Source organism: Asterias rubens, chromosome 20 (assembly GCF_902459465.1).
Source record: "Asterias rubens chromosome 20, eAstRub1.3, whole genome shotgun sequence".
In the NCBI taxonomy this organism is placed as follows: Eukaryota; Metazoa; Echinodermata; class Asteroidea; order Forcipulatida; family Asteriidae; genus Asterias; species Asterias rubens.
Window position 1 is genome coordinate 3,649,765 of NC_047081.1, and position 144,179 is coordinate 3,793,943.

Genomic DNA, 144,179 nt, shown 5'->3' on the forward strand with positions numbered 1-144,179 from the left:
GACCTTATTTGACCTGGCTTTCTGTCATAACTGAGAGTTGAAATAAAACATTCATTATGAAGCTTTATATAACACCCAAGCAGATCCTTGCCATTTGATTGGAGGATTGTCCGTCACGTGATAGCAAATAAAAGTACCAATACACGCTGAGTCACTCACCATGCTTTTTCGTTCCATCCGAAAATTACCATTGCACGCTGCCAGCGTGCAATGGAACTTTTCGGATGGAACGAAAAAGCTGAGTAAAAACATCACTGCGTGCGCGTGTCTTTGGTAACGCAGCAGTGTTACTGCAAGGCATATTAGTAACATTACTAGCATTCAGCTTCTACAATTAAAAATTGTAGGCCTACGCTTTGTTTGTTTTGAAAGTTGTATCTTTCAATCAAAATGATAAAGATCTACTTGGATGTTATATAAAACAAATAATGAATGTTTTTCATTCGTGCAATGGTGCGAAAATGTTCATTCGTTGAAAGCTGGAATGTTCCATTCAACTCGGCTCCGCCTCGTTGAATAGAACATTCCATCTTTCAACTCATGAACATATTCGCACCATTGCACTCATAAACATTCATTATGTGTTTACTATTTTAATGGTTTTAAGTTAATTTTTAATAATTTGATTTATATAAATTTTAATATTAACCTGCGATGAGAACATTACTCTACAAATACTAAATTTCTAAGTATTAATGTTTACCTAAATAAACTGTTTTGCAACAATATTATTTGAACAATTCTGAAATAAGCAGGCTTTGTTTGTTAGAGGGCAAGGGCACTAAGGCAATTTCTCCATGGTAAAGCTATGAGAAATTTACAAATTCTAGTGGAACATTTTAGAGCGCATCAAGGCGATTGGGGGCAATTGTCTCTATTGCCTCTGTGAAAAACTCAATGCAAATTATCACTAGTTTGACCCTGTAGTCGGGAATCAATCAAAAGCAAGCAATCTTGCATATATTTTTCTATTGGAACATTTCAAGGGGCATGACCAGGGGCAACAGAGGCAATTCACTCTGTGAAGTATTAGGCCTAAATAAGTATGCCAAACTCAATGCAAATTATCACTGTCATAAGCAAGCAATCTTGCATACAATGTATATATTATTCTTTGGAACATTTTAAGGGGCATCAAGGCAATGACCAGGGGCAACAGAGGCAAATGTCTCTGTTGCCTCCGTGAAGTATGCAAAACCCAATGCAAATTATCACTGGTTAAGCCCTCAATAAGGGCGCCAGAAGCAGGCAATCTTACATTTTGATGGGCGTGATTGATAGACAAAAGATTAATCAAGCTCCGTTCTTTGTCTCTTCCTGGGTGCTTCTCCGTCGTTGTCCCTCGTCACGACGTCCACACCCGAATCATCCGACGACCCCGTTGGACTCCCTTTACTGCTCGAATCTTGGTTCAAAATGTGGTCTTCATCCAGCGTAAGCTCTGGGATATTTGGAAGGGTGTTGATCGCCTTGAAGTGGTGGGCGGTCGGGAACGCCTGCCAAGCCTTGGCCTGTGACTCAACCTGACTGGCGGGGAGTGCCTCAATCACCGTCAGGATGTCGTCCAGACAGTGGAGGAGATTGTTGGCGTCGACCATAGAGAAACACATCGGAGGTTTGAACTTCAAGATGTTGCCATACGGTCCTTCTGTACTTAAAAGGATGCGCTTATCTCTCATGCTGTTCAAACACATAAGAGGATAGGCACAATTAAGCAAATAGTATCTTAATAATAGGCCGTATCCGAATTGGCGGCTACGGCTGGATCGCTGCGTCGTCATGCATTGAAGTATAGGATGCCCTTAGCAACACCCATGGCAACGGTCGTAGCCGCAGCCGTAGCCACCAATTCGGACTTGGCAATAGTGGCTCCTTATAGACGATGTGACCTATGTTTACATGCAAACCGCCCTCTGTTGACAAAACACTGTACACGTCATGTTTCACCCGGAAAAAAGACGCGTTGTCATGGTAAGATTGTGTGTACTTTCTAGCTGGCTGCCAAAACACAAAGGTTTCGCCCGGCGGTATGCGCGCAAGTCATGTTATTGTTTTTGAGTGACGTCAGAGGTCACATTGTCTTTATAGTGCTTAGGTCCATCACTCAGTGACACTCATGGCGTTTTTCAACATTATAACCCCTGGTCACTGGGCCATTTTAGTTGACTCCTTTTCCATCTCTGCTCTCATGGGAGTGTACCGCCAGTGCTGCCGCACTAACCTATATCTACCATAACAACCATGGCCCAATTTCATAGAGCTGCTAAGCACGAAAGCTTGCTTACCATGAAATTTCTTCTTTAATAAAACAGAATTACCAACCAAATTTCCATTTGTTGCATATTGCTTGTTACTGGTATTCAGATGTTGTTTGCTTATCCTGAAAATCATGTGGAAATTTGGTTGATAATCCTGTTTTTATCGAGGTAAATATTTCATGCTAAGCAAATATTTGTGCTTAGCAGCTATATGAAATTGGGCCCATGTCTGTCCTTACAGGTACCATTCATACCCCTGTGTGAAGAAAAGCTAGTAGAGTTGGGCATCTTGCTAAAGGACATGACTGGGATTCGTACTCACACTTCGATGACTTAAACCAACAGAACTGGAGTTTGATGCTCTAAACCACTCCTGACACCCTACTCATGTGTAGAGACCACAGCCTACCCTAATCTTGCTTTCCATATGTCTCGAGGTGCTCCCAAAGTACCTGGGGTGGATTTCACAAAGGTAGTCCTAACTTAGGACTAGTCCTAGGCAATGCTAAGAGATAGGACCGGTCCTAAGTTAGGATGTGTTACTGGTCCTAACTTTAAAGGACCAGTCCTATCTCTTAGCATTGCTTAAGACTAGTCCTAAGTTAGGACTACCTTTGTGAAATCGACCCCTGCTCTTTATTTGTCTCAGATTTAGCCAGTTCCTTCTATTTTTGTTCCAAGTATACATTGCGGGAAAACTTTGAAAGTATACATCCTTCTTTTCTAACATTGTGTTTTAACATTGAATTACTTGGGTCAGTAAACTGAGTGGGTGAGCTTGTTAAAAAACTACACGACATCTTGAGCTGTGTTTTGCAGTACAAATAAGGGAATAAAAGGGTAGTGATGAGTTCTTAAACTGCAGTTTAAAACCATCAGGATCGTGGCCATGCGATTCAGCGAGGGCCTTTATCGCACGGCCACGACCCTGCAAGGCTTTACACAGCCGTTTAAGAATGAATCACAAATCCCCTTTTGTCACAATTCTAGACAAGTTTGCAAATTTTCAATATCTTTTGTGCGCATCTTTTGTGCGCATCTTTTGTGCGCGCCGGGTGGTGCGTCGGGTGGTGTGTATACGGGCGTGTACGCACATATTGCGCAATTAATAATAGCTATGAATTGCGTTCAGCATAAGTTAAAATTGGCATACTTGAGCTTGAGCTCCCAACATGCGAAGCCAGCCGGTCTTAAATAGCTCCAGCTGGTCATTATCAACCGTTTAAATGCCCCCACGTGACAAACTCTCCACCAGTTCAGGCAGTTACTTTTGTGAACCTTTCAAATGTGTTTCTTTAATAGTGATTTAGGATACTTACTATTCCACAGTGTATGTTGCCTCTGAACCACCTGGTTCCTTCGTCTCTCTGTTACTGACCAACTCGATGCCAATGAACATTCCATGACCCCTACAAAGAGAGAACGAGTCAAAACAAACCCTAATTTATAGCAAGTGAGAAAAGTTGTTTCTTCCACCACCAGGTCGTCTAGGTCAAGTAATAATAATCATCCTTTAAAAAGGCACTGGACACTATTGGTAATTACTCAAAATAATTGTTAGCATAGAAATTTACTTGGTAAGCAATGGAGAGCTGTTGATAGAATCAAAAACAGTGTGAGAAACGCCTCCCTCTGAAGTAATATAGTTTTTTAAAAAGAGGTAATTTCTCACGCAAATATGAAAAGACTTTAGGCCTGTAGCTGCTTTTAGGCCTCTGAAATCGCACAAATTTGTGCAACAAGGTGTTTTTCTTGCATTATTATCTTGCAACTCGATGACCAATTGAGTCAAAATTTTCACAGGTTTGTTATTTTTTGCATATGTTAGAATACACCAAGTGCTAATACTGTGGTCTGTGGCAATTACCAAAGGTGTCTGGTGCCTTTAAAGACACTGGACAATATTGGTAATCTAGAGTTAGGACGAGTAACTCGTCTTAACTTGGGATTAATCGCAAGGTCTGCATGCTACAGTGCAGGGTTGGGACTCGTCCTAAGTCCTAAGATTAGTCTTAAGTTAGGAAGAGTTTTGTGAAATCGACGGCTGGACACTTTTGGTAATTGTCAAAGCCCAGTCTTCTCACTTGGTGTGACTCAACATATGCATAAAATAACAAACCAGTGAAAATATGAGCTCAATTGTCTGCGAAGTTGCGAGATAACAATGAACGAAAAACACCCTTGTCACACAAAGATATGTGCTTTCAGATGCTCGATTTCGAGACCCAAAAATCTAGTTCGGAGGTATCAAAATCAAATTCCTGGAAACTATTTTTCTCTCGAAAACTGCGTTACTTCAGAGGGAGCCGTTTCTCCTATGTTTTTTACTTTTAACAGCTCTCCATTACTCGTTACCAAGTAAGGTTTTATGCTAACAATTATTTTGAGTAATTACCAATAGTGTCCAGTGCCTTTAAAATAATCAAACGGTTTCAAAAACTTTGCCTTAAATCTAAACTAGAAAGTGGCGTGTAAGGTGAACTGGTTGTTTACCTGACATCTCCAATTGTCTTGTGAATCTTCTTCAACTTGAGGAGTTCCGTCTTGAGATAATCTCCAATCAGGATTGCGTTATCTCTGAGATGTTCCTCTTCAATAATGTCCAAGACTGCCAGGCCTACGGCACAAGACACTGGGTTGCCGCCATACTGCACAAAGATACAGAAAAAAACCAATTACTTATTTGTACCGTTAGCTAGCTTATCCTCGGTCCAAGTTCATAAAGCTATTGGCAAAGTTTCCCATATAATATATCCTGCCACCCTTATATCATTAGCGATTGTATCTAATTTACTCAAATGAGATATTCCTTTTATCGTAAAAATGAATGAAAAAGTGGAGGCAGGATACGGAAAGTTTCCTAAGCTATTAAACTGGTAAGCACACACAACCCTGATTACCTTCTCTGGACATTCCTTTATTCTCAGCACTTCAGAAAAGCACATATTCTTCAATACTGTGTGGACAAACACTGTGTGGACAAACACTGTGTGGACGTTGTGCAAGTCCACATAGTGTTTTGAAACACTGCCTTTTGTGGACCTCTTTTGCTCTCAGGTCCACACTTCGTATGTTATGCCTGCCCATTCGTATGATAACTATACCAGCAAATATATACCAACAGCAAATCTCTGTCATACAAACATTGGTCCAGCGTCAATAATTATGAATTGTACAAATAAAGAAATTGTGATTAGTACCTAGACGACAATATTTATTTTGGTCATTGTGAAATCAGCAGTTAGCTTGATAGAATTCAAACTCACAACCTTGTGGTTGCAAGTCCAGCAGTCTAACCAATGGACCACTGTGACCAAGTGGGTAATGAGTGACCAGCATGTGCTGGGAAAAAAAAATAGCAAGCAGAAATCTAATATAGATGTTAAATTTGCATCGGGGATAAAGAATATTAATTTTTGGTTTTTACCCATACACCGATGTGTGTAGCACTGTATACTCAGTACTTTCCCCGAGTCCTGTGAAAAAATCACAGGCATATTACTCGGGTGGGATTCGAACCCACGACCTTTGCAATTCTAGAGCAGTGTCATACCAACTAGACCACCGAGATTGCCCGGTAGCTAGAGGCAGTTCGAATCCTATGTTTAAGCAGCGGGTACTGCAAACGATTTAATAGATGTTAAATTTGCATCGGGAATAAAGAATATTAATTTTTGGTTTTTACCCATATACACCGATGTGTGTAGCACTGTATACTCAGTACTTTCCCGAGTCCTGTGAAAAAATCACAGACATTTTACTCGGGTGGGATTCGAACCCACGACCCTTGCAATTCTAGAGCAGTGTCATACCAAGCAGAGATCGATCAGCCCTGGGATTGAGGTTGGGGTGGTTGGGGATTAGACCACTTACTGTGTTGAAGTACTGGAAACCACCATTGCCAATACTAGCGGCAATTTCCTTTGTAGTGACCACCGCTGCAATAGGATGACCATTACCCATCGGCTTTCCCATCGTCACTATGTCGGGTACAATGTCTGCAAAGAAATTTAAAGATGATAAATAACAATACTTATAAAGTGCCTTTAACAAAGGTTTCAAAGCGCTATACAAAATCACAAAGATAAAATACAAATTACACAAGATCAACCTGCGATGTTGTGAAGGCAAACTTTGAAGGCAACGTCATAATTCTTTCTTGTTTTTACCTGGTCCTTGAGTCTGGAAACCCCACCAGTGGTTACCCACACGCCCAAAGCCAACTTGAACCTCATCCGCGACACAGATACCGCCCGCTTCATGCACATGTCTGCAAAAAATATATACAAAATACACGCTGGAGTCAAGAGCTGTGACCAAAGATATTTTAGGACATTTTATGTTAAACGCAGTGGACACTTTTGGTAGTTACTTAAAATAATTATTATCATCAAAACTTTCTTGACTACGAGTAATGGGGAGAGGTTGATAGTATAAAACATTATGAGACACAGCTCCCTCTGAAGTGACGTAGTTTTTGAGAAAGAAGTAATTTTCCACAAATCTGATTTTGAGACCTCAGATTTAGAATTTGAGGTCTCGAAATCAATTATCTGAAAGCACACAACTTCGTGTGGCCATGGTGCGACAAGGGTGTTTTTTTCTTTCATTAATATCTCGCAACTTCGACGACCGATTAAGCTCAAAATTTTCACAGGTTTAATATTTTATGCATATGTTGAGATACACCAACTGTGAAGACTAGTCTTCGACAATTACCAATAGTGTCCAGTTATAAAGAAACACAAACTAATACTATTAATACTGGGTTCTTATATAGCGCTTTACCCCACTAGATGGGCGTTAAAATGGCTCAGTATATTTTCCCTGCAAGGTATGCGTAGCTACATGTTGAAGTATTTAGCACATTCTTTTACATAGCACGATAAAAAAGTTTACAAGGTGCTGTGTCGCAATATGCAGCCAATCAAACCAGTAATACCGGGGCGAACCCCTTCTCCTTTACCTGCATAACTTAACACACGAGACCAACGGCTTTAGGTCCAATCCAAAGAACACAGCAAAATATGGTCAAGGTGTTGTTATTGTTTTGACTACTAGCCTTTTCGTTTTGGACTGCTTTTATCTGTATTTCTGACTGGATTTTTCATTCTGCAGCAATTTGTGATGTCTGTGTGACATGAAAAGCGTTTTTTTTTTTTTTTTTTTAATAGTAAGTATTATATTAATGGTATTTTTATAAAGACATCAAAATCATTTTCATCTTACCGGAAGACATTCCTGAAGTAACCAGGTGGATAAATCAGCTGACCACCACAGCTCTGAAGAGATTCAGCGAAAAAGGCCGCAATCTGTCGTTGCAGGAGATAAAAAAACAAACGCCTCTCCAAGTTAGTATTGAGTGTTTAAGTCTGCCTGCCTACTGCGACAAGTTGCTCATAGTAAGCACATTCTCCGCAAAGCTTCAGTCTTTCATCTCGACTCCATTTCACCTCCTTTGCCTACAGAGCAACTTGCCACAGTGAGGACATGCTTTAAACTTTCATGCCCTACATTACAATTGTCAAAATTTGTTGTTAAACTCAAGGCAGCTCAGTAAAGTTCCTTGTATACTGTTTTTTTCGTTCATGTTAAGAAGTGTTTTTAAAGTTTCCATTTCATCGCCACAGTGCAAAAACATTGCGTCTCAATTCTGCACAAAAAATCGCATCTTGGTTTTGAACAAGGCGTTGTATCTCGCATGAAAATGCCCTGTACCAATTTTGTGGTTATCTCGGTGCATACTTGTTTTGTGTATACATTTTGGGTTTTTTAAGCAAACAATTTTAAGCTCGCAGGTATCATGCTATTTTAGGAGATACAAAAGTTTTGCATCGACACAACGATTTACACCTTTTTTGCTCGAAGATTCTCTTGCTGAACTTTTCATAGAGGTATGCACGATCAATATTGGTGTTTCAAAAAGAGAGAAATATAACTTTGATGCTCTGAAAGAATATGTCTCTACAGAATAACAATGATCTTTTCATGACCTATCGATTGACAACAAATTTGAACATGCGCAACCAGTTCATCCTGCGACAAAAAAGAAGGGAATACGGTAAAAGAAATTCCCTATAACAGCATTCGTCCGACAGGTAGGTAGGCAGTGTGTCTTGCTGTTCCAAAATCCAATTGGATAAATTTGACTTATTATGAACTGGAGTGAAGTCGGCTTTCAGCCATATTGCATGCAGCCTGATCAAAGAAAATACGCCGCACACAAGTCTGTGGAATGCCACACTAAAAGACCAACTTTAGAGACCATAATGTTTTCAAGCGGCTTGTTTCCAAAATGCCTGAAGTGACAGTGAAATTTGACAGTCATCCAAAATGTCATAATATCAAAAATAGAGAAGTTAAGCTACATGTATGTATTTTCTCTTAACGGGTATGTGTACTGCCCTTGTGATGTCATGGAAATGTGCATTTATCACCGAAAATGTGTGTATTTGCCACACGCATAAAATGATTTTAGTTTGCACCATAATAGTAAGGTGAAATTGTGCACGACGCAACAATTGCTTAACCCCCTTTTCTAAACTTCACATTCTTTCTTCTCAAACATAAAAAATCCTTCTCCTTCCTGTTATTATTTTCTCCCAGATTTTTTTACAAGAAAAAGGGCACGTTAAATAGTAACAAATTCAAGTCAGACATAGCTTTGGTAACAATTGCAGAGAAAACGAATGATCTCTTAAAGGGTTATAAGAAAAATGGATTCTCTCCAAACGAATACACCTATGTAATAAAGCCCTGCTCCTCTCTGTATAACCTTCTTATCAAATTGCAGCGCTGTAAATTTAGAGATCTTAACAAATACAAATTATATAATTACATGATGAAACACCCACAAATTAAACTGAGTGCAACACCCAATAGACATTATGCATATATGACGTCATTTATTTAAAGACACTGGACACCTTTGGTAATTGTCAAAAACCAGTCTTCTCACTTAGTGTATCTCAACATATGCACAAAATAACACAGCTGTGAAAATTTGAACTTAATTGGTCATCGAAGCTGCGAGATAATAATGGAAGAATACCCACCCTTGTCACACATTGTTGTGTGCTTTTATGCTTGATTTCGAGACCTCACGCATGAGGTCTCGAAATCAATTCAAATATTTTACTGAGAAATTACTTCTTTCTCAAAAACTATTTTTGCTTCAGAGGGAGCCGTTTCTCACACTGTTGTATACTATCAACCTCTCCCCATTACTTGTTACCAAGTAAGGTTTTATGCTAAACAATTATTTTGAGTAATTACCAATAGTGTCAAGTGCCTTTAAGCCGGGGTGCCCTCGCATGGACTTCAAAAGGAGGAAAGTCTTTGGCCAAACCTGTGCATATAAAATCCATGCATTTCCATTGTTTCATCATAGGTTTACTTCTAAGATGTCGGCTTGATGGCGTAAACGCATAAGGTCCTCTAGAAATTATCTAAAAGTGACACTGTGACTGACCCAAACATGAAAATGCAACACCTCAGCTGAAATTCTTGTTTGTTTCCTTAATGCATTAAATTTCAACAACATTCTCAAAAAGACACCCAGGCCTGATACTTCACGGAGGCAACGAAGGCGATTGCCTATGTTGCCCCTTGCCATTGCTTTGGTGCCCTTGAAATGCTACAGTAGAAATTTACAATTTCCTCATAGGGTGCCCTTTGCCAAAGAGAAAATGCCTTGGTGCCCTTGCCCTTTCAAAAACGAGCACACAGGCCTGGACACCATACATTATTGATCCCAAGCTCCAAGCCAAGTTTTTTGAAGCAATGGGCAATAACTGTTGGATGCCCTATTAGGTATTGTACTCTTACGGAAGCAGAAGTCTTGGCTCTCCCATTGCAAACTTCATGGGGAAGACCGAAACCAACCTTTAAATCAACAGTAATGCTGATTTAAAGGCACTGTACAGGTTTGGTAATTGTCAAAGACCAGTGTTCTCACTTGGTGTATCTCATCATAAGCATAATTTAACAAGCCTGTGAAAATTTTGGCTCAATTTGGTCATCGAAGTTGCGAGAAAAAGATGAAAGAAAAAACACCCTCGTTGGACGAATTTGTGTGCTTTCAGATAGGAATAAAAGACTTCTAGCTAGAAGTCTTTTATTATTTTAGTGAGAAGTTACCTCTTTCTCAAAAACTACGTTACTTCAGAGGGAGTCGTTTCCGACAATGTTTTATACTATCAACAGCTCTCCAATGCTTGTTACCTAGTCAGTTTTTAAATTAATATTTGTTTTGAGTAATTACCAACGTGTACCTTCCCTTTAAAGGCAAATTTAAAAAGAATGACAATAAAAGTCACATGTGAAAGTTTCAGCTGAACAGTGTCTACTTGCTGAGAAAACAGTAAGTAACTGCCACAGTATTTTCAGAAGACCTTCAGGGTTCTCCACACGCGGTTTGTCCAGGCGCTGCGCCCGACCAAAATTCTTTAAAATACCAAATGCGCCCAGACAAAAAATGTAGCGAGTGGCCAAAATCACTGTGCGCCCGAGCAAACGAATTCGAAAAAATACTTCAGGATGCGCTAAATTAACCTTTTTGTATATAATAATATTATAGTGTGCAGCAACTGGTACCAAGAAGTTGACTATTTCGTAACGGCATGTCGCGTGCTTTTTTCTCTGTGTCGCAGGGCATCCTGACAACATTTTAACAACAGCGTGGTATTTAGACTTGATTCCAAGTCTGTGATCGTGCGGTTTAGTCGTCCTGATGTATTATTGGCTGAAACAGCACCCTCTCGTGGATAAACCTCCGTCATTGGAGCGAGTTAGAGTGTGGTAGCAAATCTACGGGGGAATTCTGCGTGGCTGATGCAGACAAATTACCGCACTCTCAGACTTGAAATCAAGTTTATGTGGTATTAGGAGACCATTCAGAGATCGAAAAATACCCGGAGTTAAATCTGAAATTAAATTTCTTCTTTGGGTGATTGTGCACACAGTTGTTTTGTTCGTGCTGAGATGATTTGCACAAAAAATGTTTGCACAATCAGTCGATCTTGAAGGAATAGTTTGCGCAATTGCCGATCGTGCAGGAATGGTTTGTGGTTTGTGCAATCGGCTTATCTATTGAGCATGAATAGTTTGCGCAATTTGCGGATAGTGCATGAGTAGTGTGCGCAATATGTCGATAGTACAGGAATAATTTGCACAATTTTGAGATCGTGCATGAAATGATTTGCGCAATTTGACAACAGTGCAGGAATGGTTTGCGCAATTAACCGATAGTGCAGGATTGGTTTAGCACCCGGACAAAATGTAACCCTGTGGAGAACCCTGACCTTGCCACGTTTTTTTTCTCACAAAGAATCACATTCATAAAACGAAAATTCACCTGAAACATGCAATTCATGATTGGGTTTGTCACAGTGAATGTGTTGGAAACCTTTTTACATGTCTACCTGGTGGTAATTTACACACACACACTGAACATTATAAATTAGGAAGAGTGCACAATGGGTCCATGAAGAAGAGTGAACAATGGTCCGTGGCTGTCTGGAAAATATGATGCTCCCGACATGTTACTTGACTTTATACACAAAATGATCATATTCAACCTGCATAGAAGGAGAGAGATTTAGTGTTGTGTTAATGGGTTGGAAATGAAGAGAAAAACAACTGAAAGTAAGACAAATTAACACATCCATAAATTAATAATATTCCATGATAATGCAGTCACTGAAAATTAAAACCTGAAAGAACCAGGCAATGGAATTTGATAGAGTTGTTGAGGGTTGAAGCGTGAATCCTTTGAGGTCGGAATTGATTCACATAACTCCTGAATGGGATTCTTGGGTGCAAATCTTTTTTTTTTTAGGGGGGGGGGTCCGATACCTGATATAACTAGGAAAGCAGGAGTCGATTTCACAAAGATACCTGTAGTTCTAAGGACTATTTAGGAGTTATTAATCAGATAAGACTAAGAAGAACTTGCTTAAAGGATTTGGGTACTTTTTCAAAATGTCCATAGATTTACATTAAACTTACAGGGTTTGAAGATAATGATAGTGGAAAGCTTCCCTTTAAATCTTACTTACTGAGGTGCTGTAGTTTTTGAGAAATGAGTAAAACAATGTCATGAAAATCCGTTTGTAAATGATTAAAATAATTTCCGTCTCATGAGACGAAAATTATTTTCATGACATTGTTTTACTCATTTCCCAAAAACTACAGCACCTCAACAAGTAGTATTTTCAGGGAAGCTTTCTACTATCATTATCTTCAAACTGTGTAAGTTTAGTGTAAATCTGTGGACATTGTGTATTTTGTCCTACAAAAGTTACATAGATCCTTTAAGCGTAAGCGTATATCACAGATTAGCGAGAAATTTAGGCGACCATCTTGCACGTTCACCATGGATTTACATTGTAACCTCATTAATTTTCACACAGTAAGCAGCGGAAGAATAGCATGTCTGTTCATAAGCTACCAGTAAGCAGTGCTACGAAATAATCACAAAAGCGCTGGAAAAAAAAATCAGTTGCTTTGTTTACACTGTGATTTCATACATATTGTACAAACACACAAAAAAAAAAACACACAAAAAAAAAAACAGGACTTCAGCCGAAAAACTCTTTCAAAAAAGCGGAAACACAAATAGTGACAGCAAACTGCACTGAAACAATGATTTTTTTTAAACAAACAACTTTTACTTTGAATGTTCTGAATTTTTTTCATCTCTTTTTCATTTTTTGTTTGTTAGAATATATTTCGAGCTAAAAACTGGTTTTTTATTTTTTTTTCTCACTAAACCACAATTTCAGAATTGTTTTTTTTTCTTCTTTCCTTTCCTTGGATGAATGAGCCATTAAAAAATAGCCTTCACAACAACCTGATTAAGGCTTTAATGAGCTTCATTGATAGGGCCTGCGGTTTGCCATTTTACGATTCGTGGCGCAATCTGCAACCTCTCCTTAAAGGTACTGGACACTATTGGTAATTACTCAAAATAATTATTAACATAAAATCTTACTTGGTAACAGGCAACGGAGAGCTGTTGATAGTATAAAACATTGTGAGTTTTTGAGAGGTATATTCTCACTAAAATACTAAAAGACTTCTGGCCAGAAGCCTTTTATTCCTATCTAAAAGCACACCATTTTGTAGAACTAGTTTTTTTTTCTTTCATCAGTTTCATGCAACTTCAAAGACCACTTGAGTTCAAGTTTTTACAGACTTGGATACACCAAGTGAGAATACTGGTCTTTGTCAATATATCAAACGTGTTCAGTGCCTTTAAAGAAACTGGACACTATTGGTAATTGTCAAAGACCAGTCTTCTCACTTGCTGTATCTCAACATATGCATAAAATATTAAACCTGTGAAATCTTGAGCTCAATTGGTCATCGATGTTGCGAGATAATATTGAAAGAAAAAACACCTTTATCACACAAAGTTGTGTGCTTTCAGATGCTTGATTTTGAGGCCTCAAAATCTAATTCTGAAGTCTTGAAATCGAATTTGTGGAAAAATAGCTTCTTTCTCAAAAACTACGTTACTTCAGAGGGAGCCGTTTCTCACAATGTTTTATACTATCAGCAGCTCCCCATTACTCGTTACCATGTAAGGTTTTATGCTAACAATTATTTTGAGTAAAAGTGTCCACTGCCTTTAATGAACTTCATTAATAGGGCCTGCCTTTTTAAGTCGCGTGACGCAATCTGAAATCACTTCGTTAAGCAAAAAAACCCAATATACCCCTGGGGATTGTAAAAGGTCACTCGTTACATAACCACGGTCATACTACGTTGTGTAACGGATCAAGACTGCCATTTGTTGTCTGCAGTAGGAGCGATTTTCAGAGACGACGAATGTATGAAAATCTGTTTGTCTGATGGGAGAGAGAAACTGTGGATAAGGCGCTTTAAGACCTTGTTTTGTTGTCAATACTTTCATTTAGATATTTTCTTTCAAATCGGAGACAATTTTTTTGAATTGTTAAACAGAAAGTTATTAATTTTTTTTATAGAAACAACATGTTGTCACCTTTCTGCGCAGTGTTTTAGGGAAAATGCAACAAATAATAAAACTTAGAAAGTCCCAAAGCTGACATTGTATTAGTGAATGATGTCAAAGCATTCAGCACCACAGATGGCGATCAAGGAGAACAAAAGAATCACATGACCGGTTCTTAATAAATAGCTGATGTTGTACCATGGCGTTAGTTGTGAAATTTGATTGGTTTAGAACTGGTCGAGTGATCATTAAAGTCCATGTACAGTGGTAGCTTTGGGAATTAAGCATTTTTATGCAAGATTAATTCCTTTGGAACATTGCATATACCTAAGTCACCCTCAGTGCTGTCTGCTAAGCAGAAATGAGCAGGATACCAGTCACAAATTGTAAATGTGACATGGTAGTTTGGCTGGTAACCTTTCTGTTGTAAGCATACTTTTGTTAGCTTAGCTACTTTTTGTTGTTAAGCATCTCTATGAAATTGGGGCCCAGACAAAAACATGCAAATCCGCATACCAACTACATGTCAACAACATAGTGCGCATACATATTAAGCACATCAACTACATGTAAGAAATCAACCGCAAAAAAGGCAAACAGAATTGCCTGCATACCTTCCTTCCACCAGCGTGTGCTTTATCAATAGCCACTTTGACGTCATTTGCAAATGCTTCGCCCGGGTTGTCTGCGTCACAGTGTGTCCCTCTGTACATGTCTGGAGGTTCAACCTTGATAAAAAAAAAATTAAAAAAACATCTTTGAGGCCTTGGAAATTGTTCAGCGAAATATTGATTAAAGGCAATGGAACAAATTACCCAAACTCATCAGGGAATCATCTTCAAGAAAAACCTCAAAAACTTTTGAAGTCAGCCTCGTCATTAATCCTCTGTTATTTTTTTTCTTCTTGTTTCTTTGTATTGTTCTTGTTATTGTACAGAGCTTTGATCTTTGTTAAAGGATTCGGATACTTTTTCAAAATGTCAACAGATTTACATTAAACTTACAGGGTTTGAAGATAATGATAGTGGAAAGCTTCCCTTCAAATATTACTTACTGAGGTGCTGTAGTTTTTTAGATAACTTCGCGTTTGGAGTTTATCGCTCAGTGAGCGTTTTATTCATTCTTATTTTGCCCTCAAAGCAATGCATAATTGGTAATCAAGTTTTCACTATTTTCTTGTGACCCAGATGGCCGATTGCTCTCAAACTTCTACAGGTTTGTCAGTTTATGTATATGGAGGATTACATCAAGTGCTTACACTGACAGCAACTGTTTTGTTAGCAAAAAACAGTTCTGTAATGTTCCTTTAAAGTTAGTGGACACTATTGGTAATTACTCAAAATAATTATTAGCATAAAACCTTACTTGGTAACGAGTAATGGGGAGAGGTTGATGGTATAAAACATCATGAGAAGCGGCTCCCTCTGAGGTGCCATAGTTTTTCGAGAAAGAAGTAATTTTCCACGAATTTGATTTCGAGACCTCAGATTTAGAACTTTAGGTCTCGAAATCAACCATCTAAACGCACACAACTTCGTGTGACAAGGGTGTTTTTTTCTTTCATTATTATCTCGCAAGTTCGATGACCGAATGAGCTCAAATTTTCACCTGTTGTTATTTTATGCATATGTTGAGATACACCAACTGTGAAGGCAGTCTTTGACAATTACCAATAGTGTCCACTGGCTTTAAGGCACTAGACACCTTTGGTAATTGTCAAAGGCCAGTGTTCTCACTTGATGTTCCCAACATGCATTAAATAACAATATCAGTGATAACTTGGACTCAATTAGTCATCAAAGTTGCAAGAGAGTGAACAAAGAAAAAACACCCTTCAGATGCCTAAAAAAGGCTTTAGGCCTGTAGTCTTTTAATATTTGAGTGAGAAATTACACACTCTTCCTAAAAAACTATGTCACTTCAGAGGGACCCGTGTTACACAAGGTTTTATACTATTAACAGCTCTCTATTTTTTGCTAATACTTATTTTGAGTATATGTAATTACCAATAATGTCCAGTGACATTCAGAATTGTCAATTATTTAAAAAATTTTTTAGTGTGGGTGGGCAAAAAAAACAACTGCAAACCTAAGTTCTGTTTTTTATATTATAGATGTAACAAGAAAAAAACCTGGCACCATTTGGCCGGGACATAAATACGTATTAACAAACGGAAAAGCCACAAATAACCCAGCTGGCCAATATCGTCACATTAATTCCTGATTAAACTATAAAGTTGTTTGTTTAAGCCAGAAAAAAACCACTGATAACTACTGATGTTGGAGACCTTTGATCTAAAATATCGGGATCATTTTAAGCCCTTAGTTTTTTCTTCATTGTATTGATAAATACAGAATTATGAATCCATACAAAACATAAAAGCTTAGTAAAGCCTGGTTCATACATGTACTTTCTGCAAATCTAGTGTGATACAAATTTTGACTTCGCAATTGCAACAAATAATTTGCATCAACTCTCAGCGGGAAAACAGGGCTGATCAGACGTCAAATGTTGCATCGCAATCGCAGCAAATATGAACCAGGCTTTAGCTTGGCTGCAACATAAATTATTTTGAACAAGTAACTTGCAAGTCCATATAACAAGCAAATATTAGTGCGAGGGATTATGACTTCCAACCTTTGAACTTTTAAAATTTATTACATAAATTAGCATTATCCTGACATGAACCAATCTATGTAATAATAATAATAATAATAACCGTATTTATAACGCGCCTTTTGCCAAAGGATACAAAGCGCCAGGTATTGTTACTGCAAGGAGTGGTGCGAATTTTTGAGATATAAGACCTAATCCTTAAGCACTATGTAATGGTTTAATACAAGGTGCTGTGGCGCAATATGCTGCCAGTCCAGCCAGGAACACCGGGGCGAACCCCTTCTCTTTTCGATAAGTGCACTGGGTTCTTTTACATGCGTTTACACAACACATGGGACTAACGGCTTTACGTCCCATCCGAAGGACGAAGCAATGGTTATGTGTCTTGCTTAAGGACACAAGTGTCACGGCTGGGGATGTACGACCCTACATTTAAGATACTCCCACCCCCGCCCTCCCTGGGGTGGTTTAGTAGGATCCTTCCTCACAAAATCCAACACCATACAGCTATTCAATACCCACACTGGTGTACTCTGATTATAGTTGTAAGCCTAGCCACATGTAAAGTGTGATCAGTTTAGGGGCCATTCACAATTATCAACATTTTCACAAGCGTAGAAACTGTACACTTTTGCAATGCACCCTCCTTCCCTCCTGCGAGTGTACAAAGAATTTTTTTTTTTTTCTTCACACTTTTCTATGTCTACTATTTCTACATGAATGTGAATTAACATGCAAACCCCGTTAATTACATACATAGATGATAAAAGAAATATAAAGAACGTACACACTTCTACTTCTACTTTACTACTCGGCAAAGTCCCATGATGGGATATCACGCCACGATTACACAAGTCAAACACATTAAATCCTGCATACAAGACACGTCTTGTCTCAGTAAATTTGGAGAGGTAAAAAAAAAGCATCTTCTCAACTTTTATAGTTCAAAATTTTTTAAGAAAACAAAAGCGAATGGCTGGAATTTATCCCATCCCTCCCAGTGTATGGTTTAAATGCTTGTCAAATAGTTGATAATTGTGAACGGGCACTTACTAGCGCAGTTAGTGGTAGAAGTAGTTGGAGTTTGATGGGTTGGAGATTCGATAGGGTTAATTTACAGGAAAACTTACCACATGGACCCATTTCTTTTTGCTCTCTGGGCCGATGTGTTTGTATGGACTGATGGCAATGACACTCTGCAGATGACCATGGTAGGCACTGCAGTTAGGAGAAGTAACAACACAATCATATCACACAGGCAATTAAAGGAAAGGTACACTTTTGGTAATTACTCAAAACAAATATGAACTTAAAAAATGACTCGGTAACGAGCAATGAAGAGCTGTTGATAGTACAAAACATTGTGGGAAACGACTCCCTCTGAAGTAACATAGTTTTTGAGAAAGAGGTAATTTCTCACTAAAATATTAAAAGACTTCTAGCTAGAAGTCTTTTATTCTTGCCTGATGAAAGCACACAAATTCGTCCAACAAGGGTGTTTTTTTCTTGCGTACTATAAATTCCCTTAGTACATTGTTGTGAGGGCAAGGTACATGTAATTGTAGTTTTTCCTTGTTAAAGAGGCACCTCTAATGAGGCAAAAACAAATTTGCCGGAACTTTCAAAGGGACACAAATGAAGATATGTTCTCCAGTGCTGAAGTGAAGTATCAGGATTGGCATCGCACTTAAAGGCAGAGTATACATTTGTTTAACAGTCCGATTGTTTTAATCCTATTTAAAGGCAGTGGACACTATTGGTAATTACTCAAAATACTTATTAGCACAAAACCTCTCTAGGTGACGAGTAATGGGGAGAGGTTGATAGTATCAAGCATTGTGAGAAACTGCTCCCTCTGAAGTGCCATAGTTTTCGAGAAAGAAGTAATTTTCCATGAATTTGATTTCGAGACCTCAGATTTAGAACTTGAGGTCTCGAAATCAACCATCTAAACACACACAACTTCGTGTGACAAGGGTGTTTTTTTCTTTCATTATTATCTCGCAAGTTCGATGACCGATTGAGCTCAAATTTTCACAGGTTTGTTATTTTATGCATATGTTGAGATACACCAACTGTGAAGGCTAGTCTTTGACAATTACCAATAGTGTCCACTGCCTTTAAACAAAGATGTAAACAAAAAAACTAACTCATGATCGAAAAGTTGAATTGTCAACCATTGGTTCTTCTCAGAACCGAACCAACACTACTCAAAAGAGATTTACACATGGATGGTGCTACCGCAAACTCAACCTAATTATACTCCCACCACGCAAAGTTTCAAATCCTACTTGTACTGGTTTTGTTGGAGCAGTGAGTGCTCATAGATACTTACTGATCAAGTGTTATAACATCTTTGTGCTTGGTGTACTTCTGAGCCAGGGAGATGGCGAGATCATTTGCTTCCGACCTAAAATTTGAAAATATCTGAAAGATCAAACTGCAAAATCTAATGCGTGTAGCTAGTTCTTGTTTAGCACGTTTCACAATAACGTCTCAGTACGCTTTACATTAGTACACTGGTCATACATTAGTACACTGGTCATTGGGCCAATAACATTTTATTTATTCTCCGCTCTCTTGGGAGTGTACAGACATGAGCTGCCGTGGCACTCCAGTGGCTTTTTCATACGCAATGTCAACCTCTACTCCGTTAACAATCAATCAATCAATCAATCGTCCGCATAGACAGCAAAGGTTCGTCGCGCCGATCTCCTGTGTCCACGTCCTACAGCTTCGTCCCACATGCCGTCAATCACGCTGGGCCGACCCAGTTGTTCTTGCCAGGATGACCTGGGACGACCGCGGGGTGGATTACCTCGCCTGGAATCGACGGCGATGCCCAGAGCACTTTTGGCTGGGATGTTGTCAGCCAGGCGAGCGACGTGACCGAAGAACACTTATAGTAAAAGCTTCTAGCTTAAGGACACAGGTGTTAATGACCAGGATTCAAACCCACACTCCGATGACTTAACCACAAGAATTTGAATTCCAGGCTCTCAGTAGGCCTTATAATACGCGTACATGTATTGTACAAATCCAGATCCAAATGAGGGATTTAAAAAAAAAGCTTAGAAGCTGCTATTAATCGAGGACAATCGCTTCAATTACACAATGAGCTCGTTAGCATGACCACGAGTATAATTGGTTTCAGTAATGTTGATTACAACGTACCCTGAGTTGACAATAAATATATGAGAGAGCTTGTCCGGGAGTGTCTTTGTTAGCTTCTCGGCGTACTGCACCAAGTTATCATGAAGAAACCGGCTATTTGTGTTAACGAGGGCCATCTGATCAGCTGCAGCCTTCACGACCTTTGGGTGACTGTGACCAACTGTATAGAAAATAAATCTTACATGAATATCACGATAATCAGCCATCAATGTAATATATCCTTCCAAATTTACTTCATTTTTTAAGAAGTGGAGTGACTGACATAAGGAAAAATCAAGAAAATTGCTTGTGGTCAATTCATTTTATTTTAGGACATGTATTCTCAATGAAAATGGCCGCCTTTAAAGACACTGTACACAATTGGTACAGTGGTGTATCTTCAACATATGCATAAAATAACAAACCTGTGAAAATTTGAGCTCAATCGGGCGTCAAAGTTGCGAGATATTTATGAAAGAACAAAAACACCCCACTCGTACCATGGTCACACAAAGTTGTGTGCTTTCAGATGCTTGATTTCGATGCTTGATGCTTTGATTTTGAGGTCTCAAAATCAAATTTGTGGAAAATTACGTCTTTATTGAAAACTACGTCACTTCAGAGGGAGTTGTTTCTCACAATGTTTTTTACTATAAACCTCTCCCCATTACTCGTAATCAAGAAAGTTTTCATGATGATAATTATTTTGAGTAATTTTGGCTGTTGCAGGTCTTCTTACCAAGTAGGTTTCCAAAATTTCTGGAATATTTACCAATCTATTGATTGTACCTTTAACCCTCCTACTGATACACCATTCAAAACCATTCAAAATTCACTAACGTTTACAACCCCATCGTTTTTGTACACACATGACAGTACTATTTTAGAAGGGTTGAAGATAAGCTGTAGTACCACTCAAAACCATTCAGATGGTTTTGAGCTGTGCATACACTGTACCTGCGTGCGTTACCATAGCTGAATGGTTTCAGATGGTCAGCAAGCTGTTTAGCAAATCCTATAGTGTCTATGACATAGTGTATGGTACATGTAACCTCCTAGCCAGGGACAGATTGGTCGCCCCCACACCGTCTGGTATCACTCAGTCATGACATAGTGGGATCCTTGATGCACCACTTAAAACAATCCTCATAGGATTCTGTACCAGCTGCACCACCATTCAAAACCATTTGGGGAACCAACTGTGTGCACAGCTATCATACCATTCAAAACCATTCACTTGAATGGTTTCAAATGGCGTATCAACTTGTTACAAAAAGGCACCGATTGTAGGATAAATGCCGTCATTGCAAATTGATAATACATGACACCAGTTACCATTACACAACTGAATTGTACATTTTACATGTATTTGCCAACAGTTTTGATGATCTTGAATTTAATATAAGGTGTGGTTAGCAGCTGGACAACTTGGGCTTCAGGGAAGCTTGTTTTTTTTGTAACCAAAACTAACAGACAGGACGTTTCATGCATGAATTGTTTCCCAGATTGTGTATTCTAAACAGCCAAATGGAGGATACATAGGCCCCTATAAACACAATAGAACGTATCCGAAAACCTAAGGTATAGGATTTGAGGCATTGCATGGCGAGGTATCAATATATTTGGTTTGCGATAATGTAACACCATGTGTGTATCTACTTGCCAGGTAGAGTTTGTTCTTAGAAAACTGTCTTTCTTTATTCTACTACTGCGGAGTAGATTTATCAGATATTCGAGAGACTTCTTGGAGTAGATTTATCGGATGTTCGAGAGACTTCTCAGTTCTGAAAAGAATTGGCCTGCTTTTTAACTACTAACCAAGCGGAAGGTAAAGAAAATTGGCTGGGACTACTACTTTAGCTTACAGGATCATAATTAATCAGACAAAGTCAGATGTTCTTGAACTGTTCTCACTGTTTCGACTAGCTTGCTCTAGTCATCATCAGGTATACTACATTTAAATGCATGTTTCACTACGTATTAGGAATGATGTACCGAATATGCAATAAGGCAGCCGTCGATTTCACAAAACTCTTCCTAACTTAAGACTAATCTTAGGACTTCGGACGAGTCCCAACCCTGCACCGTAGCATGCAGACCTTAAGATTAATCCTAAGTTAGGACAAGTTACTCGTCCTAACTCGAGATAAGACGAGTCCTAACTCTTAGTGAAATCGACGGCAGGTTTGTAAGAAGTCAATGTTTGAATTATTTTTGGTGTGCCATTTTAGAGGGCAATTGATGAACACAGCTGAGAATTCAGAGACACACTTACCATGACAGACATTGTTGATACAGTCCAAGTACTCATTACCCAGCTCATCATACATGTATTGGCCCTTAGCACGGACTATCTTGAGAGGCCTGCTTGGATACCAAAGCTTACATGCCGCACTAAGACAAAAATAAGACATAAATTGATTCAATCAAGAAACATAACTATTTATCATCGTTATATCTTTCATGGGTGAGATTCATTGCTAAAGGCTGGGTAATTCCAAACTAGTTCTCAAAACGTCCGAACCAGTCCTAAAATAAAATTGCAATTCACAGCTATTGCGGAAATTTAGCAAAGTGTAGAATTTTAACCTTAAGCACAGAAGGTGACTGGACATTGGGACATTAGTTTTCATCATATCAAATATTTGACATCTGCAATCTCCATAGACCTTTTCATGCCGACTCCATCTTGGTCATGTTCCTCGTATCGAATAACAATAATGTATGCTAATATTCATTGCAATTAAGAACCAGACTATTTTGTTCTCCCAGCCTTGGTTTGGTAACATTGATATCAATGAGAGAAATTCAAGATGGCTGCACGGTGATAAAGGTCAATTGTGTCAGGTTTCATTTGTTTCTCCCATTGAGCTGTGTGTAAGCTGTGCCTTCAGTAAGTCAAGGTTCTGTGGGCCTTTAGGAAGACATGCAGCCATGAGTCACATCACTTTTTAGTAAGAACCTTGCGTTGGTACCAGTAGGTTGCTGGGTGTGTTCAACTGCCTGAAGAAAACTCTGAATTGCAAAATTTCTCCAGACACAATTTCATAAAGATAGGTGACACTAAGTGGTACATGTGTAGTGTTGTCTATAGTTACTCATTCACAGTTGATTGATTGGTGCAATTCATAGTCATAGATGATCAACCAATGTTTGTATCCATAGGAGAAATTTGGTGCCAGCTTGGCGTTTAGGTAGCCCCTCATTAGGAAATAGTTTAACTTTAACTTACTAAACAATTGGATCGTTTTACATCCAGGTTGAAACTTTTGGTTGCTGCATTCTGACATTGTAATCTTGATTTCATTTAAAGTGTTGAACCAACATGACTGTATGAGGCTCCATCAGTAAGAGCCATTGTACATCATACTCATGCCTACATGTCCCTTCACATTCATAATGGCTAAAAAATGTACATGGAAAATCATCACCATTACACACATATAGGCTTGGCTATTGGCACCTTGCAGGTCACGGTCAGTGTAGAGCCTAGCAGCAGTGAACAGAATCATAAATAGGCCTAAAACTCTGTGTATAATTTAATGGCACTTTCATCCAAACAATTTGAATACAATGCAAATGAAGCAGGAAGTCGTGGCTCTACATTCACGTGGGGGTTCTGTGCAAGAAGCAAAGCTACATGAACATGTGCGGAAGTGTCGTGGCCGAGCGGTTAAGAGCACCGAATTCAAACTCTGGTGTTTCTGATCAGCAGAGTGTGGGTTCGAATCCCCAGCCGTGACACTAGTGTCCTTAAAGCCATTATACACTTTCGGTAAACAGTATTGTCCAAGTCCCACACCTCGTGTATCACAACTTATATATAAAATAACAAACCTGTGAAAATTTAGGCTCAATCGGTCATCGGGAGAAAATAACAGAAAAACCCACTCTTGTTTCCGCGCATTTCGCCGAGTCATGACATGTGTTTAAAATAAATCTGTAATTCTCGCTAACGAGAATGTATATTGTTTTACTGTTTTCTCAAAAAGTAAAGCATTTCATGGACTAATATTTCAAGAGAAGTCTTTCACCATTACCTTCTGTAAACCCTGTAAATTATTTGTAAATCTGTGAACTTTTTTTTTTTTTCCTGTACCGAAAGGGTCCAATGGCTTTAAGCAAGACACTTAAACCATTGCTTCGTCCTTCGGATGGGACGTAAAGCCGTTGGTCCCATGTGTTGTGTAACGCATGTTAAAGAACCCAGTGTACTTTTCAAAAAGAGAAGGGGTTCACCCCAGTGTTCCTGGCTGTGGCTGCTGTATGCGCCGTAGCACCTTGTAAACCATTATAAGGTGCTAAATAATTGGGTCTCAAAATTCATCACTGCAATTACCTATCTTTCTGAAAGTTTGTATTATACTCAGCGCCTTGAGTACCTTGTTTGGTAGATACGTGCGCTATGTAAGACTTCGATATTATTATTATATTATTATTTTATGTACAGTCCATTGTTCTCCCTTAACAATGGTCAAAACACCTTACGACCAGTCAAACTTCACTCCAAAGTGGTCCTTCTGGCTAGCTCAGTGTTGAAAAATATCCATAATTAATATGGACAAGCGCAGAAGCTGACTAGGCCATTGAAATGAAAAGCTAACAGGTCCTTCAAGCTAGACACCAAAAAGTCAGGGACGACCCAGCATGCATGCACTTCAATACAACACACACACACTGAACGCTTACATACATGTAATGTACACTGGTTGTGTAGGCCTATCACATTACATTTTTTATTACCCCCAAATTAATAAAATTGTCAAAAGACCAGCTTTACTGAATCACAGTTTATTGATTTTGTTCATGCAATTCATAATTATGTTCAGTAAACCAATGTGTGTATGAGAAAGATTGGCTTTCACCAGATTGGTCATGTTGGTGTTTATATTGCCACCCTACGTGGAAGCTTCGCAAAGTTCCCTTGTTTGGAAAGATCTTACAGTAGGCTACAGTTTGAGAATGGTCCACACCTAAACTTTCATTATTTTGCTTGATCATTCAAATTTAACGTTCAAAATTCAATTTACGACCACCATAATTATTATAACACCCGGATGCTTTTAACTGTGTGCTCAATTTCTACCTCCATGGCTTAACTTACTTCTACAATGATACCAAAAGTTCAATCAATGAAATTTGGACTTTAAATGTACAAATAAACAAACTATGATAATGATATTGTGTGGATCTATTTGAACTGTATGAAGTGTTTATTTACAGTTGTCAAAACAGAACAGATGATGGGCGAAGTTTTTCATTGCAACAATTCATAATTATGTTCAGTAAACCAATGTGTGTATGAGAAAGATTGGCTTTCACCAGATTGGTCATGTTGGTGTTTATATTGCCACCCTACGTGGAAGCTTCGCAAAGTTCCCTTGTTTGGAAAGATCTTACAGTAGGCTACAGTTTGAGAATGGTCCACACCTAAACTTTCATTATTTTGCTTGATCATTCAAATTTAACGTTCAAAATTCAATTTACGACCACCATAATTATTATAACACCCGGATGCTTTTAACTGTGTGCTCAATTTCTACCTCCATGGCTTAACTTACTTCTACAATGATACCAAAAGTTCAATCAATGAAATTTGGACTTTAAATGTACAAATAAACAAACTATGATAATGATATTGTGTGGATCTATTTGAACTGTATGAAGTGTTTATTTACAGTTGTCAAAACAGAACAGATGATGGGCGAAGTTTTTCATTGCAACAATTCATAATTATGTTCAGTAAACCAATGTGTGTATGAGAAAGATTGGCTTTCACCAGATTGGTCATGTTGGTGTTTATATTGCCACCCTACGTGGAAGCTTCGCAAAGTTCCCTTGTTTGGAAAGATCTTACAGTAGGCTACAGTTTGAGAATGGTCCACACCTAAACTTTCATTATTTTGCTTGATCATTCAAATTTAACGTTCAAAATTCAATTTACGACCACCATAATTATTATAACACCCGGATGCTTTTAACTGTGTGCTCAATTTCTACCTCCATGGCTTAACTTACTTCTACAATGATACCAAAAGTTCAATCAATGAAATTTGGACTTTAAATGTACAAATAAACAAACTATGATAATGATATTGTGTGGATCTATTTGAACTGTATGAAGTGTTTATTTACAGTTGTCAAAACAGAACAGATGATGGGCAAAGTTTTTCATTGCAACAATTCATAATTATGTTCAGTAAACCAATGTGTGTATGAGAAAGATTGGCTTTTACCAGATTGGTCATGTTGGTGTTTATATTGCCACCCTACGTGGAAGCTTCGCAAAGTTCCCTTGTTTGGAAAGATCTTACAGTAGGCTACAGTTTGAGAATGGTCCACACCTAAACTTTCATTATTTTGCTTGATCATTCAAATTTAACGTTCAAAATTCAATTTACGACCACCATAATTATTATAACACCCGGATGCTTTTAACTGCGTGCTCAATTTCTACCTCCATGGCTTAACTTACTTCTACAATGATACCAAAAGTTCAATCAATGAAATTTGGACTTTAAATGTACAAATAAACAAACTATGATAATGATATTGTGTGGATCTATTTGAACTGTATGAAGTGTTTATTTACAGTTGTCAAAACAGAACAGATGATGGGCGAAGTTTTTCATTGTAACAATGTTGTTTGCAACGGAATGGTCCAATGTGGGCTGTGCGGATTCAAACGTTATACATGTATCTAAAGTACATGTACAGTAATCTCTAAGTAGTTGATATAATTAGTATAGTTTGATAGCGTTTTTGACATCACACCACACAATTACGTGAAGATAAAGTTCAAAAAGGTAAACTTCTGCTGACAAGTTCAAAAAAAGTTCTGCTGACAAACGGTACATCACAGGCCTGTATGCTTTGCCCTGGATGGCAGAAAGCAATAGACCCTTCCCATGAAATATGTAAATTGCACATAGCGCGTGCGCACTAACGTTTTGGTTGGCAAAATGAGGGAACATCGCGCTGTTTTGTACACGGCTAATGGGTGCGTGACGCAGACGCGATTGCGCGTCTGCTTAGTGCACAACTCTATGGCGTTTGCCAACCAACAGGGTCTGTACGCATGCGTGAATGTGATTAGCATATTTCATGGGAAGGGTCCATTTCTAACATTGGACATACCCGCGGTCACAACGTTCCAAGCCGAACTCGGCCCGAGCAGCGTCAACCTGTTTCAAAAGGGCAAGGACACCACAGGCATTTTCTCCTTAGTATAAGGGCACCCTATGAAGAAATTGTAAATTTCTACTGGAGCATTTCAAGGGCACTAAGGCAAGGAGGCAATCGCCTTCAGTGCTTTTGTGGATAATCAGGTCTGAACATCAATTATATCAACTACGTTTGAACAATATGAACATTTCTTACTGAAAATAAACCAAGCAGCAAATCTCTCTAATCTTCTGCATACAAATCCTGTCCGCTCCGGGGATGGATTTCGCATTAGTTAAAGTTAAGACTAGTCTCACTTCAAGTTAGGACTAGTTACTCATTCTTTTTAATAGATGTTAAATTTGCATCGGGGATAAAGAATATTAATTTTTGGTTTTACCCATATACACCGATGTGTGTAGCACTGTATACTCAGTACTTTCCCTAGTCCTGTGAAAAAAAATCACAGGCATTTTTACTCGGGTGGGATTCGAACCCACGAACTTTGCAATTCTAGAGCAGTGTCATACCAACTAGACAATTTGGGCAATCTCGGTCGTCTAGTTGGTATGACACTGCTCTAGAATTGCAAAGGTCGTGGGTTTGAATCCCACCCGCGTAAAAATGCCTGTGATTTTTTTCACAGGACTCGGGAAAGTACTGAGTATACAGTGCTACACACATCGGTGTATATGGGTAAAAACCAAAAACTAATTACTCATTCTTACTTAGGAACTTAGGACTAGCTTTAAGTTTTAAATAACTACTAGGACTTATCTTATTGACCGAGAGCTAGGATTATTCTAGTGTAGGTATTGTTACAAAACATGTCATAGAGCTATGTGAAAGGTAGGGTCATAGATAGATTGATTGTAAGTAAGGGTTTTGCTACATTTGATGATCATGCAAGCTGAACGCAGCCAGGGGAACCTACCTGACATGTTTCTGACGCAGTTCAAGAGTCCTCTCCTTTGGAAGATCCTCCATTATTTTTTCTCAGCACATTCAAACAATTCAGGTAGTCTGTGAAAGAAAAAAGAAAAGAACCAAACAACTTATAGTTAAAGTTTTTTGTGGGGGCAACGGTTTGCCCTTAAATTTTTCAGTGACTAGACTAGACAGTGACCAGACAGCAGCCCCTGATTTCACGAAAGTTAACGCAACTGCGCAAGTCCACTTGCGCAACGTTTATGGCGCAACTTACGCCATAAACGCTGCGCAAGTGGACTTACGCAGTTGCGTAAAGTTTCGTGAAATCTGCCCCAGGACCAGTTAGCTCAGTTTAAGAACGAGTCACTAGGCCTACTCTTTTATTCCCATATATGCCTAGATTCCTGCCACACTGGAATGAGCTGTTGCTTTCGAATTAATAGTGATAAAAGGGATCCATACGGCTCGCTGCCCACACATGCTGGTGACTCCCATGATAGACCGTATAACACAAAATACGGTTGGTTTACATGCATTGTTTAAAACCAAGCCAGAACTTGACGTGAATATTTTTGCAGGGGGCTGGTAGGCCTATGTCTCAGGATTTCCTGTTTTGGGGTGAAATAATGACATTCAAGTTTTACTGCAAAATTTTCAGATGCTGCGCCGAAACTGCATGCAGGCACTAAAAGACCTCGTAGGAAAATGACGGAGAAGGCGACGAACACTTTCACACCATAAGGTTTATCGAGAATAGCAAAATATCAAACGAGGACGCTGTTGATCCCACAAAGAGATAGGCCATGCGTGCGCGCGTCGTGCATGACAATGTACACTGCAGTCGTCGACTGCTCCTTTACCTACCCACAATGCCTTGTGGTTCTGAATCGAGATAAAACTTATGGAGGAAGAAATGTAACTAAAAATGCTGTGTTCCGACTGCCACTTTTCAACTTATTTGATTGTCACCAATTAAGAAAATTTCATTTGAGTAAAAATATATGCAATAGATTATTTCATAATGAAAAGGTGGCAGTCGGATAGAGTCATTTACCCGTTTACTTGAAGTTGTTTAAAACTAAAGCACAGCGCAGTGCATAGACCTTTTCGCAATTCCCGCCTGGCTGATTTTTCTAAATTTTTGAAAGGCATTGAGGGAAGGAAAAGACAATAATAAAAATAATAATGATAATTTATTTTTCAATGCCTTTCAACAATTAAAAAACCAGAGTGGCGAGAAACGTGACAGTGATAAGGTCTATATAATATAATGTTATTATTACATTAGAGTTAGACTGCTGCAGTAGTCCAGATAATTGAATTGCGCAATGGGAATTGTTAAAGTCAAAAGACAGTGGATATTATATAACACCCAAGCAGATCCTTTCTATTTGATTGGAGGATTGTCGGTCACGTGATAGCAAATAAAAGTACCAATACACGCTGAGTCACTCACCGTGCTTTTTCGTTCCATCCGAAAAGTACCATTGCACGCTACCAAAAAGCTGAGTAAAAACATCACTGCGTGCGCGTGTCTTTGGTAACGCAGCAGTGTTACTGCAAGGCATATTAGTAAAATTACTAGCGTTCGGCTTCTACAATTAAAAATTGTAGGCCTACGCTTTGTTTGTTTTGAAAGTTGTACCTTTCAATCAAAATGACAAAGATCTACTTGGATGTTATATAAAACAAATAATGAATGTTTTTCATTCGTGCAATGGTGCGAAAATGTTCATTCATTGAAAGCTGGAATGTTCCATTCAACTCGGCTCCGCCTCGTTGAATAGAACATTCCATCTTTCAACTCATGAACATATTCGCACCATTGCACTCATAAACATTCATTATGTGTATACTATTGGTAATTGTCAAAGACTGGTCTTCACAGTTAGTGTATCTCAACATATGGTATGCATAAAAAATGACAAACCTGTGAAAATTTGAGCTCATTGGTTGTCGAAGTTGCGAGATAATAATGAAAGAAAAATCACCCTGGTCAAACGAAGTTGTGTGCTTTCAGGTGCTTGATTTCGAGGAGGTCTCGAAATCAAATTCGCGGAAAATTACTTCTTTCTCAAAACTATATTACTTCAGACAGAGGGAGCCATTTCTCACAATGTTTTATACTATCAACCTCTCCCCATTAACTCGTAATCAAGTAAGGTTTTATGATAATAATAATTATTTTGAGTAATTAATACCGATACAAAATAGTCGATGCCTGTAGAGTAGGCCTAGGCCTAACTAAGCCAGCAAAAAGATAAGAAGGAAAGGAAAGGTACAAAATTGATGTAAACAATCCAAATGTTACCTTTTTAGTTTTCAGCTAATTATACCACAAGCATGACAAGGGAATAAACACTGACTGCTTGACACTGACTGATAGACTTGCGATCTGCACGCCTGTAGCTATTGTTCTGTCAACAAAAAATAATGAACGATTCCAAGTTACATTAAATTTTTAACATTGCTATATTAAATAGTAATAAAACAAAAATCAGCGACATGTGTAACAAAAGCAAGCAAGTTTGAAATAGAAACAAGTTTACGATTTCTTGCAAACTTGAACCATGGAGACAGCATACCTCTAAGCATAGAGTAAGGACAGAGTATGCTCTAAGCTTGAACTGTCGATACTTTTTTAACTTATTGTGTAAATAAACCAAATTTTACCCGTCCAACAAAAAGCTATCTCCGCTGCTTAAATTCCAACGTTGCTGGCCCGATCTCGATAGGCAGAATATGTACGTGCGTAGAGTGTTAGCGCGTAGCTAGCTAGCTAGAGTGCGCACAGCTGATCGTGCAATTTCGGTCACATGACGTTTGTTTGCGGTGTTGTTTTTACGCCATGTAGTCTTGACAAAGCGCATTACTTGTGACGGATGGAACATATTCCATACAAAGAGGGCGCTGTTGAATACTATCCAGAGCCGCGTACGGCTCTGCTAAAAAATGCGTTGATATCAAAGCAATGGTTGCACGTTGTGTAACGTATTGAACCAAGACTAGACACTGGTTTATCAAGTTGTATCAGTCCTTCTTTGTTTATTTATCTTGCGGACAAAAAACAGGGTTCTACTACTCTGTTTATATCTAAACTGCTAAAGGAATGAAGATAATTAATTAAATACCGCATTATATCCCTTTACAAATTACACACTCTGAACTTCTTGAATTAAAGTTCTCAAAAAGGTTTCTGTACCACTTGTTTAGAGGACTGTTACAAGTTTATTATGTCAGGGCAACGGTGTGTAAACTTGACGGTCACATGCACTTGTCATGGGCAGCTAGTGGTCTGCATGTGTGTGTATTGATGCATGCTGAAGTTTTCCAAGAGGGCAACTTTTTTTTCTATAAGACTAGCTGAAACAACACTCTTATAACAATTAGCACAAACAATTGAGAATGCGCTTTCTAAACAAACAAAGCAGTAAACAGGCGGGACATTTTCTCCAGTACAAGGGCCGACCTATAAATAATTTATGTTTTTATGGAATATCCTGGCTAGTTCATAAAAATTCAGTTTTTCTGGTCGCAAAACTAATATATAGACAAATAAAAAATCAGGCCGAAAAGGGTAGAATATCATGTCTGAGAAATAAAACTTAGATTGAATTGTTATTTTCCTCAATAATTTTCAACTTTCAATTTTTCAATAAATGTGAAAACAAAAATAAAAAATATTATACCCTTTCACCAATAAAAACTGAAGCTTACTATGCCCAAGAATTTTGTTTATCTTCCTGTTATTTTTTTAAATCTCATTTCTTTAATCAAAAGCAAAAATGGACAAAATCATAAAATCAAATAAAATTAATCTAAGATTAAAGTAATTGAAACAAAATCATATGATGGTAGAATAAAAATCACAGTGGCAAGCAAGATAGACCAAATTAGGGGGGGGGGGGCAATCAAATAACTTGAATACCAGTGGGCTAAATTTTACACTAATAATTAAGCAGGATATTGTGAAGGGATACTATTTAAATATAAATAGACACAAACAGTGTAATGCATTATGAAATGTACAATTTAAAATAATAATAATCACTGAAGTATGATTCTTTAGTAGACTGTTTTAAAAGTTTTAAAAGTTAAGTTTCAAAATGTGTCTTGAAAATTAAAGCTATGGTGAGATATTATTTGAATAAGGTATATCAACTTGCTAGGTCATTGATGACCAAACAATTATCTTACCGAACTAAAACAGTTTTTCAAGGTGGATCCACAGCAAACAAAACATGTTACAGAAAATGTAAATTGCGTTTGAGTGTTTGCGGCTTAATAATATAGGTTGTATTAAAAAAAAAAAAAAAAAATCACTTGTAAATTGTGATGAAATCAGAAAAAGTACATTTCTTTACAGCCAAAAGACCTAAAAAGACCTTTAAAGCTAATAGACCTTATGCACATGACATCATTTCAGTAGAAACCCTCACCTAGAGGTCAATAGGAGGTGGTTCATTGGCCAATCCTGTGCGCCGCACTGACAAATACGTGCGTTTTGAATGATTCGTCACCATTTTACCTCTAAGATGGTGGCTGGATGACGTCAATGCATAAAGTCTATTAGTTCGGAGTGTGTTTTTGAATAAGCCATTTTCAAATTTTTATTTAGAATAACCTCTGGTACAATGACTTACTCAGCGACAAGTAACTGCTTACATCTGTTGAGACAGATAACCAGTATTGCTTCCAAAAAAGTGGGAGCATTCTCCTCTACCAGCCAAGCTCAAACTCCCAACTATTACGTTTAGTGAAAAATAAAGTTCTTAAACTCTGACATTACTCAAAGCTTCACACTTTATAACGGTGTGGTACAATTTATAAAAGAACTAAACTTTAAACCCTGCTGTCAAGACACTGGACACTATTGGTAATTGTCAAAGACCAGTCTTCTCACTTGGTGCATCTCAACATATACATAAAATAACAAACCTGTGAAAATTTGAGCTCGATTGGTCGTCGAAGTTGCGAGATAACTAGGAAAGAAAAAAACACCCTTGTCACAAGAAGTTGTGCGCTTTCAGATGCTTGATTTCGAGACAACAAATTCTAAACTTGAGGTCTCAAAATCTAAATCGTGGAAAATGACTTCTTTCTCGAAAACTACGTCACTTCAGAGGGAGCCGTTTCTCAAAATGTTTTATACTGTCAACCTCTCTCCATTACTCGTTACCAAGTAAGGTTTTATGCTAATAATTATTTTGAGTAATTACCAAGAGTGTACACTGCCCTTAATGATAGGTCAAAGGGTAAATTTACAGATTAATGATTGAACAAGTTTGTTTGGGCCACTTTGCAGCGATGCTTCAAGGGTCGCTTCCCTACAAAGTTGTTCCGGTATGTTTGTCCCAAAATAACAAGATTGTGTCACAACATATAAGGTTGGAGTCGTCCATGAGAAAAATATTGTGATGTTTTGGTGTACATGAAAAGGTTTGTTGTGTCTGTTATATATCTTTAAAAAGGCAAATATTAAAAGCGTTTTGTTCATGCATTGTCGCACAGTATAATCACTCAGTGACTGAATACATTTTTCTGTCAAACATTTATAAGCTTGATCTATACTACTATTCAAGCCATAGAAACAAGGCTAATTAATTTCCTTTTATGCATAATGAGCGTGTGTATCAAAAGTCTTTAAGTTATAATAAGGGAATCAATGTGTGGTGAAGAGGTTTTCAACTAGTGGTTTAAACCCGCCGACGTCTGGTTCTTGATAATTTACTGAGACGAAATCGAGGTAAATTATCAAGAACCAGGCCTCGGTGGGATTAAACCACTAGTTGAAAACCGATTCAACACACTTTGATTCCCATTCATAAATACCTTGTCAGTCAAAAAACATCAAAACTTTTAGGTCAAAAAGTAAAATAAATGCAAGAATTAAAATTGTTCAATGATTTTTGTCAAAACAACACCCCTCCAGCTATGAAATGGTCAGGCCCTCTGGAAAACAACTCCTTATAAGGAGATTGCTGTGCGCGTCGTGCGTATCGCGTAAACAACTGTTCCAGCTGTTGCTCTCGACCGATAGGAATGAAGAAACTGTCCCGCTCATAACCAGTTATAAACACTGGTCATTATCAAAGGTTTGGCCACGTGACGCGCTCTCCACCAATAGGAATAGCAAAGCTGTTCCGAGGTATTTATGAATATTTATTTGATGGGCCTTGGAAAATATCTTTAGTGTCCATTACAGAAAATATTAGTGTGTTATTTTTTCCACAAAAAATTGCCACTTCTTAAAAATTAAGTGACTTCATATTCAAATATTTAAAATATTTCTTTGCATAAATCAAATTTCTATATAATTTGCTTCATTTCATGATGGGCGCCTCTTTGGACTCATATCAGCGTGGGTTTTGAACCCTCCTGCACCCATAGAGTTATATTATAAGAACTAGAGGGTGCACTGCCTAAATACGCGGCCCAGCATCCGGCCATTTTGTTAGTTGAAAAAACAGCTTCGCATAGCGTGTGTTTACAATGCACACAACGTGTGTTTCACATTCAACGCGCGTATTAATCTTCCAAAATGGCGCGCGTGTCCTTGTGGTCACGTCATGTTTCTGCACGCAGCATCACCAGTGCGCCCTCTAGTTCTTAACTCTATGCCTGCACCCTTACACGCATTGTTTCCTCAAACCATGGACACCGCACGAAGAATTGTTGCCATAGAATGGCGCCCTCTGTTGTTCATAATACTTAGATGTTTCCTTTGGCCACTTGAAGGGTGTTCTTCATCAGCATGGCAACAGTCATTGGTCCCACGCCGCCGGGAACCGGTGTAATGTGTCCGACTTTGTTAAATACTCCTACAAGAATAATCAAAAAGGGGTTCACGAATTTAGTTTCTACAGCAGTGGAAGAAGTTTTGGGTGTTCAGAGAAAAAAAAAATAAAATAAAAAAATGATGAGCTACAGGTACTAGGGAAAGCACAAGTCAAATTTTAAGTTGTTATTTTTCTGCTAATGAAAGTGACCTTAATCGCTGAAGCTTGCAAGCCTGACGAAACCTGTAAACAAGAGTGCTTGCAATGTGCACCAGAAACACCATGGTTAACCCATAACGCTTCAACTATAACTGTCTGGGTTCTGTTACATGCATTATCAATCCTAGTGCATGGAACCTCTGGCTAAACGTCCTGCTCAAAGGTTAAAGTAAGAATGATTAAATGTACAAGTGTGTTTTTTCTTCTACTATTCTCTCACAACTTCGACCACCGATTTAGTAAAAATTTTCACAGGTTTGTTATTTTATGCATATGTTGAGATACACTGAGTGAGAAGACTGGTCTTTGACAATTACCAATAGTGTCCAGTATCTTTAAAGGCATCCTAAGCTTACCCTCATAGTCAACGTCCCCGACAAGACGGAACTTCCCCGTCTTTGGGTCCTGAATCCTATTGATGCCTACATCGAAGATGGCCGACCCTTCCTTGACCATGTCGGCTGTGATCATCTGAGGGCGCCCTGCTGCTGCAACCAAGATGTCTGCATTGCGCATATAGTGACGCATCATTTCTGGAGAGGTCTTGCTGTGGCATATAGTCACGTTGCAGTTGAGGCCCATTTTAAGTTCTAGGGAAGAAAAATAGACATGATGAGATTAGAAGTGATGAATCTTCCAAGTGTATGGCGTGAGTTTTTATCAAAACTTATTAGCCCTCTAGCGATAGTACTGCGCCCTCAACCGGTGATATTTGCAACAAAAAGGGCGCTGTTTCAATTTGACCAAAAAGGCAATAGTTTGGTGAGAACCCCTTTAACTACATTACTCCAACAAGTAACAAACTACAAGTAACTGACATGTTAAATTTTACTTGACTTTAACCTGCGACCTCCCGATTATGAGGCAGTGCTCTGACAACCGGGCTATCTAGCCAAATGTTGGCAGTCTCTTGACAAAATAGGGAGACCATCAACATAAGGCTAGGAAGAGCAGCTAAGGAGGGGGGGGGAGGAGGCAGAAGGATGTGGGTCCTGTCAAGTTACTTTGAGTAGAATGTTGCAAAGATCAATTGCGAAGGGCGCCCTCACAGAGGTAAAACAATAAGAAACATGCACTCGGCCATTGACAGGTCTTGGTGTGGGCACTGTTTGAGCTTGTGGCATCCCATGCAAGGGGTATATAGGATTGTATCTGTACCATTTCTTGTGTCTGCAGCAAGAAGTAAAGCAAGGGGAAGTCCAACGTTCTTTGATCGTCCCATCACCACAGCGTTCTTTCCTGCCGTTTCCACACCTGCAGAAAAATTCACATAATAAGACTTTTAACTCCAAGGGACGAATAATCAAAATGGACATAAAAAGGTATTAAAGGCATTGGACACTATTGGTAACTACGCAAAATATTTTGTAAGCATAAAAACTACATGAAACGGAGAGCTGTCGATAGTATAAATCGTTGTCAGAAAAAGCACTCTCTGAAGTATCATAATTTTCAAAAAGAGGTTATTTCTCACTCAAATATTGAAAATGTTCAGGACTGAAACTTTTTGTTAGGCATCTGAAAGCACACATATTTGTGCGACAAGAGTGTTTTTTACTTTCAATATTCTCTTGCAACATCGATGACCAATTGAGCAAGATTTGTTCATTTATGCATATTGTTGGGATACACCAAGTGCGAAAACTGGTCTTTGAAAATTACCGAACAGGTGTCCAGTGACTTTAAGGAGTAAATTCTTTGTCTATATCACACAATCAATCAATCATTACTTGGTGTTACCGCAAACCGTTTTATATTGTATTTCCACCATGCAAAGTTTCAAGGCCCACTAATCAATCAATCAATCAATCAATTAATCAATCAATCAATCAGTCAATTCGATGCCATACAGCATCTAACAAACACACTTCTAACCCTTTAAAGCAAACAGGCACAAAAAAAACAAGAAGATGGAGTACATCTTACCTGATCTCTTGATGAGTTCCCAAACACCATAAGGCGTCGCTGGGAGTAGAGTGGGCAGGTCCAGCACTAGCCTCCCTACATTCACCATGTTAAACCCATCCACATCTTTGTTCGGGGAGACGGCATCACAAACTTTCCTTTTGTCCATGTGAGGTGGGACGGGTAGTTGAACAAGAATCCCGTCGACATCCTTGGACTTGTTGAGGTCGTCGACCAAGGAGAGGAGGGCTGCTTCGGTCATGGTCTCGGGCTCTCGAATAGTTTCCGATGTTATACCTGGAAAGTAAATAAAACCAATATACCAATAAATTAAGAATAAGGACCAACAAAAATAAAAACAATTCTTCAGGTTTCAAGGAACATGCCCTATATGTAGTGCCTCTCCCAAAGACCTTCCGATACGCTAGATGTGAATCTTGGCTTGGGAGAACCGGTACACTCTCCTGTCCAACTGGCTCTTTCTACAAAATCCCAAAGGAGACCTCAGAGACGGTTGTAGAGACTATACCCGATTCATACTTCCTGCAAATGTGAATGCGATGCGAATTTGATGTGAATCTGACGTCACAACTCTGTTTTCGCAGCGATTTTCGCAAGAGAGTTGAGCACAACTTGTTGTGAATTTGTGACGTCAACATAAATATCGCATTCACTATTGCAGGATGTATGAACCCGCCATTAATGGCAGTCTGTACAGACAGAACAAACCATTGTAACCAATGCTAGCCTTAGACAAGTTATCATACTTCTACATGCGTTAATATGTGGTAGCTGTGTGTAGGAAGGATGGTAGGCATCGAGTCAAAGGCCCAGGACATGGAATTAATTGCCTCCCTCTCCACCTTGAAAAATCAAGGCCCAATGTCATGGCCCTGCTTACTGTGGAATTCCATGCTTGATGCCTGCTACGGCAGGAGATACATTCTTTACATGGCCAGTGTAAGCACAAAATTCTTGGTAAGCAATACCATTTGCCTATGGAGACTTACCACAGTCTTGGGCTGCCTTCATCTTATTCCTGACATAGACAGCGCTTGCTGGGTCTTCGCCCACCAGCACTGCAGTCAGATGAGGGGGTCGATTGCCGGCTGCTACCCATGCCTTCACTTCCTCAGCAACTTCAGCTTGTACTATCTTGGAGATCTTCTTACCATCGATAATCTCCGCATTTCTAGTATCAAAATAAGGTTATTTTGTAGACCATGAGCTTACTGTTTATATTCTGAATAGATCTCACCCATAACACTTGCCCGACATACATTGTCTCGTAAAAACTGCTATAGGCTAGTAAACAGACCTTCTGTACATGCCATGTGGGCTACTAAGTTTGGGCTCCTAAAAGTTGGGGTGGGGGGGGGGAAGCAAGTAAATTTTACAAATAGTAGCCCAGATTTAAAGATTTAGGAGTGAAGACAGACTGTGGTGATTTGCTGAATGTGTAGTACTGCGGAATGGCGATTAGAAAACTGGTCAATCAAACAGTCTGTCAATGCTGTTATTAAAGCTAACAACAGCTCTTTGGGCGATGCCATGCTAGCTTGGAAATGTTGCAGAAGCAAGAAATGACGGAAACTGGGTGAGAATGTGTGGTTTTGCGGGTTGGTGAATATTAGAAAACTTGTCAATCAAACAATTTTCTACTGGCTAGAATAGGAACCAATGCTGTGGTTAAAGCTATTAACAGCTCTGTAGGTGGGTCCTACGATTTGCCGTCAATTCGCGTCAATTCAGTTGTTCATTTCATTTCATTCAATGGTTTATTAAAATTCTATTCCATTCGCTGCCAGCAGCAGAATTACATGAACAGTTACATAGTTAAAAATTTGGAGTAAAACATAACATTACTATTTAAAATGGCCTTAATCTGACACAGAAAAACTGAGAGGGAGAAGTACTGTACACTCCTATAGGGAGGACAATAGTAACTTAAAATTAATTAATTAAACATACAGTATGAGTAAAACATTACGATCAAAATTAAAATGGCGTATAAACTAGCACACTCTAAAACGGAGATTATTTAGAAAACAGTAGAGTTGTGCCGTCAACTCACTGCAACTCCTCCAATATACATTTGAAATCCACAAAAAAACATAGAACTGTAAAGTATTAGCTAAAATAGAATTTTCATCAGTTTTAGGTTACATTTCGGAATAAAAATTTATTTTTTTTTCTTGTGAAAATTTTTATCTCGAAGCAGCAAAACAGTCTGTTGCCATCTTGCTTTTTCACAAAGTTTGCATAACATGGCAACTGGGACGCTTCCTGCGTATATGGATTAATCTTGGCCTAAGAAAAAGATGTCAATGATTGATACTATTTATTTATCAATACAAAATCGTTTTTGTAAATGAAACTATACTGAGTGAAAACCATAAGAAATATGTAGTTTAGCCCAGACTTAACACTTCCATGCCCCATTTATAATTTTGTTGATGTTTATTTAATGAGTTGACGGCACAAAAATGAGTTGACGGCGAGTTGACAGGACGAAAATGAGTTGACTGCAAGTTGAAGGACCGCTGTAGGTGATAATATAATATTAGAAAACTGGTCAATCAAACAGTCAAGGATTGGATATGGTTGGCGAAGCCAGAAGCGACGCAAACTTGGTGAGAATCTATAATATAATTTATACGATATTTCAGTCAGGCCTTTCACTTTACTTTAAAACGAGCTTTTTTAGGACTTTTAATCACTAGCTATAATATTCAGCTTTACATTGGATACATATTTAACTTTTTTTAAAGTTAGAATAGAAATAGAGTAGCAATGCCAATATGGTACTAAAAAATTTATATCGTTTATACTTTAATTTAAATTAGCAATTAGTTTACTAATTTTTGAGCTAATTTGTTATCATATATCATTATAAATCATAGGTAAATCATCACATTCACACCAAATAATTGTTTTAACATGTGACTGTTAGTTACTGTGTAGTGTGAGGGTAGAGTTACATGACATGAACTGAAATGGAAGACCCCCCCCCCCCTTTCCGCCCCTTCCACGAGTGGAACAAACATGGAACAAACAAGCTTAAGTTCACGTTGTTGCAAGTTGTTGTGAAACAAAACGGCTGAATGCATTTTAAAACAAACCAAATAACTTACTGAGTCGCCGTCCTGTGGAACCCGGAAACACTCACGGAAGGAATGATGTTCTTATAAGACAAAACAGATCTCAAACATGGTCTTAGAACCGACATATTGTCACGTTTACAACAGAAGTGCGGTGCAAACTTTCCAGCAAGGTCAATCTGGCCCACCTCCCCCCCCCCCTAAACAAAATAAATCTCCTTAAAAATGTAGCGCCCTCTATTGACCATCTTTAATTAAGTCAAAATAAAACTAAACATGGAGTGCTTTCTGATTGTCTGTGTGTCAATGGTAGGAAAACCCCGAGTGAATACATCCATTCATGTTACATTAGAAATTCGTGTCTGTATTCGTTAAACAATGACTAATATAATTCCTTGTTGTTTGTGTATTGTCATAAGTGTTAGCCCACTTCGATTGAAAAAAGAACAGGTGCACACTTCAGATCCAGCCGTTGCTTGAGTTACACCTCCTACTAAGTACTAGGACTCATAGTCCTAGGCTATGTTGTCAAGCTCAAGCTCTCTTGTCTTTGATTCTCTACTCTGCGCTGCTCTGTTGTAAACTAAAATAAACAAAACAACCAAACAAACAAACAGACAAAAAACCCAACAAACAATCAATATCGTTTGAGACTGAGCACATGTTTGTATTCATACATTGTTTTTGTATGGTAATAAATGTTGATTGATTTGATTTGATGTGTTGTGAAGTGTTAAAGACAGTGGACACTATTGGTAAATTGTCAAAGACCAGTTTTTATTTATCGACATATGCATAAAATAACAAACTGTGAAAATTTGAGCTCGATTGGTCGTCGGAGTTGCGAGATAACTATGAAAGAAAAAACACCCTTGTCATACGAAGTTGTGTGCTTTAAGATGCTTAATTTCGAGACCTCAAATTCTAAACTTGAGGTCTCAAAGTCAAATTCATGGAAAATTACTTCTTTCTCGAAAACTACGTCACTTTAGAGGGAGCTGTTTCTCACAATGTTTTATACTATCAATCTCTCCCCATTACTCATAATCAACAAAGGTTTTGTGATAATAATTATTTTGAGTAAATTACCAATAGTGTCCACTGCCAATAAGTTTCAATGTTACATGTTAGTACCATTTCCCCCCTTTTCCCCCAGTATTCAGCTGTTTTCAACTTCACTGGTGTTACAAAAGTTTCAAGAATTAACTTAAATTAAAATGTAGTTAATTCTTGAATGAACCTTTTCACATTCATGCTAAATGAATCACATTGGATGATCTCGTTTGTTAATCGTTTGTAATTGTTGGTCTTCACTTTTATTAGTCAGGATTTCAAAACTCAGGTTGACTCAGTAGTTTTTCTCCATAGACCCCTTTACAGATAGCAAATAGCTATGCATTCTGGGATAGGATGCGATGTTTTGGGATGTTCCTCACGCATAAAAACGTGCATAGCTTACTCGCTAACTCTCCCAAAATGCATCATAATCACCACTTCTGTAAAGGGGTCTATGCCTTTTACCTCTGTGGATCTGCCTAGGCATGCTAGACCCAGTAACATGGGGCAATCTACTCCTTTTTTCAAAACTTTGACCGATAACGACAACATTTTGGAAAAAAGGAGCACAGCGCCCTAGTTACTGGCTGGGTCTATATACTGTGTGGATCCCTGTTTGAACCCGAACCAGAGCTGACTAAAAGTTAAACTGAAATTTTTTCTTCATTGTCTTCTTACTTACACTTAAAACAAATTGGCGTGATGTTTCCACTAGGATGTGTTTGCTGACCATATAATTCAGATTCAGATTCATGTTTATGAAAGATTGTTGAATATGAGGAAGTGATTAACGACTCCTTCTAGACTGTCTAAAACTATCTTATGTCCCACAAGCAAATTGAAGGCAGTCTGCCTATTTAAATACACGTACGACACTAGCTGTCACCATACATAGAGAAAGGACCCACTCTCTATGGTGGCAACTTATACGACACATGTGGAACAAATTTACATGTAGTTTGTTCGACCATGCATTCGATCAGTGTGTACGTTTTGTTTACCAACAGACTTGAGCATCGTACTCTATAACGGCCAACACGAAGAACCTACCTTGATGACAGTTTAAAAAGTTTCATCCCAGCTCCATGATGTTTACTTACTGTTGGGGTTACGTCGTGCCAGGGTTGCTATGTAAGAATGAAATACCACAGGACACCGATGACGAGATGGAAATTGATGAAGTTGAACAGTCCGATGTTATCTCGAAGCCACTGGAGGTTTCATTCTTTCGGCACCGTGATATCTATGAGGTAGCGTGCGGGTTGAGGCATTCTGCGTTTCTGCTGAGGGACGGAACTGTCTACACCTGTGGGGTGAATGATAAAGGCCAGCTGGGCCACAACAAAGCGGGGAGAACTCCAGGTACATAACATTTGAGTCCTCTACACTGTTTGTTTGTTTGTTTTTTATGCAAGTGGCCAGTCACACAAGGCCTGAAGGCCACTTCAAGACGTGGGCTACAATGATTTTTTTCAGATGACGTTGCCACCTACTTCTAGGGCTGAAACAGGATTACCCCTTCTACAGTCTATACGGATGTAGGCTTGGGTATCATTAGTCCGAAGCCTGGCCGGTAGAGCAGAAAGCACTACCTCCCCAATTTTACAGAGCAAGTGTCACGACCGGGATTCGAACCCACACCTTGCTGGTCAAACACCTGAGCTTGAATCCGGTGCTCTTAACTGTTCGGCCATGACATGCCACTGAGTAGATTTGGTTCTGTACATGTAGGCCTATCTTCCACTGGTTGTATTTTTAGAGGCAAATTTATGGTTTTATTTTATCACTATTCACTTATCACAACGCATTGTCTGTAGGTGTTTTAGATCAACTCTTAAAAAAGGATAATTAGTAACTCCGAACAGCAAAGTTTTAAGAGATTTAAAAACAATGTGCCTCTTGAAAGGGTATCGATACCTTTTGTAGATCAATTTTTTGGCTATGACATAATCCCTACTCATTATGAATGAAAATGTGTGTAATATAAGATTCAGCTTCATTAATAGTCATCAAGTTTTTGAGAGAAAAATATTCAAAGCGAAGCGTTCTACCATCACTATCTATAAACTGTACTTAAGTTTAATGTAAATCTGTAGACATTTCTTGTACAAAAAGTTACCAAACCTGATCACTCATGTAATACTAATAATATTGTCAAATGTTTTTCCACAGTCCAAGTTACAGCATTGGAGACGTCTGTCATTAAACATGTAGTATGTGGGGATACCTTTACCGTGGTAACAGCGGACAACGGAAGTATACTTAGCTGGGGTGAGGACAGCTGTGGCCAGTGTGGATGGGGCTCAGAAACAAGAGACATCAAAACAAGACCTAGGTAAGTGGGGAGGTTGAAGGTCCTGGGCCCGATTTCATGGCTCTGCTTACCGCTGAATTCTGCGCTTATGATCACGATTCCCCGCTTACGTGCAAGCGCCGAATTTCTGCGCTAGCCTTGTAAGCGTAGAATGTCTAGTAACGTGGAGTACACATGCGCAGAAGCCCAAACTCGCCGCTTACGCCGATTACGCCCAGGGATGAGATTGTTCAGACTTTTGGCTGAATTCAGACTTTTTATGTCGGCCTGGTGAAGAAAATCAAACAATATTTTTTTCCACAAATAAAGAAATCCTGCTCATTGGTCTACTTCTCTATGGCTGTGGATACTTTTTCAAAAGCTCCTTGGAATCTATAACCCCGGGGGTTACCAAACGGTAGAAATGCCATCATTTCAACATACCTTTGAATTTGTATCCAAGTTTCAGACTTTTTTGTTAGTAATGACTCTCACCCCTGCAAAGCGCTTCCAACATTATTATCCTCGGGAACTGGGCTATTTAATTCATTCCTTAAACTGATCTTTGACAATTACCACAGGTGTCCAGTGCCTTTAAATTAAGGCTTTACCCTTTTGTTGTCTGTTCTTCCTTGTAGATTACTGAAAGGTTTAGCAATGCATCAAGTAGTGCAAGTAGCCTGTGGAGGAAAACATTGTATAGCATTAACTAAAGGTAAGATAGCGTTTCTTGGGAAAGACAGTTATATGGTGACACTTGTGCCCTGAGCAGGACACTTAACTATAATTTGCTTCTCTCCACCCAGGGTTAAATTGGTACCTGTGAGGGCAGAGATGGTTATTGTGATTGGTTTAGCCGAGTAGCACATTGTTGCTTAGGCTGTATACTCCCCAGGGAGCTGAGATGGTTTAAGAAATGGCCCAGTGACCAGGGGTGAAAAGTGCAATATCAAACCTGATTTTCATTGTTGTGATCTTTCCTGAATCAACCGCAAAGCGCGAGCTAATTACAAAGCGTGAGCAAATTGCTAAGCACGAGTGTGTGCGGATTAAAAATATTGTGATTAAGAAGATGATTAATAACAAGAATGGGAATAAAGTAAAGGAATGTAAGGTTAAGGGGTGTTTGGGATAGACTTTAGAACAGAGCAGAGCTCGAGCAGAGAGCTCTTAATAAAATAGTTACGTTAAGAGACATCAATTTACTTGAGTTCAACATGTCATTTGTCTGTTGTGAACTTCAACTTCAACTTCAAGCCCTCCTGATTAATACTACTTACTAAAGACGATGTGATCTATGTTTACATTCAAACCGCCCTCTGTTGACAAAACACTGTTTACGTCATGTTTTGCGGCAAAAAGACGCGTAGTCATGGTAAGAGGCATACACTTTCTAGCTGGCTGCCAAAACACACAGGTTTTGTCCGGCGGTGGTATGCACGCGAATAATGTTATGGTTTTCGAGTGACGTCACAGGTCACATCGTTTAAAAGACTACTCCGCACGTACGTGAGGAACCACAGGACCCAAACCCAGCCAATACGTTTCATTATTATTATCATTATTATTCATGTTGCAACCCTTTTCTCTTTACCATCAGGAGGCAAACTGTTTGTATGGGGAGACAACACTTACGGTCAACTTGGTGTCGGGAAGAACCACGCAGTGTTCCACAATAAACCGACAGAACTAACATCGCTTCATGGTCTACCAGTAAGGCAGCTAGCATGCGGAGGGGCTCACACATTCGTCGTGTCAACCTCGGGTACAATATTCGGCTGGGGTAGAAACCACTGTGGACAGCTAGGTGTCAGCGACAACAAGGGTAAGGATCATCTCACTATTCATTCATTTCATTTGTTTATTTACTACTGTGATCAGGCCTATGAAATCTCCGCTTTAAAGTGGATGTAATTTTTTTGTATTAGGCCGATTTTTTCTATCATTCCAATTTTTTTTTTTTTCATACATTTTTTTCTTTCTCCCCCCCCTTATATAAGGTTGGCATGCCTTATTTAAACCTGACAATAATGAAGTACAACTACAATAATGTGAGATAAGCCTAGTTGCTAGATTAAGGGGGTGCCCCAACTGGACCAGCATAAATGCGTGTCGCGTGCTCACTTAACATTACACGATATTTCTGAACTGCTTCAAGTTTACACTCCATCAAGGAATCTTCGATCAAGTTCCATGCTTCTCCTCATTGAACCCAAGTCTCGACACTCATGGGGTGACAGGTCTTTTTCTTCAGCCGCGCCACGCATCTGGAACTCTCTACCACTTAATCTTCGATCTTGTGTTTGTACCGCAAAATTCAAGTCTCTTCTCAAAACTTATCTTATGTCACAGGTTTTCAATGACTAATTTTGTTGTTTCTGTTTTTCTTTGTGTTGTGTTTTGTTTTTGTTTTGTTTTTGGTTTTACTGCGCCTTGAACACCCAGCGGGGTGGATATGTGCGCATTACAATTCTTATTATTATTATTATTACGATCATTTTTACATCATGTAGTGTTTCAGCTCCTTTTTAAGGGTCCACTCACAGGCCTGCATGATGACAGGGTGAGCTGTGCCCATCCATCTGACTCTATTAACAAGCGCTGCGTTAGAGAGAGATGGGCCATTTTCAGACAGTGTACTTAAGTTAGACCTAAACCGATTTAACTTTACGAGCAGCGGGTGGCAGTCGTAAAAATAAAACCACCTTGTGTTCAGACCTTGTGTATGTACCACTCGAAAAGGACCTATGACCTAAATGCAAATATTTGTCAATGGCCTGACGTTTTGACCCTAGCAGAGACTTTCTTAAGAGGCTAAAAGACAACACAACGCACATACACAGGTAATGGGAGACTTTTGGGCGGTCCCTTTTCATAGTTCTTGCCAGAAGTGCACAAGCTCAGACCTATGCGCGCACGCTCAGAGCTGCAGAAAATGACCGTTATGTCTGCTGCCGCCAGCGTCTTGAAAGTCTGCCATTAAAGTGAAACTAAGCAGTCTAGTGGAAACATTGATTATTCTGTTCATGACTTCTTATATACCACTTACATGTATTTCTCTTCACTTGGAACAGATCGATCCCAGCCGACATTACTAAAGAGCTTACGTTCTCAAAGAGTGAAGTTCGTTGCATGTGGTGAGAATCATACTGCAATGCTTACAGCGGTAGGTATGGTGGTCTTCTCCATATTGCTACTATTGTAACATATTGCTATTATTGTAACAAATGGTTCTTATGGATCCTATCTTATGACAATGACTAGAGCAAGCTAGTCAAAACGCCCAGGTCGTGGTTTATAAGCAGGATTGTTCTTTTTAAGTATCCCGAATTCCTGAAATTTATTCCATGGTAGTAGAATATAAAGCAAGACAAGTTCGTTAAAGAACATGATCTACTTGGCAAGTAGATACACACATGGTGTTACCACAAACCAAATGTAGACTTAGTAATAATTGATTTTGTTGTTTTTCTATAGGATGGAGGTGTATTTACTTTTGGTGCTGCAGAGAATAGACAGCTCGGCCACAGCTCAACCAGCAACGAAATCAATCCTAGAAAAGTGTTTGAGCTGATGGGTAGTGAAGTATCTCAAATCGCCTGTGGGAGGTTAGTTATTGAAGATAAGGGAGCAGGGGTTGGGTGGGGTTTCTTGGGGTTTCTTGGGGTTTCTTAAGGTTGGGTAGTGAAGTGTCTCAAATAGCCTGTGGGAGGTTAGTTATTGGAGAGAAGGGAGCAGGGGTTGGGTCGGGTTTCTTGGGGTTTCTTGGGGTTGAGTAGTGAAGTGTCTCAAATCGCCTGTGGGAGGTTACTTATTGAAGAGAAGGGAGCAGGGGTTGGGTGGGGTTTCTTGGGGTTTCTTGGGGTTTCTTGGGGTTGGGTAGTGAAGTGTCTCAAATAGCCTGTGGGAGGTTAGTTATTGGAGAGAAGGGAGCAGGGGTGGGTGGGGTTTCTTGGGGTTTCTTGGGGTTGAGTAGTGAAGTGTCTCGAATCGCCTGTGGGAGGTAACTTATTGAAGAGAAGGGAACAGGGGTTGGGTGGGGTTTCTTGGGGTTTCTTGGGGTTGGGTGGTGAAGTGTCTCAAATCGCCTGTGGGAGGTAACTTATTGAAGAGAAGGGAGCAGGGGTTGGGTGGGGTTTCTTGGGGTTTCTTGGGGTTGAGTAGTGAAGTGTCTCAAATCGCCTGTGGGAGGTTACTTATTGAAGAGAAGGGAGCAGGGGTTGGGTGGGGTTTCTTGGGGTTTCTTGGGGTTGAGTAGTGAAGTGTCTCAAATCGCCTGTGGGAGGTTACTTATTGAAGAGAAGGGAGCAGGGGTTGGGTGGGGTTTCTTGGGGTTTCTTGTGGTTTCTTGGGGTTGGGTAGTGAAGTGCCTCAAATAGCCTGTGGGAGGTTAGTTATTGGAGAGAAGGGAGCAGGGGTTGGGTGGGGTTTCTTGGGGTTTCTTGGGGTTGGGTAGTGAATTGTCTCAAATCACCTGTGGGAGGTGAGTTATTGAAGAGAAGGGAGCAGGGGTTGGGTGGGGTTTCTTGGGGTGTCTTGGGTTTGGGTAGTGAAGTGTCTCAAATTGCCTGTGGGAGGTTACTTATTGAAGAGAAGGGAGCAGGGGTTGGGTGGGGTTTCTTGGGGTTTCTTGGGGTTGAGTAGTGAAGTGTCTCAAATCGCCTGTGGGAGGTTACTTATTGAAGAGAAGGGAGCAGGGGTTGGGTGGGGTTTCTTGGGGTTTCTTGGGGTTGGGTAGTGAAGTGTCTCAAATAGCCTGTGGGAGGTTAGTTATTGAAGAGAAGGGAGCAGGGGTTGGGTGGGGTTTCTTGGGGTTTCTTGGGGTTGAGTAGTGAAGTGTCTCAAATCGCCTGTGGGAGGTTACTTATTGAAGAGAAGGGAGCAGGGGTTGGGTGGGGTTTCTTGGGGTTTCTTGGGGTTGGGTAGTGAAGTGTCTCAAATAGCCTGTGGGAGGTTAGTTATTGGAGAGAAGGGAGCAGGGGTTGGGTGGGGTTTCTTGGGGTTTCTTGGGGTTGAGTAGTGAAGTGTCTCAAATCGCCTGTGGGAGGTAACTTATTGAAGAGAAGGGAGCAGGGGTTGGGTGGGGTTTCTTGGGGTTTCTTGGGGTTGAGTAGTGAAGTGTCTCAAATCGCCTGTGGGAGGTTACTTATTGAAGAGAAGGGAGCAGGGGTTGGGTGGGGTTTCTTGGGGTTTCTTGGGGTTGAGTAGTGAAGTGTCTCAAATCGCCTGTGGGAGGTTACTTATTGAAGAGAAGGGAGCAGGGGTTGGGTGGGGTTTCTTGGGGTTTCTTGGGTTTGGGTAGTGAAGTGCCTCAAATAGCCTGTGGGAGGTTAGTTATTGGAGAGAAGGGAGCAGGGGTTGGGTGGGGTTTCTTGGGGTTTCTTGGGGTTGGGTAGTGAAGTGTCTCAAATCACCTGTGGGAGGTGAGTTATTGAAGAGAAGGGAGCAGGGGTTGGGTGGGGTTTCTTGGGGTGTCTTGGGTTTGGGTAGTGAAGTGTCTCAAATTGCCTGTGGGAGGTTACTTATTGAAGAGAAGGGAGCAGGGGTTGGGTGGGGTTTCTTGGGGTTTCTTGGGGTTTCTTGGGGTTGGGTAGTGAAGTGCCTCAAATAGCCTGTGGGAGGTTAGTTATTGGAGAGAAGGGAGCAGGGGTTGGGTGGGGTTTCTTGGGGTTTCTTGGGGTTGAGTAGTGAAGTGTCTCAAATCGCCTGTGGGAGGTTACTTATTGAAGAGAAGGGAGCAGGGGTTGGGTGGGGTTTCTTGGGGTTTCTTGGGGTTGGGTAGTGAAGTGTCTCAAATAGCCTGTGGGAGGTTAGTTATTGAAGAGAAGGGAGCAGGGGTTGGGTGGGGTTTCTTGGGGTTTCTTGGGGTTGAGTAGTGAAGTGTCTCAAATCGCCTGTGGGAGGTTACTTATTGAAGAGAAGGGAGCAGGGGTTGGGTGGGGTTTCTTGGGGTTTCTTGGGGTTGGGTAGTGAAGTGTCTCAAATAGCCTGTGGGAGGTTAGTTATTGGAGAGAAGGGAGCAGGGGTTGGGTGGGGTTTCTTGGGGTTTCTTGGGGTTGAGTAGTGAAGTGTCTCAAATCGCCTGTGGGAGGTAACTTATTGAAGAGAAGGGAGCAGGGGTTGGGTGGGGTTTCTTGGGGTTTCTTGGGGTTGAGTAGTGAAGTGTCTCAAATCGCCTGTGGGAGGTTACTTATTGAAGAGAAGGGAGCAGGGGTTGGGTGGGGTTTCTTGGGGTTTCTTGGGGTTGAGTAGTGAAGTGTCTCAAATCGCCTGTGGGAGGTTACTTATTGAAGAGAAGGGAGCAGGGGTTGGGTGGGGTTTCTTGGGGTTTCTTGGGTTTGGGTAGTGAAGTGCCTCAAATAGCCTGTGGGAGGTTAGTTATTGGAGAGAAGGGAGCAGGGGTTGGGTGGGGTTTCTTGGGGTTTCTTGGGGTTGGGTAGTGAAGTGTCTCAAATCACCTGTGGGAGGTGAGTTATTGAAGAGAAGGGAGCAGGGGTTGGGTGGGGTTTCTTGGGGTGTCTTGGGTTTGGGTAGTGAAGTGTCTCAAATTGCCTGTGGGAGGTTACTTATTGAAGAGAAGGGAGCAGGGGTTGGGTGGGGTTTCTTGGGGTTTCTTGGGGTTTCTTGGGGTTGGGTAGTGAAGTGCCTCAAATAGCCTGTGGGAGGTTAGTTATTGGAGAGAAGGGAGCAGGGGTTGGGTGGGGTTTCTTGGGGTTTCTTGGGGTTGGGTAGTGAATTGTCTCAAATCACCTGTGGGAGGTGAGTTATTGAAGAGAAGGGAGCAGGGGTTGGGTGGGGTTTCTTGGGGTGTCTTGGGTTTGGGTAGTGAAGTGTCTCAAATTGCCTGTGGGAGGTTACTTATTGAAGAGAAGGGAGCTGGGGTTGGGTGGGGTTTCTTGGGGTTTCTTGGGGTTGAGTAGTGAAGTGTCTCAAATCGCCTGTGGGAGGTTACTTATTGAAGAGAAGGGAGCAGGGGTTGGGTGGGGTTTCTTGGGGTTTCTTGGGGTTGGGTAGTGAAGTGTCTCAAATAGCCTGTGGGAGGTTAGTTATTGAAGAGAAGGGAGCAGGGGTTGGGTGGGGTTTCTTGGGGTTTCTTGGGGTTGAGTAGTGAAGTGTCTCAAATCGCCTGTGGGAGGTTACTTATTGAAGAGAAGGGAGCAGGGGTTGGGTGGGGTTTCTTGGGGTTTCTTGGGGTTGGGTAGTGAAGTGTCTCAAATAGCCTGTGGGAGGTTAGTTATTGGAGAGAAGGGAGCAGGGGTTGGGTGGGGTTTCTTGGGGTTTCTTGGGGTTGAGTAGTGAAGTGTCTCAAATCGCCTGTGGGAGGTAACTTATTGAAGAGAAGGGAGCAGGGGTTGGGTGGGGTTTCTTGGGGTTTCTTGGGGTTGAGTAGTGAAGTGTCTCAAATCGCCTGTGGGAGGTTACTTATTGAAGAGAAGGGAGCAGGGGTTGGGTGGGGTTTCTTGGGGTTTCTTGGGGTTGAGTAGTGAAGTGTCTCAAATCGCCTGTGGGAGGTTACTTATTGAAGAGAAGGGAGCAGGGGTTGGGTGGGGTTTCTTGGGGTTTCTTGGGTTTGGGTAGTGAAGTGCCTCAAATAGCCTGTGGGAGGTTAGTTATTGGAGAGAAGGGAGCAGGGGTTGGGTGGGGTTTCTTGGGGTTTCTTGGGGTTGGGTAGTGAAGTGTCTCAAATCACCTGTGGGAGGTGAGTTATTGAAGAGAAGGGAGCAGGGGTTGGGTGGGGTTTCTTGGGGTGTCTTGGGTTTGGGTAGTGAAGTTTCTCAAATTGCCTGTGGGAGGTTACTTATTGAAGAGAAGGGAGCAGGGGTTGGGTGGGGTTTCTTGGGGTTTCTTGGGGTTGGGTAGTGAAGTGTCTCAAATCACCTGTGGGAGGTGAGTTATTGAAGAGAAGGGAGCAGGGGTTTCTTGGGGTTTCTTGGGGTTGGGTAGTGAAGTGTCTCAAATAGCCTGTGGGAGGTTAGTTATTGGAGAGAAGGGAGCAGGGGTGGGTGGGGTTTCTTTGGGTTTCTTTGGGTTGAGTAGTGAAGTGTCTCGAATCGCCTGTGGGAGGTTACTTATTGAAGAGAAGGGAGCAGGGGTTGGGTGGGGTTTCTTGGGGTTTCTTGGGGTTGAGTAGTGAAGTGTCTCAAATCGCCTGTGGGAGGTTACTTATTGAAGAGAAGGGAGCAGGGGTTGGGTGGGGTTTCTTGGGGTTTCTTGGGGTTGAGTAGTGAAGTGTCTCAAATCGCCTGTGGGAGGTTACTTATTGAAGAGAAGGGAGCAGGGGTTGGGTGGGGTTTCTTGGGATTTCTTGGGGTTTCTTGGGGTTGGGTAGTGAAGTGCCTCAAATAGCCTGTGGGAGGTTAGTTATTGGAGAGAAGGGAGCAGGGGTTGGGTGGGGTTTCTTGGGGTTTCTTGGGGTTGGGTAGTGAAGTGTCTCAAATCACCTGTGGGAGGTGAGTTATTGAAGAGAAGGGAGCAGGGGTTGGGTGGGGTTTCTTGGGGTGTCTTGGGTTTGGGTAGTGAAGTGTCTCAAATTGCCTGTGGGAGGTTACTTATTGAAGAGAAGGGAGCAGGGGTTGGGTGGGGTTTCTTGGGGTTTCTTGGGGTTGAGTAGTGAAGTGTCTCAAATCGCCTGTGGGAGGTAACTTATTGAAGAGAAGGGAGCAGGGGTTGGGTGGGGTTTCTTGGGGTTTCTTGGGGTTGGGTAGTGAAGTGTCTCAAATAGCCTGTGGGAGGTTAGTTATTGGAGAGAAGGGAGCAGGGGTGGGTGGGGTTTCTTGGGGTTTCTTGGGGTTGAGTAGTGAAGTGTCTCGAATCGCCTGTGGGAGGTAACTTATTGAAGAGAAGGGAGCAGGGGTTGGGTGGGGTTTCTTGGGGTTTCTTGGGGTTGAGTAGTGAAGTGTCTCAAATCGCCTGTGGGAGGTAACTTATTGAAGAGAAGGGAGCAGGGGTTGGGTGGGGTTTCTTGGGGTTTCTTGGGTTTGGGTAGTGAAGTGCCTCAAATAGCCTGTGGGAGGTTAGTTATTCGAGAGAAGGGAGCAGGGGTTGGGTGGGGTTTCTTGGGGTTTCTTGGGGTTGGGTAGTGAAGTGTCTCAAATCACCTGTGGGAGGTGAGTTATTGAAGAGAAGGGAGCAGGGGTTGGGTGGGGTTTCTTGGGGTGTCTTGGGTTTGGGTAGTGAAGTGTCTCAAATTGCCTGTGGGAGGTTACTTATTGAAGAGAAGGGAGCAGGGGTTAGGTGGGGTTTCTTGGGGTTTCTTTGGGTTGGGTAGTGAAGTGTCTCAAATCACCTGTGGGAGGTGAGTTATTGAAGAGAAGGGAGCAGGGGTTTCTTGGGGTTTCTTGGGGTTGGGTAGTGAAGTGTCTCAAATAGCCTGTGGGAGGTTAGTTATTGGAGAGAAGGGAGCAGGGGTGGGTGGGGTTTCTTGGGGTTTCTTGGGGTTGAGTAGTGAAGTGTCTCAAATCGGTTCGGGAGGTTACTTATTGAAGAGAAGGGAGCAGGGGTTGGGTGGGGTTTCTTGGGGTTTCTTGGGGTTGAGTAGTGAAGTGTCTCAAATCGCCTGTGGGAGGTTACTTATTGAAGAGAAGGGAGCAGGGGTTGGGTGGGGTTTCTTGGGGTTTCTTGGGGTTGAGTAGTGAAGTGTCTCAAATCGCCTGTGGGAGGTTACTTATTGAAGAGAAGGGAGCAGGGGTTGGGTGGGGTTTCTTGGGGTTTCTTGGGGTTTCTTGGGGTTGAGTAGTGAAGTGTCTGAAATCGCCTGTGGGAGGTTACTTATTGAAGAGAAGGGAGCAGGGGTTGGGTGGGGTTTCTTGGGGTTTCTTGGGGTTTCTTGGGGTTGGGTAGTGAAGTGCCTCAAATAGCCTGTGGGAGGTTAGTTATTGGAGAGAAGGGAGCAGGGGTTGGGTGGGGTTTCTTGGGGTTTCTTGGGGTTGGGTAGTGAAGTGTCTCAAATCACCTGTGGGAGGTGAGTTATTGAAGAGAAGGGAGCAGGGGTTGGGTTGGGTTTCTTGGGGTGTCTTGGGTTTGGGTAGTGAAGTGTCTCAAATTGCCTGTGGGAGGTTACTTATTGAAGAGAAGGGAGCAGGGGTTGGGTGGGGTTTCTTGGGGTTTCTTTGGGTTGGGTAGAGAAGTGTCTCAAATCACCTGTGGGAGGTGAGTTATTGAAGAGAAGGGAGCAGGGGTGGGTGGGGTTCCTTGGGGTTGGGTAGTGAAGTGTCTCAAATCACCTGTTGGATGTATGTTATTGAAGAGAGCAGGGAGAGGGGCTGGGTGGTGCTTGGGTAATAAATAATAATATTTATTCGGGCAAACACATATACATGTACACACATTAAAAATATTTAAGAAAACAAAGCAAAACAACAAAGGAGAGCTTAAAAGTCAAGAAAATAACTATGCTAATAGGCGTATGTCTCCTAAAAGGTATAAATGGGTATAAAACTTTTGGGAAGAATAAGCCTACTAAGCTGCTAAGCGCAACCTCGCCACCATGGGCAGCGCACCAAACCGTTACCTCTCGCCACTAATGCCAACAAAATCTGTAGATTTCAGAATTAAACCAATCTTTTTTGTTTGACGCTCCTGAAAAAAGAAAAATGAACGCCACTCATCAACTATGGTAATGATAAGTGAAAACAATTTAAGGTGGGGGAACACAATTATTTGTCACGGCTCAAATTGCCATCTCGGCAGATGACTCGTTAGCAAAGTTCTTCGCGTCGCCATTTTTAACTACTTTAATTGCGGAAAACTATCTTGCTAAATTCAACGCTTGTATTCAATTCATTTTAATTGCTGTACTTTTGTGGCGTTTGGCATCAAGCATGGAGTAGCACTCATTCGTCTTTATTTTTGTTTCATCTGTCTTTATTTTTTTATTCCAGACATCACACCTTGGCCTTCATCCCGAGGAACAGTCGCATCCTATCCTTTGGCTTACCGAGCCATAAAACACCCACAAACCGTCCAGTTTTCAATCGAAGCACAAGCACTAACAGAGTATCTGGCCCCTGGGCCGAGGGACCGCAGGTCCCAAACAGTTGTAACACTGAAGTGGCTGATACACTTTTATCTGTATCAAGCACACAGGTCTTGTCAGACCATCAGAGAAACATTGCGTCCAGTTCAAAGGAACACCGGGATTCGAGGTTGGAGTCCACAAAACTTTTAAGTGACTCTGGAAAGGAGGGGGCGGAGTCTGGAAGGGGTTTGATGCAGGATAGTGCTGATGAGATGGAGGTGAAGGACAATGATGTAGATGCTAACTTTGATGGTCGTTTGGAGGCGGGAGGAGGAGGTGTTGAAGACAACACTCGACGACGAGAGAATGGAAGGCCGAGGGTTAGAGCAATTTTTAGCGGGGGAGATCAGTGCTTTCTGATTGCATCGAGTTCAGAGGTAAGTTTTTTTAATGTAGAGGTACGGAGATAACCCCCTGCCACTTGAGGGAGTCCTTGGCCCTGGTCCCCTCTTTATTTAAAAAAAGGAATTGCTGAGTCCAGTCATTCATCAGTCAGCAGACACTTCTTCAATATTTGATCTTCTGATTTTCTTTGTTTGCATCCACAAACCATTGATACAAAAAGACCGCCTGTGTACAAGGACAGGAGATTACAATATATAAATAGAGACTAGTTACATGTACATGTAGTACATTTAATACATATAAGTACAGGCAGTGTGTACTGTAACTCAGAATACATGATCCTCAATGGCAACGTCATTACTATGCGTATAACCATTGTTCTGTGTATACGTGTACATGTACATGTAGTTTCATATAACAGCAAATAAAAATGTCTCATGATAGTGATACGACCCTCATTGTTTTGACAGTGAAAATGCACCTTTTAAATCGGTTTAAAACGTAATATAAAACTCACCAGATAATCTGACGGTCTATGATAAAATACTGACAAGGCTGAAGATGAAGAACACGGGGGAAAAAAGCAGATTCTTGGCTTGATAATAGCCCGAGTCCAAAACACATCTCACTGCCTTGTTTCCGAAGAAAAAAAGAAAACTTGGTGGGCCAAACCGTATCACTTCCGACGTAATTGTTACGCTGACCACAAAACTTAATTTATTTTACATTCACACCCCGAAGAATCATACATTTGTGGTTAGATTAAGTTCCATTATTCACAGTCTGAATATGGAACAACTTTTCAATACAATATCTTGATAAAAGTAGTTATTTCAAGAAAACGTTGCACTATTTTAGTGTTGCGAAAAGAAACTTCTTTATGACGGTAAATAGGTATCAAGAGGCCCAGCTCGCGAAAATGATGACTTAGGGGGAAACACCGCCCTCTACTGACATTAAATAAAGTTGCAAATAATAATGGGTCCATTTCCCCACAATTTCCCTGCTTAAAGGATCAGTCGCCCTCGAACGATCCATAAGATGCAATAATCCTTTTAACAAACACAAGGAACTTTACTTTTAATTTTCTAATTGTTTACTCAGTTTTCCATCAACCAGTCAAAAACGTGTATGTATGCATCCACAAATATCTCAACTAGAATCATCAACTGGTTTACTTAAAAATGTGACACTGCGCAAGTACAGGAAGACAATAATGGGTTTCGTCCCAAAAACCTACTAAGGGTAAATTTGATAGATCCAGCACTCTTGCAGTTTCAGTAAAAATGAATCAAAACAAATGTTTGGCATAACAGTCATTCAAAAATGCACATAATATCACAGTAATACCTTACAATTTACAACGATAAATAGCTTCCTTGACCCCTCGGAAATACCTCTGCATTCCCCCTGGGTTGGGGTGACAACCATCCCGCAGAAAACGAGGGTGGTTAAGCCTCCGTTGATTGTATAACCCCATATCAGGGTAATCTTTGAGCTTGGAGGCAAGTAGATTATTAAACTTTTTGACCTTGTGATCATCAATGAAATCATCAATCATTAACATCACACCTTTAAAAATAGCCGACAAGCAAATAGTCTGCCTACTTAAACAAACAATCAAACAATGGAACGTCTTCAGTGTTCTGAGAGATAATGAACCATTTAGGTAATGCCATTTGGCCATTTCCCACAACGTTTTGCTTGAAGACGTTGTGAGCACCGGGGCCCTACTGTGTTCTCAGAGAGGGCATGACTAGAAGGTTGGATTGGCGCATTTGTACGAGATGGTACTCTTTCCTTTTGCCCGTTTGGTTGTGCATCATGTGGGAGCGCAGGCCGCTTTTGGTCATAGGTAATAGAAGGTGTTGGCAAGCTTATGCCTCTCTTTGTGTGCCATTTGTTTAACCAGAACTCGATCACCAACAGAAATTTTGCCAGCTCTTGCGCATTTGTCATAATTTCTCTTATTTGCGGCAGCTGCCTTGGTAAGGCGCTCTTTGACGAGTTGGTGTGTCGCCTTAATTATCTGTGCTTGCTTCTTTATCGCAGGCTCACTCCAGTCTGACCGAGTGTTACTCAATAGTTGATCTATAGGGACAACTGGATCACGACCAAACATTAAAGTGTATGGCGTGTAGCCTGTGATGCTGTGGGGGGTTGTGTTATATATGAACACTAAATGTGGGAGGAGCTCTGGCCACGAATACCGACTTTTAGCATCTAGGGATTTGATTAGGCTACAAAGGGTCCGATTAAACCCCTCAGTCTGACCGTTCCCTTGCGGGTGGTATGCTGTAGTTCGAGTCTTTGTGATGTTGTACAAAGAACAAAGTTCCCTGATCAACTGACTTTCAAAGTTCTTTCCCTGATCTGAATGAATTTGCGCTGGGATCCCGTAGTGACAAAACAAGTGATCTCTTAATGCACGGGCTACTGTGGGTGCAGTCTGATTTTGACATGGTATGGCCTGAGCAAATTTAGTGAACGAACCTGTTAGAACTAGAACATCCTCAATGTTGCCCTTGCCTGCATCTAGTTTTTCAAAATCTATCGCAAGGCGCTCTAGTGGCTGGAATGCTAGTAAATGCCTCATAGGTGGACGTACCGTCGGGGTAGGAGTTTTTGTCACAGTGCACTGAAAACAATTTTGAATATGACTTCTAACCTGACCAATAACAGCGTTGTTTGATAAACGCCAGTGTCCTGTTAACTCCCTGGTGTCCCCATTTATCATGGGCTGCCTCTATGATCATTTGGCGAAGTTTGAGCGGAACAAGAAGCTGAGAGACTGTTCCCAGTCCAATGTCAGAAATTGACCTATAAAGTACTCCCTTGCCCTCAATCAACCTATGCCACTCTTTCAACCAGCTCTTAGCCTCAGGTGTAAGAGGTTCATTGTCATTCATTTCCTGACCGGGTTCCCAACGTCTTTTCCAACAACTCCAAACCACTTTGAGGGCTTTATCCTCTTGTTGGAGCAATGCCAATTCGGCATGTGAAAATGAGGGGAAAACCGTTGACCAAGAACCTGTGCACTCGTCCGGTACCAATGTCATTGGAACCTTTCTCAAGCAATGTCTGTGAAACTTGAATGGACCTCAATTGCACCGGAATTTTCGTCCCCTCCACACTAATGTCACACTGTTGTGCATCAGAAACCACTTTGTCAGTATCATAAGGATAGCGACTGAGTGCATCAGCACATCAGTTTGATTTGCCGGATCTATACTTGATCTCAATATCAAAGGGTGCCAATTGGGCCATCCAGCGTTGTTTAGTGGCCCCGAGTTTTGCTGTCTTCAGATGAGACAAGGGATTATGATCTGTCCAGACTATGGTATGGTGACCTAGTAGGTAGTCGCGGAATTTTTCTGACACGACCCATTTGAGGGCCAGAAATTCAAGTTTGAAACTAGACAGCTCTGTGTAGTTTTTCTCCGCCCCTCGCAAGCCTCTGCTCGCATAGGCCACTAAATGGAGCTTACCATCATCATCAGCCTGACACACAGACAAACCCCTAGCCCTTTTTCCGAAGCATCTATCTCTAAGACAAAATCATGCCCAAAACAAGGGTAGGATAATACTGGTGCCTCGCACAGTGCTTTTTTAGAGTAGTGAATGCTCTGTAGACCAAACGAGTGGGGTGTTGGCCTTCCCTGCTTTTTCTTGGGTCTTACTGGTGAGAACATGGAGCGGTGAGGCAATTTTGGCGAAATCTCGCACAAACGGCCTATAATAGGATGTTAAGCCTAGGAATGATCTAAGTTGCACGGTGCTTGTTGGGGTAGGCCAAGACCACACACGTTCGGTCTTATCAGGGTCCACTGACACACCATTGCTATCAACCACATGTCCCAAATGCAACACAGATGATCTAAATAGCTGGCACTTGGAACCGTTAAGCTTTAGGCCAAACTGCTTAAAACGCATGAAAACTCTCTCGAGCCGCTGAATGGGATCCCCAATACTGGACGAAAAAACCAACAGATCATCTAGATATAAAATCAACTTAGATAGATTCAAATCCCCAAAAATGTGTTCCATTATCCGCTGGAATGTACTAGGGCTGTTAATAAGACCTTGTGGCAAGCGGAGAAACTCATAAAGTCCCCAGGGGACTCTAAATGCAGTTTTCTCTATCGAGTCAGCATGCATTGCAACTTGAAAGTACCCATGAGCCATGTCTAAAGAGGAAAACACTTTTGCCCCACCGAGTGCCTCAACGGTCTCTTCTATCCGAGGCAAAGGAAATGAGTCCTTTGCTGTTTTCGCATTGAGGCATCTATAGTCTATACACAGTCTCAGTTGGCCATTCTTTTTGCGTACTAACACGATCGGGCTGGCATAGGGACTCGATGACCGACGAATAATGCCCCGATCAAAAAGATCTTGTAACAACTGTTTAACTTCCCCCATCTGAGTGGGGATGACTGGCGTGTCATCGTGCAACCTGATTTCATCGTGAAACTGAGATCCGCCTGGCCTAAAAGCAATTTGCGCAGCTCGCGTCTGACTGATATGTCAAGTACACCTCTCACAAATTGTTCTTTTAGAGTACTCTCCCTGAGTTGGGCTAAGGCATCCTTTTCCTGCGCGTTAACTGCTACATTCTCCATTTGATCATGTAGCCTTATCAGCCAAAGTTTCACCATGTACATGTAGTTGAGTGCGGGAGTATAGGGTACCAGTTAAAGACTGAACACTCTCTGGTGAACCGAATCGCTTCACCAGGAGGGCTGAAAGCTTTTCGAAATCATCTCTATCATGGATAGGTGTACACAAAACCTCTTCCTTAGCTACACCTCCTAAAAAATCCAGAGCTGTGCTCAATTTCTCAACATCCCTGAGCCCAGCCTGTCGTACATAAGTGCTTAAATCACTGAGCCATTCTTTTATGGTCTGGTCTCCGACTTTCGTTGGGCTGCCACAAAATTGCGTCAACTTAATAGTAGACACTCTCTGGTATCTTAGATTTTGAAATGCTCCTTTCATCGTGAAACTGAGATCCGCCTGGCCTAAAAGCAATTTGCGCAGCTCGCGTCTGACTGATATGTCAAGTACACCTCTCACAAATTGTTCTTTTAGAGTACTCTCCCTGAGTTGGGCTAAGGCATCCTTTTCCTGCGCGTTAACTGCTACATTCTCCATTCGATCATGTAGCCTTATCAGGGCCCGACTTAAATCAGCCAAAGTTTCATCATGTACATGTAGTTGAGTGCGGGAGTATAGGGTACCAGTTCAAGACTGAACACTCTCTGGTGAACCGAATCGCTTCACCAGGAGGGCTGAAAGCTTTTCGAAATCATCTCTATCATGGATAGGTGTACACAAAACCTCTTCCTTAGCTACACCTCCTAAAAAATCCAGAGCTGTGCTCAATTTCTCAACATCCCTGAGTCCCGCCTGTCGTACATAAGTGCTTAAATCACTGAGCCATTCTTTTATGGTCTGGTCTCCGACTTTCGTTGGACTGCCACAAAATTGCGTCAACTTAATAGTAGACACTCTCTGGTATCTTAGATTTTGAAATGCTCCTGCGAGTGTCTCAGCTAACGCTTGGTTTGACTGAAGAATGGCCTCAGCTACTTCGTGTGGGAGTGCCATGACTGCACTTTAAAACAAAATATATTTATACAACAGGAGAAGCCCAGACAGAGGGAAAATATTGCTTTGAACAGTAATTTTGAACCATAGAAATAGGTATATATATAGGGCCTACCTAATCATCTAATAGGTCTTGCAGGTATACTAGGCCAACTCGTCTCCACATGCTCAATAAGTGTCCTCTGTCATGCCTGTGTCTTTGCTGACTAGGTCTCTCACAGCGTTGTGACTCAGCATCCCATCCTCGTCGTTAATAATATTTTTTCTTTCTTATGATATCATTAACATTGATAGAAAAGACCCCCTTTGAAGAAATTTAGTTTTAGAGAAAGAGGTATAGTATTTTTCGGCAATCAATTTGAAGCGAAGAAAGGCTTCAAGCATAGAATGGCAAAGATCAGGTGTTCGAATCCCACGCGAGTATTAATACAATGGTTTTTTTCGCAGGACTCTGGGAAAGTGCTGAGTATAGAACCCTTGCATTGGCCTTCATCCTTAAAGGCATTGGACACTATTGGTAATTTTCAAAGACCAGTCTTCTCACTTGGTGTATCTCAACATATGCATAAAATAACACCCCTGTAAAAAATTGAGCTCAATTGGTCGTCAAAGTTGCGAGATAATAATGAAAGAAAAAAACACCCTTGTCACACAAAGTTGTGTGCTTTCAGATGCTTGGTTTTGAGACCTCAAAATCTAATTCTGAGGGCTCAAAATCAAATTCGTGGAAAATTACATCTCTCTCAAAAACTACATTACTTCAGGAGGGAGCCGTTTCTCACAGTGTTTAATACTGTCAACCCCTCCCCATTACTCGTTACCAAGTAATTTTTTAAGCTAATAATTATTTTGAGTAATAACCAATAGTGTCCATTGTACATGTTTGGTAATTGTCAAAGACCAGTGTTCTCACTTGGTGTATCCCATCATAAGCATAAAATAACAAGCCTGTGAAAATTTGGGCTCAATCGGTCATCGAAGTTACGAGAAAATGATGAAAGAAAAAACGCCCTTAGTGGACGAATTTGTGTGCTTTCAGATAGGAATAAAAGACTTCTAGCTAGAAGTCTTTTATTATTTTAGTGAGAAATTACCTCTTTCTCAAAAACTACGTTACTTCAGAGGGAGCCGTTTCCCACAATGTTTTATACTATCAACAGCTCTCCAATGCTCAGTACCAAGTCATTTTTTAAGTTAATATTTGTTTTGAGTAATTACCAAACGTGTACCATTCCCTTTAAAAGTCTGTCTTTGGCTTAAACTTGTGGCAGTGCGTACACGCGTGCACTTTTTCCATTGTTCGTCATCAACGACGGAGGAGCACTCCATCTATACAAATAGCAAGCTGGTTTTTGTTTCTGAAAATATATTCATTATAAGGTTTATCGCGATTCAGAACCTCAATGCATTATGGGTAGGCAGATGGGGCAGATTTGCTACCGCGGTATATGTTGTCATGCTCGACTTGCGCACGCATCTCCTATACTTTGTGTGGGTTCAACAGCGCCCTCTCTTGATATTTTGCTATTCGCGATAAACCTTATTGTTTTGTAATCTTTCTCTCTCCCGCCAGGACTTCACAAAACCAGTCGACCATCGAGAGATCTGCGTTGACGAGCACATAGCAACAATGGATGCTAGTTTCATCGCCACCCTAGAGGGAGCCCCGTTGGGTGAGAGCCTGTCCGAGCAAGTCATGAGTTCCATAGAAGAAGTCTTTTCATCAGCAGCTTGTCTTAACGCCTCCTTCCTCAAAATGTAAGTAAGCTCTAATCTTTCACCAGTCAGCGAGATGGTTAAAAAAAAATATATATTCCATACTCTTGGATAGGATTAATTTTTTTGAACAGGGTTCAATTTCTTAAAGCCTGCAAGCTTAGACAAATGTGGTAAGCATAAACAAATCTTGCTATGCTGAATTCTTTTTCGGCTAACTACATGTGTGGTTGAGGTCAGAGGGCGTTTCTATGGCTACACATTACATGCAGGCATCGCTTGCTTTAGTGGCTACAGTGTATGTACTTGTATCTAGTTGAATAACTGAAGTTTGCCCTACCATTTGCCCTACCATGCCGCCAAATGTTTTAGCTTCATTAACACAATTTGTTTTTTATTGCATTGTCTTTGTGGGAGGGACTGCAAATTTAGAAAAAATACGTAATCTAGAAGGTTTGTGTGTTCAAGTGGCACAATAGAACAAGGACTGAATTCATTTTTAAAGCAAACAATGGCTGAGGTCATGATGAGGGCACACATCTCTGTGACAACAGTCAACAAACTCCATGGATACTGACAACAACAACATTAATGATTCAGCTTCTCCTTTGTGGCTGCCTACCTTTTTTAATATATTCAACCAAATTCATAATAATAATATTAGGGTCACATGGCAGCTTACATCTATATGACAACAGGCAATAAACTCCATGACTACGGACAACAACATAGGTTTATTGAGCTGTTGGAATATAGAGCCATATTGGTGTGTGACTTGCTATTGCTTGCTTTGGAGGCCATGTATGTACATGTACTGTATGTAGTTGTTCTCTTGTTTAACTGAAGAAACTACAGTATGGATCTCTTAACGGAATATGATGTTGGAGTAAAAGTGATCTCTGGTGAAGTCTGCTTGCAGTTATTCCACCGTACAAACCAACAGCCGATTTCACGAAACGCTAGGATTTATCCTATCTCAAGTTAAAATCTTGTCCTAACTTAGGATGGGTTCAATGCGTCCTAACGTCTATGGTAGCAGAACTGAACCGTCCTAAAGATTATTCCTAAGTTGAGACGAGTTTGGTGAAATCGACGGCAGGCATTTGTGGGGTTTTGTATGATCAGATAGTTATCATGCCAACTGTTTCGAAGGGATGCAAATATTTTAAAAGAAGAAGATTCAAAGCGTATTCTGTGGAATTGATTTTTGTGTAGGAATGAGGCACATTACGGGAGTGGAAGGCAGAATCATGGTGTAGACCTAGACAAGGCAAGAGAACAGTTTGGCAGAATTGCATCTAAAGAAGCTGTCGTCAGATATGTAAGTACTAAATTCAAATTGTTTGTTATAAAACTGTATGTTGGTGTGAAGCCGAAACAGGTTCTATTTTGTGCTTCAAGTTTTTCATTCATTCAGTTTGATTTATTTCAATATTGTCATTCAAAACAATAATGCACAGTTTTGTTAAAATTATAGAAGTAACAAAGTATGAGGAAGTCACAATGATTCAATAATAAGTAGCATTTAGGTATAAGGTTAAGCGAGATGGGAGAAGAGTTCCCTAACCTATGGATAGACAACAATTTTGAACAACCATGGTACAACCATGGTAGGGTACATTGACGTAGGAAAAATGAAGCAGACAATATTCTGACATTTGAAAATTACAGTTTAAAACATATTTAAACACACACACAAAATTTTGATGGGACTTAAAGCTGTAGGCACCGCGTGCTGTGAAACTTGAAACATGCTTAAAGATCTGTTTCATACCTCCTGCGAATGCGAAGCGAATTTGTGACGTGAAAATTTGTATTGCATTTGCATTTGAAAGAACCAGGCTTTCTTGAGCTCATTAATAATCATTTCACCAATATTATTGTTGGAGGTGTTCACAGAGCACCAACTTTTTCATATTTTATATAAACTTTACTGCAAAAGAAAAAGTTTGTAGCCTGTTGTTTCGAGTCTTTCACTTGCTAGGGTAAAAGCGTCAGACCGTTAACTATTTTTTGTGTATTTATACCGTCCTTTTGAATGGTTTGTAGGCAGTTTGTAACAGCTAATTCTATTTTCTCCTCTACTTTACTGGACGTATCAGTGATAACTTTGGAAACTTACACCATCACAACAAAAAGTGCTGTATTGTGGCAGTTTTCAGCGTTGCGCTGCAATATTTACAATTCCGTTCCAAACTTTGTTGAAACTTTTTTTTCTAAATAGAATTATACTAAATAGAATCACAAATGTTAGTGCTACATTCAATTGAAAACATCTTAACTAATGACTTTCTGTATTGTCTTAATACTGGATACAAGTGATCATTCACAAGTATTGTTTTCTTAACAACTTAAGTAACAATGAAAATGATGAGCCTATATTTGACAAGCGCTTGACTTAAGTAGCAATAATAATATTATACCCATAGTTTTATAATGATACAAATGACACTTGGCGGGATTTTATTTTGCCCTTGGATAAATCTGAAAAACTCTGCTGAAAGAGCTTTAAAAGTCTTAAGCCTGTACATGTCGGTCAACCTTACTTTTCCTACTTTTTTTTCACCAAGGACCAAATTTCTTTTTTATATAGTATAAATACATTTTTTATCGTTTGCAGGGGTCTGGTTTTACACATCTTTTGATGACAGTTTTTACACTTTTGTTTTAACCTTGACAGCCCCTGTACAACTTGCAACTATTGTGCATGTCTAAAGATTCAAGATAAATAAATTAATAAATTAATAAATGAAATGTCATGCTTGGCTATGGAATAAACATTCTAACCCTGCTAGAAATTCAACTGGTCTCTTTCTTTTCAAAAAGGCCAAAAGATCCATCTTTTCTCTACTGGCATGTAATCTGGGTTTCTACTGTCCTGGCAAACAAGAGACTGACCCCTTACTCTTTGTCCAAAATAGATTAACAATAATATAATATATAACAACAATTAAACTGGCAATGCATTTAATACCTATTTTTGTAAACAAAACTTACTTGCTTGCTAACCTAAACATGGGTAAATTTATGTTCAAGTAACATAAATGGCAAGCCAAGTTCCGAAAGAACAAATCTACATAACAAAAGATATATAAGTGTTGTTTGAAATGCTGCATAGTGTGGAGAAATAAAAAGAAACTATAAATAAATAGTAAACTTGCGGAAACAACCATGTGTAAATCTCTTTGATGGGAGTGTTGGCTCTGAAAAGAGCCGGTTTGGTCTCGCTGTTTCGAACAGTATACTCTGCTGATCTTCAGCAGAAAAAATATATACACTGATTATACATTTAAATATCACCATACAATGCCTTAATACCCATACACATGAACAATGTATTGCTAAGTGCTGTGTTTTTGGCAGGCTGCTTTAGCAGAATGCGAGCCAATGTAATACCGATTTTATCCGTCCGTCCGGCCGGCCGTCCGCGCTCAGTGGAAATGTAAAAGTTTTTTGTATAAGTTTTAGCTATGTTTTCTGATAATGTTAAAGTTTTGAAGAAAAAAAATGTTAAAATTTTTGGAATAACTTTTTTTTTAAAAAGCTTTTTTTTTTTTCAGGCTCAAACAGTGTTATCTGGATTTTAAAGAACCAAACTCAAGCTTAAATCTTAAAGCTTTAAAATAATTTTTTTAAACAAAAATCAATCTCTCTGTCACTGGTTTCAGTTGAATGAGCTAAAACAATAAAAACCCTAAATGGTCATAACCCCTTATTGCCAAGATGTTGTGACTTGAAACTTAAATCAAATATTGCTTCCTACATATAGATGCATATGACAAGTTAAAACCCAAAGAGTGTATCACTGGTTCCAGTTGAATGAGCTGAAACAATGAAAACCCCAAATGGTCACAATTCCATGTTGCAATGATGTTCTGACTTGAAACCTAAATCAAATATTGCTTCTTACATGAAGATGCATATGTTTAGATAAAACTCAAAAGAGTGCATCACTGGTTCTAGTTGAATGAGCTGAAACAATGAAAACCTTAAATGGTCATAACTCCTTTCTATGGCGTACTGACTTGAAACTTAAATAAAATATTGCTTTTTACATGTAAATTCACATGAAAAGATGAAACTCAAAGAGTTTATCACTGGTTCCAGTTGAATGAGCTAATACAATGAAAACTTTAAATGACCATTACTTCATACTTGTCAATGTCTCCACCCCTTTGACCACCAGTTGATCAAATCATTGGTTTTTCTGTCAGCCATTCGTTCTATCTGGCGATCGGCAGCTCGCCATGGCAGCTCTGCTGTCTAGTTTTACTTTCTGCTCAAGTCATTCATTCACACAAAACCTGAATCGTGATATAAATATTTTCTTCATCTTTTCAAAATAGAACGTTGTTGTATATAAATAGCCTCGTTCAACTTGGTAATACTTTATGGAGCCCTGTTTTATCACAAATCTAAGAAAACACCCCTTATCTGTCTTTGCTCTATGGCTGCACTATCCACGCAGTGAGCGTGGGGTGTGCTTGGTGCAGGGCAAAATGCTTAAAGTCAGTGGACACTATTGGTAATTACACAAAATAATTATCAGCATAAAACCTCACTTGGTAACGAGTGATGGGGAGAGGTTGATAGTATTAAACATTGTGAGAAACAGCTCCCTCTGAAGTGACATAGTTCTGAGAAAGAAGTAATTTTGCACAAATTTGATTTTGAGACCTCAAAGTTAGAATTTGAGGTCTCGAAATCAAGCATCTGAAAGCACACAACTTCGCTTGACCATGGTGCGACAAGGGTGTTTTTTCTTTCATTAATATCTCGCAGTTTTGACGACCGATTCAGCTCAAGTTTTTGACAATTACAAATAGTGTCCAATGTCTTTAAGAACTATGATCATATTAAACCGTTTCGTTCCGCTGGGGTCCCTTGTACAGAACCCTGTACAGTTAAATTTAAATCCTGCGTCTGGTCTGCTGTTGTCTGTGGCCCAAGGCGGTTCATAAACTCACGAAATTTAGCACTTTTCTTCATAAGTAAAACGAAAGTAACAACCAGAGTAACGATCGTGATAACAATTCCGATTATTATACCTAAACCAATTCCTATGCCAAGTTCATTGCTTTTTGAGTTGATGGGTGGCAGTTGGGTTGTTGGTAGTACGCTTGTGGGTTGTGCAGGCTTTGCTGTGGTGATGGAATTATGGTGCGGTTGTGGTATCAGTAGGTTAACCTCGGTGCGCTGGCCTTTATCCATGTCTGAATGGTGAAGGTAACACTTCACGTACTCTTCATCCAAGTTTACATTTCTGTAAACATAGGTATTGTTACCTACTGACAAAGAGTCTTCAAGAGTTACATTGCCAACCTCACACCGTAATGCAGTTCCGCACTTTGTCTTGTACCAACAGGAAACATTAAACGTATTCAGTGCCGTTGGTGACTGTTGGAGTGGGTCACATTCTAGTTGCTCAGTGGGGCAGACTGCAAGGGTTGTCATGGTTGTCATGGTTGTCATGGTTAGCGACTGGGGGTCTTCAGCTTCGCAATACACCTTCCATTCTAGCCTATCATTCCCTTGTAGATGGGGGGTTATGCATAGTGTGGAAGTGATTGTTGTTTCATTATGTTCTTGGTAAATGGTGGCGTTCAGATTGGTTTTCCAGTACACGAAGGCATCCTCTGACATATTCTTACGTGTGCATACACATGTTATGTTTATTGGTTGATGTCCATGTGCAAACATATATTGCGGCAATTCTTTTAGTGTACATGCCTGTCCAGCATGGTCATCTAGTAGGCCTCCAGATGAAGTTGGAAGCAGTACTAAGAGCATGGTACAGAAGAGTAATATCAATGTCATGACTTTTAGCCCCCTGAAAGTAAACATTAGAAGAAAAAAATAAAAATTAAAGGCGCTGGACACTATTACTAATTACTCAAAATAATTGTTAGCATAAAAACTTACTTCGGGTTATGAGCGATGGGGAGCTGTTGATAGTGTAAAACATTGTGAGAAACGACTCTCTGTGAAGTAATGTAGTTTTTGAGAAAGAAGTAATTTCTCATTCAAAAAGACTTAAGCTATATTATATAGCTCTATGATTGCCATTCATCTATTGTCATAGACAATTTCAACATTTTCAAAAGAGCATTTGAAGACACTTCTTACAGAACAAATAATCTATGCAATCTGTCTTGACTGATAGGAGTGGATCTTATCTTGAAATCCTTCACCAGTTATGGACTTATCCTATACAGAGCAAATAAGAAGATTTTGTTCAAAACAAAGCATTTGGACAATTTTGGTAACTGTCAAAGAAAATGTAGTAAGTGCCCCAAATGTAAAATAACAAATTTGTGAAAAGCTCAGTCGAGCGTTTTAACCATAGGAAAACTCCTTAATGTACATTTTCACTCTTATAGATTATCAGGGGAATAATACCCTTATTGCACAATCAAGGGATTGCAAAATCAAGGGACAGGATATGGTATAGTTTTGGCAGTGCATACCTTTTATTATCTGTGATGCCTCAATGGGATTTTGATTAGAGATTAGTATTGGTGCAAGGGGATGTCATTGCGGGAATTAACTTTTTATGTTTTTATATAACAACATTTTACAAATGTTTAGGCTATCTTCAGAATATCTTTTCCTGATTTTGGATGTAATGTCGAGCAAGTCAATGTGAATGAACTTTGCCATTCTACATTGGTGCCATGTTTAGATATTTCCTAGATACATAAGATCATGAACAGTTCAAAAAGCCAAAGTTCTAGAAAAAACATTGAGACATTGTTGACTAACAGAAGCATGACGAAATGAAGAAACTACGTCAACGTTGACGAAGCTATCGAACAATCCAATCCTGTGCATCAAAGACTAATTACAACACCCTTTTGGAAACTACATCAAAAAATGTTGAGTCTAAAAATTAAAACAGAAATGAATGATGATAGGGAAACATCAAACTTTGTAACAGTATACAGCAAAGTTAAGAAAAAAGAAAAAGATTAAAATCACAGTTAAAATTCATGTAATCCTTAAACTTCCTGAAATTAGTTGTCAAAGAATAAAGATTCATAGCACATAAAAATAAACGCCCTTAAAAGAGAAATATCATTTTACACGTGAGTCAAATATTTAAAGTTGTTCCCCCTACCTTGTTAAATATTCGCACGAATTCAGAGTCCAGTCAATTCAAGTACACTAGAGCTTCTGGGGCACGGCAACACACAATACAAGCCTGTTCAAAGAGAAGAATTCAAGTCATTGAGACAAATCTAGGTGTACATTCTTTCAGGTGTACTGTCTACCCATAGTGTGTGAAAACCTGGGCCTATTAGATACACACACATTTAAAGTGTCTACTGTGCATGACTGTTCTACGTGTGCATATTTGACCCAAATGTGGTCTGCATTTTGTGGCACACCCACCACAAAGGTAAAAAGTAAATGGTACAATTGTGTTTCCGTAGTGTCTGTGTGAGACCGTAGTGTCTGTTTGATACGGTCAGATCGAGATCAATGGGGAATCTTGCGGTTTGGTGTGTGACTTTATTATGTTTTGAAACAGCTTTTTGTTGTTACAAGTGTTGTGAATGGCGCTATTATATAGCGACATTCAGATATTTACCGGATAGGTGAGTCGCACCGCTCTGAAGCCTGGGGGTTTGGAGGAGCTCTAGGAGACACACAAGCAGACAGGTTGGCTTCAGGAATACGACTGGTGTGGCCGGGGCTTGCATGGTGCTTGGTGCAGGCCCCGGTCACGCCTGACTGGTTTATTGCATAATCCTGAGTGGTGCAATCGCACATTACAACACAAGACCGTATCAATAGGAAAGATATCGCGATACTTCACCAAAACCTTGATTTGCCAATTTTTTTTTCTTAAATTCATTTCACATTTAACACTGAAAAGTCAACTGAGAAAACACCGAGTATACACACACACTGCTACAGCGTGCGCGCTCCCGGATTTGTGTGTGGCTCTGTGACTATACGCGCTGATTTGTGCAGTGTGATAGGGAATATGTTACGAGATCGTTTATTGGTTCAACTTGTTGTTGCCCAGATCGACGGAGGAAATATTACTCCAATCAGAATGATTGTCTCACCAGATTAAAGCTTATACAATAAAGTTTAACTCAATGCAAACAACATTTTTATTAAAGCTTAGGGGGCCCTAGATACGGCCTTTTAAAAGGTTGTAAAAAAAGGACGGTATTTTTCAGTTTTTCACGCAAAACTGTACAAAACTAAAAGTTTTAAATCAAAAAATTACGGAGAAAAAACAATAGTATTCTCCATAAAAGACAATGTAAAAGGGGATGTATTCAGCTTTCTTTTTCTGCAAACAATAAGTTCACACAGTAAAGGAGTAAGGAGTAGTGACGAAAAAGGAGTGAAAATGCGTTGTTTTTTGCTCAGAAACGTGCGTATACAGGGGGTTTCACACTACAGCAGCTTAATTGTCATTACAAATTGATATGTGAAATTAGAGTTCTTATTAGGTGTTCGGCCAACAGCCGAACAACTATTGTTATTGTTCTGTTTTTTTTTTTTTTTTTTCCTCGCATTCTTCTTTCCCTGCGAACCTTCTCCAGCAATTTTAAACAAAAGTAAAGCTTGTACAAACTTAAAACTTACTATGTACATCGGCAATAGTGAGTAGACGAAACCGCCACTTTTTGGGAATGATGACGTCATTGATGACGTCATGGCAAGGTTTTTAAAGTTGAAAAACGACATTTGCTTTTCGCTGTATCTCAACGAATATTAATGCTATGATGTTCATACTTGGGCATCACATAGATAAAGACTTGGACAACATTTGAAAAGTTAACGCCAAAATCGTATGACCTCATCTTCCGGTCGTACCGGAAGGTCAAACTCTGCCTTTGTGTTTTTTGTGTTTTTTTGTAAAAAAAGACAATTTGTTGTCATAACTCAAGATTGTTATGGAATTTAACATTGAAACTCATCAGACAATTGAACCTTAATAATAAGACCACACAAACTTAATGATGTCATGATGACGTCATCAGGTTTTGAATTACAACAAATCAAAGTTAAATATTTTAAAGAAATCATAACTCCTGAACCACATGGTGGATTTTGACAATCTACATATCATCGGACAGGTCGATCAAACTTCAAAAAACGCTACACACAAAATGACCCCATTTGACCTTGACTTCCGGTTCAAACCAAAGGTTGAACAATTTTACAATTTTTGATCTCTAAAACTACGTAACATTTCAACATAAATTTTGCATCCCGTTATAGATGAGTGATCCTGCTCAAACTTTCCCACAGAGATGATACCAATTTGACCTGAAACTCTGGTCGAAATCGGACGATAAAGCCCACGGATGTGTTGACCCGCGTGATAACTGCGTACACTGCAAAAGCGCTTTGGCTGGCCGTTCCGCTCCATTGATCACACCTTGTTCAGTCCGCGAGGCCTGTGTGTTCTGCTCGGAATAGTGCATCGTTTGACTGTACGCGTGATTTCGATTCATGTTTTGACAAGTCTCAGGTCATTGTACTTGGTGTACCAACATTTTACAATTGAAGTCCGCTCATATCATATTCGGCGTCAAATTGTTCCCCTGTTCGCCCTTCTCATGGCTTAATTATCAAAACGGAATTGAAGACGAAGCTTCGCTGAGATGGCCACCTACTGCAGCGATTCGTATGACTTTTAATTATGTGAGAAAATGCAACCAGAAAAAGACGAACATTGGTTATGTTTTGATCAAACACCGGGAAGCGGATTCGTGACATCGACTCGTGAAGGGTGTTTCTATCCGGCACTCACGGCAGTGTTTAGCGCGCTACATGGTAAAGCTTTGTGTACAAATCATTGCTTTTCAAAATAAGTGTTTATTTAATGCCTAACAAAATCTAACGTGCATCCCAGTTGTCGTAGTTGTATCTGTACCCGTGTCGTACACTTGCGAAACCTCTGTAATACTTAATAAATAAGTCTTTTACAGTCATTTACTTCACAAGTCTAAAATTAGTAAACTGTTGTTTCGTATAAAGTTTCCCCAAATCCAGTTAACCTTTTAAGAAGTTTACTCTTGAGTTAAACATCACAAGGATCTCAAAACCTTCAAACTTTGCACATAGTTAGCTCTTTACTCATAAAAAACATCGCTTTAATAAGTATTAACCTTAGCATTTGTTTTCTGTGCAAAGAAAGGAATGTAATAGATTTACACTTTTACTTTCTGTGAAAATTAAAAAGCTATCAACAATCTGTTCATAGATTTAATTTTCCTCGTGTTCTTCTTTACCTCTGAACCTTCCCAAGCAATTTTAAACAAAAGTAAAGCTTGTACAAACTTAAAACTTACTGTGTACATCGGCAATAGTGCGTAGATGAAACCGCCACTTTTTTGGAATGATGACGACATTAATGACGTCATGACAAGGTTTTTAATGTTGAAAAATTACCATTTGCTTGTTGCTGTATCTCAACGAATATAAAAGCTATGATGTTCATACTTAGGCATCGAATAAATAAAGACTTGGACAACATTTGAAAAGTTAACGCAAAAATCGTACGACGTTAACTTCCGGGTCGTTACCCTGGATCAGTTCGCCTTCGTGTTTTTTTTATATAAAAAAAACTTTCGAGCTTATCTACGGAATAACTCAAGATTGAGATTGATTTGAACGTTGAAACTCAACAGATAGGTGAACCTTGGTATCAAGACACCACAGACCTAACTATGTCATAATGACGTCATCGGGCATTAGACTACAATAAATCAAAGTTTAAAATTTGTGAAAATCATATGGCGCGCAATTTTGGGGGAATATCCAACGGCGCTCTATTTGGTCCAACGAAAGAGGGCGCGGTTGGGTATAAAGATTTTAGAAACATTGAGCGCTATGTGCAGAGCGGAAAATCGCAATAGTTGAGTGATAACGTCTCGCACCAAAACCACAACCTTTTTTGAATTGATGACGTCATTGATGAAGTCATTACATTAAATAGCTAGAAAATTTATATCTTGAGAATCACAAATGCTACCAATAAGCTATTTTTATGGTCTTTTCCACGACAAAAGTATTGTTAGTGTTTGACCTTGCTTTCGTTTAGAACCGGCTTTTTATCGTGACATAAGATTTTCAGTTGAAAAACTAAACCTAAAAATCTGGAGTGGCTTTGCATTAACGATCGCATTATGGCACACTTTTCTAAAACATTTTAAGGGGATTCTCAAATCTGTAATGCACATTTAACTATAAAATAACGACACATTGTATAAAAAACATCTTTAAGGTTCAATGTTTTTGAACCACGTCATCACGTAACGTCCAACCGAACACCGTGTTTTTGTAATTAACAAAAAGCACTATGTCTAGTTTTTATTTTTATTCTTTATTTGGCCGTTAAACAATTACAAATACAAGCAGACAGTATGTCAAATAAATAATATAGATACAAAAATAAATACAAAGCAAGAAAAACAGTAAGGGCACAGGAAATTACAAAACAACCCTAAAATGTGATGGCCAGGATCAACAAAAGTATAATCAAACACTGTAGCTCGAAAGCCTGTTACTCCAGTCACATAGGGAGGCAAGCTCACTATATAACATACTCTCTTTGGAAAAATAAGAACAATTTGTGTACACAAAGCACAACTTAAAATAAGAAAAACCAAAAAACAATAATTAGACAAGCAAATAAATAAATAAACAAATAAATAGTTAATTAAAAAATAAAAATAAAAAGTATTAACACAAAAAGGAATAAATAATTAGAAAGGTGCATGTAAAAAGAAATAAAGCAACAAATAATTCAATATTTATGGCGCCTGCATTTTCTTGTTGTTCTTTGTTCAACCTGTCTGTATGTTTGTGAATGTTATTTTTGTCTGTCCATCAGGCATCTAGAGAATCATGAATATTTTAATAAACTCATAATGTGTGAAAACTGTTCCAGTTGAGTGAGCTACATGTAACAATCCAAAGCCATGATTTTTTTCAATAATGTATTGATTTGAAATTTATATCAAGTTTTTCCACTGACAGATATTCAAATCAAAGAATAAGTACATAATAAGTATGGAGTTTTAGCATGGGGAAAATCAACAAATGGTCTACTTATTTTTTTATATATTTTTTTATTTACATAGAAGGGCCCTTAGAGTAATTAATAGTGCCGACTTTTGTGCCAATTATGATCCATAAAACACAGTATCTGACATTCATCTTCTTCAACTTGGAATAATTATGCATCAACTCAGCTCCAAAGATTTACCTGATTCTTTTAAAAAAAAACTGGACAAACTGGACACGCAAAAGATTTTAATATACTCATTTAAATCCATGAGTTGTGTATATTTTCAAGGTTTCAAAGTACAGGAACTCCCTAAACAATGATATCAATAGGAGTATTCAGGGGTAACTTTACCAAGTCCACAGACTTCCCAGTATTGTAAAATAAACACCAGATTTGTTAACTTTCATTATTTTGTCTGTTGGTAAGTCCCTGCGCGTTGAGCCTTTCCAGCTTTGTTGCCCTGTTTGTGTCTTTCCTGTGAATCCCTTTTTGAGTCAATGAAATTATAGTTACATTGTTTTTGTTCAATACTCGAAAGCTACTTTATTTTACAGAAAATACAGAAAGAACTACGAAATGCAGACCATGAAAAATACAAGTTATTAAAAAAAATGTGTCTTCAAATTAGACTTAAACTGTTCTGGAAAGGAACTTTAATGCAATTAGGGAGTGAATTCCAGAGGTCAGGAGATGCACCCTGGAAAGCCCTTTGCCCATAAGCTTTGGTGGTGGCTGGAAAAGGACTGAGAAGATTTTGTGGGCCAGAACGATTAGATTTCTAATAAGGCAGTAGTCGTGGATTAATTCTATGAGATATTGAGGAGCTATACCATATTTGCATTTCTATTTTGTAACTAAGAGTTTGAAAATTATTTTTTAACCCAGTTACGTTATATTGGGGGTCTCTACCAAACACACTTCAGAAGACTACAACCACTTCATCATTACACTATACATAAAGTTCCATAGTGGCAAGTATTTGTTGTTGAGCTAATTGATTGAGTGGAAATAAACTGAACTGAACTGCATTTTCTTACCTGGCTGTATGGCTTTCCTCCGGTGACACCCAAGCTGTCGTAGTAGATCGGTAGCTGTAAATGGAATCATGAGGTCTATTAGTCTAAACCAACTTACTGCCTGCGGCCACATAAAAAAAGTATCAATCATAATGCCCTAACAGTTTCATTGACTTTCACTCTTGTTTAAATAAAGGCCGGATTTGTTTTCTCTACAATGGCTGAATGGCTTACCTCTGCTTTTGTAGTGCTGTGCACACAATTAAACCTAAGTTGTCATAGGCCGGTGGATGTAGGTCATAGGCCGGTGGATGTAGATGGAATCATGAAGTATATTAGTCAAAACCACCACCTGATGTAGAAACGCCCAGTTTCAACTTTACCTTTTCTTGCCTGATTTCACCCGTTGCTCGAGATGCTGTGTTGGAAACGATTAAACACCACTTAGAACAAGTCCCGGTGTGTGAATGAATACTGGTCACCTGATTAAGAATTAAAGGCAGTGGATGCTATTGGTAGTTACTAAAAATAATTATTAGCACAAAACCTTACTTGGTAACAATTAATGGGGAGCTGTTGATAAAACATTGTGAGAAACAGCTCCTTCTGAAGTAACTTAGTTTTTGAGAAATGAAGTATTTTTCATCAAATTTGATTTTGAGACCTCAGAATTAGATTTTGAGATCTCAAAATCAAGCGTCTGAAAGCACACAACTTCATGTGACAAGGGTGTTTTTCTTTCATTATTATCTTGCAACTTCTTCGACCAATTGAGCTCAAATTTTCACAGGTTTGTTATTTTATGCATATGTTGAGATTCACCAAGTGAGAAGACTGGTCTTTGACAATTACCAATAGTGTCCACTGTCTTCAACCACTAAGCCACAACACAAGGAGTCTATCGGTACAAGGTCAACAATTATGTCTGTATGTGTAAATGTGTTAAATGGCTGTTCCACTGGAATTTATTTATTTCTCATTTACCCTGGGGAAACCTCTCAGTGAAACACCGTTTGTCAGAGGTGCCCAGCAACTACAAACACATTTAAAAAAAATATTGTATTAATATGAAAATATATTTTAAAAAACATATTGATTAAAGCAATCGCAAATCAAATTAATGGAAAATTACTTCTTTCTCGAAAACTATGGCACTTCAGAGGGAGCCGTTTCTCACAATGTTTCATACTACCAACCTCTCCCCATTAATTGTCTCCAAGTAAAGTTATATGCTAATAATAATTTTGAGTAATTACCAATAGTGTCCACTGCCTTTAATTGACTGCTAACTTGCCGAATTTGACCGAGAAAACCTATACTAAAAAAGTCTGAATACTAAAAATAATCAGTTTAAAAACAGTCACATCAAAAATAAGCGATGTAAAGTAAAATGAATTACATGTACAGATAAAATATGAGGGATATAAAAAAAAAAAAAAAAAAACGCTAGACAAGACTAAAAAAGGGATGAGCTAAGAATAATGCCCAATTAGTGAGTTCTTTGCTATTTTTTGTTTACTGAATTGAAATAAAATTTTAATGAAATGATTTGTGGCAAACAAATTATAATGCACTTACTTTGGTTGTGAATTAATAAGCTGCAGTATGCTTATTAGCTGTGTACTATACTGCCAAGCAGCACACACCACAGAAACAAGAGTCCTAGAGAAATTAATACTAAAGCAAGTGCTGAATTGAGAGCTATTGCAAACTCGCTACCGCGCTATGACAATGATCTCATCCCAGGAGTTGAAAAGTTGTGTAGTGAGAATTACACGTGCAGTATACCGGTATTTCATGTGCATTGTTTCCCTCCTACGTGTTGTAGTAGCCAACCGTGACGTAGCTCTTTGATTGTAGGGAGACTGTGGTTAGTGTCTGTATCAGTTGAGTGGCATTACGCAATTTTGCACACAATGTAGCAGTGCAGTCGCCTTGTATCCAAGGCTTCCCAACCTGTAGAGGGTGTTGATTGGTCGGTTGCTACAGGCCATGCCATAGCAGAGTCGGCAAATTAATGTGACGATCATCTAAAAGATTAACTTGAATGAGGTTCACAATATTGGGGTTTTTGTTGTAGAAAAGTAAAAAAGTCTGTAATGATTTCATTAAGTAAAACTCAATAGAAATGGTTTTATAATCTAAAAAAAACCATTTTGATCACAGCCTTGCTGGATCAGTGTAAGGAAGGGGTGTTCAGACAGCTGCAGCCACCCACTTAACGTGAAATTCAAGAAAAGCCTGAGAAGCAGATATTTTCTTTAAACAGCCAGCAGAACTCGAAGGTACGAAGGTATGGCAGTTTGTTTGCTCCGGCTGCAATTCAGCTGGAACGAAGAGCTGTTGTACTGATCGGTTTGCCCACTATGGTTAAAGAAGATCTTTTTACTTTTTGGTTGAATATTCCACATTTCACAACTATTGTGTTAAATTGGTTTTGTATGAATGCTGAAAAGCCAGTTTAAAACAGCTCCTTTTGAGCATCAGTGATTTAAGACAGGCTTAACACTAGCACATAATGTGAGCAATATTTAAGTTGCTTATGAATTATAACAAACCAATAAATAATAGTACCCCCCCCCCCCCCCCCCCCCCCAATAAAAAAAAAAGTAAAAGAAAAAAAGAAACATTATTAAGAATTCAAGGCAGTGAATGCTATTGGTAGTTACTCAAAAAATGCTAATAAAATCACCATGCTAATAAATACAACCATAGATTGCAGAGCAAATTCAATGCGACTCTCAGAATCGAACAGTATACATGTACTTGAAAATCACTAGCAACAAAGTAATCAGTGATAATAAACAATCATAAAGTAATCATCCGTGATCCGCAGACTATCCCTTGTTAGTTTATCAGTGGATTTTGCATCCCATTAATAGTTGTGCTACCAATGGCACCTGTAGATTCAGTTTAAAATTGGCTTTCCACTGTATTTTCTGAATGTTTTAGAGCTAATGTAATCATATCACAGTTTACCTGTGTGTTTTGCCTGAGTTGTTGATGCGGAATTGATACAACATTGTGTGTGGTGGTCTTTATTGTGAGACGATAGTGAGACGATAGCTGGAGGGGTGTTGTGTTGAAAGAAATCATTGAATAGTTAACAATTTTGCATTTATTTTACCTTTTGACCAAAAAGTGATGATGTTTTTTGACCGAAAAGGTATTTATGAATGGGAATCAAAGTGTGTTGAATGGGTGTCCAACCTGGCCTGGTATTTGTATCGTGGAAGAGTGTTTTGTGTTTTTTCTTTCATTATAATCTCGCAACTTCAACAACCAATTGAGTCCAAATTTTCACAGGTTTGTTACTTTGTGCATATGTTGAGATAAACCAAGTAAGAAGTCTGGTCTTTGTCAATTATTAAAGGTGTCCAGTGCCTTTAAGGCCCTTGCAATTTTTCCGAGAAAGGATACTAGAAAACGAAAAGTATACAATTCAAACAACTGTCGCAAAAGCATGTACAGCGTTGACATGAAATCAATATACCTTTGAGTGTCAACATAAATATTCTATTAAACTGGATAAAACATCATTCTTTTATCCATTCTGGCTTGGGTTTTTTATTTTCTTGAGGGCAATGCATTCTATGTTTAGTTTGTAAGGGCACTTCCTCATTGGGAAATCTGAAATTCTATGGGACACTTGACTTAGGGCACCAAGGCCAAGTCATGTTTATTAATTCATATCCCGTTCCTTGAAATGCATGAGTGCCCTTTAATTGCCCTGCCTTTCAGGTGAGCCTTCTATCGTGATTTAAAAAAAAAAAAAATTATAAATTATATATAGTCGCCAGACACACAAGGCCTGAAGGCCACTTAAGGTGTGAGAGCCTGTTGTCACCTACTCCTAGGGCTGAAACAGGGTTTTTAGAATTTGGTTTGTTGGAATTTTTTAGAAAACAAACATTCCAAACATAAGTACATTCCACAATGAACACACTATTGTGTGGTCCAATTTGACTGAAAACAAGGCAACAGGATGTGTTAGAATTTTGTTCATTTTTTTATAATTGATAACCTCATTTAAGGGGTCTTCTATACAATGCCTTTCCCCCAGATTTGAAAAGGGTTTGAGACAGAAATATTTATCTGGAGTGTTGTCACTATAATCGGTTTGCTTTCAAAACAAAAATAATCACATATAAAAAAAGAAGAAGAGATTTTTAAACATCCTGCATTATGCTTTTATGAAAATCAATTCAAAAATAAAGGTAGGGTTTGACATAACTTTGGTAATTTTTTTCTCCATTTGGTAGTTTTTTGTTTTATATAGGTTTTCTCGGTTAATTTCGAAAAATGAGCAGCCAATTTAACCACCAAGCTGTTAGTATTTCGCTCAAAATCAGTAAATTCATGTTCAAGAACAAATACCGCCTGTTACCTAATAGCTTCAATGAAATGTTTACTTTAGCTTCATCAATACATTCCTATGGTACTCGTAAAGCATTGAAGGGGGATCTGTATGCCAATCACAATAGAACTTCAATTCATAAAAATAGCGTTGTGCAACGAGGAGTAGAATATTTGAATAGTCTTCCCATACATTTTAAGCAACCTTCTACAATCAGTACATTTTCAAGAAAACTTAAACACTACTTGCTAGATACTTATCTGTAATGCCATCAAACTCTAATGTTGTTCTTTTTAATCGTTTGCTTTGTTTGGTCTCAGCTGTCAGCTTGTGTATACCTGTGTGTCTGTGTCTCTCAAATAGGGAATACTTTGGTACACTAGTAGTAATCGGCGTCTTACTTCACGAAAGCGAGATGTCGTTTTTGTTTTTTTGTTTTTTTGTTTTTTTGTTTTTTTTTCTTTTCATACTGTTGCATTATTTTGTTCTCTGATTTTTATCATCATTGATATTAGGCAAATTTATGTACAGTTTAATCGGCAATCACTCTACCTGTATTTTCGAAAAAACTACAAAAACTGCTACTCAAATGCATATTCCTTATAACCCTATAATTCATGACTTTAATAGTACGAGTCCATTTAATGATGACTCGCCTTTGTGTTGTTTGTAGGCCTACACCTATCGTCTGACCATGTTGTCCCTTGTCTTTGTCTGTGTTCCTTAGTATCATGTTTGTCTGTCAATAGGTTAGGGCACAAAAGCACTTTGCTTAACCTTACACCTAAATGTTGTCTTAAAATTCCTACTTGTTTATTTTTTTGAAGTATTGTGTACCTAATCATACCTCATACTATATTGCTTGTTTTAATTTTGACATAAATGTACGCTATTGTATTATTGTTTTGTGTGACAGCATTGAAATAAATGTACTGAATATAAGAGGGTCGTTTGATTTTGTTTTATGATTAGTCAAATGTAATGTTGCGTCATTCGATTTGACAAAATGATCATTCAATTTAGCAGTTCATCAAAGCAGTATCAAAGCAGCACCAAAAGTGCTAAAGGAATTCGTCTCCACTCAAAACGAAATTGAATGGCCGAATTCTGAATTTGAAAGGCAGTAACAACTGTAGAGGCAAAACAGCTTTAATTCGAAATCATGAAGATTAATTGACTGCGGTAGACAAGACTTAAAAAAGGGATGAGCTAACACAGAATAATGCACAATTAGTTAACTTGTAGAAGTGAGTTCTTTGCTATTATTTTTATTGAATTGAAATAAAATGATTTGTGGCAAACAAATTATAATGCACTTACTTTGGTTGATTTAATAAGCTGGAGTATAATTATTACTAGCAGCACACACCACAGAAACAAGAGTTCTAGAGAAAATAATATTAAAGCAAGTTATGAATTATCCCATACACTCTGCTGCCGTGCTATGACCTATGACTAGGAGTTGAAAAGTTGTCTGCTGTGCTGTCAAGTTTTATATACACGTGCGATATACCATTTAATTGTCTTTTGAACGTGGTACTTTAGGCTGTTTAGTGACTGTATTACGTGATTTTGCACACAAGTTCCTGGGCCAATAGCGGTGCAGCTCAGCACAGTATCCAAGCAAACCAGCCCCCCCCCCCACCCCAACTTGTAGAGTGTGTTGATTGGTCGATCCAACCTGGTTGTTGTCAAGCACTGATATCAAACTTTGCATGGTCTTCAGTTTCCACTCAACATTGAGGGGAGGGGGGGGGGGGGGGCCTGAAATGGAAAGGGAATGTTTATTGTAACATTGTGAATAGGTATGGTCCAAGCATTTTGGCCAGGAGTGTTCAGTGACAGTATTAAAGGTGATGTCATCCGTGATCTGTAGACTATTTATATATCAGACTTGCGATTTACTCTCTGTTTATCGGTGGATTTTGCATCTCATTAAAATAGTTGTACTACCAATGGCACATGTAGACACAGTTTAGAACAAAATATATGAAGTGAGAGCATTATTGGCTTTCCGTTGTATTTTCTGAATGTTTTATTAAAGTTAATCATATCACAGTTTACCTGTGTGATTTGCCTGAGTTGCTGATGTGGAATTGATACAACATAATGTTGTAGTGTGTGGTGGTCTTTATGGTGAGAGGATAGAGACTCGTTCATCAGAGTCGGGAGAAAATAACGGGAAAACCCAACCTTTATGTAGGGCCAACAACATTCCTTGATCATAGTGCAGTCATATTCTTAAATATTTTTATGTGCAATATTGTTAATTCATATTGACACAGCGAAACGTGCGGAAACAAGGGTGGGTTTTCCCGTTATTTTCTCCCGACTTTGATGACCGATTGAGCCTAAATTTTGACAGGTTGGTTATTTTATATAAGTTGTGATACACGAAGTGTGGGCCTTTGGACAATACTGTTTACCGATGTTGTGCGATTGCTTTAATCAATATGTTTTTTTAAAAATATATTTTCATATTAATACGGTGTTTCACTGAGAGGTTTCTCCAGGGTAAATGAGAAATAAATAAATTCCAGTGGAACAGCCATTTAACACATTTACACATACAGACATAATTGTTGACCTTGTACCGATAGACTCCTTGTGTTGTGGCTTAGCGGTTAAGAGCACTGTACTTGAGCTCTAGTGTATTGTTTTCATTAACGTGTGGGTTCGGTCATAGAGCAATGAGAGCATGGTGTTTGCTCTGTGGTTTGATCATGGAGGTAGAATTAGATATTTGTAACTCCATGGTGTGATCGACCCTGCTCGTGCAAACACTTTGATTGGTTGGTTCTGTGTATTTGAACATTGTAGTCCGTGTAAAATAACCCAGGATTTGTATCGTGGAAGAGTGATTGTGGCTCAAATAGCAAGCACTCTCATTTACAGGTTTTCTTAGGCTTTTGGGAATACAGTGATTAAGTTTACTTACGAAGCATCCTTGTATAAATTTTAATTTTTACTGTAATTTGGCCATGCCACGAGTGTAAAAATCAAAACTTTTTTGTTTTCTTTCACGATATCAGAAATATAATAATAATAATTATTATCACTGATTTGAGATGTGGGGGAGGAGAATATTTGACATTTAACAAACAAAGATATACACAACCTCTCTAAATGTAATTAGCCTTGAGAGAAGTGTAATAAACCTAATTTAAAGGCACTGAACACTATTGGTAATCACTGTTAGCATAAAACTTACTTGTTAATGATCAATGGAGAGCTGTTAATAGTATAAAACATTGTGAGAAACGGCTCCCTCTGAAGTAACGTAGTGTTCGAGGAAGAAGTATTTTTCTACCAAAATATTTGAACTTGATTTTGAGACCTCAGAATTTGATTTTGCAGTCTCGAAATCAACCATTCGAAAGCACACAAATTGTGCGACAAGGGTGTTTTTTTCTTTCATTATAATCTCGCAACTTCGACGACCAATTGAGTTCAAATGTTCACAGGTTTGTTATTTTGTGCATATGTTGAGATACACCAAGTGAGAAGACTGGTCTATGACAATTACCATAGTTTCCAGTGACTTTATAAAATAAGGGTCTATGTAGTTTTTCCTAACACAAAACACAATGTCCACAGATTTACATTAAACTTACAGAGTTTGAAGATTATGGTAGTAGAAAGCTTCATTTGAAATGTTTACTTACTGAGGTACTGTAGTTATTGAGAAATGAGTAAAACAAATAATCTACCTCTCAGTTTTAGCGTGTAAAAACGTTAAACCGGAGGTCAGTGGTTCAAATCCCGCTCTAGTCAATTTTTCTTTGTTCAATCCAAAATCATTTAAAAATGTACCCAGTCAGTTTCCCTTGTGGTTTATTATTTGATAACCAGTATTATATACTCATAACTGGTTAATGGGATTTTACATGCTTTTCGTCTTACTAAGACGAAAATTATTTTGTGACTTGTTTTGCTCATTTCTCAAAAACTACAGAACCTCAGTTAATAAGATTTGAAAAGAATCTGTCCACTATCATTATCTTCAAACCCTGTAAGTTTAATGTAAATTCCGTGAAATGCTTTACTTTTTGAGAAAACATTAAGGCACTAACACTTTTTCCCAGTTGTGCAGCTAAAAATCAGGATAGTTAAAAGTATGAAAAGTAAAGGTATACAATATGAACACTGGTGCAAAAGCTTTACAACAATTGGCATTGAAAATACCTTTGAGTGTCAACATATGCATATATTTTATTAACTGGGCCCAATTTCATAGAGCTGCTTTAGCACTAAATTTTGCTTAAGCAAAACAATCCATGCTTACTCAAATCAGATTACCGACCAAGACTCCACTCAATTGTTGTGCTAAGTAAACAACAGCTAAATAGCAGTCACAAGCAATGTATACAACATGAAATTTTGGCCAGTAACATGTATAAAATAAGCGAACTATTTTCATGCTTAAGCAATTGTTTTGCTTAAGCAGCTCTATGAAATTGGCCCCTGGATATAACATCATTCTTCATTCAGGCTTGGAATTTTTATTTTCGAGAGGGCAATGCCATTTTTAGTTTGCAAGGGCACTTCCCCATTGGGAAATCTGAAATTCTATGGGACACTTGACTTAGGGCACCAAGGCCAAGTCTAGGGAAACGGACCATGTCCTGTTTATTTATTCATATCCCGTTCATTGAAATGCTTTAATGCCCTTTAATTGTCCTGCCCGTCAGGTAAGCCTTCTATAGTGATTGATTGCTATCGCCGGCTGGTGTTTGGTTTTTAAACAAATTTTAGAACACAAAGTTCCAAACATAAGTACATTCCACAATGAACACACTATTATTGTGTGGTCCAATTTGACTGAAGATAAGGCAACAGGATGTGTACGAATTTTGTTCATATTTATTTAATTGATAACCTCAATTAAGGGGTCTTCTACAACGTTTTTACCCCCAGATTTGAAAAGGGTTTCAGACAGAAATATTTTTCTGCAGTGTTGTCACTATAATCAGTGAGCTTTCAAAACAAAAATAATCACATTTAAAAAAAGGAGAAGAGATTTTTAAACATCCTGCCTTACGCTTTTATGAAAATCAATTCGGAAAAAAAAGTTTGTAATAAAGGTAGGGTTTGACATGACTTTGGTAATTTTTTTCTCCATTTGGTAATTTTTGTTTTTTATAGGTTTTCCTCTGTCAATTTCGGAAAATGAGCAGCCAATTTAACCACCAAGCTATTCTATTTCCTGGAAAATCGAATGCTACTGAAAAGGGTCGTTTGATTTCGTTTTATGATTAGTCAAATGTAATGTTGCGTCATTCGATTTGACAAAATGATCATTCAATTTAGCAGTTCATCAAAGCAGTATCCAAATTCGCAGACGCTTCTTGAGGCGTGTGTGTCACGAAATAGAATATTGATACACTAAATTGAACACAGTGCTTAAGGAATTTGTCTCAACTCAAAATGAAATTGAATGGTCAAATTCTGAATTTGAAACGCAGCAACAACTTGAGAGGCAAAACAGCTTTCATTCGAAATCATGAAGATTAAAGGCAGTGGACACTATTGGTAATTGTCAAAGACTAGCCTTCACAGTTGGTGTATCTCAACATATGCATAAAATAACAAACCTGTGAAAATTTGAGCTCAATCGGTCATCGAACTTGCGAGATAATAATGAAAGAAAAAACACCCTTGTTACACAAAGTTGTGTGCGTTTAAAAGGTTGATTTCGAGACCTCAAGTTCTAAATTTGAGGCCTCAAAATCAAATTAATGGAAAATTACTTCTTTCTCGAAAACTATGGCACTTCAGAGGGAGCCGTTTCTCACAATGTTTCATACTACCAACCTCTCCCCATTAATTGTCTCCAAGTAAAGTTTTATGCTAATAATTATTTTGAGTAATTACCAATAGTGTCCACTGCCTTTAATTGACTGCTAACTTGCCGAATTTGACCGAGAAAGCCTATACTAAAAAAGTCTGAATACTAAAAACAATCAGTTTAAAAACAGTCACATCAAAAATAAGCGATGTAAAGTAAAATGAATTACATGTACAGATAAAATATTATTCATATATATGAATTACATGTACAGATAAAAAAAAAAATATATATAAGAGATTTGACATAAAAACTTACTAATATATCGGATGACTGTAATTCTGCTGAATTGGGTACATGGTGAGGTGTTTTGCCCACAAGTGGGTGTAAAAGCTTAGTCAAGTGTTGGGCGAGGTTGTAGGTAGGGGAACCTCGAGAGGAGACAATAGGGCGGAGCGGTTTATCTGGTTTGTGAATCTTTGGCTGACCAAAGAATCTCAGACACTTCGAGGCCGAAGGCCTGAGATGTCTGTACAATGGAGTGGGTATGGCAGTGCTACGGTTTAGGGAGAGGAGCATGGCAGTGAGCTTCCTTTCAACTGATGGGATCGGGTTCTTCTTTAGGCGGACATAGGTATCTGTGTCAAGGATACCTTGAACCTTTTGATCATATTCAGTGCGGTCCATTACAACAGTGGCATTCAAGCATGTAAAAGCACACCACTTGTGGGATAAGTTTTTTTTATCTTCCATTTTCTCTCGCAATGTGTTTTACATGTGCCATTCCGATACCTGTCTGTAACTTCTGGTTTCATCATTTGAACAGAGTCTTTATGATATAATGTGTAGTAAAATAACGATTTCTGAGAATTTTGAGTAAAAAATTGAAGTGATGGCATTGAAATTATTTACTCTCTACAACATAGTCCACAAATTGTGGAAACACCACTGACTAGGGCTGAAAAAGCAGAAATGGTATTTTGAATAACTGAAAATGCGAGGATTTCAAGAAAAAGCACAGACAAATCTCTCAAAAGAGCAAACACAAGCAAAAAGCTCATTTCCTCTTGTCACCATTTTTCCTGAGAAAGAAGAAACCTGATCCATGAGCAAAATTCTGCTGTACACAACAGAGTAGCAACGCATAAAACTACCAGCACCAAGATCACGAAATGACACAGAAAAGTGTAATGCGACTGACTGTGGAATTGCCCAGCTACATATTCAGTAACTGGCATAACAAAACTGTTATGGTCAAAATGTCATGTTCAGGCAAACCATTATGTTTCAATAGACGTTACTATGTAGTTTGCTAGTCCCTCTTTTAACCATAGTTTGGACATGTTTATTACATTCAAGATAATTTTGGATAGTAATACCATGGTAATACCAACAACTTTAATTTCTTCAACAGTATATTTAGGTTGCGATTTTCCAATCTTTCTTTTTTAGTACAACCTCACACTCTCACAGTTGTTAGTCTTCCACATTGAAATTCTAAAGAAATCACATTTGAAATGCGTACGCCAAACTGTTTCACGATCACTTCAACCTGAAGTACTTGTCAATTCACCAATTGAGCTACATGTACACACAATAACCGATCGCTCCAAGCCTGATCTTCAGATCGGGTAACTTTGTTTGTAAAAAAAAAAAAAAGGTAAACTCTAAAGATTAGGGCTATAATTCAGGGTTTCAATTCATGACAATAGTAGCAGTAGTACAAAGTAAATAATTACTTACAAGACTTGCGACTCGGTGTCGATCTCCAAAGGGGAAAGTAGGGTGCTAGTATCAAAATTTCTGTTCAAAGCGAGAGTTCTAAAGGCAATATGTCAGCTGTGTTAGAAAGAGGTATTCAACTTGCAATGTGATGTAGGTACAATGGCTGGATAAACAATGAGGGATAAACACCTCTGGCTTGACTTTGTGCATGGAATCTTGGTTGCGACCACTAAAATGATGATGATGACAATGGCTGGAAGCTTCTGTGGTGTGGTTGGGTGATCATGCGGGTCATGAGCATGACGCGTGTTTTTAAACTCCACGGGCATGCACGTGGATGCACTGGGCCGTCACAATACAATACAGAAATGATGACTGCATTTGGAGCCAGGCAGAGTAACTGTTCATGTACAGCAACATGCCTGCTATGATCACGACAACAGCCCCCTTTACAAGACTAATTTGTCCTCACCATCCCAGCATGAAAGGGACACGTTGCCTTGGATCGGACGAGTTGGTCTATAAAAAGCGTTTGAAACCGTTTGTTATGAAATGCATATGGTTGGAAAGATGTTTACAAAGTAGAATATAATGATCCACACAAGTATCACTCAAAATTGCACGGTTTTCTTTTTACGTTGCGAACTGTCACGGTCGGCCATTTATGACTCCCATAAATGGCCGACCGTGTTATTGGACGATGTAGAAAGAAAACCACGCATATTTGTGTAGATCATTGATTTCTACGTTTACATCATCTTTCTAACCATATGCATTTCATAACAAACGGTCACGAAACGCTTTTCAAAGACCAACTCGACCGATCCAAGGCAACGTGTTCCTTTAATTCAAGTCAGCATTATTGTAATTGATATACAGCAGGCATTGGTGCCCCATTTTATTTTTTACTTTTATTTGATGACTACATGTACCAGTTAGTCCTTGATCATATTACTCTAAACAAATTAATTTCCTTTTCACATAAACATTCAACAAAAGGAACACTAAAGAATTGGTTTTTGCTAACAAAACAGTTGCTGGCAGTGTAAGCACTTATGTTATCCACCGTCATCAACTAACAAACCTGTAGAAGTTTGAGATCGATCGGCCATCTGGGTGACGAGAGAATAGTGAAAAAACCGATTACAAATTTTGCATTGCATCGATGCAAAAATAAAAATGGGTAAAACGCTCACTGAGCGATAAACTTCAAACGCGAAGTTAGATGATTTATTTCTCATCAAATATGACATTTCAGAGAGAAATATTTCAAGGGATATTTTCAACTGTCATCATCAGTAGACCTGTAAGTTTGATGTAAACCTGTGATCTTCAAGATTTTTGTTTCTTAAAAACAATTCTGTAACATTTCTTTAAAGACAGTGGACACTATTGGTAATTGTCAAAGACCAGTCTTCTCACTTGATGTATCTCAACCTATGCATAAAATAACAAACCTGTGAAAATTTGAGCTCAATCGGTCGTCGAATTTGCGAGATAATAATGAAAGAAAAAAACACCCTTGTCACACGAAGTTGTGTGCTTTCTGATGCTTGATTTCGAGACCTCAAATTCTAAACTTGAGGTCTCGAAATCAAATTCGTGGAAAATTACTTCTTCCTCGAAAACTATGGCACTACAGAGTGCTTGAGTATGGTGATCTTAACCTCTCGACTATGATCAATTGCATTTTAATAAACCTCGTTTTTTCTTTTCTGCTTGATTTCACACAGATTGCAGAAATCCTTGGGGTTCTTTTGATTCCAAATCTTCCTTCGTCACCTCCAGACGTGGAGGCATTACGGTTATACCTTCTGTTGATAGAGTCGCCAGTCTTTACGGATCCTTCACCGGAGCGCTATGGAACGCTGGTTGTCCAGTTTGCTGAAGCCCTGTGTAGCCTTAAAACTGCTGGTGCTAATGTTATATGTAAGATTTGACTCTCAATTTTACTGTTCTAAGTACTACATAACAGAGATGCCAAGTCCAGAGGCCAGCTATGCGTGAGATTTTTCAAAGCTCACCACAAAGCTCTGGTAAACTGCGTGCAATTTGAAGATTGTGCAAACTTTGTACACGCGAGCACGATTTGGCAATGCATTGTCGTTAATTTTTTTTTTTTCTGGTCTGGCCCCAATGCGTGAGAAAATAGTTGCTGTGCGTGTGAGCATGACGGAGCCCAAATGTAGGTCTGACTTAATTGTAATAATAATAGTGGCTTCTAATATAGTGCTCAGGTCCTGCGTGACGCTCATGGCGCTTCAACATTATTACCCCTGGTCACTGGGCCTTAAATCTTTCCTTAAACCATCTCAGCTCCCTGGGGAGTATACAGCCTGTGCCCCCAAATATGTAGCGCAATCCAAAGCTAATCAATCACGAGAACCAACTCTGCCCTCACAGGTACCCATTTACCCCTGGGTGGAGAGAAGCAATTATAGTGAAGTGTCTTGCTCAGGGACACACGACCGGGATTCGAACCCACACTCTGCTGAACAGAATCACCAGAGCTTGAAGGCATATTTGTTAAATACTCAAAATACAAATTGGCATAAAAACTTACTTGGGAATAAGCATTAGTTCATGTATAAACCTTTGTAATCAGAAATTATTGGGTTGATCTACTTACAAGTATAACCCTGTTCAACAACAACAAACAAGTACCAATCTGTCTTTCCTCTATGCTTGTCTTAAAGGGAAGGTACACGTTTGGTAATTACTCAAAACAAATATTAACTTAAAAACTGACTAGCATTGGAGAGCTGTTGATAGTATAAAACATTGTGAGAAATGGCTCCCTCTGAAGTAGCATAGATTTTGAGAAAGGTAATTTCTCACTAAAATAGCAAAAGACTTCTAGCCAGAAGCCATTTATTCCTATCTGAAAGCACACAAGTTCGTCCAACAAGGGTGTTTTTTCTCTCATCATTTTATCACAACTTCGATGACCAATTTAACTCAAATTTTCACAGGCTGGTTATTTGATGCTTATGTTGGGATACACCAAGTGAGAGGACTGGTCTTTGACAATTACCAAACGTGTACCTTCCCTTTAAAGGCACTATGGACACTTTTGGTAATTACTCCAAATAAATGTTAGCATAAAAACTTACTTGGTAGCAAGCATGAGAGCTGTTGATAGTATAAAACAATGTGAGAAAGCCCTTGTAAATATTGCTTGTTTGTACAAATATTGACTGCTTCGAGTGTTATGGTTTAAGACTTCGACTCCCGAGGTCCGCTGAGGGAAAGTGGAACGGTCCGGGGATCAGCAAGGTTGTCGTAGTTTTAACCATAGCATGAGTAAGAGCAGTCAATGTTGGTTTTATAACACCCCAACAGATTATTTATCATCTTCGTACACGTAACGTTTGTAGGTGCATTTCAGATACACGGATGCACAACTAATTGGGTTTGAGGTGGGTAAAAAGATGTCTGGGTACCGCACGCCGTGTGATAGTCGTCGAACTATCACACGGCAAACGATGCACTATCACACTGCAAACGATGCACTATCACACGGCTGTCGTCTAGTAAAACTAAGACATATCATGTGACGCGCTCTAAACCAATTAAAAGGCAGAGAATTTGTCAGGGGTGTTATAATAATTATTTGTTATTACCTCTTTGTTATGTAGCGCAATGGTGGTCGACGTTACAGCCCCGTCATCTGAATCGAATCCTGACAACCTACAAGGTGTGTATGATGGGACAGCTCAGTATGACGCCCAAGGTAGCAGATCGCCCTACCCTCAGACGGAACATCAAGACCTGCCTAGAAGTCCTGAGCAAACTCTGCAAGGTAAACCTTTCTAAATTTTCACCAAACGATCTGGGCCCAATTTCACAGAGCTGCTTAAGCAGACATTATTGCTTAAGAATTTTCTGCTGAGCAGAAATGAGCTGGATACCAGTCACAAATTGTACATGTGACATGGCAGTTTGGCTGGTAACCTTATTTTTGGTGTGCTACTTTTTCTGCTTATAAGCAGCTCTATGAAATTGGGTCCTTTGCCTAATTTCATGGCTCCTCTTAGCCCTGAGTTCTTCGCTACCGATCACATATTCTCTGCAAGCGCCAAATTTTTGCGCTAGCTGTGAAAGTGAAGAATGCCGTGTAACGTGGAGTACACAAGTGCACAAGAAAAACTTCACTGAAAACTACACGAAAGCACAGAATATCCTGCTTCCGTATGTGCCGATTCTTTGCTTTTGGTAAGCAGAGCCATGAAATTTGGCATTTTTAGAATACTTAAATGTGTTTGAAGCCTTTTGTTATGAAATAAATGTGGATGAAAAAAAAACGTATTAAAGGTAGAATATAATGGTTCACGCAAATATGTCTCAAAATTATGTAGTTTATCTTATAACTCATGAACTAACACGGTCCGCCATTTTATAGAACCGCATTTAACTCCATATTTGACTCCTTATTTGACTCCCAGTTTTATTTCGATGTTTTTCTTTTCCTTTGTTGCAGATGAACAGCCAAAATAATGAAATACTTCCATATTACCTTTTCTACATCAATGAGTTAACGGAGAACGTTGGAATCAGGGAGCACTTCTTAGAATGGCTGCAAAGACCCAGCGGGATGCAGGTAACGACTCGGGTCAAAGAATAAAACAATCAAGCAATCCATTCAGTGCATGGTCCCTCTGCTCAAAAGCTACCATGGGCAGTGCGATACCTCTCGTCACTAACCCCCTTGGAGGGATGGACGGAGAAACGATGCTGATTGGCCCACAAGGTTTACAAGTGTGCCATTTGATTTTTTCAAGCATATGTGTGGCACTGTGGGATGCTTAGAACGCTCATGTGAAATGAATCATGTTTTAACATGGTCACCTGAAACTGCATTGTTATAGACCTCATTAGAATGAGAATGAGATGGACCAGATAGTTTTGACCTCTTTTGCGCATTACCAAACTAAACCATACGCATAGAGTGGATCGGCCAATGGCCTTAATAAAATGTGCCAGATTCTAGCACATTTAAGTGAACCAATTCCAGGGGATATGAGCGAGCAAGTCATGCTTGGGAAAGTGGCCTACCTTAAAGAATAGTACATTTGGGAAGCTGTCTAATTTTTTATTTTCATACAGTGCCGAGATGTCAACTTCTGTGACTATCCGTTTGTCCTGGATGCAAATGCAAAGACACAGCTACTCAAGGAGGATGCTATACTACAAATGCAGGTGAGATTTATAACATCTTCTCATGTGGCGTGTAATGGCCCAGCGGATAAGAGCACCAAACTCAAGCTCTGGTGTTTCTTATAATCCGAGTCTGGGTTCGTGTCCTGGTCGTAACGCCTGTCTACTTAAGCAAGACACTTAACCATATTGCTTCATCCTTTGTATGGGTCAGAAAACTGTTGGTCCCGTGTGTTGTGTAACGCATGTGAAAGAACCCAGTGCACTTGTCGAAAAAGTCAAGGGGTTCACCCTAGTTTCCCTGGTCTGATAGGCTGCATATTGCACCACTGCACCTTGTAAACCATTGCAGGGTCCTATGTAAAGGGAGTAGGTCTCATGATTCAAACAAAGTCCCACATACCTTGCAGGAAAAAAACTGAATGTTGAAGCACCTTGATCATCATTGAGCAATGGACATGAGCGCTATATACATGTATGAAGCCACTATTATTGTTAATGTTTACTATCGTCTTTGTTGTGTCAGTGCAAAAGTATCATAAAATAGCACTTACGTTACAAGGTAAATTTGTTCTATTGTTTATGTAGCTCTGAGCATGCGCATTTCTTTCTTGACAATTGATATACCTGGTAAGTCTGCTGCCACCTAGTGTCCTCATTGCTTCCCTTTCAATAGACTGGGCTCCTGTATTTATCCGCAAGGATAAAGACAGGTCCCAGCTTCTCAGATCAGTGATTCCATTGGATACAATGATATCATTGGATAAATGCAATGACTAAAAGCTACCGTAGCTGGGCTTGATTTGATTGGTCCGAGGTCACCTCGGTTGGCCAATCACAACACACGTAGGGAAAGCTTACTTTCTGTCGTCCGAGTTTGGTATAATGTATACAGTACATGCATGGTGGATACGGTACTTGTAAGGGAATATTGTAGAAATATTGTGCCTATCTCTGTGTGAGGTCAAGGGTGAATCTACACGCCGGTTTTCGATGCTGGTCTCTTGCGTTATTTATGAGCTGCGAAGTGTGATGTTAGATGTTCAGGCTACCCATTAAATTGTTTTTGAAATATTTCTTTGTCATTCAGAGTGCCATTGAAGACGTCCAGCGGAGGAACTTCAGCGTTGAGTATTTTTTCGATCCCATCAATCCGTACCTCGTACTGAAAATCGATCGGAAGAACATCGTGCAGAGTGCGTTGACTGAGCTGTCACGGCAGGGCAGTATGGACATCAAGAAACCATTGATGGTGACGTTTCTTGGAGAGGAGGCCGTGGATGCTGGAGGACTCAAAAAGGTTCGGAAAGGGCTCAAATATCCTTAATGAATTTTTTTACGCACCACCTGCGGTACTTTTTTGGGTGAGAAATCCAGAAAACAAATTACAACTAATTTGCAAGTTCATGGCAGTAACTTAGCTCCAGCAAAGTAAATTGCCTTAAACTCTTGACAGTTCGATTCAGGATTCAAAAAGTCTTATAAACGCTTACACAATATTATGTTCATGGCAACCCTTGTCCTGTTTTTTCCAAGGGCCAAATATCATGCCTGTTGCTTTTCCTTAACGACCAAGTCTGTAAGCAATTTGGCATGTATACATTTCACATGTACTCAGTGGTTAAAATCACCATAGCTTATTTAAGTAACTGCAACCAAAATAAGCACAATGTGAATAAGCACAACAGTTCTGAGAAACTAGAAAACAGGTTCACTGTTTCCTCTAAAAAGACCACTGAATTTGAAGAAAGGTGCTGTTTCTTTGTTTAGATTGTTTCTAGAAAAGAGATGTTGCCACTGAATCTACTCCTCCTACAAATGGTTGCAAAATTTCTAGCCAATGTCAAAATCAAACCCTGCAGTCAATTTCACAAAACTTTACTCAAGTGCGTAAGTCCACTCATGCGGGATTTCTTGGGTTAATGGTGTTTAACCTTTGCAACAATTGTAGCGCGAGTGGACTTACGCAGTTGCGTACAGTTTTGTGAAATTGACGGCTAGCGGACTGCGCAAAACTTTATGCAAACCCATCATAGAATTCTTGGTGTGCTTAATTTCTTTTTAAACTCTGGATGACTGGTAAAGAGTCCCAGGGTTAATTTGTAGAATGTGTTAACGATGTTTTTACCAATCCTGTCTGTCGTCCTTTTAGGAGTTCTTTATGCTGATACTCCGTGAGATACTATCACCTAAGTTTGGAATGTTCCGCCACTATGAGGGGTTGCAGACGATATGGTTCAACAATAAGGTATTCAAATTATTCTGCATACATCACTATTATTTATTATTCTTATTATAAATTTCTGGTAACAAAACCAATGACTCAAGTGTAGATCTGCACACCTTTAAATACATTATTCAATACTCAGTTATGATAAGTGCTATCAGAACTTCATATTAACATTAAGTTGTGTTCGAGTAGAAATCATGCAGTGAATAATGTACTTAGTAATATTTCAGCTTTCAACTCCTGGAAAAAACTCTCATAACTGCAATCATAAACATTGGGTGCGTTCGTTTAGCTTCCCTGGGTCGACCCCGGTGTGTGACATGTTTTTTTCCAGGACGAACGTGTGCAGATAATTACCCACGTTCGTCCTGGAAAAAACCCCCACCACACACAGGGGATGACCAAGGGAAGCTAAACGAACGCACCCATACATTCATAAATACCTCAGACAGTTTCTCTACTCCTATTGGTGGAGAGCGCATCACATGGGGGTGTTTAAACGGTTGATAAAGACCAGTGTTAATAACCGGCTGGCTTCCGTGTGTCAGGCGCGCAAGATTATCATAGCTATTAGTAACAGTGCGTAATCTACTTCTAAGCACACGCGCGTAATCTATTTCAAACCTCAAATTTTCAACTGTCAAAGTGTCTGTAATTGTATTTTTTTAACGTTCTTTTAACAAAAAGGCATTTATGAATGGGAATAAAAGAGTAGTGACCCAGTCTTAAACGTCCGTTGGAGGGTTGTTGCTGTGGGCTAAATGCCCTCGCAATTCGAACCTTCCGGCCTTAAACGGCCGTGTAAGAACTCGTAGCTACTTATTCCCTTATTGTTCGTACATTAATACTCCTTCCAACAGTATTCATATGGCATGTTGACTTGCAAGGCAGTAAATAATGACTGGTAATTGTAATTATGCAGCAATAAGCACTCTATGTCCCTAGGGATAGCGTTTATGCACTGGGATTTCCTAAAGATCTATGTAATATTCAATCAATGAGCAGGGAACTGGTCACAAGCAATGCATTTGATGGTGTTTAGCTGGTTACCCAAAGCAAGACTTTAATGTTTGCAGCAAACTGTTGCTAAACAGCTATATGAACTGTGGTCCTGTATTTTTGTGTGGAGGGCTTCACGGTAATCCCACACGGCACAATAGTAGAGTCAATACCAGGGCTGTATGCTTCGTTTTTGAAAGGGCAAAGGCACCAAGGCATTTTCTTCTTGGTAAAGGGCACCCTATGACAAATTTCTACTGTGAGCATTTCAAGGGCACCAAGGCAGTGACCAGGGGACACGGAGGCAATCGCCTTCGTTGGCTCCGTGAAGTATCAGGCCTGCGATACTACAAATCTATACTCTCTTTTGTTTGGTAGAGCTTTGAAGATGGAGAGATGTTTTGCCTGGTCGGAGTCATCGTTGGTTTAGCCATCTATAACCTTACCATTATATCGCTGCCATTTCCACTGGCGCTGTACAAGAAACTACTGAAAAGGTGAGTCTTTGTCTATCATCTTCAAGATTTACTATAGCGGTACTGGGCCCAGCTTCTGGAGTCAATGTTTGAGACATCCTTTTTGCCGGATCTGATTCACCAAATTCTGTGTCTAACCCTGCTTAATAATTGGAAACTAACATTAGCTGAAGGAGGTTGATTCAGAAGATGGCGCTATCAGAAGAAGTTTGTACACAACAGTTCTCCATATTACAACTCCATGGTACATTATACAACTGGGTCTGGTTTCATAAAGCTGTTAAAGCCATTGGACCCCTTCGATAAACAGTATTGTCAAAGGTCCACACTTCGTGTATCACAACTTCTATATCAAATAACAAGCCTGTGAATGTTTAGGCTCAATCGGTCATCGGAGTTGGGAGAAAATAACGGGGAAACCCATCCTTGTATCCGCGCGTTTCGCCGTGTCATGACATGTGTTTAAAATAAATCCGTAATTCTCGCTTTCGAGAATTGATATTGTTTTACTGTTTTCTCGAAAAAATAAAGCATTTCATGGAATAATATTTCAAGAGAAGTCTTTCACCACTACCTTCTGTAAACCCTGTAAGTTATTTGTAAATCTGTGAACTTTAAGTTTTTGTTCTGTACCGAAAGGGTCCAATGGCTTTAAGCAGAAAATACTGCTTAGTTAATTTTGTTGCTTGGTTAGTTTTGTTTTGGGCACAAGTTGCAAGACTGTAAACTTTATGAAATTTAGTCTCTGCTAGTCAATTCTTTTGGTGCTTAGCATACTTTTGTGCTTACAGGCTTTATGAAAGTGAGCCTAGGGCCCAATATCATAGAGCTGCTCAAAGTAGAAAATATTGCGTACTAAAATTCTGCTTAGCGGATTAGATCCGGGTCTGCAATCCACATTTCTGGAGCTAGCGTTAACAGGTCTTAGTCATCTTCTTGTTGTGTTACTCTTAGGCCAGCCAACACCCTTGAAGACTTGAAGCAACTTGACTCCCTCGTAGCCGGCAATCTCCAGAAGCTTCTTGATATGGAGGAGGCAGAGGATGTTCTTGACTTTGGCTTGACCTTTCAGATCGCGACGGAGAACTTTGGGGAGGTGGAGACAACTGAGCTCAAACCGGGCGGGGCTGAAGTGGATGTCACTTTGGAAAACAAGTGAGTAGAACTAAGAGAATTTGACTAGAGCATTACGTGAACCTAAGACCTCTGAATTAACAGGCCAGTGCTCTACCAACTGGGCCTAATCATAGAGATGCTTTCATGGACATTTTGTGCCGACTGTTTGATTTTGATTCATAGCGACTTTGGCAACAGCTACGGCTAGATCAGCGCGATCTAGCCGTGGCTGTTGCCAAAGTCGCCAGTTAAGATACTGCATAACCTTCCGGTGCTTACCGCACAAAAAATAATGACGTCACAATGCAAATCCATGGTGACCGTGCAAGCTGTCTGCCTAATTCTCTTGCTAACCTGTTAAGTACCTTTACCATGTAGCGAGGGATCACACCAAGGTTTTTGGTTAGATTTTGTTTGTACTTGAAACAAACAGGCAAGAGTACGTCGATCGATATGTTGACTTTGTCCTGAACACTTCGGTGGAGAAGCAATACTCATTTTTCAGCAAGGGTTTTCTGCATGTCTGCGGAGGGCGTGTCTTCAACTTGTTCCACCCTCAGGAGCTGATGGACATGGTGATCGGTGACGAACACTACGACTGGGATGAATTTGAGCAGGTGGGTTTACGACCAGGGGCCAATTTCATAGAGCTGCAAAGCACCAAAAATTTGCTTAGCATGAAATTGTTGCCTTGATAAAAAACAGGATTACCAACACAGTTTCCACGTGGTTTCCAGGATAAGCAAACAACAGCTGAATACTAGTTATAAGCAATATGCACCAAATGGAAATTTGGTTGGTAAATCCTGTTTTTATCAAGGAAGAAATTTCATGCTAAGCCAATTTTTGTGCTCAGCAGCTCTATGAAATTGGGCCCAGAGTTGTAGCTAGACCAAGAGCAGAAAAGAGCACCGAACTCAAGCTCTGGTGTTTCTGTTCAGCAGAGTGTGGGTTCAAGTCCCGGTTGTGACACTTTTGTCCCTGAGCAAGACAATAATTGCTTCTCACCAGGGGTAAATGGGTACATGTACGGGCAGAGATGGTTCTTGTGATTGATTTAGCCGAGTAGCGCATTATTTGTTGCTCAGGCTCTATGCTCCCCAAGGAGCTGAGATGGTTTAAGGAATGAATTAAATGGCCAAGTGACCAGGGGTAAAAACGTTGGAAGTGCTTTGAGACGCCCTTCGGTGTGAAAAGCGCTATTTAAAAACTGGTTATTAATATTATTTTAATAGTGGTGGGCTACAAAACAATTTTTTGTTAAGGCAAGCGGATCATCCAATGATTCATGTTTAATTATGGGGCAATTATTGCTAAAGTGTGTGCTTCAGACATGATGCCAGGTTTCCAACCTGTTCATGTTATTGAGGCGATGTAAAGTTGAGTGACATTTGGACTGTGTTCTTTCTCTTGATACTCCTTTCTGTGTCTGAGATCAATGCACAGTGAACTGAATTAATATGGGGGAAATCTGTGCTGGGCTGCACAGCGTTTTTTTTTTCTCCTTGGAATGAAAAAATCCAATTACGTTATTGTTCATAATTTGCTCTGAAAAAGTCAATTGCACAATGTAACTAAGAGAGGTTTGCAGTAACACCATGCGAATATATCTTTTGAGTACCGGTAGTTGGTTCTGAAAAGGCCAGTGGTTACCGACTCAACCTATCGAACAGTATGATGTGATTGTCTTCAGAAGGATGGTGCATAACTCGGTGTTACCGCATGCTCTCTTAGGGTGCGTTCGATTAACTTCCTTGGGTTGACCCGGTCTGCCCCTGGTACATTCGAATAGCTTTGATGTCATTCTAGGGGCTCACCCTGGTCAGCCCCAAGTGCCCCGCTTGTGTAGTGGGTCACTAAGGGCTGGCCTGAGGTGTTTGATGTCACCACGAGAAGGTGAGTGATCGTTTGATTGGCTTATGTCAGGGGCTCACTAAAGCTAATCAAACGCACCCTATGTTGAGTTCTACTTATTAATGTAGTATTTCTTATTGTGGTATTGGTTTTGCGACGTCTACTAAATGGAAAAAATATTTAGCCATACATGCGTACAAAAAATGGCATATTATGTGCGTCCATAAAAATGTTCTCACACGAAACTGCACGCACAATGAGACACTCAGCGTTCTCCGAGTTCTATTTCTATGGTGTTACAGCATACTCTCTCCCTCTCTCTTAGTTACTGTATACTTGTTTGATATACTACTTATTAATGTAGTATTCCTTGAGTTTAATGTGGTATTGGTTTGGATTGATACAGAGTGTTGAATACAAGGGGGAATACTATCGACAACATCCAACAATCAAGATATTCTGGGAAGTCTTCCGAGAGTTAGTTCTGGAGCAGAAAAAGAAGTTTCTTGGTGAGTGGAAAGAAAGGTTCACAAACAGTTTTTATTAATTGTTGTTGAAATAAACTATGAATTGTCCACATGTACATGTCATTTGAATTTAAAGCCACTGGACACCTTTTGGTAATTGTCAAAGATCAGTATAAAGACCAGTATTCTCACTTGGTGTGTCCCAACTTATGCATTAAAAAAACAAATCTGTGAAAATTTGGACTTAATTGATCCTTGATGTTGCAAGAGAATAATGAAAGAAAAAAAAAACCTCGTTGTACAAATTTGTTTGCATTAAGATGCCTAAAACAGCTTCAAGCCTGAAGTATTTGAAAATTTTAATGAGAAATTACCTCTTTCTTAAAAAACTACGTTACTTCAGAGGGAGCCGCTTCTCACGCTTTATATCGTCAACCAGCTCTCTATTGCTCATTACCAAGTCAGTTTTTAAGCTAACAATTTTTTGGGGAGTAATTACCAAAAGTGTCTAGTGCCTTTATGGAATGAAGATGTTGCAAATTATCTTCAACACTTAAACTACTCAAATTCTTCATTAACACTCAATGGTCACAGTCTACCTTTATTCATATCTTTCTGACAGTATTCCTAACTGGGACAGACCGAGTCCCCATTCAGGGAATGAAGACGTTGCGAGCCTACATCCAGCCAGTCCGGAGCGGAGATGACTTCCTCCCGGTCGCACACACCTGCTTCAACCTCCTGGATCTTCCAATCTACAAAACCAAAGACAAGCTGAGGGACAAACTCCTTACCGCTATCGAGCACACCGAGGGGTTTGCGCTGGTCTGATGCAAGGTTTTATAGTATGGGTCACGATCGTCGCCATCTTTGAGGTGAATCAAAGGTTCAAAGTTCAAAGTTCAAGGATATACATGCAACACATTTAAAGTATTGTATCATTTTGGCTGGGTTTAAGAATGGGTTACGGTCGTCGTCATCTTGGAGGTGAATCAAACAGTCAAAGTTCAAAGACATACATGCAATACATTTAATTGATTGTATCATTGTGGCTAGATTTAGAATAGGTCACGACCGTCGCCATCTTTGATAAGAATCAAAAGTTCAAAGTTCAAGGATATACAGGCAACGCATTTAGATCAAAAGCTCAGAGCTGAAATGAGAATTCGGTGTGTGTTGAGATTAATTGGCGAAGAGAAATTACTCGAGGGTGATCAGAAAGAAGAACTAGAAACATCAAAGGCTTCATACGGTTTGCCTCGTTGTTTCTGGCAGTGGCTGCTGAATGCGCCACAGCACCTTGTAAAACACTTACAAGGTGGGATGGATACAAGAAGACAAAATACAGCCAGTCAATTATAAGACAAAACTGTAATTTGTTATGCAAGGAAATTCGCTGGTGAAAGTGCCCACATAATGTGGTAAAAATATGGGCAATGACAGTTACACGTATGCCCCGGTGTTTCTGGCAGTGGCTACTGAATGCTTTGCAGCACCATGCACATGTAAAACATTACAAGGTGTTACAAATTGTTAAGGTTATTTAAATGATAGAAAACAACAAATGTACAGCCTGTCAAATTTAAGAAAAAAATGTTATTTGTTATGCAAGGAAATTCTTCATTGAAAGCGCCCCCACAAGGTAAAAAAAAAAACAATCAAATTATAGGGACACTATTGGTAATTGTCAAAGGCAAGTCTTCTCACTTGGTGTATCTCAACATATGCATAAAATAACAAACCTGGGAAAATTTGAGCTTGAATGGTCGTTGGAGTTGCCCGATAACTATGGAAGAAAAAAACACCCTTGTCACACGAAGTTGTGTCCTTTCAGATGCTTGATTTCTAAACTTGAGGTCTCGAAATCAAATTCGTGGAAAATTACTTCTTTCTCGAAAACAATGTTACTGTGTTTAAATGTCTTCAAGGAATAGCACCAGGCTACTTATCATCTTGCCTTGCTCTCTACCAACCGCCACGCTCAAGCTTGCGATCAGCTTCTGACAACACACGCCTAACCGAACACCCAACCATCAGAACACTCTCATCTGCTCACAACCGGACTTTCTCCTTTATTGCTCCGCGAATATGGAACAACCTCCCAGTACGCATCAGAAATTGTAACTCTTTGCCTTTATCCAAAAAATCTCTCAAAACTCACTTGTATCAGATGTTATTTGTTGTATTTATAGTTCCATTGGTCATGCTCTTTCCAGCGCCTTGATCTTGATGTAAAGAGTTTATAAATATTTAGTTGTATGTATGTATAACGTCACTTCAGAGGGAGCGATTTCTCACAATTGCTATCAACCTCTTCCCATAACTCGTTACCAAATGAGGTTTTATGATGGTAATTAGTTTGAGTAATTACCAATAGTGTCCACTGCCGTTAAGAGAAGGGAGTATGCCCCTGTGTTTCTGGCAGTCGCTGCTGAATGCGCTGCAGCACCTCGTAAAACACTTACAAGGTGTTAAAAGTTGTATCGGTTATTTAACTGAAACATACAGCCTGTCAGTGTCAAGTTCAAGATAAAACTGTAATTTGTTATGCAAGGAAATTCTCCATTGATAGCGCCCCCATATTATGGTAAAGATTATGGCCACTAAAGCCGGGTTCATACTTTCTGCGAATGCGAAGCGAGTTTGACATGAGTTTGACTTCACACCCTCCTTTCGCAGCGATTATTCGCAAGGGAGTAGAGCAGAACTCAACTGCTGAGAATTGTTCGTTGCGAATTTGTGACGTCAAGATTCGCTTCCTATTCGCATTCGCAGGAAGTATGAACCGGGCTTAACGGTTACACTGGCTTAGAGAAGGGGTTAGTTGCTCCTGTGTTTCTGGCAGTGGCTGCTAAATGTGCCACAGCACCTCATTAACCCTTACAAGGGTGTAACAAGTTGTTATTACGGGAATCAATGTGTGGTGAAGAGGTTTTCAACTAGTGGTTTAAACCCGCGCCGAGGCCTGGACTTGATAATTTCACCGGGACGAAGTCGAGGTAAATTATCAAGAACCAGGCCTCGGTGGGTTTAAACCACAAGTTGAAAACTGATTCAAAACACTTTGATTCCCATTCATAAATACATTTTCAATAAAAAAACATCAACACTTTTTGGTCAAAAGGTAAAATAAATGCAAAAATTATAATTGTTCAATTATTTCTTTCAGCACAACACCCCCCTCAAGCTATGAAATGGTCAGGCCCTCGGGTAAACAACTCCTTATAAGGAGATGTTGTGCGCGTCGCGCGTATCGCGTGATGTGGCACAACTGTTTCAGCCGTTGCTCTCGACCAATAGGAATGAAGAAACTGTCTTATACGCGCAGGTGCAAGCGCGCGTGTCATGCCCATGTTATAACACTTTTTACTGGTGTTATATCATCCGTTCAAACAACAACTCGTGATGCCCTCTCGACCAATCAGAATGGATAAACTGTCTTAGGTCTTTATGAATGTGATTTAAATGCTACACAAAAACAACATACAGCCAGTCAAATTTCAGGCAAAAAATTGTAACTTGTTATGCAAGAAAGTTTGCATGGTAAACAAAAATGGAAATGGCTGGAAACCAAGGATTTTTGCTATAAAATAATTCTTTGGAATCAAATTTCGGATCTCATTAATAAACAGAAAACAGCATGAAAATATTAAGTACAAGGTCCAGAATAACTTCTCAATTCTATTTTTTACTGTTGAACAAAATGTACACAATTTATAGCTTGATTGCCGGCACATTCTCTATAATTAATGCTTTTAGTAATGTTTTACAAGTTATATTTATGATGTTTTCATTTATTTTTTCCTTTTCTGGAAATCATAGTGCAGGGACTGTGAGAAAAACAAATGTGCGAGATTCAAACTGGATTAATGTTACAGGCCTGCAACTTTCCTCGGATCAGCTGATTGCCTCTTTTTTATTCTCAGTTTCACCACTCAAAATTTAAAAATACTATACAAACTCATTTGAAATGTTGTAACTTCCTCTTTTTTGATGAAGTTACAGTTGCATGCCTGATGTTAATCCTGTGAGAACATGAGCAAATTTTGAAGAAAAAAAATATGCAAGGTTCAACCAAGTTATATTCAACCAATTTAGATAAGAGGACAACATTATCAACATTTTTAAGAGCGTACAAGCCAGAGGTTGTGAGGGAGGGGTTAATGGCTGCCGTTTAAAAAAAAAAACTTTAAAAAACATAGCTGTATGGCCCTTTTCGCACTGTTGGATAAGACGCTTTCTTTAAAGACATTGGACACTATTGGTAACTGTCTAAGGGCAGTCTTCTCACTTGGTGTATCTCAACATATGCATAAAATAACAAACCTGTGAAAACTTGGTTGTCGAAGTGGCAAGATAATAATGAAAGATAAAAACACCCTTTTCACACGAAGTTGTGTGCTTTCAGATGCTTGATTTCGAGACCTCAAATTCTAAATCTGAAGTCTCGAAATCAAACTTGTGAAAAATTACTTCCTTCTCAAAAACTACAATACTTCAGAGGGAGCCGTTTCACACAATGTTTTATGCTATCAACCTCTCCCCATTACTTCTTACCAATTACCAATAGTGTCCACTGCTTTTAGCCGTTTAAAAGTCGCATTACACGTACATATCTGTCATGTGATGTTCTTTATACAGTTTTCTTTTGTACACTTATAGGGGGCGGGAGGGGTATTGAAAAAGTGTCAGTGTTTTTTTCAATCAATCAATCAATCAATCAATCAACCGCAGGTAGAGACAGCTAGGGTCTGTCGCGCCGATCTTCCTGTGTCTACGGCCTTGCGCCACGTGTGGTCGAGTTTGCCAGGCCGGCCAAGTTGTTGGGCCCAGGATGATCGAGGGCGGCCTCTAGGTATCTTCCAGCCAGGAGCTGGTGTTAGGCAGAGTGCTAGAGTGTATGACGATGCTTCGAGGTTTCTTAGTTTTTTTTTTTTTACACTTGTGAAAATGTTGAAAATTGTGAACAGCTCCTTGTGTAAATATTTTTTCATGGGGAAGAATTTGAGTTACACAGTGTCACCCAGCAGCAGAACTTTGAGCAGAACAATCAACCAAAGTGAGCTTTCAGATTAAAAATCAATGAAGCAATTTTGTACAGTGAGTGTGGTGGTACCCGTGGCTTTGCCTGGGGTGCCATTTTGCCCCACAGGTTGTACAAAACCCATTGACCCAGTACAAAACCCATTGACCCAGTACCAAACCCATTGACCCAGTACAAAACCCATTGACCCAGTACAAAACCCATTGACCCAGTACAAAACCCATTGACCCAGTACAACACCCATTGACCCAGTACAAAACCCATTGACCCAGTACAAAACCCATTGACCCAGTACAAAACCCATTGACCCAGACGCTTTTATTTTCTGGAATATGGCTTTAGAGGAAAATACTTCACAGAAGAAGTTCTAAGAAGCTGTGCGGACTATATATTAACAATGATGTTTTGTATCTATACTAATCCCGACAACGCCATTATGACTACACCACAGAAACTGAAATGGTAATTTGCTTTATTGTATAGAAAGATTTGCGGTAACACCATGTAATGACTATCTCTAATGAGTTGGGGTGGTTCTGAAAAGAGCCGTTGGTTTGAACTTGGTTTCAAGTGTTGGACATAACCAACTTCAATAGAACATGATTATTCAATAGAATATAATTATTGGATGCCGGTTCCGAATTTCTCAATGATTGTTGCTACATGTGGATAACTTTGTAAAAACAATTGTTCTTTTTTGAAAATCAAGAGAGGGTTGTTAATGTTGCTACATATACTGGATTTTTTTAGGTTATAATTCAGGACAAGCTGATAAGGCACATGTATGCATATCATTTATATAACAAACAGGTGAAATAAATGCAGATTTATGCAAATAAATACAGATATCAAAGAGTTTAAGTTTGTCCAATGCATTTTTTCTTCTCTATTGTGGATCGTGTTAGCAAATGGGGGTACTAGTGACATAGGAGATTTTGTTCAAGGAGTGTGTGTGTGTGCTAAAATGGGCCCATGTCTTTATCCGATAGGATGAGCCTCCAAGTGTGACGTCAGATGTTCAGGATATGTGTGCGCGTCAATCCAAAAATAACTTTGGTTGATTCAAAAGAGGGCGCTATACAATTCTCCGTATTGGGGGGGGGGGGGGGGGGGGTACTGTTTTACTTTGCTTTTGCACCTCCAGTGTTGCAGTTTCGACAAAACTTTCTACCAACTTCACAAATTGTGTTTTCCTACAAGAGGAGAATAATCAAACTGTTCAAAAACCAAAGTTATACACTTTGCTTCGTGATGAAACCAAAATAAATTCTGTTTCGGTATTTGAGATTGATTGCGCCCCTTTCATACAAACATGTATCAAAAGCGCTAGTTGCGATGACGTAAATATCCCGTCGGGAGGAGGGTTACGTTACGCCACTACAAAAGCGCATATGAACCCGTTTTAACTAGAGAATGGAAGATCAAAGAAACGAACCCAAATAACACGTCTGTCCCGTCAACGACATTAATCGTTATTTTTTACATGAGCCTAACCCTGCTGGCGTCATTCACGCAGAAAGCTGACGTCAAATTGCGGCACGGTCTTAGCTTATGGAATAAAGGGGGCGGGGCTGCAATAGGGGTCGGGTAGCATCATCGGTCATCGGCTGCGCGCCTGCAACCTGTAATTGGGAAATATTCACCGATGTCACGTAATAATATTACGTTACTTCATGTTTTATCAGTTCAACAGCTTGAAGAACTATTCTGTCAGCTATCAGTCAGAACAAAGGCGAACTTGCCTTTTTAAGCTCTAGTGTCAAAAGTGCCCAGATGAATGTCAAGGGTCGTGAAGTTAAGATTCAGTCGAGTTTCTGATACAACTTCGTTTTTCTTCCATGTTCAGTAAAAAAAAAAAAAAAAAAAACTAATTTATTGCTTTTGGACTCGTTGAATTAAATCTGCAAACAGTAACTGAGCATTCAACAGAACATTACGAACCTGCTGGTTGCTAAACCAAGCCTCATCAATTCAGCAGCGTCTCATTATTTCACTCGGTTTATCCTTGACGGTTTAGAGCAAGGGTACCTCACCTGCACTGTTGGTCATTGTCTTCCCCGGTCATATGGCACCTTTTAGTAGACTTGATTCAAGTCCCGTTCTCGTATCATGCGAGAGGTTTCTATGTCCACCGTCCAAAAATGGTACCGAGCGGCACAGATCATATTGGGGGAGTTTTCTGATGTTGAGGCGACGGGACTGAGAATAAAAAGGACCCTCGCAGGATTGTGACTTGATTCAACAAGGGTACAGACCCAGCAGTAGTGGATCCCGGCACGTCGTGCACGGGTTCTTCCAGCCCACCTTTGATGACCCATTATTACCTTTGGCAATCACTTAACAAAAATAAGAAGCTGAAAGCAGTTTTCGATTGAGTATAATGCATTTTCAGACACATTTTACTACGAAGTAACTTGGTTATGTATTTAGTCCACAATTTGTGGTCTGTGTGAACCTCGTTACAGATGAGAGCACCCGCACCTATGGAGCTGGCGTCTGAGCAAATTATCTTGTTAACAACTCGGTGAGCGAAAACAAAACGAACATTCAAAATGTTGGCATTAGCTCTCCAAAACTAAACTTCAGAAAGACAGAAATCTGTAAGAACGACTGGAATGTTTTCATCAAAGGCGGCTGCGATTGTCATTTGACAGTGACGAGTCATTAATCTAGAAATACTACCAACAACGGGGGACAACGAAATAATTTGGCCTACGAATGAATGCAAATCTCTTAATGTGAGAGGTGTATGTTGCTGTAGAAGAAAATCAATGGATTTATTAATCTTAACAATCCTACGGTCAAGAATCTTAAGTGTGCCCTGTGCAGTGTCCCATCTCATACCTAACCAATCGATAGTAAATACAGGGCTCCAAATACTCTTAGAAATATTGCATACAAAACCTGCTTCTAAAAGATCAGAACGAATGTGGTTAGAGATGTTTAAGGCAATCTGGTTGTGTTTTGATGATTCCTTTGGTCTAGGGATGACAATGAAACCATCATCCAAGTAGAGAGCTATTAAAACTTCACATGACCTCCAGTGGGTGACCAAAGGTTTCAGAGCTTTGGTAAATATGTAAGGAGCGGATTTGAGCCCGAAAGGCAAAACTGTAAATTCGAAATGTCTGACTACCCCGTTAATAGACCAATAAAATCCCAGATAGCATTGGGAGGCAGGGGCAATGTCAAAATGATGGTAGCCCGATTTTAAATCGAATGTAACCATGAGAGCATTATGTGACAGAAATTGAATACCCGATTTCCAGTCGTCCAACTTAAAGCGCGTTTTAGGTATGAATTTGTTGAGAACGCTGAGATCAAGAATAAGTCTATTTTTCTTGGAAGCTGAGCATGAGACAGATAAAGGGCTGTTCACGTAAGAAGGATGAGATTTTTCTGAAATACGGGAAGAAGCCAGTAAATCTAAAATGGAATCTGTTACAAATTTGGCCTCGCGTAAGGCCGACTTATTATTCCTGAAAAACATAGGAGGGGGTTCCTCTTCAAAAGGGATTACATAACCTTGCTCGATTGATTGATAAAATCATGTCAGGGGAACCTATATCACGCCAGAATTGAACATGTTGTTTTAGTCTCCCTTTAACTGGTAAATTATCAGACTGTAAGGATGCCTTTTCAGGAAAACAATGTACCTTCAGAACGTCATCGAACTTATTGCGAATAATTGTCTTTACTGTGCCTTTTGCAATGTTAGGCGGTGCTGGTACTGGGAGGGACTGCAAATTTAGAAAAAATACGTGTACTTTTATATTTAATACAATCTAGAAGGTTTGTGTGTTCAAGTGGCACAACAGAACAAGGACTGTATTCATTTTTAAGCAAACAATGGCTGAGGTCATGATGAGGGCAAAAAACTCAATGACAACAACATTGGTTGGAATATAGAGCCATTGGTGTGTGACTTGCTGTTGCTTGCTTTGGTGGCCATGTACAATGTATGTACATGTACTGTATGTACATGTAGTTGTTCACTTGTTTAACTGAAGAAACTACAGTATGGATCTCTTAACGGAATATGATGTTGGAGTAAAAGTGATCTCTGGTGAAGTCTGCTTGCAGTTATTCCGCCGTACAAACCAGCAGCCGATTTCACGAAACGCTAGGATTTATCCTATCTCAAGTTAGGATCTTGTCCTAACTTAGGATGGGTTCAATGCGTCCTAACGTCTATGGTAGCAGAACTGAACCGTCCTAAAGATTATTCTTAAGTTGAGACGAGTTTGGTGAAATCGACGGCAGGCAGTTGTAGGGTTTTGTATGATCAGATAGTTATCATGCTAACTGTTTTGAAGGGATGCATATATTTTAAAAGAAGAAGATTCAAAGACGTGTTCTGTGGAATTGATTTTTGTGTAGGAATGAGGCACATTACGGGAGTGGAAGGCAGAATCATGGTGTGAGACCTAGACAAGGCAAGAGAACAGTTTGGCAGAATTGCGCCCAAAGAAGCCGTCGTCAGATATGTAAGTACTAAATTCAAATTATTTGGTGGAGAAGTAGGCCTACTGGAATACAAACTGTTACATATTTGTTTCACATTATTGTTTTTATTGCTGGTTTATTCAAAATCTGTAGTCGGAAGGCTGACAATAAAAATATAAAAGTACAGCAAAACATTTCTACATTAGGAATATTAAAAGTTGTATAAATATTTTGTATACACTGGATTTGTGTATCAATAATAATAATAATAATAATGGCTTCATATATAGCGCTCAGGTTCGTCACGCAGTGACGCTAATGGCACTTCAACATTATTACCCCTGGTCACTGGGCCTTAAATCATTCCTTAAACCATCTCAGCTCCCTGCGGAGTATCCAGCTTGTGCCACCAAATATGTAGCGCCTAAGCTAATCCATCACAAGAACCTACTCTGCCCTCACAGGTACCCATTTATCCCTGGGTGGAGAGAAGCAATTATAGTTAAGTGTCTTGCTCAGGGACACAAGTGTCATGACCGGGATTCGAACCCACACTCTGCTGAACAGAATCACCAGAGCTTGAATTCAGTGCTCTTATCCGCTCGGCCATGACACCCCAATATCAATATATATTTAGAGCCTCTAGTATCTGTCTCTCGATATTTCCAAAATGTGCAAATTATTTACAATTATGTGTGCTTTGAAATTTACAATACAGCCAGTTATTTACAATTAACTTGACTGGCTCTAAAGAAAAAGTTATGAGTGTGTTTATTACAAAGATTTCTGTCCCCCAAACGAAATGTGATCTTATGGACACTATTGGTAATTACTCAAAATAACATTTAGCTTAAGAGCCGACTTGTTTTAATGAACAGCAATAGAGAGCTGAAGTAACGTAGTTTTTGAGAAAGAAGTAATTTGCCACGAATTTGCTTTCGAGACCTCAGAATTAGATTATGAGGTCCAGAAATCAAACATCTGAAAGCACACATCTTCGTTGTGACAAGGGTGTTTTTTCTTTCATTATTATCTCGCAACTTCGACAACCAATTGAGTTCAAATTTGTACAGGTTTGTTTAAATAAAAACAATAATCATAACATTTGTATAGGGCTTTCCACATGCGTTTCAAAGCGCTATAAAGTTGTCTGAAAATATGTGTTTTAACTGAGACTTGAATGAGCTGATCATAGATGAGTCAACCAATTAAAGGATTCAGGTACTTTTTCAAAATGTCCACAGATTTACATTTAACTTGCAGGGTTTGAAGATAATGATAGTAGAAAGCTTCCCTTCAAATAATACCTACTGAGGTGCTGTAGTTTTTGAGAAATGAGTAAAACAAGTCACAAAATAGTTTTTGTCTCAGTGAGACGAAGCTCATTTTAGCATGTAAAAACCGTTGGTTCGAATCCCACTCTAGTCAATTCTTTGTTCAACCCCAAAAATCATTTACAAATTTACCCAGTCAGTTTCCCTTGTGGTTTATATTGATATGTAAAAACCTATTAACAAGTTGTACCATAACATACTATAATAACTGGTTAATACGTTTTAATGTGCTAAAACTGAGATGAAATTATTTTTGTGACATTGTATTCATTAAATCAATTATAAGTTTGGATTACAGTACCGGTAGATTGAAATGATCGCTTGAAACTGCACAACGCTTTCACAACATTTATTGCATAAGTTGAGCACTACTAGCACAAGAAATCCTTGCTCATGTGGACTTGCGCAGTTGCGTAAAGTTTGGGTGGAATTGGCTGCAGGATTATCTTTGTTCAGTCAAAGAAATGTGCCTGCCAATTGGTGCTCACCTTTAAGTATACCAATATTAAGTAACAAACCAAAAGGAAAATATTAAACACTGGTGGTGCTATTTAACTAGTATCACCTTTTGTGTCGTGCTGTGCAATAAGTGGAAGCGATGCAAGTGCAACTCAAAATAACATACAAAGAAGACACAAAGCAAGGCATCCAACACCATGGTGTAAATACAATAAAGGCCTGGCAGCAAAGTACATGTAAGTCTGGCTGGTCCATAGAAATAGAACCCGGACAACGCTACGCTTGGCCGCCCTCTGTGTCGTCAATTCCACGCGATACGCGTTAGTGGCAAAATGATCATCGCAAATAGACTGTTTCGACGCGTTTTCATCGGTCAATGTTTATGAAGTCTACTGTATTGCATATTTTGCCATACAAGCATAGAAAAATGGCAAACACGCATCCATAAAAATGGTCTCACAATGAAATCGCAACATAATGGCGCACTCAGCATTCTCTGGGTTCTATTTCTATGGGCTGCCGTCGATTTCACAAAGAGTTAGTACTCGTCTTATCTCGAGTTAGGACGAGTAACTTTTCCTAACTTAGGATTAATCTTAAGGTCTGCATGCTACAGTGCAGGGTTGGGACTCGTCCCAAGTCCTAAGATTAGTCTTAAGTTAGGAAGAGTTTTGTGAAATCGACGGCTGGTCACATACATGTAGTTACTATGCCATGGTCTTGTATTTTTAGTTTCTGTACTAGAGTGGTCTAGACTGACCCTTTGCCGCTTGTACAAGAGGTCACAGAATCCACTAAACCATATGAGGACTTGTATTTTGCCTTCCCAAGAATTTAATGAACAAAGTCTGAAATCTGGCATTTTTCTTCAGAAGAACGATTACAATTAGTAAAATTCCAATTACCATAAATACATTTACCGTAATTACAATTACTGTGGGAAAACTGGTGTCACATTCTTCGCTTTCTATTTTATTGGACGGACGTGGAGTTGTCAGTAAGGGGCTTGTGAATACTGGTGTTTGGGTTGTCTTATTGTTAACGTCAGGTTTCAGTATGAATACTGGTGTTTGGGTTGTCTTATTGTTAACATCAGGTTTCAGTATGAATACTGGTGTTTGGGTTGTCTTATTGTTAACGTCAGGTTTCAGTATGATGTAAATGCGATTGGCTTCGTCCATGTTCGTGTGATAGAGGTAGCACTTCACTGGATCTCCTTTCAAGTCTACATCACTGTACATGTACCTCACCTCCTCGCCAGTATTGGGGTCTATTGCTTGGGAGTTTGCAAGCAGCTTCCCCCTAACCTCACACCGCAATGTAAGTCCGCATTTTGACATGTTGTACCCACAAGATACACTGTATAGCTCTGTTGACGATTGGTAGTGTAAATCGCATAGCAGTTGCCCAGAATGGCAAGCTAAAATGGTTGTGGTTACTGACTGAAGACTTTTGGAGATATACGAGTAAGCTATGCAATTTTGCGTCAATATTAGCATACCCATTTCAGGTTGTAGATGGAGGGTAAGCTGTAGGGTAGAACTCTTAGCTGTTTCATTCCGTTTCTGGATGACACTGGTCTCGTTCAAATTGGTGTCCCAAGTTGGGAAGCTGTGCTCTGACACATTCTCACTGTTACAAGTAAGCGTGCATGTAAAGTTAGTTTGTTCATCGGCATATGAAACCTTATATTCTGGGGCTTCCAGCGTACATGCACGTACAGCGTGTACATTTAGTAGGCATACAGTAAGCAGTAGGCCAAAAGGGAACATCTCCTTGGGAGCTGTTTCCATCCTTCTTTGTTGGATCTGAAAGATTTCATTACAAAACAAATTGTTTCATTAGTTTCAATCTGAAAAACGCATTCATTAGAGAGGTTTCGCAAGTCTATGGATACACATATAGATACTGATGCAGCGACAAGTAAGGTTTTATGCTAATAGCTATTTTGAGTAATTACCAATAGCTTCCACTGCCTTTAAGATCCATTGAACATAACAGTCATGGGAAACTTACGCTTTCACTGATTAGGAAGACCAGGTTTTGATTATTGTTCAACCCAAAATATGCATATGAATTTGTATTTAACACTGAAAAGTCAACTAAGAAAACATTTAATATACACACACACACTGCTACAGCGTGCGCGCTCCTGGAATTGTGTGTGGCTCTGTGACTATACGCGCTGATTTGTGCATTGTGATAGGGGATTTGTTACGAGATCGTTTATTGGTTCAACTTCATGTTACCCAGATTGACGGAGGAAATATTACTCCAATCAGAATGATTGTCTCACCAAATTAAAGCTTATAAATACAATCAAGTTTAACTCAATGCAAACAACATTTTTGTTCAAGCTTAGGGGGCCCTAGATACGGCCTTTTAAAAGGTTGTAAAAAAAGGACGGTATTTTTCAGTTTCTCACGCAAAACGGTACGAAACTACAAGTTTTAAATCAACAAATTACGGAGAAAAAACAATAGTATTCTCCATAAAAGACAATGTAAAAGGGGATGTATTCATCTTTCTTTTTCTGCAAACAATAAGTTCACACAGTACAGGAGTAAGGAGTAGTGACGAAAAAGAGTGAAAATGCGTTGTTTTTTGCTCAGAAACGCGCGTATACAGGGGTTTTCACACTACAGCAGCTTAATTGTCATTACAAATTGATATGTGAAATTAGAGTTCTTATTTTTGTTCTTATTCTTTATTTGGCCGTTAAACAATTACAAATACAAGCAGACAGTATGTCAAATAAATAACATAAATACAAAAGTAAATACAAAGCAAGTGCACATGAAATTACAAAACAACCCTAATGTGATGGCCAGGATCAACAAAAGTATAATTAAACACTGTAGCTCGAAAGCCTGTTACTCCAGTCACATAGGGAGGCAAGCTCACTATGGGTGCATTCGATTAGCTTCCCTGGGTCGACCCGATGTGGCGTATTTTATTTTTTTCCAGGACGAACGTGGGCACACAATTACCCCACGTTCGTCCTCGAACCAGGAAAAAAAAACAGACACGTCACCACGTGAGCCTTCCCGTGGTGACGTCAGTGCACCTCGGGCCAGCCCCAAGAGCCCCACTTGTGGATAGGGTCACTTGGGGCTGACCCAAGGTGCACTGACGTCACGACGAGAAGGCTCACGTGATGATGCGTCTGTTTTTGATCCAGGTGGAGCATGGGTAAACATTTGCACACATTCGTACTGGAAAATAAAATAGGCGACTTTTCCAGGACGAACGTGGGGTAATTGTGTGCCCACGTTCGTCCTGGAAAAAAATAAAATACGCAACATCGGGGTCGACCCAGGGAAGCTAAACGGAAAAAATAATAATAATTTGAAATAAATATAAATAATCTGTATACACAAAGCACAACTTAAAATAAGAAAAAACAAAAAACAATAATTAGACAAGCAAATAAATAAATAAACAAATAAATAGTTAATTAAAAAATAAAAACAAAAAGTATTAACACAAAAAGGAATAAATAATTAGAAAAGTACATGTAAAAAGAAATAAAGCAACAAATAATTCAATATTTATGGCGCCTGCATTTTCTTGTTGTTCTTTGTTCAACCTGTCTGTATGTTTGTGAATGTTATTTTTGTCTGTCCATCAGGCATCTAGAGAATCATGAATATTTTAATAAACTCATAATGTGTGAAAACTGTTTCAGTTGAGTGAGCTACATGTAACAATCCAAAGCCATGATTTTTTTCAATAATGTATTGATTTTAAATTTATATCAAGTTTTTCCACTGACAGATATTCAAATCAAAGAATAAGTACTAATAAGTATGGAGTTTTAGTATGGGGAAAATCAACAAATTGTCTACTTATTTTTTAATATATTTTTTTATTTACATAGAAGGGCCCTTAGAGTAATTAATAGTGCCGACTTTTGTGCCAATTATGATCCATAAAACACAGTATCTGACATTCATCTTCTTCAACTTGGAATAATTATGCATCAACTCAGCTCCAAAGATTTACCTGATTCTTTTTTTTAAAAACTGGACAAACTGGACATGCAAAAGATTTTAATATACTCATTTAAATCCATGAGTTGTGTATATTTTCAAGGTTTCAAAGTACAGGAACTCCCTAAACAATGATATCAATAGGAGTATTCAGGGGTTTAAGAAAAACTTTACCAAGTCCACAGACTTCCCAGTATTGTAAAATAACCACCAGATTTGTTAACTTTCATTATTGTGTCTGTTGGTAAGTCACTGCGCGTTGAGCCTTTCCAGCTTTGTTGCCCTGTTTGTGTCTTTCCTGTGAATCCCTTTTTGAGTCAATGGAATTATAGTTACATTGTTTTTGTTCAATACTCGAAAGCTACTTTATTTTACAGAAAATACAGAAAGAACTACGAAATGCAGACCATGAAAAATACAAGTTATTTAAAAAAAATGTGTCTTCAAATTAGACTTAAACTGTTCTAGAGAGGAACTTTAATGCAATTAGGGAGTGAATTCCAGAGGTCATGAGATGCACCCTGAAAAGCCCTTTGCCCATAAGCTTTGGTGGTGGCTGGAAAAGGAGTGAGAAGATTTTGTGGGCCAGAACGATTAGATTTCTAATAAGGCAGTAGTCGTGGATTAATTCTATGAGATATTGAGGAGCTATACCATATTTGCATTTCTATTTTGTAACTAAGAGTTTGAAAATTATTTGTTAACCCAGTTACATTAATATTGGGGGTCTCTACCAAACACACTTCAGAAAACTACAACCACTTCATCTCTACACTATATATAAAGTTCCATAGTGGCAATTATTATTTGTTGAGCTAATTGATTGAGTGGAAATAAATTGAACTGAACTGCATTTTCTTTCCTCCGATGAAACCCAAGCTGTCGTAGTAGATCGGTAGCTGTCAATGGAATCATAAAGTCTATTAGTCTAAACCAACTTACTGCCTGCGGCCACATAAAAAAAGTATAAATCATAATGCAATAACAGTTTCATTGACTTTCACTCTTGTTTAAATATAAAGGCCTGATTTGTTTTCCTTACAATGGCTGAATGGCTTACCACGGCTGATTTCACCCGCTGCTTTTGTAGCTGTGCACACAATTGAACCCAAGTTGTCATAGGCCGGTGGCTGTAGATGGAATCATAAAGTAAATTAGTCAAAACCAACTGTCGGATGCCACAGCAAAAATGTAGAAATTCACAGTTTCAACTTTGCCTTTCTGTGGCTGATTTTACCCCCTGCTCGAGATGCTGTGTTGGAAACAATTAAATACCACTTAGTAGTAGCAGGGCGTTGTCTGCAGATTGAACCCACTTGATGCCTGTGGTTACAGTGAATGAATGTTAAGTGTGTGCTGTATCAGCTATTGTGAAACTGCGCCCTGCCGCCTGCCAGCTACTATCACGTACAGTAACCGTGATAGTATTGTAACGTATTGCCAGGGTCCTTGTTTGCCATCCCTTGCAAGACAAAAATGAAAATGTCATACACAGACATGTTCACACCCATAATATTCTGATTATGCCACAACACATTTTTCAAAGCGTCAATTTGACTGGCAGATACATGACACTTAACAAAGCTGCACCAAGCATTAAGAACATCAATCCAAAAATGGTTTTGATTTGCGACCCCTTTTAAATAGATCAGCTCTGCCTGGTGGCCTCCCTCGAGTGCTAGAGGATCATAAATATTCGAAATATTCAAAAAAAGAGTGACCCATCAACCCAAGTTATTTGAATATAGAAATCTGTGGATCCAGGTGACCTTAAGGGCTTTTATATACGAATGCATGTCAATCATTTTAACTATTTTCACAGGTTTGTTATTTTATATATAAGTTGTGATACCTGAAGTGTGGGCCTTGGACAATACTGTTTACCGAAAGTGTCCAATGGCTTTAAGGCCCTAACACTTTTTCCCAGTTGTGCAGCTAAAAAACAGGATAGTTAAAAGTATGAAAAGTAAAGGTATACAATCTGATACCTGTAGAAGTTTTAGATCGATCGGCCATCTGGGTGACGAGAGAATAGTGAAAAAAACTATTACAAATTTTGCATTGCATCGATGCAAAAATAAAAATGAATAAAACGCTCAGTGAGCGATAAACTCCAAACGCGAAGTTAGATTATTTATTTCTCATCAAATATGACATTTCAGAGATAAATATTTCAAGGGATGTTTTCTGCTATCATCATAATTAGACCTGTAAGTTTGATGTAAATCTGTGATCTTCATGATTTTTGTTATGTTATGGCCGAGTGGTTAAGAGCATCGAATTCAAGTTCTGGTGCTGATTCACCGGAGAGTGGGTTCGAATTCCGGTCGTGACACTTGTGTCATTAAGCAAGATACTTAACTATAATTGCTTCTCTTCACTCAGGGGTATAAATGGATACCTGCGAGGGTAGAGGTTGATATTGTGTATGAAAAAGCCATAAGCGCCTTACAGGCAGCTCAGGGCTGTATACTCCTCAGGGAGCTGAGAAACATTACAGGGATGTTATTGGCCCTATGACCTGCCGTCGATTTCACAAAGAGTTAGGACTCGTCTTATCTCGAGTTAGGACGAGTAACTCATCTTAACTTAGGATTAATCTTAAGGTCTGCAAGCTACAGTGCAGGGTTGGGACTCGTCCTAAGTCATAAGATTAATCCTAAGTTAGGAAGAGTTTTGTGAAATCGACGACAGGGCACTAATGTAAAGAGCATTGATACGGTTATTGTGAAATATATAAGAACTTTTTATTATTAATAATAAAATAATGAATAGGGTAGATGGCCTTAGCTTTCGATCCAATCCGGACCTTCTTCAGAGGCATAAAACAAGTACAAACAAATACATATCCATTTATAGAAAAAGAGAGGGGGAAAGGGATTAAGGAAAGGATCCAGAAAGAAGCGGGAAAATAACAGCCAATCAAAGTTTCTATTTCAGAAACAATATTGGTGGCTATGAACCAATAGGAATGAAGTGGCGAGGACAAAGGATGTTTAGAATGAAAGGAAGGGTTACTGGTACATAAAAGTGGTAAATGTATTGTTCGACAACAATGCAGGGAGACATGAAAGGGTAGGATTAGAGAGCAAGTTGTTGTTTCTTACCAATTCTGTAACGTTTCTTTTTAAAGAAACCAATTTACCAATTACCAATTACCAATCTGGTAAAATTGCAGGTAGTGCTTAAAAGCACGGGTACCTGCACTTTTACCAAATTGGTGTAAACTGTGCAGCTGTCTATTAGGGGGCATTCAAAAAGCCATTGTTAAAATAAATTTGATGTTTTAATTTTGAAGGGCTTCATAGTAGCCTATAACACACCCAAGAACAAAGTACTGCCTCAAATTAACCAGATTTTTTAGTTTAATGGTCTCTAACATCAGAAGTTCCTAAATAGCTGAAGGTATATGTTTGGTAATCACTCTTGAAATTAATGGCAATAATATATATATATATTTTTAATAGAAGACTAAAGTATAAAACATTTTGAGAAACATGTGCATATTGTTTTGTCTTCATACCTTGGCGTTTTACGACAATGCTCGGAAATAAGCCACCCTGTGTATAAACGGCAAGATATTCTAACACGGCAAAAAACAGCATATAAGCTGCGGCTTATGGTAGTTTCACAAATTTAAGCTAAGCATGAAACAATTTTATTACCAGCCAAAATGCTGTTAAGTAGGCCTAACATGCCATTGGTAACTGGTTTCCTGCTAGTTTTGACTGATAATTGGTAAGCAATGTTTCTTGCTATAATGCAAATTATTACTTATACCACTAATACTGACCTAACGCAACGATCACAAATTTTAATTTTAAACCTTTCATAGTTTCCTTACAGTCTTTCTTTTTTAGTACAACCTCATAGTTGCAGTCTTCCACATTGAATTTCTAAATACAAGTCACATTTCAATTCAATTCAATTCAATTCAATTCATTTGCAATGCTTTCTTATGACTTTCGTTCTCACAATTGTTTCCATTTTCATCATCTATGATCATTGAGGTTTCATACTACTTCAACATGAATTACTCCTCAATTCACACAAAATCAACTGCTCCAAGCCTGATCTTCAGATTGGGTAACTTGACTTTATAACAAAAAAAGTTAAAGACACTGGACACTATTGGTAATTGTCAAAGACCAGTTTTCTCACTTAGTGCATCTCAAAATATGCGCCATAAAAAAAACGTGAAAATTGGAGCTCAATTGGGCATTGAAGTCATAACTATGAAAGAGAAAAACACCCTTGTCACACAAAGTTGTGTGCTTTCAGATGCTTGATTTCGAGACCTCACAATCTAATTCTGGCGTCTCCAAATTACTTCTTTTTCAAAAACTACGTCACTTCAGAGGGAGCCGTTTCTCACAATGTGTTATACTATCAACCTCTCCCCATTACTCTTTACCAAGTAAGGTTTTATGCTAATAATTATTTTGAGTAATTACGAATAGTGTCCACTCAGGGCTATGATAAAGGTTTTTATATAACACCCAAGCAGATCCTTGCCATTTGATTGGAGGATTGTCCGTCACGTGATAGCAAATAAAAGTACCATTGCACGCTGAGTCACTCGCCGTGCTTTTTCGTTCCATCCGAAAAGTACCATTGCACGCTGGCAGCGTGCAATGGTACTTTTCGGATGGAACGAAAAAGCTGAGTAAAAACATCACTGCGTGCGCGTGTCTTTGGTAACGCAGCAGGTGTTACTGCAAGAAGGCATAGTAAAATTACTAGCATTCGGCTTCTACAGTTGAAATTGTTTGTTTTGAAAGTTGTTTCTTTCAATCAAAATGACAAAGTTCTACTTGGATGTTATATAAAACAAATAATGAATGTTTTTCATTCGTGCCATGGTGCGAATATGTTCATTCGTTGAAAGCTGGAATGTTCCAATCAACTCGGCTCCGCCTCGTTGAATAGAACATTCCATCTTTCAACTCATGAACATATTCGCACCATTGCACTCATAAACATTCATTATGTGTATATTATTTCATCTATCAAAGTACTTAGTGAATAAATACTTACATGACTGTTTATCTCTCCAATCGGCAAAGTATCAACAAAGAAATTCGGTGCTCAATACGAGAGTGCTGAAAAGCAATGTTGTCTTTGTCGGAAACAAGTTCCAACATGTATGGCTCCTGATAAGAGGTGTGGGAAAATACCACAAAAGATTTGAAAACTTTGTTAGTGACTGTTAAACACTAAAATAGTAGTACAGTATTTCCTTAAATATTTGGTTTGCGGTAACATGATGTTTGGATCGATCAATCAACATTTGTCATCCTAACAGTCTACTCTTCACGGTGGCCCTCTTGGTTGGGTTCTATTTCCATCAGCGAAAGTGATGTACTTGTAATACTTAATAATTTAGATGTCACTAAAGCTATAGGCCCCGATGGACTATCTCCTCGATTGCTTAAGGAATGTGCTAATCAAATTGTATCTCCTTTGAGTCATTTATTTAACCTGTCTTTGTCTACCAAAGAATTACCAAGTGACTGGTTGAGGGCTAATGTCGTTCCAATTTTCAAGAAAAAAGACAAGAGTTGTGTGGAAAATTATAGACCTGTTTCGTTACTTTGCGTATGTTCCAAGGTTATGGAAAGGGCCATTTTTAATACCATATTTCCTGCCATTCAGGGTGAACTTCATCACTTACAGCACGGGTTTGTCAAAGGCCGCTCCACTGTTTCCCAACTTTTGTCTGTTTATCAAGAGGTCAGCTGTGTTTTGGACAAAGCCGGGCAGGTCGATTTTGTTAGGTCCGCTTTTGTTTCTTTTGTATATAAATGACATGCCCAGTTCCGTTCAACATTCCACTGTAGCTTTATTTGCTGATGACTCTAAATGCTTTAAGTCCATTAAAAACACATCGGACTGTAGGCTTCTTCAGAATGACCTAGATTCTTTGTATTCGTGGAGTGTTGAATGGGACTTAAGCTTTAACATCCAGAAGTGTCAAACTATGTCTATTTCTAGACGTAAACAGTGCGTTAATTTTGATTATAGCTTGAATAATTCTCATCTTGAAAGAACAGACTCTTTTCGTGATTTAGGTGTAGATATTTCTGTTGATTTTATTTGGAATTCTCAAATTAATCGCATTACTGCCAAGTGCAATAGAAAGTTGGGTATGATTAAACGCACTATTGGTTACGACGCTCCTAGCAGAGTTTCTAAATCTCTCTATACTGCATTAATTAGAAGTGACCTAGAATACTGTAGTTCAATTTGGAGTGGAACTTCAAAACGTAATATAAAACTTGTTGAAGGTGTCCAGAGACGAGCCACCAAATTCATTTTGCATCGTCCTCAAGATGACTATAAGACCCGGTTAGAACAGCTTTCAATTTTACCACTCTCTTTTAGAAGGGAAATTTGTGATCTTATTTTGTTTTTTAAATGTAAATATGGTCAAATTGACATAAATGTTAATAGATATGTAAGTTTTAATGTTACACAGGGCCGTCCTGCCACTAGACTGTCTTCTGATCCCTTCAAATTATCAGTTCCTCGTTGTAAAACAGAGTCCCATAAGTCGTTTTATTTTCAGCGGATTGTCCCCATGTGGAACCAGCTTCCGCTGTCGGTCAGATCTAGCGTGTCCTTGTCAGCATTTAAGACTCTTCTTCTCCAATTTTACAGGGACAAGTTTGCATCTGACTTTTCAGCGGATGATGTCTGCACTTGGGTGTCGCACTGCCATTGCTCTTCTTGTCGTCTGTAATTGTCAGTCCCGCCTTAAAGCGCTCCCTCTTTTTTGTGGGTTGGGTGGTTTTTTGCTATGGGGTGGGTTTCAGGGGACATTTCTTGTGACAGGACGGCTTTGTAGAGGTGCTGGTCACCTGTTCCTCCTCGTCACTCACTGGCTTGGTATTTTTTATAGCTAATTTGATTCTTTATTTCTTTATGTATCGATTTGTATTTCTTTATTTTTATGCCAGTGTTAAGTCTAATGAAACTAAAACTAAAACTAACACCATGTGTGTATCTACATGCCAGGTAGAGTTTGTTCTTAGAGAACTGTCTTGCTTTATTCTACTACTGCGGAGTAGATGTTCATTTTTGAAATGAATAAGGTAATCATTTATGACAACTTTTTTATAGATTGGTAAACACTAAAAAAATAGTACAGTATTTCCTTAAATATTTGGTTTGTGGTAACACCATGTGTGTATCTACATGCCAGGTAGAGTTTGTTCTTAGAGAACTGTCTTGCTTTATTCTACTACCGCGGAGTAGATGTTCATTTTTGAAATGAATAAGGTAATCATTTATGACAACTTTTTTATAGATTGGTAAACACTAAAAAATAGTACAGTATTTCCTTAAATATTTGGTTTGCGGTAACACCATGTGTGTATCTACTTGCCAGGTAGAGTTTGTTCTTAGAGAACTGTCTTGCTTTATTCTACTACCGCGGAGTAGATGTTCATTTTTGAAATGAATAAGGTAATCATTTATGACAACTTTTTTATAGATTGGTAAACACTAAAAAAATAGTACAGTATTTCCTTAAATATTTGGTTTGCGGTAACACCATGTGTGTATCTACTTGCCAGGTAGAGTTTGTTCTTAGAGAACTGTCTTGCTTTATTCTACTACCGCGGAGTAGATGTTCATTTTTGAAATGAATAAGGTAATCATTTATGACAACTTTTTTATAGATTGGTAAACACTAAAAAAATAGTACAGTATTTCCTTAAATATTTGGTTTGTGGTAACACCATGTGTGTATCGACTTGCCAGGTAGAGTTTGTTCTTAGAGAACTGTCTTGCTTTATTCTACTACCGCGGAGTAGATGTTCATTTTTGAAATGAATAAGGTAATCATTTATGACAACTTTTTTATAGATTGGTAAACACTAAAAAAATAGTACAGTATTTCCTTAAATATTTGGTTTGTGGTAACACCATGTGTGTATCTACTTGCCAGGTAGAGTTTGTTCTTAGAGAACTGTCTTGCTTTATTCTACTACCGCGGAGTAGATGTTCATTTTTGAAATGAATAAGGTAATCATTTATGACAACTTTTTTATAGATTGGTAAACACTAAAAAAATAGTACAGTATTTCCTTAAATATTTGGTTTGTGGTAACACCATGTGTGTATCTACATGCCAGGTAGAGTTTGTTCTTAGAGATCTGTCTTGCTTTATTCTACTACCGCGGAGTAGATGTTCATTTTTGAAATGAATAAGGTAATCATTTATGACAACTTTTTTATAGATTGGTAAACACTAAAAAAATAGTACAGTATTTCCTTAAATATTTGGTTTGTGGTAACACCATGTGTGTATCTACATGCCAGGTAGAGTTTGTTCTTAGAGAACTGTCTTGCTTTATTCTACTACCGCAGAGTAGATGTTCATTTTTGAAATGAATAAGGTAATCATTTATGACAACTTTTTTATAGATTGGTAAACACTAAAAAAATAGTACAGTATTTCCTTAAATATTTGGTTTGTGGTAACACCATGTGTGTATCTACTTGCCAGGTAGAGTTTGTTCTTAGAGAACTGTCTTGCTTTATTCTACTACTGCGGAGTAGATGTTCGGGGGTTCGGGAGACTTCTCAGTTGTGAAAAGAACTGTCCTGCTTTTTAACTATGACCTGGGCGGATGGTATAGAAAAGAGGCTGGGACTACTATTTAGCTTATAGGAATGTGATTAACTGTACTACCGCGGAGTCAGTTCTTAAATTGGTCTCAACATTCATTTAGAAACATAGTTTTTTTTTTTTTTTTTTTTTTTTCCACGGAGGAAATTATTTATTCACATTTAAGACCACTCCTCATTATTATTACAAACACGCTGAAGATACATAACATAAACAGCAAGAAAAATAAACAAAACACAAAATACGATTTTAACCTTGAACCAATAGTTTGAAGGAGTCCCACTTTTTGTGAAAGTTAACAGTTGAATTATTGGTGATGGAGATGTATTTATCCAAAGTATAATAAAGCTTTAAATCCAGTTTTAATAATGCAAGGAGAAACATAGTTTTGGTAATTTTTTTACAGCCCCAAAACTTTGAATCTGACATCCGATTCATGCTTGAGTCATTTCTCAGATTTCTGAGGGTTGGTGTCTACTCTTGAATGTTGTGACCAGAGATGTGGCCTTACTTAATGCGAATGGAATCTACATTCTTGTGAAAATACTGTAATTGGAAGTGTCGTGGCCAAGCATTAAAGAGCACCGAATTCAAACTCTGGTGTTTTTGATCAGCAGAGTGTGGGTTCGTATCCCCAGACGAAACACTTAACCATTGCTTCGTCCTTCGGATGGGACGTAAAGTCGTTGGTCCCATGTGTTGTGTAATTGCATGTACAAGAACCCAGTGCACTTTTTGAAAAGAGAATGGGTTCGCCCTGGTATTCCAGGCTATAGATTGGCAGGCATATTGCGCCACAATACCTTGTAAACCATTACAAGGTGCTATAGTTTAGGTCTTATTCTTTAACTCCATCCCATGTCTTGCAGTAAATACCTGGCGCTTTGTATTCTTTGGCAAAAGCCGCGTTATAAATACAGTTATTGTGGATAGAGCTTCAGAGATTAACCAGAATGTTATATTTTATTGGAAAAAAATAAAAATCTTTTTAACTGTTTGTTAGGGAGGGATTTGGAGTCTAACCTACTGTTATTGTTTATAAACAGCTTCTCTAGTGTATGGCTATTCAAACAAGTGCATTTTTTATACTACTATTTTACTTATTTCTTATTAATCCTGCCAACATAATACTGGCCTAATGGTGCAACCCCCCCCCCCCCTTCTCAAAAGACACATACAATACAAAAGATGCCTGTGTGTGTACTTTTGTGTTAACACACTGTACTCGGCAATAAATAAAAATTTATGCTAATGCACAATACAGTTAGCCACCTTCCCCAACCCTACAAAACATCATTACTGATTTGCTAGTGATTTAGACTTTTTCCAGCAACCAAACATAATTGACTGTCAATTCCCATCATAGTCAGACCCCCACCCCCCCCACACCCACCCCAACAAAAATAGTTGCTGATTTAAAATCTTTTTTAATGCCCTACTCAGTTATAAACGCATATCCAATGTCTTTTGATATTAACAGTGTCCTGTAAAAGCATTATCTCCTAATTTAAAAACAGGAAAAAAATTACGAAATTAACTCAGACAATCCCGGCCATATCTCGTTGGGCCCCCCTGCCCCCTTTCAATGTTGGTTCCATTTGCCGACTGTGTTCCGAATTACAGTCAACATTGAGCGGGGGCGACGGGCGAGGGACTGGCAGAGAGTGTTTATTGCCGGGTCAATGGGGGGTAGTGGTGTTTTGGGAAGGGAAGGGTCGTCCATCTTGACCAAATCAGATGTTAAGACGAAAGACACATTCAAAAAAGCAACCACATGTACACTATGTCTTAAGTCAAACCTTATTGGTCACACAGAGAGTGCATTGTGTTATTAGTAAACTTGAATACCCCCTGTATGGCGCTAAGCAACTCGTACGACAATGACTGGAAATTTTATTACCCTCTCTTTGGCGCTAAGCAAACGATTTTACGACTGCCTTTCTCACACTGCATATTCATGCTCGCTGAAATGGACGTCTTGACATGACTTTGATTTACTCGCTTTCACAAATAAAACATAACTATATTCATGGGTTAAACCTAAATAAATTATGTAACTTGGCTTGCATCTTTTGTTGTTCGGTATAAAGTCCATAAAATAATATAAATGAAGACATGTGTAACTCCCGAAATAGCCCGTCCAAAATCTGCATTGCCTTTTACTCTGAGGCGCGATGACGATCCCTGACACGAGCGCCTTGCGCCTGCGCACACAAATAATGTACCTGTCCAATTTAGTTGGTTGCGTTCATGTCTGACGGTTCATCACACGGTTAACCATAGCATTTTGACTGCTAACTTACCGGGAAATGTATTTTTTTCAACACGAAAATGCCATTACAGTCCACAAACAACACATAACCTGTTGTTATTTATTCAACCACCTCATTCGTTTTTTTTACACAAACTCAAACGGTTAACCCTTTAAACCAAATAGAAAAGAAAATTCATTAATTTCCTTATTTACTTTACTACGGTGAACCGTGTAAACTTGATTCAAGCCTGCAATCGTTTCTTCCAGTCAACTTGATAGCAAATACAGTATTGCCCCAAATAGCGCCCTATTGTTACCTTGTCCCATGACAGCTAACCTATTGCGGGCGTATTTCGTGTCTCATACAGAGGAATAACAGCCACCTCAGACTTGAAATCAATGTTTTGAATGTGAATGTGAATTGGAAGTGTACAGGGAACTGTTGTATCAGGAAAGGGTGGCCCAAGCATTTTGGCCGGGATTGTAGTCTCCTAAACTAAACGACAGCTAGCAGCAAGCTACATGTATGAACAGTGCACAGTACACACAGCCAGCAAGCACTGACTGAAATGAGTTTATGCCATGATGTGTGCATGTGATAGGTTCGTGCTGCACCATCCAGGCTTCGCCTATTCGATCACGTGATCACCAACAGGTCACGTAGGCCATGGCATGTGGGCCATTAGTCGTGCAGCTTGGCACAGTATCCAAGCCCCACCCAATCTATACAGTATGAAATCAACATAACAAAGGAGGTATACACTGCAGTATGGAATCCTTGTGAAATCTAACAGTTAGAGGGTTAAAAGAAAACACCTCTCTGACTTGTCTGTTTAGGCAGGTGTTGTTTTCAGACACCTGGGCCCAATTTCATAGAGCTGCTTAAGCACAAAATTTTGCTTAAGCAAAAAAATCCTTGCGTAGTAAAATTAATTTACCGGCCAAAACTCCACTCAATTGTTATGCAAAGTAAACAACAGCTAGATACAAGTCACAAGCAATGTACATGGCATGAAATTTTGGCCAGTAACATGTGTAAAATAAGCCAGCTATTTTCGTGCTTAAGCGAATTGTTCGCTTAAGCAGCTCTATGAAATTGGCCCCTGGGTATGACCCTGGTTGTTCACACGACAATTGTTCTGCCAACTGTTTCATGAGTATTACCATCTCCACATGAATTGGTAACAACCGAAATCAGCAGTTGCATTTTTTTGTAAAGGTTCAGATAAAGTGTCTAATATGACTTCATATCAGAGAGAAATATTTCATAGAAAAATGGTTTGGGTATGAGCTTCATATAATCCGTAAACTTTCAGAATAAATTTAAACAATGATGTTTTTATCCCTGACCAATCCTTTATAATGCTGTTAACTTTCAAAGTAATAACAAAAATAGCAATTAACAATATTGAAGGTTTTTATAGCGCACATAGGTGCTCAAGACACTGATTATAAATACATTTTTTTCACCCGAAAATATAGGTTATTGAAGTTAGAAATTCTTAGACCATTTAGCAGCCATTGCCAGGAACACTATAAGTGTTAGCGATAAGTGTTACTGGGATCTTTTACGTGCATTGCACAATGCATGGGACCAACAGCTTTACTTCCCATCCGAAGGACGAACCAATAATGGTTAAAGTGTCTTGCTGATAGACACTTCACACACACGTCTCACATGCGGCGACTGTGCCACGCTCACCATTTTGGTGGCAATAGGTTTACGTGTAAACGCTGCGTCGTCTAAAATGTGCGCTTCACTGAAACTCACACAGTGACATTGCCCACCAGTATAGCGCATCTTAGATTATTCTGGTGATGACGTCAGATGAATTGGGTCAATAAGGACACAAGTGTCATGACTCTTGAACCCACACTCTGCTGATCAGAAACACCAGTGCTTGAGTATGGTGATCTTAACCTCTCGACTATGATCAATTGCATTAAAACCTGTTTTTTTTTCTTTTCTGCTTGATTTCACACAGATTGCAGAAATCCTTGGGGTTCTTTTGATTCCGAATCTTCCTTCGTCACCTCCAGACGTGGAGGCATTACGGTTATACCTTCTGTTGATAGAGTCGCCAGTCTTTACGGATCCTTCACCGGAACGCTATGGAACGCTGGTTGTCCAGTTTGCTGAAGCCCTGTGTAGCCTTAAAACTGCTGGTGCTAATGTTATATGTAAGATTTGATTCTCAATTTGACTGTTCTAAGTACTACATAACAGAGATGCCAAGTCCAGAGGCCAGCTATGCGTGAGATTTTTCAAAGCTCACCACAAAGCTCTGATAAACTGCGTGCAATTTGAAGATTGTGCAAACTTTGTAGATTGCGTTTTATGTACACACGAGCATGATTTGGCAATGCATTGTCGTTCATTTTTTTTTTTTTTTTCTGGTCTGGCCCCAATGCGTGAGAAAATGGTTGCTGTGCGTGTGAGCATGACAGAGCCCAAATGTAGGTCTGACTTAATTGTAATAATAATAGTGGCTTCTAATATAGTGCTCAGGTCCTGCGTGACGTTCATGGCGCTTCAACATTATTACCCCTGGTCACTGGGCCTTAAATCATTCCTTAAACCATCTCAGCGCCCTGGGGAGTATACAGCCTGTGCCCCCAAATATGTAGCACAATCCAAAGCTAATCAATCACAAGAACCAACTCTGCCCTCACAGGTACCCATTTACCCCTGGGTGGAGAGAAGCAATTATAGTGAAGTGTCTTGCTCAGGGACACAAGTGTCACGACCAGAATTCGAACCCACACTCTGCTGAACAGAATCACCAGAGCTTAAAGGCATATTTGTTAATTACTCAAAATACACATTGGCATAAAAACTTCTTGGGAATAAGCATTAGTTCCTGTATGAACTTTTGTAATCAGAAATTATTGGGTTGATCTACTTACAAGTATAACCCTGTTCAACAACAACAAACAAATACCAATCTGTCTTTCCTCTATGCTTGTCTTAAAGGGAAGGTACACGTTTGGTAATTACTCAAAACAAATATTAACTTAAAAACTGACTAGCATTGGAGAGCTGTTGCTAGTATAAAACATTGTGAGAAATGGCTCCCTCTGAAGTAGCATAGATTTTGAGAAAGGTAATTTCTCACTAAAATAGTAAAAGACTTCTAGCCAGAAGCCATTTATTCCTATCTGAAAGCACACAAGTTCGTCCAACAAGGGTGTTTTTTCTCTCATCATTTTATCACAACTTCGATGACCAATTTAACTCAAATTTTCACAGGCTGGTTATTTGATGCTTATGTTGGGATAAACCAAGTGAGAGGACTGGTCTTTGACAATTACCAAACGTGTACCTTCCCTTTAAAGGCACTATGGACACTTTTGGTAATTACTCCAAATAAATGTTAGCATAAAAACTTACTTGGTAGCAAGCAATGAGAGCTGTTGATAGTATAAAACAATGTGAGAAAGCCCTTGTAAATATTGCTTGTTTGTACAAATATTGACTGCTTCGAGTGTTATGGTTTAAAACTTCGACTCCCGAGGTCCGCTGAGGGAAAGTGGAACGGTCCGGGGATCAGCAAGGTTGTCGTAGTTTTAACCATAGCATGAGTAAGAGCAGTCAATGTTGGTTTTATAGCACCCTAACAGATTATTTATCATCTTCGTACACATAATGTAGGTGCGTTTCAGATACACGGATGCACAACTAATTGGGTTTGAGGTGGGTAAAAAGATGTCTGGGTACCGCACGCCGTGTGATAGTCGTCGAACTATCACACGGCAAACGATGCACTATCACACTGCAAACGATTCACTATCACACGGCTGTCGTCTAGTAAAACTAAGACATATCATGTGACGCGCTCTAAACCAATTAAAAGGCAGAATATTTGTCAGGGGTGTTATAATGATTATTTGTTATTACCTCTTTGTTATGTAGCGCAATGGTGGTCGACGTTACAGCCCCGTCATCTGAATCGAATCCTGACAACCTACAAGTTGTGTATGATGGGACAGCTCAGTATGACGCCCAAGGTAGCAGATCGCCCTACCCTCAGACGGAACATCAAGACCTGCCTAGAAGTCCTGAGCAAACTCTGCAAGGTAAACCTTTCTAAATTTTCACCAAACGATCTGGGCCCAATTTCACAGAGCTGCTTAAGCAGACATTATTGCTTAAGAATTTTCTGCTGAGCAGAAATGAGCTGGATACCAGTCACAAATTGTACATGTGACATTGCAGTTTGGCTGGTAACTTTATTTTTGGTGTGCTACTTTTTCTGCTTATAAGCAGCTCTATGAAATTGGGTCCTTTGCCTAATATCATGGCTCTGCTTAGCCCTGACTTCTTCGCTACCGATCACATATTCTCTGCAAGCGCCAAATTTTTGCGCTAGCTGTGAAAGTGAAGAAAGCCGTGTAACGTGGAGTACACAAGTGTGCAAGAAAAACTTCACTGAAAACTACACTAAAGCACAGAATTTCCTGCTTCCGTATGTGCCGATTCTTTGCTTTTGGTAAGCAGTTCGAGCCATGAAATTTGGCATTTTTAGAATACTTAAATGTGTTTGAAGCCTTTTGTTATGAAATAAATGTGGATGAAAAAACATATTAAAGGTAGAATATAATGGTTCACGCAAATATGTCTAAAAATTATGTAGTTTATCTTATAACTCAAGAACTAACATTGTCCGCCATTTTATAGAACCGCATTTAACTCCATACTTGACTCCGTATTTGACTCCCAGTTTTATTTTGATGTTTTTCTTTTCCTTTGTTGCAGATGAACAGCCAAAATAATGAAATACTTCCATATTACCTTTTCTACATTAATGAGTTAACGGAGAACGTTGGAATCAGGGAGCACTTCTTAGAATGGCTGCAAAGACCCAGCGGGATGCAGGTAACGACTCGGGTCAAAGAATAAAACAATCAAGCAATCCATTCAGTGCATGGTCCCTCTGCTCAAAAGCTACCATGGGCAGTGCGATACCTCTCGTCACTAACCCCCTTGGAGGGATGGACGGAGAAACGATGCTGATTGGCCCACAAGGTTTACAAGTGTGCCATTTGATTTTTTCAAGCGTATGTGTGGCACTGTGGGATGCTTAGAACGCTCATGTGAAATGAATCATGTTTTAACATGGTCACCTGAAACTGCATCGTTATAGACCTCATTAGAATGAGAATGAGATGGACCAGATAGTTTTGACCTCTTTTGCGCATTACCAAACTAAACCATACGCATAGAGTGGATCGGCCAATGGCCTTAATAAAATGTGCCAGATTCTAGCACATTTAAGTGAACCAATTCCAGGGGATATGAGCGAGCAAGTCATGCTTGGGAAAGTGGCCTACCTTGAAGAATAGTACATTTGGGAAGCTGTCTAATTTTTTATTTTCATACAGTGCCGAGATGTCAACTTCTGTGACTATCCGTTTGTCCTGGATGCAAATGCAAAGACACAGCTACTCAAGGAGGATGCTATACTACAAATGCAGGTGAGATTTATAACATCTTCTCATGTGGCGTGTAATGGCCCAGCGGATAAGAGCACCAAACTCAAGCTCTGGTGTTTCTTATAATCAGAGTCTGGGTACGTGTCCTGGTCGTAACGCCTGTTTACTTAAGCAAGACACTTAACCATATTGCTTCATCCTTTGTATGGGTCAGAAAACTGTTGGTCCCGTGTGTTGTGTAATGCATGTGAAAGAACCCAGTGCACTTGTCGAAAAAGTCAAGGGGTTCACCCTAGTGTCCCTGGTCTGATTGGCTGCATATTGCACCACAGCACCTTGTAAACCATTGCAGGGTCCTATGTAAACGGAGTAGGTCTCATGATTCAAACAAAGTCCCACATACCTTGCAGGAAAGAACTGAATGTTGAAGCACCTTGATCATCATGAGCAATGGACATGAGCGCTATATACATGTATGAAGCCACTATTATTGTTAATGTTTACTATCGTCTTTGTTGTGTCAGTGCAAAAGTATCATAAAATAGCACTTAGGTTACAAGGTAAATTTTCTATTGTTTATGTAGCTCTGAGCATGCGCATTTCTTTCTTGACAATTGATATACCTGGTAAGTCTGCTGCCACCTAGTGTCCTCATTGCTTCCCTTTCAATAGACTGGGCTCCTGTATTTATCCGCAAGGATAAAGACAGGTCCCAGCTTCTCAGATCAGTGATTCCATTGGATACAATGATATCATTGGATAAATGCAATGACTAAAAGCTACCGTAGCTGGGCTTGATTTGATTGGTCCGAGGTCACCTCGGTTGGCCAATCAAAACACAGGTATGGAAAGCTTACTTTCTGTCGTCCGCACGTGTGTGTCCACGAGTTTGGTATAATGTATACAGTAAATGCATGGTGGATACGGTACTTGTAAGGGAATATTGTAGAAATATTGTGCCTATCTCTGTGTGAGGTCAAGGGTGAATCTACACGCCGGTTTTCGATGCTGGTCTCTGGCGTTATTCATGAGCCGTGAAGTGTGATGTTAGATGTTCAGGCTACCCATTCAATTGTTTTTGAAATGTTTCTTTGTCGTTCAGAGTGCCATTGAAGACGTCCAGCGGAGGAACTTCAGCGTTGAGTATTTTTTCGATCCCATCAATCCGTACCTCGTACTGAAAATCGATCGGAAGAACATCGTGCAGAGTGCGTTGACTGAGCTGTCACGGCAGGGCAGTATGGACATCAAGAAACCATTGATGGTGACGTTCCTTGGAGAGGAGGCCGTGGATGCTGGAGGACTCAAAAAGGTTCGGAAAGGGCTCAAATATCCTTAATGAATTTTTTTACGCACCACCTGCGGTACTTTTTTGGGTGAGAAATCCAGAAAACAAATTACAACTAATTTGCAAGTTCATGGCAGTAACTTAGCTCCAGCAAAGTAAATTGCCTTAAACTCTTGACAGTTCGATTCAGGATTCAAAAAGTCTTATAAACGCTTACACAATATTATGTTCATGGCAACCCTTGTCCTGTTTTTTCCCAAGGGCCAAATATCATGCCTGTTGCTTTTCCTTAATGACCAAGTCTGTAAGCAATTTGGCATGTATACATTTCACATGTACTCAGTGGTTAAAATCACCATAGCTTATTTAAGTAACTGCAACCAAAATAAGCACAATGTGAATAAGCACAACAGTTCTGAGAAACTAGAAAACAGGTTCACTGTTTCCTCTAAAAAGACCACTGAATTCGAAGAAAGGTGCTGTTTCTTTGTTTAGATTGTTTCTGTCAAAATCAAACCCTGCAGTCAATTTCACAAAACTTTACTCAAGTGCGTAAGTCCACTCATGCGGGATTTCTTGGGTTAATGGTGTTTAACCTTTGCAACAATTGTAGCGCGAGTGGACTTACGTAGTTGCATTCAGTTTTGTGAAATTGACGGCTAGCGGACTGCGCAAAACTTTATGCAAACCCATCATAGAATTCTTGGTGTGCTTAATTTTTGTTTAAACTCTGGATGACTGGTAAAGAGTCCCAGGGTTAATTTGTAGAATGTGTTACGATGTTTTTACCAGTCCTGTCTGTCGTCCTTTTAGGAGTTCTTTATGCTGATACTCCGTGAGATACTATCACCTAAGTTTGGAATGTTCCGCCACTATGAGGGGTTGCAGACGATATGGTTCAACAATAAGGTATTCAAATTATTCTGCATACATCACTATTATTTATTATTCTTATTATAAATTTCTGGTAACAAAACCAATGACTCAAGTGTAGATCTGCACACCTTTAAATACATTATCCTAATACTCAGTTATGATAAGTGCTATCAGAACTTCATATTAACATTAAGTTGTGTTCGAATAGAAATCATGCAGTGAATAAAATGTCCTTAGTAATATTTCAGCTTTCAACTCCTAAAAAAAAAATCTCATAACTGCAATCATAAACATTGGGTGCATTCGTTTAGCTTCCCTGGGTCGACTCCGGTGTGTGACATGTTTTTTTCCAGGACGAACGTGTGCAGATAATTGCCCACGTTCGTCCTGGAAAAAACCCCCACCACACACAGGGGATGACCCAGGGAAGCTAAACAAACGCACCCATACATTCATAAATACCTCAGACAGTTTCTCTACTCCTATTGGTGGAGAGCGCATCACATGGGGGTGTTTAAACGGTTGATAAAGACCAGTGTTAATAACCGGCTGGCTTCCGTGTGTCAGGCGCGCAAGATTATCATAGCTATTAGTAACAGCGCGTAATCTACTTCTAAGCACCCATGCGTAGTCTATTTCAAACCTCAAATTTTCAACTGTCAAAGTGTCTGTAATTGTATTTTTTTAACGTTTTTTAACAAAAAGGCATTTATGAATGGGAATAAAAGAGTAGTGACCCAGTCTTAAACGTCCGTTTAAAACCTTGCAGGGTCGTTGCTGTGGGCTAAAGGCCCTCGCAATTCGACCCTTCCGGCCTTAAACGGCCGTGTAAGAACTCGTCGCTACTTATTCCCTTATTGTTCGTACAGTAATACTCCTTCCAACAGTATTCATATGGTATGTTGACTTGCAAGGCAGTAAATAATGACTGGTAATTGTAATTATGCAGCAATAAGCACTCTATGTCCCTAGGGATAGCGTTTATGCACTGGGATTTCCTAAAGATCTATGTAATATTCAATCAATGAGCAGGGAACTGGTCACAAGCAATGCATTTGATGGTGTTTGGCTGGTTACCCAAAGCAAGACTTTAAAGTTTGCAGCAAACTGTTGCTAAACAGCTATATGAACTGTGGTCCTGTATTTTTGTGTGGAGGGCTTCACGGTAATCCCACACGGCACAATAGTAGAGTCAATACCAGGGCTGTATGCTTCGTTTTTGAAAGGGCAAAGGCACCAAGGCATTTTCTTCTTGGTAAAGGGCACCCTATGACAAATTTCTACTGTGAGCATTTCAAGGGCACCAAGGCAGTGACCACCGGACACGGAGGCAATCGCCTTCGTTGCCTCCGTGAAGTATCAGGCCTGCGATACTACAAATCTATACTCTCTTTTGTTTGGTAGAGCTTTGAAGATGGAGAGATGTTTTGCCTGGTCGGAGTCATCGTTGGTTTAGCCATCTATAACCTCACCATTATATCGCTGCCATTTCCACTGGCGCTGTACAAGAAACTACTGAAAAGGTGAGTCTTTGTCTATCATCTTCAAGATTTACTATAGCGGTACTGGGCCCAGTGTCTGGAGTTGATGTTTGAGGCATCCTTTTTGCCGGATCTGATTCACCAAATTCTGTGTCTAACCCTGCTTAATAATTGGAAACTAACATTAGCTAAAGGAGGTTGATTGAGAAGATGGCGCTATCAGAAGAAGTTTGTACACAACAGTTCTCCATATGGGGGATACATGATACAATTGGGCCCGGTTTCATAAAGCTGTTAAAGCCATTGGGCCCCTTCGATAAACAGTATTGTCCAAGGCCCACACTTCGTGTATCACAACTTCTATATCAAATAACAAACCTGTGAAAATTTAGGCTCAATCGGTCATCGGAATCGGGAGAAAATAACGGGGAAACCCATCCTTGTATCCGCGCGTTTCGCCGTGTCATGACATGTGTTTAAAATAAATCCGTAATTCTCGCTATCGAGAATTGATATTGTTTAACTGTTTTCTCAAAAAATGAAGCATTTCATGGAATAATATTTCAAGAGAAGTCTTTCACCACTACCTTCTGTAAACCCTGTAAGTTATTTGTAAATCTGTGAACTTTTAGTTTTTGTTCTGTACCGAAAGGGTCCAATGGCTTTAAGCAGAAAATACTGCTTAGTTAATTTTGTTGCTTAGTTAGTTTTGTTTTGGGCACCAGTTGCAAGAGTGTAAACTTTATGAAATTTAGTCTCTGCTAGTCAATTTTGTTGTGCTTAGCATACTTTTGTGCTTACAGGCTTTATGAAAGTGAGCCCAGGGCCCAATATCATAGAGCTGCTCAAAGTAGAAAATATTGCGTACTAAAATTCTACTTAGCGGATTAGATCCGGGTCTGCAATCCACATTTCTGGAGCTAGCGTTAACAGGTCTTACTCATCTTCTTGTTGTGTTACTCTTAGGCCAGCCCACACCCTTGAAGACTTGAAGCAGCTTGACTCCCTCGTAGCCGGCAATCTCCAGAAGCTTCTTGATATGGAGGAGGCAGAGGATGTTCTTGACCTTGGCTTGACCTTTCAGATCGCGACGGAGAACTTTGGGGAGGTGGAGACAACTGAGCTCAAACCGGGCGGGGCTGAAGTGGATGTCACTTTGGAAAACAAGTGAGTAGAACTAAGACAATTTGACTAGAGCATGACGTGAACCTAAGACCTCTGAATAAACAGGCCAGTGCTCTACCAACTGGGTCCAATCATAGAGATGCTTTCATAGACATTTTGTGCCGACTGTATGATTTTGATTCATAGTGCTGCTAATCATAAGCACCTGAAAAGGCATGCTAAGGCTGTGTTAGAAACAGCGACTTTGGCAACAGCTACGGCTAGATCAGCGCGATCTAGCTGTAGCTGTTGCCAAAGTCGCCAGTTAAGACACTACATAACCCTCCGGTGCTTACTGCACAAAAAATAATGACGTCACAATGCAAATCCATGGTGACCGCGCAAGCTGTCTGCCTAATTCTCTTGCTAACCTGTTAAGTACCTTTACCATGTTGCGAGGGATCACACCAAGGTTTTTGATTAGATTTTGTTTGTACTTGAAACAGGCAAGAGTACGTTGATCGATATGTTGACTTTGTCCTGAACACTTCGGTGGAGAAGCAATACTCATTTTTCAGCAAGGGTTTTCTGCATGTCTGCGGAGGGCGTGTCTTCAACTTGTTCCACCCTCAGGAGCTGATGGACATGGTGATCGGTGACGAACACTACGACTGGGATGAATTTGAGCAGGTGGGTTTACGACCAGGGGCCAATTTCATAGAGCTGCTAAGCACCAAAAATTTGCTTAGCATGAAATTGTTGCCTTGATAAAAAACAGGATTACCAACACAGTTTCCACATGGTTTTCAGGATAAGCAAACAACAGCTGAATACTAGTTATAAGCAATATGCAACAAATGGAAATTTGGTTGGTAAATCTTGTTTTTATCAAGGAAGAAATTTCATGCTAAGCCAATTTTTGTGCTCAGCAGCTCGATGAAATTGGGCCCAGAGTTGTAGCTAGACCAAGAGCAGAAAAGAGCACCGAACTCAAGCTCTGGTGTTTCTGTTCAGCAGAGTGTGGGTTCAAGTCCCGGTTGTGACACTTTTGTCCCTGAGCAAGACACTTAACAATAATTGCTTCTCACCAGGGGTAAATGGGTACATGTAAGGGCAGAGATGGTTCTTGTGATTGATTTAGCCGAGTAGCGCATTATTTGTTGCTCAGGCTGTATACTCCTCAAGGAGCTGAGATGGTTTAAGGAATTAATTAAATGGCCCGGTGACCAGGGGTAATAACGTTGGAAGTGCTTTGAGACGCCCTTCGGTGTGAAAAGCGCTATTTAAAAACTGGTTATTAGTATTATTTTATTAGTGGTCGGCTACAAAACAATTTTTTGTTAAGTTCACCGAGGGCAAGCGGATCATCCAAATGATTCATGTTTAATTATGGGGCCATTATTGCTAAAGTGTGTGCTTCAGACATGATGCCAGGTTTCCAAACTGTTCATGTTATGGAGGCGATGTAAAGTTGAGTGACATTTGGACTGTGTTCTTTCTCTGTGACATTTGATACTCCTTTCTGTGTCTGAGATCAATGCACAGTGAACTGATTTAATATGGGGGAAATCTGTGCTGGGCTGCACAGCGTTTTTTTTTTCTCCTTGGAATGAAAAGATCCAATTACGTTATTTTTCATAATTTGCTCTGAAAAAGTCAATTGTACAATGTAACTAAGAGAGGTTTGCAGTAACACCATGCGAATATATCTTTTGAGTACCGGTAGTTGGTTCTGAAAAGGCCAGTGGTTACCGACTCAACCTATCGAACAGTATGATGTGATTGTCTTCAGGAGGATGGTGCATAACTCGGTGTTACCGCATACTCTCTTAGGGTGCGTTCGATTAGCTTCCTTGGGTTGACCCCGGTCTGCCCCTGGTACATTCGAATAGCTTTGATGTCATTCTAGGGGCTCACCCTGGTCAGCCCCAAGTGCCCCGCTTGTGGAGGGGGTCACTTGGGGCTGGCCTGAGGTGCTAGACGTCACCACGAGAAGGTGAGTGATCGTTTGATTGGCTTATGTCAGGGGCTCACTAAAGCTAATCAAACGCACCATATGTTTAGTTCTACTTATTAATGTAGTACTCCTTATTGTGGTATTGGTTTTGCGACGTCTACTAAATGGAAAAAATATTTAGCCATACACGCGTACAAAAAATGGCATATGTGCGTCCATAAAAATGTTCTCACACAAAACTGCACGCACAATGAGACACTCAGCGTTCTCCGAGTTCTATTTCTATGGTGTTACAGCATACTCTCTCCCTCTCGCTTAGTTACTCTATACTTGTTTGATATACTACTTATTAATGTAGTATTCCTTGAGTTTAATGTGGTATTGGTTTGGATCGATACAGAGTGTTGAATACAAGGGGGAATACTACCGGAAACATCCAACAATCAAGATATTCTGGGAAGTCTTCCGAGAGTTAGTTCTGGAGCAGAAAAAGAAGTTTCTTGGTGAGTGGAAAGAAAGGTTCACAAACAGTTTTTATTATTTGTTGTTAAGATAAACTATGAATTGTCTACATGTACATGTCATTTGAATTTAAAGGCACTGGACACCTTTTGGTAATTGTCAAAGATCAGTATAAAGACCAGTATTCTCACTTGGTGTATCCCAACATATGCATAAAATAAAAAATCTGTGAAAATTTGGACCAAATTGGTCATCGAAGTTGCAAGAGAATAATGAAAGAAGAAAAAAAAAACTTGTTTGCATTAAAACAGCTTCAGGCCTTAAGTCTTTGAAAATTTTAATGAGAATTTACCTCTTTCTTAAAAACTACGTTACTTCAGAGGGAGCCGTTTCTCACGTTTTATACCGTCAACAAGCTCTCTATTGCTCATTACCAAGTCAGTTTTTATGCTAAAAATTTTTTGGGGAGTAATTACCAAAAGTGTCTAGTGCCTTTATGGAATGAAGATGTTTCAAATTATCTTCAACACTTAAGCTACTCAAATTCTTCATTAACACTCAATGGTCACAGTCTACCTTTATTCATATCTTTCTGACAGTATTCCTAACTGGGACAGATCGAGTCCCCATTCAGGGAATGAAGACGTTGCGAGCCTACATCCAGCCAGTCCGGAGCGGAGATGACTTCCTCCCAGTCGCACACACCTGCTTCAACCTCCTGGATCTTCCAATCTACAAAACCAAAGACAAGCTGAGGGACAAACTCCTTACCGCTATCGAGCACACCGAGGGGTTTGCGCTGGTCTGATGCAAGGTTTTATAGTATGGGTCACGATCGTCGCCATCTTTGAGGTGAATCAAAGGTTCAAAGTTCAAAGTTCAAGGATATACATGCAACACATTTAAAGGATTGTATCATTTTGGCTGGGTTTAAGAATGGGTTACGGTTGACGTCATCTTGGAGGTGAATCAAAGGTTCAAAGTTCAAAGACATACATGCAATACATTTAATTGATTGTATCATTGTGGCTAGATTTAGAATAGGTCACGACCGTCGCCATCTTTGATAAGAATCGAAGGTTCAAAGTTCAAGGATATACAGGCAACGCATTTTAGATCAAAAGCTCAGAGCTGAAATGAGAATTCGGTGTGTGTTGAGATTGATTGGCGAAGAGAAATTACTCGAGGGTGATCAGAAAGAAGAACACGAAACATCAAAGGCTTCATACGGTTTGCCTCGTTGTTTCTGGCAGTGGCTGCTGAATGCGCCACAGCACCTTGTAAAACACTTACAAGGTGGGATGGATACAAGAAGACAAAATACAGCCAGTCAATATAAGACAAAACTGTAATTTGTTATGCAAGGAAATTCGCTGTTGAAAGTGCCCACATAATGTGGTAAAAATATGGGCAATGACAGTTACACGTATGCCCCGGTGTTTCTGGCAGTAGCTACTGAATGCTTTGCAGCACCATGTACATGTAAAACATTACAAGGTGTTACAAATTGTTAAGGTTATTTAAATGATAGAAAACAACATAGATGTACAGCCTGTAAAATTTAAGAAATAAATGTTATTTGGTATGCAAGGAAATTCTTCATTGAAAGCGCCCCCACAAGGTAAAAAAAAAAACAATCAAATTATAGGGACACTATTGGTAATTGTCAAAGGCAAGTTTTCTCACTTGGTGTATCTCAACATATGCATAAAATAACAAACCTGGGAAAATTTGAGCTTGAATGGTCGTTGGAGTTGCCCGATAACTATGGAAGAAAAAAACACCTTTGTCACACGAAGTTGTGTGCTTTCAGATGCTTGATTTCGAGACCTCAAATTCTAAACTTGAGGTCTCGATATCAAATTCGTGGAAAATTACTTCTTTCTCGAAAACAACGTCACTTCAGAGGGAGCCGTTTCTCACAATTGCTATCAACCTCTTCCCATAACTCGTTACCAAATGAGGTTTTATGATGGTAATTAGTTTGAGTAATTACCAATAGTGTCCACTGCCTTTAAGAGAAGGGGGTATGCCCCTGTGTTTCTTGCAGTCGCTGCTGAATGCGCTGCAGCACCTTGTAAAACACTTACAAGGTGTTAAAAGTTGTATCGGTTATTTAACTGAAACCTACAGCCTGTCAGTGTCAAGTTCAAGATAAAACTGTAATTTGTTATGCAAGGAAATTCTCCATTGACAGCGCCCCCATATTATGCGAAGCGAGTTTGACATGAGTTTGACTTCACACCCTCCTTTCGCAGCGATTATTCGCAAGGGAGTAGAGCAGAGCTTAACTGCTGCGAATTGTTCCTTGCGAATTTGTGACGTCAAGATTCGCTTCGCATTCGCATTCGCAGGAAGTATGAACCAGGCTTAATGGTTACACTTGCTTAGAGAAGGGGTTAGTTGCTCCTGTGTTTCTGGCAGTGGCTGCTAAATGTGCCACAGCACCTTATTAACCCTTACAAGGTGTAACAAGTTGTTATTACGGGAATCAATGTGTGGTGAAGAGGTTTTCAACTAGTGGTTTAAACCCGCGCCGAGGCCTGGACTTGATAATTTTACCGGGACGAAGTCGAGGTAAATTATCAAGAACCAGGCCTCGGCGGGTTTAAACCACTAGTTGAAAACCGTTTTAACACACTTTGATTCCCATTCATAAATACCTTTTCAATCAAAAAACATCAACACTTTTTGGTCAAAAGGTAAAATAAATGCAAAATTTTTCATTGTTCAATGATTTCTTTCAACACAACACCCCTCCAGCTATGAAATGGTTAGGCCCTCGGGTAAACATCTCCTTATAAGGAGATGCTGTGCGCGTCGCGTGATGTGGCACAACTGTTTGAGCCGTTGCTCTCGACCAATAGGAATGAAGAAATTGTCTTATACGTGCAGGTGCAAGCGCGCATGGCACGCCCATGTTATAACACTTTTTACTGGTGTTATATCATCCGTTCAAACAACACCTCGTGATGCCCTCTCGACCAATCAGAATGGATAAACTGTCTTAGGTATTTATGAATGTGATTTAAATGCTACACAAAAACAACATACAGCCAGTCAGATTTTGGACAACAAATTGTAACTTGTTATGCAAGAAAGTTTGCATGGTAAACAAAAATGGAAATGGCTGGAAACCAAGGATTTTTGCTATAAAATAATTCTTTGGAATCAAATTTCGGATCTCATTAATAAACAGAAAACAGCATGAAAATATTAAGTACAAGGTCCAGAATAACTTCTCAATTATATTTTTTACTGATGAACAAAATGTACACAATTTATAGCTTGATTGCCGGCACATTCTCTATAATTAATGCTTTTAGTAATGTTTTATAAGTTATATTTATGGTGTTTTCATTTATTTTTTCCTTTTCTGGAAGTCATAGTGCAGGGACTGTGAGAAAAACAAATGTGCGAGATTCAAACTGGGCTAATGTTACAGGCATGCAACTTTCCTCGGATCAGCTGATTGCCTCTCTTTTTTTATTCTCAGTTTCACCACTCAAAATTTTAAAATACTATACAAACTCATTTGAAATGTTGTAACTTCCTCTTTTTTGATGAAGTTACAGTTGCATGCCTGATGTTAATCCTGTGAGAACATGAGCAAATTTTGAAGAAAAAAATGCAAGGTTCAACCAAATTATAATCTAACCATATTAGGTAAGAGGCCATCCAGAATTATCTACATTTTTAAGAGCGTACAAGTTGTTGGGCCCAGGATGATCGAGGGCAGCGTCTAGGTATCTTACAGCCAGGAGCTGGTACTGGTGCCAGGCCTCCCCTGGAGTTGATGGCGATGATTAGAGCTTTCTTTAATAGCTGTTTTTATTTTTGCACTCCTTGTGTAAATATTTTTTCAAGTATGGGGAAGAATTTGAGTTCCACAGTGTCACCCAGCACCCAGCAAGCAGAACTTTGAGCAGAAGTAAGTGTCATGGCCGAGCGGTTAAGAGCACCGGATTCAAGCACTGGTGTTTGATCAGCAGGGTGTGGGTTCGGATCCCGGTCGTGACACTTCTGCTTTCTGCTTTCTGCTTTACCGGCCAGGCTTCGAATTGAAGATACCAAAGCCTACATTCGTGTGGACTGTGAAAGGGGTAACCCTGTTTCAGCCCTAGGAATAGGTGGCAACGGCCTCTGGAAAAAAAAATTGTAGCCCACACCTTGAAGTGGCCTTCAGGCCTTGTGTGTCAGGCGACTTGCATAAAAAAAAAAAAGGAAAAAAAAAGAAAGAAAAAAAAAGAACAATCAACCGAAGCGAGCTTTCAGATTAAAAATGAAGCAATTTTATACAGTGTGGTGGTGCCCTTGGCTTGCCTTGTGTGCCATTTTGCCCCACAGGTTGTACAAAACCCATTGACCCCGTACAAAACCCATTGACCCAGTACAAAACCCATTGACCCAGTACAAAACCCATTGACCCAGTACAAAACCCATTGACCCAGTACAAAACCCATTGACCCAGTACAAAACCCATTGACCCAGTACAAAACCCATTGACCCAGTACAAAACCCATTGACCCAGTACAACCCATTGACCCAGTACAAAACCCATTGACCCAGTACAAAACCCATTGACCCAGTACAAAACCCATTGACCCAGTACAAAACCCATTGACCCAGTACAAAACCCATTGACCCAGTACAAAACCCATTGACCCAGTACAAAACCCATTGACCCAGTACAAAACCCATTGACCCAGTACAAAACCCATTGACCCAGTACAAAACCCATTGACCCAGTACAAAACCCATTGACCCAGATGCTTTTATTTTCTAGAACATGGCTTTAGAGGAAAATTCTTCACAGAAGAAGCTCTAAGAAGCTGTGCAGACTAAATATTAACATACTAATCACCTATACAATGCCATTATAATGGGTGCGTTCGTTTAGCTTCCCTGGGTCGACCCCGGTGTGCGGCGTTTTGTTGTTCCAGGACGAACGTGGGTAATTATCTGCACACGTTCGTCCTGGAAAAAAAAAACGCCACACACCGGGGTCGACCCAGGGAAGCTAAAGAGCGCACCCTATGCCTACACCACAGAAAATGAAATGGTAATAAGCTTTATTGTATAGAAAGATTTGCGGTTACACCATGTAATGACTATCTCTAATGAGTTGGGGTGGTTCTGAAAAGAACCGTTGGTTTGAACTTGGTTTCAAGTGTTGGACTTAACCGACTTCAAAAGAACATGATTATTCAATAGAATATGATTATTGGATGCCGGTTCCGAATTTCTCAATGATTGTTGCTACATGTGGATAACTTTGTAAAAACAATTGTTCTTTTTTGAAAATCAAGAGAGGGTTGTTAATGTTGCTACATATACTGGATTTTTTTAGGTAATAATTCAGGACAAGCTGATTAGGCACATGTATGCATATCATTTATATTACAAACAGGTGAAATAAATGCAGATTTATGCAAATAAATACAGATATGAAAGAGTTCAAGTTTGTCCAATGCATTTTTTTCTCTTTATTGTGGATCGTGTAAGCAAATGGGGTACTAGTGACAAGGTACTTGTTCAAGGAGTGTGTGTGCTAGAATGGGCCCATAACGTCTTTATACGCTAGGATGAGCCTCAAAGTGTGACGTCATATGTTCAGGCTATGTGTTTGCGTTCCCTAATATAAAACAATAACTTGGGTTGATTCAAAAGAGGGCGCTATACAATTCTCCGTTTGGGGGGGGGGGGGGTACTGGTTCAGCTTGCTTTTGCACCTCAGGTGTTGCAGTTTCGGCAAAACCTTTTTCCCAACTTCACAAATTGTTTTGTCCTACAAGAGAAGAATAATCAAACTGTTCAAAAACCAAAGTTATATACTTTGCTTCGTGATGAAACCAAAATAAATTCTGTTTCGGTATTTGAGATTGATTGCGCCCCTTTCATACAAACATGTATCAAAAGCGCTAGTTGCGACAACGTAAATATCCCGTCGGGAGGAGGGTTACGTTACGCCACTACAAAAGCGCATATAAACCCGGTTTAACTAGAGAATGGAAGATCAAAGAAACGAACCCAAATAACACGTCTGTCCC

General features: G+C 39.4%; 5 protein-coding genes across 5 annotated transcripts; 2 read left to right on the plus strand and 3 right to left on the minus strand.

The window, feature by feature from the left end:
• Positions 1-572: 572 nt before the first annotated feature.
• LOC117303777 (5-phosphohydroxy-L-lysine phospho-lyase-like) lies at positions 573-30,862 on the minus strand. The gene is made up of 14 exons (XM_033788129.1): positions 30,772-30,862; positions 30,410-30,515; positions 28,103-28,191; positions 22,280-22,398; positions 20,026-20,185; positions 19,187-19,261; positions 17,982-18,069; positions 14,850-14,963; positions 7,488-7,570; positions 6,428-6,528; positions 6,132-6,256; positions 4,752-4,906; positions 3,578-3,667; positions 573-1,680 (listed from the first exon to the last, which is right to left on the minus strand). The coding sequence occupies exons 3-14, from the start codon at positions 28,153-28,155 to the stop codon at positions 1,290-1,292; spliced, it is 1,554 nt and encodes a 517-aa protein (XP_033644020.1). The 5' UTR covers positions 28,156-28,191; positions 30,410-30,515; positions 30,772-30,862; the 3' UTR covers positions 573-1,289.
• A 3,327-nt stretch (positions 30,863-34,189) lies between these two features.
• Positions 34,190-40,285, minus strand: LOC117303699 (bifunctional methylenetetrahydrofolate dehydrogenase/cyclohydrolase, mitochondrial-like). The gene is made up of 6 exons (XM_033787969.1): positions 40,136-40,285; positions 38,012-38,193; positions 37,023-37,298; positions 36,255-36,350; positions 35,453-35,686; positions 34,190-34,919 (listed from the first exon to the last, which is right to left on the minus strand). The coding sequence occupies exons 1-6, from the start codon at positions 40,228-40,230 to the stop codon at positions 34,810-34,812; spliced, it is 993 nt and encodes a 330-aa protein (XP_033643860.1). The 5' UTR covers positions 40,231-40,285; the 3' UTR covers positions 34,190-34,809.
• Positions 40,286-40,366: 81 nt separating this feature from the next.
• On the plus strand, positions 40,367-101,071 carry LOC117303698 (probable E3 ubiquitin-protein ligase HERC3). Its single transcript, XM_033787968.1, has 21 exons — positions 40,367-40,411; positions 42,166-42,520; positions 43,331-43,493; positions 44,090-44,166; positions 45,052-45,276; positions 46,526-46,617; positions 46,929-47,059; positions 54,332-54,845; positions 61,994-62,178; positions 63,352-63,457; positions 88,799-88,994; positions 90,704-90,867; positions 91,546-91,665; positions 92,172-92,264; positions 93,313-93,522; positions 94,375-94,470; positions 95,830-95,948; positions 96,882-97,082; positions 97,477-97,660; positions 99,304-99,406; positions 99,987-101,071. The coding sequence occupies exons 2-21, from the start codon at positions 42,244-42,246 to the stop codon at positions 100,193-100,195; spliced, it is 3,465 nt and encodes a 1,154-aa protein (XP_033643859.1). The 5' UTR covers positions 40,367-40,411; positions 42,166-42,243; the 3' UTR covers positions 100,196-101,071.
• Positions 66,921-69,791, minus strand: LOC117303700. Its single transcript, XM_033787970.1, has 3 exons — positions 69,728-69,791; positions 69,254-69,337; positions 66,921-67,966 (listed from the first exon to the last, which is right to left on the minus strand). The coding sequence occupies exon 3, from the start codon at positions 67,951-67,953 to the stop codon at positions 66,988-66,990; it is 966 nt and encodes a 321-aa protein (XP_033643861.1). The 5' UTR covers positions 67,954-67,966; positions 69,254-69,337; positions 69,728-69,791; the 3' UTR covers positions 66,921-66,987.
• A 7,299-nt stretch (positions 101,072-108,370) lies between the features above and the next one.
• On the plus strand, positions 108,371-139,806 carry LOC117303935 (probable E3 ubiquitin-protein ligase HERC4). Its single transcript, XM_033788401.1, has 12 exons — positions 108,371-108,895; positions 127,514-127,709; positions 129,442-129,605; positions 130,285-130,404; positions 130,911-131,003; positions 132,064-132,273; positions 133,063-133,158; positions 134,530-134,648; positions 135,573-135,773; positions 136,217-136,400; positions 138,068-138,170; positions 138,729-139,806. The coding sequence occupies exons 3-12, from the start codon at positions 129,507-129,509 to the stop codon at positions 138,935-138,937; spliced, it is 1,434 nt and encodes a 477-aa protein (XP_033644292.1). The 5' UTR covers positions 108,371-108,895; positions 127,514-127,709; positions 129,442-129,506; the 3' UTR covers positions 138,938-139,806.
• The last annotated feature ends 4,373 nt before the right edge of the window (positions 139,807-144,179 follow it).

What these genes read in the sequence shown, in the direction of transcription:
- LOC117303777 (XM_033788129.1), bottom strand. Translation starts at nt 28,155, where the DNA reads ATGGAGGATCTTCCAAAGGAGAGGACTCTTGAACTGCGTCAGAAACAT. An exon ending in CTGCGTCAGAAACATGTCAG is followed by an intron (nt 22,399 to 28,102) that starts GTAGGTTCCCCT and finishes TTTTTGTCTTAG; the next exon opens with TGCGGCATGTAAGCTTTGGT. An exon ending in GATGTTATAACACTTGATCA is followed by an intron (nt 18,070 to 19,186) that starts GTAAGTATCTAT and finishes TCCTAACTGCAG; the next exon opens with TGCCTACCATGGTCATCTGC.
- LOC117303699 (XM_033787969.1), bottom strand. Translation starts at nt 40,230, where the DNA reads ATGTCGGTTCTAAGACCATGTTTGAGATCTGTTTTGTCTTATAAGAAC. An exon ending in TTCCACAGGACGGCGACTCA is followed by an intron (nt 38,194 to 40,135) that starts GTAAGTTATTTG and finishes TTTTGATACTAG; the next exon opens with AAATGCGGAGATTATCGATG. An exon ending in CGGGGACGTTGACTATGAGG is followed by an intron (nt 34,920 to 35,452) that starts GTAAGCTTAGGA and finishes TTATTCTTGTAG; the next exon opens with GAGTATTTAACAAAGTCGGA.
- LOC117303698 (XM_033787968.1), top strand. Translation starts at nt 42,244, where the DNA reads ATGATGTTTACTTACTGTTGGGGTTACGTCGTGCCAGGGTTGCTATGT. An exon ending in GACATCAAAACAAGACCTAG is followed by an intron (nt 43,494 to 44,089) that starts GTAAGTGGGGAG and finishes TCTTCCTTGTAG; the next exon opens with ATTACTGAAAGGTTTAGCAA. An exon ending in AAAGACCCAGCGGGATGCAG is followed by an intron (nt 91,666 to 92,171) that starts GTAACGACTCGG and finishes ATTTTCATACAG; the next exon opens with TGCCGAGATGTCAACTTCTG.
- LOC117303700 (XM_033787970.1), bottom strand. Translation starts at nt 67,953, where the DNA reads ATGACATTGATATTACTCTTCTGTACCATGCTCTTAGTACTGCTTCCA.
- LOC117303935 (XM_033788401.1), top strand. Translation starts at nt 129,507, where the DNA reads ATGATGGGACAGCTCAGTATGACGCCCAAGGTAGCAGATCGCCCTACC. An exon ending in TACAAGAAACTACTGAAAAG is followed by an intron (nt 134,649 to 135,572) that starts GTGAGTCTTTGT and finishes TGTTACTCTTAG; the next exon opens with GCCAGCCCACACCCTTGAAG. An exon ending in ACTGGGATGAATTTGAGCAG is followed by an intron (nt 136,401 to 138,067) that starts GTGGGTTTACGA and finishes GGATCGATACAG; the next exon opens with AGTGTTGAATACAAGGGGGA.